The sequence below is a fragment of the Nelumbo lutea genome, chromosome 8, assembly GCF_056320005.1.
Source record: "Nelumbo lutea isolate HS-2025 chromosome 8, American lotus-T2T, whole genome shotgun sequence".
NCBI classification, from domain to species: domain Eukaryota; kingdom Viridiplantae; phylum Streptophyta; class Magnoliopsida; order Proteales; family Nelumbonaceae; genus Nelumbo; species Nelumbo lutea.
Window position 1 is genome coordinate 3,288,491 of NC_142691.1, and position 144,179 is coordinate 3,432,669.

The 144,179-nt window shown below is 38.0% G+C and overlaps 8 protein-coding genes and 2 pseudogenes across 22 annotated transcripts; 8 read left to right on the forward strand and 2 right to left on the reverse strand.

The window, feature by feature from the left end:
- Positions 1-13,139: 13,139 nt before the first annotated feature.
- Positions 13,140-40,609, forward strand: LOC148842214 (uncharacterized). Of its 7 annotated transcripts, none has more exons than XM_088958134.1 (16): positions 13,140-13,424; positions 13,530-13,758; positions 13,938-14,025; positions 28,203-28,278; positions 28,944-29,080; positions 35,355-35,425; positions 35,560-35,641; positions 35,723-35,853; positions 36,179-36,349; positions 36,447-36,821; positions 37,151-37,198; positions 37,311-37,351; positions 37,506-37,599; positions 37,701-37,899; positions 38,057-38,188; positions 39,518-40,609. In XM_088958134.1, the coding sequence occupies exons 2-16, from the start codon at positions 13,590-13,592 to the stop codon at positions 40,203-40,205; spliced, it is 2,502 nt and encodes an 833-aa protein (XP_088814260.1). In that variant the 5' UTR covers positions 13,140-13,424; positions 13,530-13,589; the 3' UTR covers positions 40,206-40,609. The 7 variants fall into 7 exon arrangements, with proteins under 7 accessions (XP_088814260.1, XP_088814263.1, XP_088814261.1 ...); XM_088958137.1 differs by having other exon boundaries at positions 36,447-36,641; positions 37,509-37,599; XM_088958139.1 differs by having other exon boundaries at positions 13,350-13,424; positions 28,936-29,080.
- A 5,165-nt stretch (positions 40,610-45,774) lies between these two features.
- Positions 45,775-48,697, reverse strand: NDHU (Chaperone DnaJ-domain superfamily protein). Its single transcript, XM_088958140.1, has 5 exons — positions 48,237-48,697; positions 48,079-48,140; positions 47,844-47,933; positions 47,620-47,760; positions 45,775-45,955 (listed from the first exon to the last, which is right to left on the reverse strand). Exons 1-5 carry the CDS (start codon positions 48,508-48,510, stop codon positions 45,860-45,862), a joined length of 663 nt encoding a protein of 220 aa, XP_088814266.1. The 5' UTR covers positions 48,511-48,697; the 3' UTR covers positions 45,775-45,859.
- Positions 48,698-48,936: 239 nt separating this feature from the next.
- LOC148842216 (histone H1-like) lies at positions 48,937-49,919 on the forward strand (annotated as a pseudogene). The gene is made up of 2 exons (XR_016103328.1): positions 48,937-49,072; positions 49,216-49,919. The product of XR_016103328.1 is annotated as a histone H1-like (transcript).
- A 2,329-nt stretch (positions 49,920-52,248) lies between these two features.
- Positions 52,249-62,334, forward strand: PEX10 (peroxin 10). Of its 3 annotated transcripts, XM_088958144.1 has the most exons (13): positions 52,421-52,747; positions 53,495-53,526; positions 54,197-54,272; positions 55,652-55,741; positions 56,251-56,345; positions 56,444-56,654; positions 56,871-56,940; positions 57,055-57,133; positions 58,135-58,268; positions 60,534-60,628; positions 60,917-61,005; positions 61,108-61,165; positions 61,749-62,334. In XM_088958144.1, exons 4-13 carry the CDS (start codon positions 55,670-55,672, stop codon positions 61,803-61,805), a joined length of 960 nt encoding a protein of 319 aa, XP_088814270.1. In that variant the 5' UTR covers positions 52,421-52,747; positions 53,495-53,526; positions 54,197-54,272; positions 55,652-55,669; the 3' UTR covers positions 61,806-62,334. The 3 variants fall into 3 exon arrangements, with proteins under 3 accessions (XP_088814268.1, XP_088814269.1, XP_088814270.1); XM_088958142.1 differs by lacking the exon at positions 54,197-54,272 and having other exon boundaries at positions 52,249-52,747; XM_088958143.1 differs by lacking the exons at positions 54,197-54,272; positions 61,749-62,334 and having other exon boundaries at positions 52,249-52,747; positions 61,108-61,301.
- Positions 62,335-63,323: 989 nt separating this feature from the next.
- Positions 63,324-70,987, forward strand: LOC148842218 (small ribosomal subunit protein uS3x-like). The gene is made up of 6 exons (XM_088958145.1): positions 63,324-63,675; positions 63,776-63,923; positions 64,035-64,206; positions 65,705-65,759; positions 65,839-65,970; positions 70,545-70,987. The coding sequence occupies exons 1-6, from the start codon at positions 63,646-63,648 to the stop codon at positions 70,710-70,712; spliced, it is 705 nt and encodes a 234-aa protein (XP_088814271.1). The 5' UTR covers positions 63,324-63,645; the 3' UTR covers positions 70,713-70,987.
- A 7,128-nt stretch (positions 70,988-78,115) lies between these two features.
- On the forward strand, positions 78,116-82,521 carry ACL5 (S-adenosyl-L-methionine-dependent methyltransferases superfamily protein). Its single transcript, XM_088959334.1, has 10 exons — positions 78,116-78,484; positions 78,863-78,929; positions 79,023-79,117; positions 79,206-79,308; positions 79,910-79,998; positions 81,368-81,524; positions 81,690-81,765; positions 81,849-81,907; positions 81,986-82,122; positions 82,220-82,521. The coding sequence occupies exons 1-10, from the start codon at positions 78,333-78,335 to the stop codon at positions 82,290-82,292; spliced, it is 1,008 nt and encodes a 335-aa protein (XP_088815460.1). The 5' UTR covers positions 78,116-78,332; the 3' UTR covers positions 82,293-82,521.
- A 2,167-nt stretch (positions 82,522-84,688) lies between these two features.
- RPA1A (replication protein A 1A) lies at positions 84,689-89,071 on the forward strand. 2 transcript variants are annotated; one of them, XM_088958146.1, is made up of 2 exons: positions 84,689-85,649; positions 85,898-89,071. In XM_088958146.1, the coding sequence occupies exons 1-2, from the start codon at positions 85,390-85,392 to the stop codon at positions 87,528-87,530; spliced, it is 1,893 nt and encodes a 630-aa protein (XP_088814272.1). In that variant the 5' UTR covers positions 84,689-85,389; the 3' UTR covers positions 87,531-89,071. The 2 variants fall into 2 exon arrangements, with proteins under 2 accessions (XP_088814272.1, XP_088814273.1); XM_088958147.1 differs by having other exon boundaries at positions 84,731-85,649; positions 85,872-89,071.
- LOC148842221 (uncharacterized) lies at positions 88,429-89,106 on the reverse strand. The gene has a single exon (XM_088958149.1). The coding sequence runs from the start codon at positions 88,970-88,972 to the stop codon at positions 88,598-88,600; it is 375 nt and encodes a 124-aa protein (XP_088814275.1). The 5' UTR covers positions 88,973-89,106; the 3' UTR covers positions 88,429-88,597.
- A 6,898-nt stretch (positions 89,107-96,004) lies between these two features.
- Positions 96,005-106,068, forward strand: LOC148842222 (transcription initiation factor IIE subunit beta-like). 5 transcript variants are annotated; one of them, XM_088958530.1, is made up of 6 exons: positions 96,014-96,335; positions 96,647-96,950; positions 101,459-101,743; positions 104,428-104,559; positions 104,733-104,849; positions 105,356-106,068. In XM_088958530.1, exons 3-6 carry the CDS (start codon positions 101,495-101,497, stop codon positions 105,701-105,703), a joined length of 846 nt encoding a protein of 281 aa, XP_088814656.1. In that variant the 5' UTR covers positions 96,014-96,335; positions 96,647-96,950; positions 101,459-101,494; the 3' UTR covers positions 105,704-106,068. The 5 variants fall into 5 exon arrangements, with proteins under 5 accessions (XP_088814658.1, XP_088814655.1, XP_088814656.1 ...); XM_088958533.1 differs by having other exon boundaries at positions 101,467-101,743; XM_088958531.1 differs by having other exon boundaries at positions 96,647-96,943.
- A 1,528-nt stretch (positions 106,069-107,596) lies between these two features.
- Positions 107,597-108,689, forward strand: LOC148842223 (uncharacterized; annotated as a pseudogene).
- Positions 108,690-144,179: the final 35,490 nt, after the last annotated feature.

Genomic DNA, 144,179 nt, shown 5'->3' on the forward strand with positions numbered 1-144,179 from the left:
TATGAATTCAGGATGCCTGCGATTCATCATTTCTTTCTGAATGTATTTTCTTGGTATGAATTTTGCGTTGTTAGGCTTTTCGGTTTAATTAAGTTCAGATTCGAAAGAGATTTTCTCTTCTAATTCCTTCATTTTTAAACAAATATATTAAATGAGAAAATCTATTGATTTTACATTTATGAAAAAATAGTTAGCTATTATTTCAAATAAGCGATGAAAGTGAAAATGAAAAAGGAAAAGCTCAACGATCAAGGATCTCCAACGGAGAAAATCCACTGTTTACAAATTCTCAGTTTTGCGCTAACTGCTAAGCAATCCAAATGCTCCCTTATCATGGCATAAGCTGCTGCTGTTTATTCTCCTTAGTTCTACCTGATAAATGGCGACTATCGAAAAAATTTAAGAAATACCAATGATGCATTACTTTTAATGATGTGCGACCTGCATTGAGTCCTTACTTGCAGTAACAGTTCCGACAAAGGCAGGTTAGGTCGGCAGGCCGATTCGGTAAGACAATGCTACGCTAGAGAGCCCGGGATCACCTGGGCAGGGCACTCCAACGGTCAAGTTAGGCCAAGCTGACAATGTATGTGAGAGATGGAGAGTAAGGAATCAAAACAGATAGCTATCTAGTAGGTGAGAGTATGTAGGTGTACCTTCTGTGGGTGTAGGATCACTCTTATTTAGGCATGAAAGCTCAGTGCGACGTCTCCAACACATTGGAAGATGATAGGGTCTATCCACAGGGTTTTTATGGAACACACCTCCAAGCCTTGTGATGATCCTCGTATGATTCCCCGTGAAACAGGAGGGACCGCCTTATCCCCACTAATTATATGTTTGATTCTGTTTATGTTTATTGACAATGCTACATAGGCGCCCCATCAGTAAATGTCTCATTAATTGTATTTGCGTATAATGAAAATACTTTAGTTTTTTGTGTGCCTAATGATGCCTATGCATTTTACTGATGTGGTGCCTAATGATGCCTATACATTATAAACACCCTCATTAAATGTATTTTGTGGTTTTACAGTCACACAAATATAAAATGTTTATAGAATAAATATAAATAGAACCAAACACCCTCCTAGTGAGCAACGTATTGTTACATGTTTAAAGGCATTTAGTGATGTGAGCGGATAAAGAAGAACGTGCCCATATAGGTCAAAGCACCCGAGGTCAGCTGACTCTTCAAGTCATCAGTTGACCAAGTTGGAGAGTTAGATTGGTGGTCGGAGCAGTCAGGGACAATGTTCTAGTGATCTTGTAGGCCGTGTAAGACAATCTGTCAAGCTGTTGCTAAGCGAAGTGGGAGCCATTGAAGGCAGCATAAGCTGATCTGCTCGGGCGATGTCCCACCACATGCGATTCTGAAGTGTCATAAAATGATTCTCGCCTGCCACATGGCAAGCTATAAATTAAGGGTCAAATTATTCTTCATGAATTTTTATAAATTCTTTTTTTTAATTTTATTTGATAAATTACTTCTACAAATTCAATCACTCAGTGTAAAAGGATTTCACCACAAAGGTGTTCTTTCATGAAAAAGTTTGCGAGCTAGTGAAAGGATGGGATCTAGTAGGCACAACAGAATAATCACATTAAATAAGCACTTAATAAATATTTTGATAACGGTTAAAAATGGGTATTAATACTGGGGTATTTTGAGAGATAGGTGTAAAAAAAATTCTAAATGATCAATTACTATGATTACAATGTTGTACCTACTTTATCCAAATTGGCTAATGAAAAGAGTAAAGAGGGCTTGGTTTTACATCATGTGACGCTATGATCGTAACTGCTGTCACGAGTACCTTTATCTCGTTGGAGAGTAAATAAATTGACTTCAAAAGATAACAGACTTGAGTATACGCTGAGTTTTTATAAATTAACTAAAACATATCCTTAGCTTGTTAAAAAGATTTGAACGTGTTTTTTAATTTTGTAAGTAGATATTTAAATTCAGTTACTCATGCCTTTGATGGGTTGTAAATTTAGTCAAAAAAGACTTCACTAGACTTGCTTTTTTTTTTTTTCGCTTGTATTGCTCTGACTATGATCTTTTAATATACATCCTTTTTTACCAAAAGAAAAAAAAATAAAAAAATAAAACTTCTTAAAAGGATTTAAATATACATTGTGATTTTTTATTTTCATTTTTAAATTATTTCTTAATTTTTTAAATTTATATGGATTGAAGGCTACTGAGCATATCAGACTGCCTCTAATCGCTTCCTCTAATCATGGTTCGAAGTCATCACTACTGAGCACATCATGGGTTTAGCCCGTTTCCCTCCTCACTACTTCAAACTTTTTGACTAAACCTTAATAGCTTCGCATGATAACATTCCAATTAAGTCTCTCTTTAGATTCTCTTCCCCACCCCTAAAAAAATTGTTTTGAAGTTGAATTTCACAAGTTCCAAATTCCCCATTTGCTTCCTAACTTCTCCCCTTACTTTTACTTTCTTAGCCGTTGGAACCTATGTGTGTTAATGAAACCAGTTCGTTGGTCTCTTTTTTCTCTTCTTTCCTCCCATGTTTAATTCTTCTTCTTCTTTTGTTTATTGCCTAAAAAGATAAGATAGGCTTTTTAAAATTTTAAATACTCTGTATGTACATTTTCATTGATTGAAGGTTTGTTTAACTCTAATGGCGCCAGTCCACAAGGTATATTTAATTGTTTTTGAAAAACTAAAGTTACATTTATCCAAATAAAAATAAAGGGATGGAGAGTCAAAGAGGAATGGCTTTCTCTTTACTTCTCTTTTTTTCTGAGTTCGGCTTGGGTCAGTGCAAGTCCATGCTCATACCGTTCAAACAACCTCTTGCAACATTGCATTGGGAATATCTCTCCTTGAAATGAAGTACATAAAGATGAAGATATTCTCAATGCAAGACTGTAAAGACTGTTCAAATGGGCATTGCACTGACTGAAGCCGATATCCTTTTTCTCCTCTCTCTTCTTCAATTTGGATTTTCTATTTTTAGGTTAATATACAATACGGTGAAGTTTTATGCCATCCAAGGAAAAACCGAGAGAGAAAGAGGATGAACATTTGACCAAAAAAATGAGAAAGAGGATGGACAAGAACCATGAAAACAAATGTGTTAGGAGAGATGATGATAGAGATTTTATCAGAAAGGCTGGTTGGAGAGAGAAGTATTTGGCAACTTTGAAACTGTAAATCGGGCACTGATGGCCTTCTTTTTTTCACTGCAAAGAAGAGATTTGAATGGACCAGATTTGAATTAGATTTGATTTAAATTAATACAAATTTGAATAGATTGAATGGTCCAGGCATTGAAATGGATCGGTCCAAATGGTCCAAAATATTCATTGGATTGGATTGGACCTTATCGATTTGTAATGGACTCATATTGGCTGGACCAAACCTAGTCCAATTGACACCCCTATTTGGAGTTATCATGCCCAAAAGCAAGGATAATAGTGTTATTGTCATCTACAATTAACAATATTTGTTCATCATTGTAATATGGTGCCAAATAGCTAATTGGTAAGGTCTCCTATTGGTTGTAGTGAGATGGACTTCCATCAGGACAAACTTGTACATTAGCTGAGCACAATAGATGTTCAGCAAGCTATAAAACTTATGATAACGCTCGACACAGTAATAATTAAAATACATAAAACCCACAACCATAATTTCTCACTATGGGCCCCATGTATTTTATCACTAGAATATGCCATTATTATTGGTTCCACAACCCACTTAATAGCCATTGCATTCAATTAATCCTAATTGACGTTAAAGGTGAAAAGAGTTGGTAACTCCTTTGACATCCTTATTGGCCCATTATTTTAGAAGTACAATGTAGTTTTTACCACACAGTAATTACCAAATTATTTCTCTCAAAAAAATTAGGGCATTTGCATATCAAATGACCAAGTTTGGTCACTTGACAAATTCAATCATGTCTTCAAAATAACTGCAAAGACAGTAAGCGGGAGAGGCTTTTAATTTTTTATAACCAAATTGCCCTTCGTTTAAAACGCACCAATAAGACTATATTCCTCTCTCCACTCAATCTCTCGTCTTCTCCCCCTTCCCACTCTCTTCGTCTTCTCATTCTTATGACTCTTCCTCTCGCTTATGCGAGTTTACTTCTCCATCTTTGGATGTGAATTTTTCTCTTACATTTGTGAGGTTCTTTATTTTCTTCTTACTGGTATCTTATGGTGAAGCCCTCATGGATCTGTTGCAGTTAAAGTCTAAGGACTTTGCTCTTCTGGGGTAGTCCTTATGGAAAAAGATGTTATTTTGGCTTTCACTATACGGGAGATGGAAGTGCATTTTTTTTTTTCTAATAGGACGACTTTTTCATTCATTGCCTGCATGTGTGCGGATGGGGTCATTGGGGGTACTGTCGTTGGTGCCATTCATTTTCCTGGTGTGGTGATGCTTTTCTAGTTGTTGTTGTACCTAGAGTCCATGAAGTTACACGTGGTTCACTATGTCAGTGGTCGCGACAAAGGTATCAAACCAGATTGATAGAAACACCCATGACAACATGGAAGCCACCGAGGGCCTCGAATGAGTTCATAACCCATCACAAGTTTGCGAATAAATCGAAGGCACTCATGATAAGATGCCCAACAAACTAAGCGAAATACATCAAATTAGCTTTGACGTTATCCATGCCACGTCGATACAGGAGATTCGTGAGGGGAAACAGCTCATGTGTACCATGAGAATCTTTGAAGGAAAGGAAACTTTGTCCTACAAAGATCTCATGTGACACATGGTGAACCCCCAACAGTGTCTTCCTAACATCTGACTTTAAATCAAAGATTCCCTTTTCTAATAGGAATCAAACCCCTTTTTGGTTCATTCTCTTTAGGGCCTCAGAGTCTCCCCCTATATAAAGGGGAATAAACCATGATTGACACTAGGGCTATTCATGGGTCGGTTTACTAGGGTTTTCCCAACTGACCCGACATGGATGGGTTACCTAAGATGGAAACCAAAATCGACCCAGTGTTAAGCAAAACCGACCTGGTCAGTTTGAGTCGGGTTGGGTCGGTTTCGGTTTTGCTCCTGTACAAAAAGGACATAGAAGCCTAGAAGGAAATATCTATTCTGAAAATTGAAAAACTGAAAATTGAAGTTTTTAAGATATTTTCTGGAAATATATTTAAAAAGTTAAAATTAGAATAGAAGACAAAAGTTATCAAGAAAATAGAAAGTCAAATTGTTTTATAGAAAGAAGGCTGAAATTTGTATATTTCAAGAAACTTCTAAGTTCTAATCTAAATAAAAAAAGACACCTAATTCTAATTGTAATTGCCTATTGGTTGCCTATTTGGTGTAAAAGACTATAGAAACTAGGATAGATACAACTTAGTTAAATAGGAACTAGAAGAATAGGTTAGGTTGTAATTAGGAATTAGGATAGAGACAATTTAGTTAAGTAGGAATTAAGTCGGTTCGGTTTGGGTCGGTTTCGATTTTCACACAAGAAAACCGAAATTGACCTGAACTATCGGTTTATGAATTTGTACAACCCGAAATTGACCGATGCTTATGAAAACCTGGCCAAATTGGGTTGGATCGGTCTGGGTTGGTCCTTCTTATGAACAGCCCTAATTGACACATGATTTCATCAACTCCAAGACCTCTATTACCTTCGCTACCTCCGGTCTTTCTTCAACCTTCAAGGAAACCACCGGACTTAGCCTTACCACACCACTTACTACTGCTACTAGTGTTGACCAATATTTGATCCAAATTTCAAGCCACTTTGCTCGTGATGGTTTCCAATGCCTTTCTTTTCTCTGTAAGCTTAACGATGGATATGTTGTGCAACTTTTTTAGTATAATTAGAAGATTATATGGCAATGATAGTGGACTAGTTACTGATAGGGTTAATTGTTTCATAGTGCCGCTGAATTTGGCACCGAATGGTTCCATGCACCTCTAAATTACTAACTATAGTGGTTAAGATATCTTGTTAATATTACACATACAACCAAGTATTAGACGGAGTCTTATTGATATTTAACATAAAGCAAGTTGGTTCTTAGTATGAATCATGACATCTCAACCACAAGCCTTGTTGATACAAATTTCAAATGATGACATCTTAATCTTGTTAATTTTTCATAAACCTAGTTCTTAGAAGCCAATACATAACAAGAAAGAAAAAAAGCACTTGAACAATAGCTCAATCTCGGCCTTAGAATTACAAGTCTTGTTGATACAAACTTCGAATCATGACATCTCAATCTCGTTAGTTTTTCATAAACCTAGTTTTCAATCTTAATCCAAAGTTGGCCTTAGAAGCTAATACATAAAAAAAAAAAGAAAAAAAAAGCACTTGAACAATAGCTCAACCTTTGTGTGTGTGTGTGAGAGAGAGAGAGAGAAAGAGAGAGATGCTTGCATGTACAAAAATGAGAGAAGATAGTGTCTCTCAACAGTGAAGACAATGAGAAAAAGGAGAGGAGAATAAGATTGAAAAAGAAAAAAAGAAAAGAAAATCAGGTTTCACTGGGCCACTTTTTTCTAATTAAGGTCATTTTGGTCAGAAAAAATAAGACTCTGCCGCTCACTCTTTTTGCAATAAGTTTAAAAACGTAATTGATTTTGTTAATTTGGAAAACATTTTTAATTTTCTTGCAAAAAATCCCAAAATAATCAACAAATTATTGCCAAGGGGAGAGAGATGGCCAGGTTATCTTGTGTTGGGTGGCCCAGAATGGGTTTAATACGAACGATAAAGGCTTCAGCCTAGGCAGCACCTCAAGTTATCAAATTAATAATAAAAATTTAATTAAATTGAAAATTTGAATTAAATAATATGTAATATATAAAAAATATTGCAAAAGCCCAATATAGGCTAGGCTTAGGCCTATTACAAAAAAAAAAAAAAAAGGCATGGGCTTCATTTAATTTATATACTTGGTTTGGTTTGGCCTACCTGTTCTTTTATAGATGAAAGCATGTTCTTCATTCCCATTCTTGAGCAAAGTGGGACGAAACAACACACGGTAGTTCCCAAGTCCCACATTGCTTAAGAGCTATATAAGGTCTTGCATAAGAGGGACAACTTTTATAGTTGAGTTGACTCATGTATTGGAACATTTGTTGACTCATGTTATGGCTCATGTGGGATGAGCTGGGCCAGGTTTCCATGGCTAAGCCAAAAATGATAACTCTTGGAGATGGTCCAGATTGCCCACTTGGCCCAAATAAGTATTGCTTATTGCCTTATCTGGATTACAAGTGGATGGGGATATGCATTCTCCTCTTTTAAAGTTACTAGTAAGTGTGCATGTGGTAATTTTTTATGATGATGGTGATAAATAATATATTTCCAAATTTTTCTATAATTTTTTATATTCTTATCTGTCACATTTATTTTTGTTTAATATGACGAATATGTGATAATGTTTTCTACATTTTTTATATTTTTATACTACTATGTATTTTTGTCTTTTCTTTTAAGTTTTTATAATTATTTAATTATGGAATCTAGGATTGGCACGTTTGCCCCAAAAATGTTGAATTGTCAACTTGCCACCAAACAGGAAATCAATTTCATTTTTTTGGGGTGTTTTAAATTTGTATTCTATTTTTATCATGAATAGAAATAATTATTTCTTGTCACACTTAATTTTCTTTAATATAGTTAGTCAATATAGGATTAATGGGAATTAATACCTTAAATGTAAGACCTAAGGAGAGGGAATTGAATGAGGAGAAATGTAGTAATCGAAATTACATTTGGTGCCCAGAGACAAAATTCAAAATAGTAATATTCTATTGAATAATAGGATCCATTAAATGTTAATGGGAATTAATACCTTAAATATAAGACTTAATGAAAGGGATTTGAATGAAAATAAAAGTGGTTTCTCAAATTACATTTCTATCCTTACAATTGGAGATAAGCCAAATTCAAAAGTTTGACATTGTCATTTACACTTTTAATAATAGTATAGATCTAAATATAAATAAACTAAGTTCACCATACCATGAGGAATATCAAGAATGCACACTTGCATTGCAATTATTTATTCTATATAAATCTAATACTTGCTTTGGTTTTGATCCAAGTAAATTTGATTATATAATATTAACTTATATATTTGAAAGAAGATATTTGGGCATTCTATTTGGTGCATGGAATTACAAATACCACCCCCTAAACCCATGTGTGTTTACCAAAACAATGGATGTTTCGGGCCTTTTGGCATTGGAAATCAAATTTTTGAGAAGTGGAGGCATGAGGGTGGGATGGGTCAGGTTTAGGGCCAACCCAGGCTGTAAGACTTGGATCTCAGGGCTAGATCCAATCCAACCCAAGGCTAAAGCCCAAATTGACCATATTAAGTCCAAAATAAACATATGTTCCAACTAAGAAACATATTTTATTCTACCACCCCTCTTTTGGGTTTTATGGTCCAACTAAGAAACAGAATAAAAGAAATACACTTATGTTCTACCTACTCATCATATACATTGGGAGATTCCTCACTTCTTTCAATTAAGCTCTCCAATCCATTGTTAATTAGGCTCAATTTGGAAGAGTACATATACAATATATGTAGAGCTTATATTTTGTATTATATTGTATGTATTTGCATTTTTTTCTAAAATGAGTCTAAGTATAAATAATCAAATACATACAAAATACAAGGTTTTGCAATCTATACATTTGTATTTATATTCTTTCCGAACTGAGCTTTACATTCATCTATTTGAGGGGGATTTCCAGCATGGTGCTGAGGTGGTGTTTCTCAAAATTAAAAAAAAAAAAAAAAAAAAAAAAAAAAAAAAAAAAAAAACTTCAAAGGTAGGGCATTGCTCAAAGAGAAGGATTAAAAACTAATAGAAAGGCATCATCAATGCTTTCAATAAACAAGTTTTTTTCTCAAAAAAATCTTATCTTCTATTCTCTACTCTCTATAATATTCTTATAATCATCTCCTTTGGAGTTTATTTTCAACTCTGTCTTTAAATTTGGAAGCTGGGTCGAACTCAATAAAAAAGAATGGGAATAGGGATCATCTCATAAAATCTCTCTCATTGATCTAGCGTTTGAGTTAGTTTTACATTTTCCATTTTTCTACGAATTTCCATATATTTTCTTGGTGATGCATTATGTAATTTGCATAAGTTAGTTGTTCTGGGGATTTTTTTAGGGTATTATGAGCATTAGAATCAAATTGGTTTGAATTTGGATATTCATTCCCACCTTAGGGCCCGTTTGTTTTTTTTGGAAAGTGAAGGGGGAGTTGGTCAATGGGACTGTGCCTCCCATTGACCAACTTACCCATGTTTGTATTTGGAAACATGTGAAACCTTGGTAAAATTGATTTTTTCATGTATCACTTAACCTACCTGGATTAGTGATACCTTTCTCAAGCTTTGATAAGTTAGGCTCCCAACTATAGGGTAAATGAAAAAAATTAAAATTGGTCAAAACTGCCCCCACAAATTACAAAGGGCTTGAGAGTTTCTCCTCTTTGCATTGCTATTGCTTCTTCTCCCAAAATCGCCACTACTCAAAGGTTTGTCCTCCTACAATCGGTCAGCTTCATTGTTCTTTTATCGCTACATTTGATCTTCCCAGTTTTCACCGTTGCGGTAACGCTGGAGTTCTCAAAAGAATTGGCAGATTCTTGGAAACTATGGATTGGCTTAGCATTTTCCCCATGCTGTTGCGCAGCATCTTACTCGTTTTGCTAGTGACCACGCACCTATTTTGGTCAAAACCATAAAGAGTTGGAGAGTCAACAGACCATGGTTTTCAAAACTGGAGCGGACAGGATGGTCGGATCGGAAAAACTGGAAATCGGTCAGGTGATCGATTCCGTTTTTTCTCAAAACTGAATTTTCTCAAAAAACTGTTGATTTTGATCAATAAATCGCTGAATCAAATGATTAACGGTTCGAACCATGGAGATTGTCTGTGGTTAGTAGGCAATGGCTGGGATTTTTTTTTTTCTCTCTGATCCATGGATTCTAGACAACACACGCTATATCATTAGAAGTAAATATCAGAAGAATTAGCGTGGCAAACCTGATTGACCATAATACAATGTGCTGGAATGAGAATGAAATAAGGAATTAATCTCTTTGACATAGAGAGAGCCAGCAAATTCCCTCCTTAAAATCAAACTCCCCCAGCCTGGTACAATGATTTTTTATCGACTTGTTTGGACAAAGACTCCACATGGAAACGTCACTACAATTAACTTCAAGTCTGCTGCTCCTCCTCCGAGATGCTTCGGGCCCATCAAATGCCAATACTGGGGATGAAAGCTTTAATTAGAAGCACCTTTGGAGATTCAAACTTCTGCCACGCCGCATTATCCTCTTTCTTTGGAAATGCTTCCAAAACATTCTTCCTACTGACTTGTTTGTGCAAATCGCCATGTCCAGGTGGATCGTGCTTGCCCACTTTGCCATAATTTTGAGGAATCAACTAAAACATATCCTCTCCTATTGCCCCCGCACAAGACTGATTTGGTTTGATTCCTCCCTCAACATTAGAACTGATATTTTCCGTAACCGCTCTTGTGCAAATTGGTTCGCATCCTGGCTCAATGTAGATGCTACCGATGAGGTTGCAAATTTTACAGCCCTCCGGGGAGCGGTAATCATGTGGCAAATCTGAATTTCTCATAACCGACTGGTGTTTGACCGGCAAGCTTTTAATCCCACTACAGCGATCACACGGGCGCATGCTCTTATCAACCATCTACTGAATCAATCCACAATCAATGACCCGAAATTAAATAGCCAGCCCAATAGCCCTCCAATTAAGGCTGCAACTTGGGCCAGGTTGGCCCGAACCCAACCCGGGGGTTGATGTTCGGGTTAGGGTTAGGGTTGAAATTTATGAATCCGATTTTACTTCAAATTTAGTTAGGATTAACCCTTTAACTAATCCGAACCCGAATCTATAGTACATGTCATATATAAATATATATTTTATGTAATATATAACATACATTGATTTGTTTAGATGCATAATATTTGCATAGCCCCCACCATATAGTATCATATATTTCTTTTAAGTTAATCACTTCACTCAATAGAAAGACTAAAACTTAATAACATTATTTGATGTTTGTTTGAAAATTTTATTCTTCATCTCCTAACACTTGTTTTTCTGAATTTTGTACTAAAAGAACAAAAGAAAAATGTCAGCAAACAAATACCAATGAAACATAGGATTAATATATATATAGTGAGAGTTGAGTTAAGATCTAAAATCAAGAAATTCTATGAGGTTTTAAGGGATGGGAAAAGATTAGGTTGGGTTAGGGTTGAAAGAATTTAATTAGGGTTAGGATTAGGGTTGGGCTCAACCCAATCTAACCCGGCCCGACTTGCAGCCTTACCTCCAATCATCTCAAGGCTCCATTGGTTTCCTCCAATAGGGATTACCATTCGTGACCAAAATGGCCACTTCATTGTTGCTACATCTATTCCAATGGATAAGTGCATTTGGGTAAATCACTTCTTGAAAACGAACGCGGCTTTAAAGTGTTGGACAAAAATTGTCCCTTTGATAAGTATAAACAAGGCATTTTCATCCATATAGCATACAAGGAGGTGCTGGTAAATTTGGAAATTTGAAATGTTTTAAATGTCACCCGTACAGTTTTGAAAACTAAAATTGATGGATTGTCCGTAGAGTGTGAAATTAATAACTTAACCTCAAAATAGAAGGGGTGATTAAGAGGGTATTATATTGCTGTTTTTTTTTTTCATTTGTTTTTTAAATTGCCATATCAGGAAAAAAAATAAGACTTATTTTGGAAAGAGTACAAATGCAAATATGTAGAGTGTAAAACTTTTTATTTTGTATTATTTTGTATGCATTTATACTGTATATATTTATATTTGTACTATTTACAAATTGAGCCTAAATAAAAATATGTTCTTAAACATTGTTTTGTTTTAATAAGCAAAGTCAAGTTGGTTTTGTTTCAATAAATAATTTATATCACTGATATGAACAAAATTATGGTTTTTAAAACAAAAATAAATGTTTGAGTACAAATATTGTATTTTATATGAAAAACAATAAAACATATTGTATGATTTAAAATAAACATGTTTTTCAAAACAAAAATTTAAGAATATTTTTTTTTGTTTTAATTTTAGTAAATAAAACACGTATATGACCAATAACGTATTTTTCATTTTTTTTTTGTTGTAAGAAACTCTTTTTTTTTTCACACGAGATTATTTTAATTTGTTTTCGAAACTCACAACAAGAACACCCTCTAGTAAATGGATAAACCCATATTTGCATCTGATGCCTGATGGAAACCCATGGGGAAGAATTAAGTAGTTTATCCTATCTATAATAACTCATATAATTGATTTTGATTGCATTGACGCAAAACTATGGGAATGCAAATATCGATTCTTTTTTTTTTTTTTTTTTTCAGAATTTACCTTATTTTGTTTGATTGTAATGCAGATGAAGTAAAATAATGCGTGAGGTAGAATAAAATAAAACCCAAACCAAAATTATACCAGAATTTGCATTCCCATGCATTTGTACTCATGGAAAGAAAATTGCATTCTAACCAAATGCAGCCTAATGGTCAAAATAGGTAAAGCTATGGATTGAAATGGATAGGATCGGATTCAAATCCAATCCGACATTGTTCATGTTAGATTTGATCGGATTTGATAGAATTCTATTTAAATTTGAATCCCATCAATAAGCCAGATCTTCGGATTTGATCCGATCCAACATGTTTTTTAATTAATAAATTATTAAAAAAATAAAATATACTAATTTAAATAAAATAAAAAATACAAATATTTTTTAATTATTTTCATCATATACATGCATATTTTTTTTATAAAAAATAAATAATATATATCGGATTAGATGTTCTCGAATCAGATAAGGGGTAATTCGAATCAGATAAAAAAATCCAAACAGGAGTAATCCGAATTCAACCAATGAGGACCGGATCATAATCAGATACATTTGCACCCTTAGGTAAACCAATCTAAACCCTATCATAATCCGGGCTCAAAATGCATATCCACACCGACCCAATTAGTAATAATGGTTGACCCGGACCTTTGACAGCCTCAAACAAAGTGACAAACCAAGCTCACTCGTGGACTTGACAAGGAGCCCAAGCTCAACACGAGTCACGAGCTCGGCTCGCTGATGACCATGAGGATGTAAATCCGGATCTGCTGACCACAAAATATTGCTGATGACGGTCATCTAACCGCACGTAAGGAATATTGGTGATGTGAAGTACAATCGATGTTCCAGATGTGCGGCTGGGTTCTGAGGATGTAGCTGCAATGAGTTAGCTCACGGTTCTTTCTTGTTCATTTGGGTTCCTGCGTTAGCGTCTAGACACGCCGTAGCCCGTAGGTGCTTCTTCCTTCTCAGAAATTACAGGTCGAGAAAACCCCTCCACCTCCAGATCAAGTATTAATTTAAGATCGCAATATTTCTGGTTTACTTGATAGAAATCACCAAAATTTTGTCTCTATTTTTCTCTAGTCTCCCTAAGAGATCGTTGGTCATGATCTGAACTCCCCTCTCCAAGGAGTTTTCTGCGTCATGGCTGTCCGTTTCAAATTCAGGAGTTCCGTCGACTTCGATTCCGTTGATATCGACGGACGCCCTTCCATATCAATTCGAGACCTCAGGTCCAAGATTTTGCAGAAGAAGAACTTGAAGATTTGCGAAGATTTTCATCTCGATATCGCAGATGCTGACACCGGTGAAGGTAATTTTTTCCTTTGGATTCTTTCTTTTCCCTGCACTATCAGTTCTTTGTTGTATCGTTGGAAATTCCTTTAAAGCGCCTACCCATGTCCCACTTTATTTCTTTTTCCCCTCTGTAATTTGATTGCCTTTTATTCCCCCGAAAATGAAAATGATTTCTTTTGATTTGGCTTGAATCAGAATACAAGGACGAGAGCTTTCTTGTTCCAAGTGGTTCGAGTGTAATTATTAAGAGAGTGCCCGCAGGAAGATCGACGCCCTCATCTTTGTAAGGCTTCTCGAACCATAACTTAATTTCTGAAGTCAAATTTCGATTTTGTGGACCACTGACCATATAAGGAAAGACTATATTGTTTTATTGCTCTTGAATACGAGAATTTCGTAATAATGAATTAGTGTTACTATACAGAAGCATTTTTATGTATTACAATTCACGATAGGGAGAAATTTGAATTACTTGTGCTCTCATACTCTTATCAAACATTTTATGCATATCTACATCAAAGATGTGGTGTTTACAAATTTAAGTGAAAATAGTAATGATAAGTTCGTTATCTTTTGGAACTTGGAAGTGGAAGCAATCTTTAAAGGTCCCTTGTGTCCACAGTACTCTATAATACATTACAAACACAGAAGCATTTTAAAGGACTTTTGTTTTCTTATGTGGTTTGTTGTTCTTAGAGAAGTTTGAGTCGCAATAAATGTTTCAAGATCAAACCTACCTATACATTTGTGTTGGAGAATTCGATTCTTTTACATAGTTGGCAGGGTGCAACAATTACTCAAATGCTTTGAGATATAGTTATGAGCCATTAATTTTTTATCTCCAAGGGAGAAATGGAATTCTTTTACATAATTGACACTGATATCTAATGACAAGAAATTACTCTTGCTCCAGACATCAAACCTATGTATTTGAGTTGGAGAATGAACTTTATCTGGTTCTCTAGGCATTTATTCCTAACATCAAACCTATGCATGCTTTGGTCTTATTCTCTGCCACAAAATAATAGTTACAGTGGAAACAAAACTTGCACAAACCTTCTTCCTTCTAGAGTAAGTCTTCAAGGGTACTGGTCGATTCATATCATCTCCTCGGTTTGAAATAACTCAACCCTGATGAGTTAAAAACATGGTATGTTTCTTAAAGATCTGGGTTGAGATGATGAAAGTCTTCAGTAGTGATCCAAGAATCCTCAGACATAGGATTGCCTTTCCACTTGACAAGGAATTTCTAATACCCTCTTGTAGTAGTAGATATTATTTAATCTTCTAAAACATCCTCTGGAATGTCATTTGGAGTTGCAATAGTTGACAACCTAGGTATAAGAGTCTTTAAGGAATCCACATGTCCATGGTAATGAGTCAAGTCCTCAACATTGAAGATAGGACTAATTCCCATGTCATTTAGCAACTCTAGAACATAGGCGTTAAAACTTATATTCTTGATGATTTTGTAAGGACCTGCACTCTTTGAGTGGAACTTCTTGTACACACCTTTAGGAAAACACTTTGGTCGTATATGTACCATAACCATGTCTCCCTCTTGATAATTTGCCAATTGTCGATGAATATCAACTGTAGCCTCGTATAGATCATTGCTCAATGCAATTTTGCTCCTAACATCATCATGTATCGCTCTTATGTGCTTAGAAAATGCTTCTTATTCAATTCTAGTATGCGTATCTGGTGGTAAAGTAGATCCCATCTAGAAGCACTTCAAATGGACTTCTCTTGTGGATCTATTTACTGAGCTTATAAACAAACTCAGCTATTGGAAGCACTAAATCCCATCTAGAAGTATGACCACCAACTAGACACCATAAAAGATCTCCCAAGCTTCAATTCACTACCTCAACTTGACCATCTGTTTGGGGGGTGAAACGATGTAGAGAATTTCAGCTGAGTATTGAGTAGTTTCCAAAGTGTCTTCCAAAAATAACTCATAAACTTGGTCTCCTGATCTGATATAATAGTAGAAGGCACTCTATAAAATCAAACCACTTCTTTGAAAAATATATTAGCAATATGTGAAGCATCACATGTTTTGTTGCAAGGTATGAAATGAGCCATCTTGGAGAAATGATCCACCACAACATAGATTGTATCATGACCCCTAGCAGTCTTGGCCTCTTGGGCAATCCAAGGACAAAATCCATGGATAACTCTTGCATGGTTCATGAGGAATATGTAGGGGTGTATATGGTCTAGTGTTATGCTTTCGTCCTTTGGCAAGTTGGCATGTCCTGCATTGCTTTATCATATGAGCAACATCATTCTTCAAACTGGGCCAATAAAACCTATCTTCCATCACAGCAATGGTCTTATCTCTACCTAAATGACCTGGTACACCTCCAGCATGTAACTCCCAATAACAATGTTCCATAAAGTGGTATTTGGTAGACATAAGTAGGTATTATGAAACAGATAACCATTATGTAGTGAAAAGGAAGGATACTCGTCTTGCTTCCCAGCTTGTAAGTCAGTATAGATGATGCTGAAATCCTTACAACTTAGCATAGTCTTTCTTTAGTTGATCAAAACCAACAACTTGGACATTCATGGAATGAAGTATATAAGCCATTTGACTTAGCGCATCTGCCATTTTATTCTCATTTCCAGCTTGATGATTAAGAACAAAGGTGTATTCTTGTAGGAACGCACTTCCCATGCCTATAGTTTAGTTTCTTTTGGGAATTCAAGTATTTTAAAGATTAATGATCTGAATAAAGCACAAACTCCTTAGATGTTAAGTAGTGTCACCAATGTCATATAACTTGCACTACTACATATAACTCGTCATAAGTTGAATATTTTCTACTTGGCTTCATTTAGTTTCTCACTATGAAATGCAATGGGATGGCCTTCTTGCATGGAAACCCCTCCAATTCCTACACCATATGCATCACATGCCACTTCAAAGACTTTAGAGAAGTCTGGATGTTGTAAAATAGGTGCCTCTGTCATTTTCTTCTTTATAGTTCCAAACGTGCTTAATGCTGCTTTGGTCCAATTAAATTCACCTCTTTTCATTGCATCAGTAATTGGAGCCATGATAGTGCTGAACCCCTTAATAAATCTCCTATAAAAGGATATTAGGCCATGGAAACTTCTAGCCTCTTGAAGATTGGTAGGGAGGGGCCATTTGAAGATAGCCTTTACTTTCCCCGGATCAACACTTATGCCTTCAGCAGAAACAACAAACCCCAAAAATATAACTTTAGGTGTCATGAAAGAGCTTTTTTTTTTTTTTTTTTTTAAAGTTGATGTAGAGTTCTTTTGGTGTAAAGCTCTCATCACTTGATATAGATGATCAATATGTTCTTTTGGACTATGACTATATATAAAAATAACATCAAAATAAACAACTAGGACAACCAATGAAGGATCGAAGTACTTGGGTCATCATCCTCATGAAAGTACTAGGGGCATTGGTTAGTCCAAATGGCATAACTAACCGTTTGTATAAGCCATCTTTTGTCTTAAATGCTGTCTTCCACTCATCATCAACCCTGATCTGTATTCGATCATAGCCACTCCTTAGATCAATCTTAGAAAAAAAATGGTTGCTCCAATCATCATATCAAGCATGTCATCAAGCCTAGGAAAAGGGAACCTATACTTGATAGTAATCTTCTTGATTGCTCTGCTATCAACGCACATACACCAAGAACCATTTTTATTTGGAGTGAGAGGAGTTGGAACATCAACTTTTCGTATAAATTGAGTTTGCTCTATAGGATTCATGCAATAAGCTGGTAAGTTGGGCAATTGTGACCCTGGTTGTAAGTCAATAGCATGTTGAATGTCTCTCATGGGAGGTAACTCATTAGGTATCTTTTCTGGTGCCAAATCTGAAAACTCATCCAACACTTGGACCACTTCTTTAGGCATTTTAGTAGGTGGAACAACATTTGGTTGCTTTACCTCCTTGGATATTACAACATATACAACTCCCATCTCCTTGCTTTCTACTTCAAACTCTTTTTTTTGGAGAGCAGATGTAGTGATTTTTTAAAGGTTCAACAACGGGCTTTTGGGTTGTAGTCTTCTTTTGAGGTGGCTTGACATGCCTTTTAATAACTTCCGATGACATTGGTTTCATGATAACTCACTTCCCGTTAAATAGGAAGTGATAGGTTTTCTCCCTTCCACAATGATAGGTTATACAACCAAGGCCTTCCAAGCAATATGTGTATAACATTCATAGGAACAATGCCACACCAAATAGAATCAGAATAACTACCATAAGAAATAGTAACAAGAACTCATTTAGTTACCAGAATTGTAGTCTTATCAACCTAAGCAATCTTGTATGGTCGTGGTGTCAACTTTAGCTGATCCAATAGTGCCTTTGGAAATCACATTCATACTACCGCCAGCATCTATGATAAGCTTACAATACTTGTCTCCATTCTTCACTATAGTTTGAAATATTGCTGCATGAAGCCAATCTTGTTTTCTTCCTCTAGGGATGCAAGAATACGCCGAACTATAACAACATAGTTGCTGTCTTCATCTAAAGCATCACCATCAGTGAAGAAATAATCCTCTTCTTCAGCTTAGTCATCATCTGGATCATCCACCATTTCAATGCCTTTTTCATAAATGATATTAAAGGATTTTGGTAGGACATTGGTAAGCCATATAGCCCTTTTCTCCACATCTAAAGCAACTTGTAGTCATCCCCTTGATAAGCCCTAGAACCACTAGGCTTATTAGAGCTGGCATTAGAATATGCTGGCCTAGAAGTGTTTCCCCCATCAGCTTGCTTATGAGCTGCATACTCCCCGGCTTGTGATACAAATTGCTTTGTATTTGTTTGCTTTAAACTCTTCTCAATTTTGACAGCAACTTGGTAGGCATCCTCCAAGTCAAAGACTCAAGCAGTTACCGTCTCTTTCTTGATTTCAACCTTAGTCCATTCTTGAATCGAGTCAATTTTTGCCTCTCACTTTTTTAGTAGTATCACAAGTAAACATAATTAATCAAATTTACACATGTATTTAACTACAGATAACGTACCTTGCTTGGGGTTACTCACTTCCTCATATAACTCATCTTGGAAGTCCATTGAGAGGTACTTGTCCCTGAAATGTTTCTTCATTTCTGACCATGTAGAAATAGGACTGTAAGGAGACCGGGCCAAATGGGTCCTAGTATCTTCTCTTGTAATAATTTTTCTATTTTCTTGTTAGCTAATGGGCCTCTCTTAATGGGCCTGTTATTTCTTTTTGTTTAATCTCTTTATGTTACTGCCTAGCTGGCCGCCCACTTAAGGGCATACTTGTAATTATATTAACATTAATTTTTAGTAAAAAGGATTAGAGAAGTGTTAGGAACCTGCCTAACTCAGGGCTCTTCGAGGGGCCAACCTCCTGAATTCTTGGAAAAAGAGAGAGAAAGAGAGAGATTGAGTTTAATGCTGAAAGAATCAATGTCCTATTCCCTTTCCTGCTCTACTACTTATAGTTTTACAATCTTGATTGTTACAGTTGTTACAAGGAAGCTGTTACAAGTGGATGGTTAGTTGTGCTAACGTGGCCTCCTCTTGTAAAACTGCTTAACTGCCTTCTGTTGGTCTGTTCCAGCAGTCTTGACAATCCCCCCTTCCTTTAGAGCGACCTTGCCCTCAAGTTCTAATGTAGGAAAATTAGATTGCAGATCTAAGTAGAATTCCCAGGTTGCATCCTCTTCCGGAAGGCTAGACCAAACAACTAATGCCTCTGGTATGACTCTGCCTCCCCGGCGCACCCATCTGAAATCAGTGATGCGGGGTGGCTCAGTCTGCACTTGTCCTTCTTCTGAAAATATGGGAAGGGTTGCACTTGTAATGACTTCTGACTTTGGCCCCTTCTTCAGTAAGGAGATATGGAATACAGGGTGCAGTTTGGATGTTGCCGGAAGGTCCAGTTTGTAGGCCGCTGAGCCTATTCTCTCCAGGATTTTAAATGGGCCAAAATAGCGCGGGCTGGGTTTGTTCCACTGTCGGCTTGCAACCGAAATCTGCCTTAAGGGTTGTAATTTGAGAAACACCCAATCACCTACTTCATATTGGACATTCTTGTGGTGTTTATCATAGGTGTGCTTCATCCGTTGCTGTGCCTGTAAGAGATGATGTCTCAGTTCCCTTAGTACCCCGTCTCGTTGCGTTAGCTATTCTTCAACGGCCGCTACTGTGGTGGTTCTTTTTTCATAAGGAAGTAGAGGGGGAGGGTCCCGACCATATAAAGCTCTGAAGGGTGTCATCCCCGCGTCGCTATGGAAAGTGGTGTTGTACCACCATTCGGCCCAATGGATCCACTTCACCCATTGTCTTGATTGATCTCCCGCAAAGCATCTCAGATATGTTTTGAGACTCTTGTTAACCGCCTCTGTCTGTCCATCAGATTGGGGGTGGTAGCTAGTTCACTTGAATAGTTTAACCCCGTGTAGGCAGAAAAGCTCAGCCCAGAAATGGCTCATAAAGATAGGATCCCTGTCTGATACAATTGAGCTGGGGAGCCCATGTAGGCGCACAATTTCCCGGAGGAATAATTCAGCAATTGTGGCTGCTGTAAATGGGTGTGATAGAGGTAGGAAATGACTGTATTTTGTCAGTCTATCTACTACCACAAGGATAAATGTTTTGCCGACAGAAACGGGCAATCCCATGATGAAATCCATTGATATATCATCCCAGACTTGGGTTGGTATTGGGAGTGGCCGCAAGAGGCCTGCTGGTGTTGTAGTGGCTGACTTGTTTTGTTGGCATACTGCACACTTGGCTATGAAGTTCTGGATAGATGTACACATGCCTTTCCAATGAAATTGTGTGGCGATGTGCTTTTGTGTTCATAGGATGCCGGAGTGGTCACCCGTGGGTGAGGCATGGAATAATTCCAGGAGCTTTCTGAGATGAGCAGAGGCTACCGAGATTTCCAGGCGTCCTTTGAAGAAGAGTAGATCATTCTTAATTGTGTACCTAGGGTGTAGTGAGGGATTTGCAAATACTTGGGCCTTCAACTGCTGCAACTCCTTATGGGATTTGGCTTCTTTTCGCAGTAGATCCAGGAGTGGAGAAGTTGGGGAGGATACTAGTAACTGAAATGACTGTGGGTGCCGTGAGAGGGCGTCTACCACTCGGTTAGCAGTCCCTGCTTTGTATTCAATTCTGTAGTCGTACCCCAGTAGCTTGGATATCCAGCGTTGCTGTTTTGGGGATAGAACTAATTGATCCAATAAGAACTTCAGATTTTGATGGTCGGTCCGAATTGTGAACCGTCTACTGATAAAGTAGGATCACCAATGTTGGACTGCTAAGACTTGCTATTAATTCTCGCTCATAAACTGATTTGGCCCACTTTTGTGATGTTAAGGCCTTGCTGAAAAAGGCTAGTGGTCACCCCTCTTGCATGAGAACAGCCCCAACGCCTTGACCCGAGGCGTCACACTCAATGATGAAATCTTTTGTGAAATCGGGCAGTGCTAATGTTGGAGGGCTCGCAACTGCCTGTTTCAATTGCTCAAAAGCTTGTTGGGCCTGGTTTGACCAATTAAAAGCGTCTTGTTTCAGCAATTGGGTCAATGGGGTAGCTATTAGGCCGTAGTTTTTTATGAAGTGGCAATAATACCCGGGCAGTCCCAAGAAGGCCCTCAATTCTTTCACACCTTTGGGTTGTGGCCAGCCCAGTATACTGGAGATTTTATCTAGGTCAGCCGCTACAGTCCCCTTTTCTACAACATGTCCCAAGTAGTGAACTTGGTTTTGTCCAAAGGAGCACTTGGACTCTGTAGCGAACAACTGGTGGGCCTCAAGTGTTGCAAGGGTGACCTATAGATGGTTCAGATGTTCCTCTCAATTGGGGCTGTAGACCAATATGTTGTCAAAGAAAACAAGGATGAAATTACGTAAATATGGTTGGAATATGTCATTCATCAAGGTTTGAAATGTGGCTGGAGCATTGGTCAGTCCAAATGGCATGACCCGAAACTCATAGTGGCCATCATGTGTCCTAAAAGCCGTTTTGTGAACATCCTCCCCATGTACCTTATTTGATGATACCCCGCTCGTAAATCCAGTTTTGAGAATATGGTGGCTTGACTGAGTTCATCAAGCAGCTCATCAATGACTGGTATCGGGAATCAGTCTTTAATGGTGATGTTGTTAAGGGCTCTGCCTATCCTTTTTCTTGACTAATAGTACCGATGACAGAGAGTGGGTTGTGACTAGGCTGTATTATCCCTTGCTTAAGCATATCTTGAATCTGCTTCTCGATTTCAGATTTCTGAAAGTAAGGGTATCGATAGGGTCTTACATTGGTCGAGGCTGATCCCGACATGAGGAGGATGCGGTGGTCATGCTCCCGGTGTGGTGGCAGTCCTTGGGGTTCTCTAAACACGTTGCCATAGTGTTGAAGGAGTTGTTGTAGGCGGCTTTGGAAGTCTCTAGGCCCATCTGGGCTGCTGTTAGCTAAAGATGGCCTTGTCCAATTTGAGTCCATGTGCATGAATATGGGCTGATCTGGATCTCCTCTTTGCTTTGTCAGTGTTGCAAGACTGATGGGCCTTGGGCCCTTGCATGTTTGCCCTTGTAGATGGACTGTAGAGTTTCCTGATGTGAAGTCCATGGTGAGACGGGCCCATCATAGACCACGGGTCCTAGCTGTCTTAACCATTGAATGCCTAGCACCACGTCTGCTCCACTGAGATGGAGAGGATATAGGTCCATCGCAAACTGATGACCTTGAATCTTTAGTGGTAGGCCCATGCAAATGCTATTGCGAGATAGGCTGTTACCGTTGGCCACATGAACCGTAAAGGCCGTTGTGGGTTGAACCGGAAGTCCCATTTTATCCACAAAAACTTGAGTTATGAAGTTAAGGGAGCTGCCACTGTCTATGAGGATTGACACTTGGCGTCCTAGGATCATCCCTACAACTCTCATTGTCTGAGGGGACGCAAGTCCTGTAAGGGCGTGTAAGGATATTTCAGGTGTGCCATTGGATTGTATTTCCCACCCTGGGTTAGACTCTCCGCAATCGGTGATGCTGTCTTCCTCTTCGACATCTGTTTGGAGGAGAAACGCTTGTTGTTTCTTGCAGCGATGTCCCGACCCAAATTTCTCTTCGTAGTTGTAACAAAGACCTTTGTCTCTGCAGGCTTGCATCTCTGCCCAGGTCAGCCGTTTGAAAGGAATCAGTGGGCCTGGGCCCAATTCTCCTTCCTCCTTGTCTGGTGTTGTCGTCCTTTCTTGCTCCCTTCTTGCACCGGGACCCCATGGTCGCTGCACCTTTCTTGCTCAATTGAACTTGTCCTCATACAATCTGGCTAGTGCTGCCGCACTGATGACCGAAGTGGGCTGCATCGCTTTCACTTCCAGTCGCAGTTCTTCTTTTAGGCCGCCGCCGAAGCTTTCCACCAATGCCTTCTCCGTCCACCCTTGGACTCTCATGGCTAGCCTTTCTAACTCCATCTGGTATTCTTTTACTGATCCCACCTCTCACAGCTTTGCCAATTTTTCATCAAGATCTTCGAACCCAGATGATCCAAAACGGACAGTCATGGCGTCCGTGAAGTCTACCCAGGTTTGACGAGGGTGCCCCCTTCTGTACCATTGAAACAAGAGGATAGCTTCCCCTTCAAGATGCGCAGAAGCCAGAGCTACCCTATCTTGCCCCGGTGTTTCATGGTAATCAAAATACCTTTCGGCTCTGAGAATCTAGGGAGTTGGGTCACTGCCTGAGAAGATGGGGAAGTTGAATTTGGCTATTCTTGTTGCCGCCCCTGTTCTGTGGCTGTTTTCATTGCTGCGCTCTTCTTGGCTTCCTCTATCAGTGTTTGTTGCCCCCTGCTCCAGTCGAAGGAGGAGAGCAGTGAAGCTTGCCTTCATTTCTTTGAGATCTGAAGATATTCGATGGATCTCTACCTCCATTTGATCCATTCGGGTGTCTACTGACGTGTTTCTTGTGTTGGTCATGCTGGCTCTGATACCAAATTGTTAGGAACCTGCCTAACTCAAGGCTCTTTGAGGGGCCAACCTCCTAAATTCTTGGAAGAAAGAAAAAGAGAGAGAGAGAGAGAGAGAGAGAGAGAGAGAGAGAGAGAGAGAGAGAGAGAGTTTAATGCTGAAAGAATCAATGTCCTATTCCCTTTCCTGCTCTACTAATAGTTTTACAATCTTGATTGTTACAGTTGTTACAAGTTGATGGCAGTTGTTACAAGTGGATGGTTAGTTGTGCTGACGTGGCCTCCTCTTGTAAAACTGCTTAACTGCCTTATGTTGGTCTATTCCAACAATCTTGACAAGAAGAAAGGGAAGGATTATTTGAACCTTTCTTCTTCTTCCTCCTCTTTTCTCCATATTCTTCTCTTGTACTGTTGCTCTTACTTTTCTTCTTCCTTTTTCACTCTAATTTTTCAAGTTTACACCTATTTTTGAGGGCTGGTTTACATCTTGGTATCAGAGCAGGTCTCTTTCTTCCTTCTTTTCTTCTTCCTCTTTTTCCATACACCCTTAGATTAAGAGAGTGTATGGAGAGATAGGTTCTCTATAGCTCAGAGGATCTCTGGCCTAGTTGGTAGAGGGTTTGGAGAGTTTAAATCTGGCTAGATATTGCCAAGAAGTGGTGTTGTTCTGTTGCTGCCCAAAACCCTAGCCGATTAGAGATTTTCGAAGGTACATGTAAAGGTGAAGCTTTGGGTGTGTCGCTCTGTGCTTGGGAGGTGTCTTTTGACTCTTAAAGGAGGGCGGTTCAGGTTTGGAAGAGATTGGGAAGCTCTGGTAGGATCGGCTGCATCTTCTCTCTTCCTCCCCAACAGTTGGACGGAGTAAAACCCTAGTTTTCAAGCATCTGGGTTCTGGTTTGACTTCAAGAAAGTTTATATAGACTAAATTTTTGGTTCTTTGATTTTCGTTCGATTAATGGAGCCATACAGAAGTGAGTTCAAGCAAGTGCTGGTTTCCGGCCTTGGCTCGGTAGATTCCGTTTTGACTGGTGTAACCACAATCAAGCTAGATGGGACAATTTATCTTGCTTGGGCACAGTCTATAAGAATTTATGTCTGTAGTAGAGGAAAACTCGAGTATCTCACAGGTAGTAAAGTGAAACCCGAAGAGACAGACCCTGAATTTGAGAAATGGATGCAGGAGAACTATACAGTCATTGGATGGTTGGTCAACTCTATGCAACCTCATATAAGTCAGCATTATCTCTGGATGTCTTCGGCTAAGGAGATATGGGACAGTGTTATTGAGACCTATTCACAGAAGTTGAATGCAGCCAGGGTCTACAAGTTGAAAAGTGACGTGAAGAACTTAGGACAGGGGAGAAGAGTGTAGCAATCTACTATTCTATACTGAAATCCCTATGGCAAGAAGCTGATGTTATGGAGACAGTTGTATGGAGAGTAAGAATGATGCTGAAATGTATAGGAAGTTGGTGGAGAGAAATAGGGTGTTTGAATTTCTTACTAGATTCAACCCTGAGTTTGACATCATTAGGCAAAATATCCTGATCAAAGATGAGGTTACTCTTTCCCAGGCATACGCTATGATAAGTAGTGAGGAGAGTAGGCGACAGGTTCAGTTACAGAGTCCACCTATAGAATACTTTGCACATGTTGGAATAAAGCCAAAGGGTCCTACTGAGAAAAAGGAGCAGATATATGAATAATGCAAGAAATCGAGGCATACAAAGGACACTTGCTAGAAGTTTCATCCGGAGCTTCTTCCTGATAGGTTTAAGAATAACAACAGTTCTAAGAAGGGCAGTTAGGTAGGAAAGCCTAAGACAACTAATGTTGCTACAATACCTGAAGGAGGAAATAAGGAGAGTGAAGAAAATCAACCATTGAGCAGTCGGCAGCAATGAAGGCGGATTTTGAGAAGTATGGGAGGCTGCTAAATCACTTGGAAGCTACTGTTTCTTCATCTCACTCTTCCAGCAAACGCATCATCATCATCTGCATTTGCTCACTCAGGTATTTGTGCTTCTACAAATCATGCTTTAGTTTCAGGTAATCATAAAATCCCTTAGATTATTGATTCCAGTGCATCAGACCATATGACCACCTTCTCTCTGGTAAAGAGAAAATATCCCTTGCTGATGGGTCTCTTGCTCTCTTTTCTGGTAAAGGGGATATAAAGACCTCTGACACCCTTTATTTATCCCCAGTCCTTCATGTCCCTAAACTTAATACAAACCTTTTATCTGTTAACAGCTTAACTAAATCCATGAATTGTAGCGTAACCTTTTTTCCCACTCATTGTGTTTTTCAGGACCTCCAATCTCAGAGGATGATTGGGAGTGGCCATGAGGCGAACGGAATATACTTGTTGGACACACCGAATAGAGCTTTTGGACCACCTCATGGAGTTGCCTTGGAGTTAGTTTTTGCCAGAGTCTATTGACAAAGTCTTGTTATGTCACTTTTGGTTTGGTTATTTGTCTTTTTTTGCTGAGTCATTTGTTTCCAGATATGTTTAAGGGAGTGTCTTTATCAAGTCTTCATTGTGAGTCGTGTGAACTGGCAAAGCATTGTAGACATTCTTATTCAATAAGCAATAAAAGATCTCTTTCTCCTTTTCATATTGTTCACTCTGATGTGTGGGGGCCATATCATTTGCCAACTATGGGGGTTACAGGTATTTTATCATTTTTATTGATGACTACTCTCGTTACACTTGGATTTATCTCATGAAATCCATGGATGAAGTACCAGCTATTGTGCAAAAATTTCATGATCTCATCCTCACCCAGTTTAACACCTGGATCAAAATATTCCATTCTGAAAATGCTAAGGAGTATTTTGAGAAAACCCTCTCCGCCTATCTTGAAACTTTTGGGGTTATTCATCAAAGTTCTTGTTCCTACACTCCACAACAAAACGGAGTGGCGGAAAGGAAGAACTGACATGTGGTTGAAGTTGCTAGATCCCTCATGTTTGCATCCCATGTTCCTATAAAATTTTGGGGAGAAGTTGTTCTTACTGCTACCTTTTTGATCCATACATATTTATAGATTCTAAACTCGTAATAATCCTAGGAGTCAAACTGTTAGACTCATAATAGTTCTAGGAGTCAAACTGTTAGACTCAATAATCCTAGTAGGACTCAAACCAAGCTGTCATATCCTATTTCAATTCAAAGAAGACTCAATAACTCTAATCCTAGTTGTGCAATGACTCTGAAATCTTAAACATAAACAAACTATAAATAGACAATCAAACCCTATTATTGGACCCTACAGAAAAATTGTAAAATAATAAAATTACCCTTGGTGTCCAATTCAGTCCAAATCCCATGTACCATCACTATGCCATATCAGGACCTGTTGTAAGGCCTTCTTCTTTCTAGAATAAGTCTTCAAGGGTGCTGATCAATTCCTATCACCCTTCCCCCTTGTCCTCAACTTCTGACCTCGACTCAAACCTTCCTCAGAAGCCGGCGTCCGTTGCAACTCATCCCCTTCAGAATCCTGATGATTTATCCCCAGGTCTCAGCAATTTCATCTTCAAAACCTTGTCTTTTGAGAGCCTTTTTTCTTAGTAACTTTCCTGAATTTATTAGTGGGACCAGCACCAACCAAACTGTCTTTCAAATGTGAAAAAACTTTTGACACGTAGACAAGTTGGTCCTTTATTGCATTTTTATGTTGATATGTCTATTTCTTTGAGTGTAATTAATATTATCCAAATTATGGTTGCATAGAGAAGCTTCATACTTGCGTTGGCTTGCCAAGATGCCTAAGTTCCAAGAATGGTGAATGGTTTAATTTATTCTCTATGGCATGCTGAAGGGTTTAATTCATTCTCTCTGGCATTAATCTATCTACAAGAATGGCGAATTTATGATTCAGGAAGAATACTGGAAGAATGAGACGTAGAGTTGTAAAATCTTGTAAATTGTAACAAATTTGATAATTGGTATTTTAGACATAAGAACCAGGGCAACATATTCAAGGTGCATATTACTGGGTAAGATAATTTAACAATGGATACAACACTGAACAGAACGGAATTGCGAAACAGGATTCATGCATCTGACCCCATAGCTGGGAGTTGGGACAAGGCTTAGATGATGATGATGTTATTGGATACAGATCCCTTTAGCAGCAATTTATACATCAAATACTGTATGTTTGTTCTGTTTCCTTGGTTTAGGTTGTGATGATTTACACTTCTAGTGGCTAGCAAAATTTTTAGATTAGGTTTTTGGACAAGAACATTCTGTTGAAAATCTGTCATAGGAAATCTAAAACAAATATCTGGTTCCATTTTGGATTGTGAATTGATGAAGCATCATTTAATTTTCTATTAGTTTAGTTGAACAGCAGAGAGAATAATCAATCTTAAAGATGGAACCCTGAATTTTACATGTTGAACATGTCAAAATTTGCAGATGAGTATAGATTCTATATTTTCGTTTGGAACTCTAACTTCTTTTATATAAAATAACTGGTGCAGGCCACCCATTAGTTCAGTCAAGAATTTGGTAACCAAGCAGAGCAATTTCGTTGTTAAGATTGGACCTTCTTCAACGGTATGTCAAATTTTCTATCTTATTAATGTAAGAAGGTAATTTTTTATGAATGCAGACATGTGCAATTTGTAGTAGGAGCATGTTATGCAACCTGTTCATACATGCATAAAAAATGGAACATGATTGTTGATGTATACATGGTCTTGAAACATGAAGATGAAGTTGGATAATACCTCTCAATCATTGAGATTGGCCATTGATCTAGAGTCCAGACAATATTAATCTTTGGTAATAGTCTTTAAATGATAAAGACTAATTGGAAAAAAAAGCTGCCAAAAATTTCCACTGATTTGGTGGAAGTCATTCTAGTGTGGTTGTCGTTCATACCATGGTTCTATACATTTCGTCTGTTTGAGGTGATTGTTGCCTAAACTCATACTTGGAAATTTTACAATAAATGTCGGGGGTAGAAAGAGGCTTCTTGAACTCCACAAGCCATTCCAAGTCATGCCCTAGAGTTAACATAATTTTCTTTTCTTCTGTTCAGGAAACATATATCCACTCCTACAACTATGGAATGATAGCCATACTCCTACATAAATTGTTGACAAAGAAAATAACTTTTCATATAGAGAACTGCCAGTAGTATGCCAATTTTTTCTTTGCTTGATGGTCCCTGTCTTTAGGGGGATTCCATGTGTTGACATTTGTTTTCAGTTCTGCAGAATATTGATATGGATAATTTTGATGATTTTGGGGTCGATTTGTGTCCTTCTCCGGAGGAACCCTCTTTGAGCTCTGATTCTGATGTTGATAAGATGAATCATGTTACCAGTGGAAAGGCAGATAGTAAAGTTCCAAGGTACCAGCATGTTTCTCAAATACTTTAATATTCAAGTCATTCCTTCAAACAATATGATTTATTTTGGCGGCAAAGTTTGTAAAGAATGAGAAAGAGGGAATGAAAGGAAAACTTGTTACAATGTCTCCTTTGGTACTCTAATCAAGAAAAAGAGCAAAAGAAACCAACAAATATTTTGGAAACTATTAGAACTAATTTATCATAATCCTTGGAAAACTGACAAGTCTCCTCCATCCCTTTCTTCAGGTAAAACCTGGGCAATTGAAATTGTGTTTAGGCTGCACAGTAGTGGTGGGGCTGCACAAACTTGGCAGTCCTTTTGCATCTTTTTAGGCTCTCTTGTCTAAGGGTTGTACAAAATTATGAATTTAATTTTGTATTCCCATAGATGTAGACTTGCAGAGTCTCCTTGATCATATCTCGTAACTTCTTTTATTTGCCATTGATATTGGGGGCATAGAGACTGAAGAGGTGCCTTCTTATATTGAAGTTTTAAAATCTTGTATTTGAGTCCTTCTGACCTTCAGTGTAGGCTGCATTTTATTGGATGTAAAATATGCTGCAATGAGATTGTTTTAGGAAAATATTAATTTTTCTAATGTTTGCTTGCCAGTAAAATACTAAGCAAAATGTTATCCAAAACTAGAGTGAGAATGGGGTAAAATGACTTGTTCCTTTTCTGAAGGTATGTAATTTTACTTGGTGTCATGGTGGGATGATGAGTTTAATTTTAAGAATCCATTGAATAACTCTCTCTTTAAATCATTCACATCCAAGAAAACCCTTAATTTTATAAAAGCCTCTCTTCCATGCTAGTCCCAAATCAAGTAGTTTAGCCCATGACCCCATTTTCCAAGTTTATTTCGAAGTTGCAATCAAACATTAGAAAGTTTGATAAAATTAATATTTCTAGAAAATTATTTCCTTACAAATTTTTGGCATGCAATATATATATATATATATATATATATATTGAGATCTAAATGCAGCTGTAATGTTTGGTATTTTTCTTTAAACAGATTTCTAAGGCTTATCCCAACTATATGGGCTTGACTACACAAATCCTGTTTTTCCATTCTGTTCTGTTTAATGTCATATCCATTCTTAAATAATGAATGTTTAACAATTTCTTACCACTTAGATCCATGTTCGTTATAGTCTGCCTCTGCCCCTAGCCTTCTAGCTCCTTCAATAAACAGATAAATCTCTAAATCGTTTTTGAAACTGACCTTGAACCCTAATGTGATGATAATTTTTCCTTAGAAAACAATCTATTTCGGAATTCCACACTCATCCAAAGGTCTCACATTTTTTTTGTTTTGATAGTCATTTTCAAGAAGATTATAGCATGTGATATGCTGAAAAGAAAGACAAAGAACAAGAATAAGGTGACAACATGTGGTAAGCTGAGGAAAGAAAATCTGGATAGAAGATGGGTGAGGGATAGGCTGGTCCTTTGTGCCTTTATGGGAGGCCTCCAGGGGTATAGTGACAATGTGGAGGAAAGAGGTGGTGGAACCTCTGGAAGAATTGATAGGTTGGTTCTCAGTCTCTTTGAAATTCAAATATGTGAGAGATGGGTTTACTTAGGTACTATTGAATTTCTACGGCCCTAACAGGTATAGAGAAAGAGGTGTAATGTGGGAAGAGCTCTTCGATATTAGGGGTTCGTGGGATGGACCATGGTGCTTAGATGGTGACTTTAATGTGGTTGGATTCACAAAGATAAATAATCCCAACCAATTGGTCATGCCAAGCATGAGGAAATTCAATGAATTTATTGATGGGTGGGAGTTGTTAGAATTCTCCCTCTCCAGCAGGCTGTTTTCACTTGGTCTAACCTCCAAAATCCCCCAAGTTGTTCTAAATTGGGCAAATTTGTTTTTAACTTTGAAAGGGAAGAACATTGGATAGGGATGTTAGCTAGAGCTTTTCCATGAGTCACTTTGGATCACTGTCCACTTACCATTTAAATTTGAAAATACATGGTTAACACACCTGGATTTTGCCAATAAGGTGAAAAAGTGGTGGGATGAAGAGTTGGAGGAAGTTTAATGGAAAGGAGTAATTTTGTGCCCTTGACTTAGAGTGCTACTCCCTTCTGTAAAATTATGAGTTTAGAGGTTTGTGCCCAAAGAATTGATCCCCTTTTTTGCTGCATTATTAGCTTCTACCAGAAGGGGTTTAGGGGCATATGTTGTGATGAGATATGGAAGAACTTGCTCATGATTCTTCAATGCTCAAACCATCTTAATCATGACATGGTTATTCATTGAGGATTTTAGTGACGAGAAGGGATTGAAGTTTTATGGCAGCTCTTTAGGCAATCTACGATGTCAATAGTTGAAGTATTAGATGTAACAGCAATGTGGTTTGGGCCTTTATTGGTTGGTGAGGCAGATTCCATGGAAGTGGAGATGGATTTTCTTTTGGGGCTTAAAGCTGTTATATTCTTAATGCTTTCTTCTCTATAAATTGAAGTAGACTCCTCAAGTGCTAATTGATGTGGGAATTGTTTTAGAGGATTCTGGAAATTGTTACATATGCTGAATGGAATCTGTTCCTATTATGTTCTCGTTCTTCAGTCTGGGGGTGGATTCTTAGGGATCTAAATATTGTTTCCAACAGCCTAGCTATGTAGGTTCAATCAGGATTAAATGTTTTGCAGGTTTTGCCATGTGATCAACATTCATGCAGAGAGACTTCCTTGGAATTGTTTTATTGTCTAGGAAGAGAGGAATTGGATATTTTTAAGAATGATACCTTGTCGAACTATCTGAGAAACCATGGGGAATTTTTTGTCTCTGGTGTCCATGTCACTAGAATTCATGGGATTTATTAGATGTTTGTGGGACCTTTATCTACTTCCAGCAACGGACAAATTAAATTTTGGCAGCCGTATCTTTAAAATCTGGTCCTTTGATGATGGCAGAAGTTTGGAGATCCTTTTGGGTTCTTTGGTCAAGGAGATCCTAACAGAGTTGAGGCCATTGCACTTTCTGAAAGCCTTAGGAATACCAAGGAGTGAGGAGCTTTTGTTTCCCTTGTATTGGTGAAGGTGGTCTCTAATGATATCAGCATCCTTGGAGTCTTTGTACATTTTGTTTTTGATTGATAGAGTCTTTGCACATTATTAGAGTCTTTGTCCACGGTCAAGGATATGGTGCTCATTGATCCCCTAAAATGTCTATTTTCTGCTTTGGATGGCGGTGCAAGATAGGTGCCTTACTAAAGGAAACCTGTTGAAGAGAGGGATGATAGTGGATACTCCAAATTGCATTTTCTGTGGTAGCTGTTTAGAGACAGTTGATCACCTCTTCCTTCCTTGCAATTTAGCGGTTGAGGTATGGGCAAAGGCGTTGGGTTTATTTGGGAAACAAACCTGTTTTCCAGCAATACCAAGGAATTTCCTAGAAGCTTGGCAGTTGGGGGGCTTGAGTTGGTGGAGCAAGATTCTTTGGAAGTTGGTACCTGCTGCAGTTTTTTGGGCCATTTGGGGGGAGGGAAGTGCTTGTGCATTTGAACACGAGCTGCGAGTAAGCTGTGAAACCTAATTTTTGTAAGAAAGAAAAGGCAGTACTTATCTTCAGCTTTTTATATATTCCCAATCTACAGATCCTTGGTGTACATGGGCTCTTTTTTCTTTATATATATATATATATATATATATATATATATATATATATATATATATATATATAACAGAGAGAGAGAGAGAGAGAGGGAATGGTATTTTTCATTAATCATAATATGAGAAGTTATACAACTGCCACCTTCAAACACATAAGGTGACCCCTCGTCATATAATTAACTTACAAACAAACCCAAAATAAAGTCTCCCTATTTACCCCTTGCTTTGCTACAGTGTCAGCCAAAGAATTTTCTGACCTCCTAGTCCATCTAAATTGTGCTCCTAGCTCGAGTATGTCTAAGGGACCAAGTGCCCAAACTATTTGTTTGCATCCAGCCTACTACCAACTTCTAGTCTCCCTCACTTCTAACTGTTGAAAGCCCAACTGTTTAGTGTTTAGCCAATCGGAGCCCCTGGAGAAGCACTAACACTTCTGCATCTCTAAAAACATCCCCATTTCCAGATGGACCAGGATTACCTATAGAGATGCTATCGAATATCAGTTTCACACTACAGTGCAAAGGAGGGGATCAGTCCTCTTAAATATATTGTCTTTTTCTCAAAAAAAGGGGGGCTATTTGGTAAGAAATTAGTCTATAAGGATCGTATATATCTTATCAATAATAAAAAGGATATTAATCTACCATGCATTTAGCTTAAGTATCTAGGTGTAAACTTAACAATTATGTGAGCTTGTCTTACACCGCCAATCCCAAGCCCAGATAAGGATGGTTGCGTCAGGTTGGCAGCCAACACTAAAACTTTTACCAAAGCCTTGTGAATATGGATGATAAAAGCTCCTTCTTAATGAAATCCTTTTATATAGTCAAAGGGGTAAAAAACAAGAAAGGAAAAGGAAGGGTAGAAAAAGAATGAAAGGAAAAGAAAAGAAAAACTCTATTAGGGGTGGATTCGAGTCGAGCCAAGCTGAATACTTGGCTATTCGAGCTTGGCTCATAGGAATAGCATCAGGCTTGAGCTCGAGCTTGATTTGAGCGAAAGACTTGAGCTCGGTCCATAGCTCGCAAGTTCGAGCTTGCCTCGGCTCGAGCTCGGCTATAAGTCAAGTTTTTTTTTTGAATGATAAAAATATATGTATAATTTTTTTTCAAATAAAAATTTAAGAATTATAAAAATTATTTAATATTATATATACAAAAAATAATTATAAAAATTATTTACTATTATACATAAAAAATAAAATTATTATATTAATAAAAATATTATTATATATAACAAAATTATTTATTATATATATATATATTCACATACATACATATATGTATGTATGTTTGTATACATATATATATAATAATATTTATTTATTTAATACTAAGATCGCGACTCTCACGAGCCGAGCTCGAAATATATATTCACATACATACATATATGTATGTATGTTTGTATACATATATATATAATAATATTTATTTATTTAATACTAAGATCGCGAGTCTCACGAGCCGAGCTCGAATTATATATTCACATACATACATATATGTATGTATGTTTGTATACATATATATATATATATAATATTTATTTATTTAATACTAAGATCGCGAGTCTCACGAGCCGAGCTCGAATAGCTCGTGAAAGGCTTGGCTCGTGGCCACCCCTAAGCTCTATATAACACACCTTACTTCCCAACGTACAGCTGCTTGATATACATGGACTGATGTAATTTTCTTCTTTTTTTGATACGGAGATGTAATTCCTTCTTTCTGAATCTTAATACAATACCTTACTTTCTAATGATGCTAACATACTAAATTGATAAGGTGCAACACTGTATCTTTAATGCCCCTAACACAGAAAAGAAATTCATACACTAATATTTTAGGCAAGGTGCCAACCAGCAGATTGGTAAGGTCTCCTGCTGGTCGTAGCAGAGGCTTGGGATCGAATCCCGCCTGCACCTAGGTTGGGGGATGGGCTACCCCCGTTGTGTAGCCCCTTCAGAAAGATATCCAAATATATATATATATATATATCTTCTTTTTTTAGGATTCTAGTTTCCAGAAAATTTATAAGTTTCGCAGAATACCTCAATAATTTGCTTGGGGACAAACAACTGTTAAATCTAAATATATATATATATATATATATATATATATCATTTTAGCTCTGAAAGAGTCAAAGAGGATAATTAGGTTGTGCTTGCTTGCCAAGAAAGTGGAAGAAAATAAGTTGATTTCTTAAGAAAATTAAAATGTAGATCACTTGGTTGGCATGTGAAAGTAGGTATTGCCTAATGATTTCCTTTTTTCCAAATGACAGATATATTTTCTTGAAAAAACTATCAGAAAATACAATAAAATTGAAAACAAAGGTAAAGGAACCTACAGCCATCCACTTTTTCTTTTAAAAAAATTGGCCGTTTTACTCTTTTTCTTTCTTAGTTCTTGACAAAACATGGTTGTCAGAAAAAGAAGAATTTCTCCCCTCTTTCTTTTCCTGCGATTAATGACAAGAAGAAACATTAGACCTGCATGTGAATCTGCTAAAGCAGCACAGTACATCATCCATGTAAACAAGCACTTATGCCTTTGAAAAGAATTCTCATTCTACTGCATCTTTCCTTTTTTCCATGGTCAAAAGGGCTTTCTATACATACAATTGATTAGAGTTGGTTTGGATCAGGTGCATTGAGCCATCTGTTATAAGATTTCAGAACCCCGAACCAAGTGATCTTAGTGAGGCTAGCCCAGCAGGTAAACATAATCGTGGTTTAGTTTTGTTGAATCTCAGTAGAGAGATCTGAGCTTATCATGCGCCATTATTATGAACATATACATATATAAGTTTTGTTCTTTTTTGTTTCTTTTGTTGTGTATGGAAATATCAGGACCTAATCATCATGATGCTGACGAGAACAAATCACAGACAAAGTTAAAATCTAAAGTTGAAGAACAAAAGAAATTGGATGGGTAAGATATCTTTTTTCTTTTTAACTTCTTTTCCATTCGGGGCCTCATATCTCTAACTTCCTGTTATGTTCAAATTTGTAGTGTGTTTAATACTAGTTCTCCAGCATTGCCAAATACTGATTTGCCATCAGAGTTGAGATGCTCTCTTTGTAATACTATCTTCAAAGAGGCTGTAATGATACCATGCTGCCAGCATAGTTTTTGTGACAAATGTAAGTTATTTTTGTCTTATCAATCCTGATTGCTCTTGTTTTTTGTGATAAGCATTTTCTTTTTTTTTTTTTTTTTTTTTGAAAAGAACCATCAACTTCAGTTAATCACTAGCAACACAATATCAAATTTAACAATGTTAAGGGAAGAATAAACTTGAGAGCTTTATTTATCAAAAAAAAAAAACTTGAGAGCTTACTGCAATAAAAAAAAAAAATACTTAAGCAACTCATTGACTTGAATGTTTAGGGAAATGTTAGTAACTGCATTGTTGTGGTTCTTATGTTTAAATGGTATGCATAATTTTTACATTGAGTTCAACTGCAGGTATTCGCTTGGTGCTGGTTGAGAAGGCTAGGTGCCCCAAATGCCTTTCTTCCAAATGCAGGGTAGAGGATTTGCTTCCAAATGTGTCTCTTAGGCAGGCAATTGAGCATTTCCTTGAGTCTCAAATACTGATCAGTGGTTCTGACAATATTATTCCTAAATATGCTCCAGGTGAGCTAAATTGGTAATTCTTCAAATTGATGTCAAATAAATACCATAAACACTTTATATTGGTAGAATATGTAACATTTAAATTCCTAAAACTCAGATGGAGAATCTGCAATTCAAGTGAAAGAAGCTTCTTGTGCTGTGTCTGTCCAACAAAGAGAACCAGTATTGTCTCATTCTCCCTCTGCAACAGGAAAAGGATCAAATCAAATTATGACAGAATCTGCTGGTGAATCACTGATCAAAAACAACACGTCAACTTCTGGCACTGGCCGTATCATTTATTTAGGTGCAGGTAAATCTGTGAAATCAGCTCCTTCATCAAACAAGTTAAAACAAATAAGTGGAGAAAGAGATGCAACTGCTAGTCTTATAGAGTTTAAAGGCAGACATGAAAGCCTGAAAGTTGCTGTTGATTTTCAAGGGGAGAATCAGCCCCTCAATTTGCCTCAAACTCTTATGCAAAAGGAAGAAGGTAGAATTAATTTGCTAAGTAGGCTTTCTCATTTCGACATTTAGTTTAATTTGGCTCCATCACTATTTTTTGGAGTTTGGGCTCTATTTGAGAGGTTAGGCTGTTATTTTCTTTGATCAATCAGTTAGGCTGTTATATTAGTTGAATTTTTTTTTTTTTACCAATACTAGCTGAAATGTTATTCTTTGAAATAACGAAAACAAACCATCTTATTGTGCATGAAGAGGTGTTACTTTGTTGATGTGGTTTTCACTTTTTTGTTCTAAATCTTCTTTCCGTTTCTAAAATTGTAATTTTTTTTTTCTGTTCTGTTTCTTGTATCTCTCCAGCTAATTTGACAAGCAAGAAAAAGAAGGGAATGTGGATTAATACTGCAGGTAAAACCTTCATTTCCTATTGTTCATAGAGCTTCACCCAAAACTTGGAAACTTTCTTTTTCAGATGTGGCATGTTCCCATTTTAATTGAGAATGACCTTTGGATTTTTCAGATGGCACTGGAAGTTTTATGGCAACAAGTAGACATAGAAAGGTAGTCGTGGATGTCCATTACGATGCTACTTCTGTCACTACATTGTTATTGCTTTTATTGTTGTCCGCAATATCTTATTACTTTTATCTATTGATGGTGTTATTATTTTTTATTACCATATTCCATGTATATTCTGATCTGTGTCATTCAACAGCAGGGGGACCGTACCTGTTACATGTGTGGTTCTCCAGACCATTTCATAAGAGACTGTCCAGCAGCATCTAGTCCACATCCTATGCTTCAGACAGGTAAAGGCATCATGTGTTGCTTGTGCCTACATCTCATGTAAGCATATGTACATACAAGGGTTTGCCATGTAAATGATGTTTTTCTTTGTTTGAGATTTCAGGGGATGCAGTGTTCCCCGGAGGCATGCCAGCTTATGGACCATCTTACTGGCATGGGTCTCCATTGACACATGTTAGGCCTTATGCGAATATATACGGTGCCCCTGGGATGATGCCCTTCGATCCGACCATGGTCCCAGTTACACCATTTGCAGTCCCTTCTTATATGCCATCTTTATATGCTGGGTTGCCAGTTCCCTGGTAAATTCTTTGTGTTGTTATTTATGAAGTCCCCATTTTTCTTCCATTCATGTTGCTTCTACGTGATTCCCTTATTTATGGGGTTTTGACAAATTATCTCTTGTTTTATGAATAAAAATTGGTCCTATAAGGCATTTACATTGGAAGCATTTTACAGTGGGCTTATGAGGATGGGGGGTTTGGTGCCTCCAGTGGTAACTGGTGCGGAGCGCCCTCTAAGCCGTGCAGAGTTTATGGAACTTGGGGATTGCGAACAGAAAAACAAGCTTGCAAATGAACGTCAGCAAAGGTAACTCTTTTGTTGTCTTTACTATATAATGTTGATACTTGCTTGGCTTCATGTCTAAGTTATATTAGTTAAGGCAGAATATTTTAATAGCATTATTTAATGTCAATGCTTGCGACAGATAGTTGTCCAAATATAATCTTTAAACCCATTAAGGTTTAAAGAGGCACTATAAAAATATTCAAAATCTAAATGTCTTTTCATCTTTTTACCCTCTTATTTTTTTCTTGCACACATGCATGGCATGTGCCCTTCCACTGATTTCAAATAATAAATATACCAGTGCATAGAGGGTCCTTTTGTTATGGGTGTTGTCAATGTATGACAAGCCCCTTCAATTTGCAATAGATCACTTTTCTTACAGGTGTTGCCAATGATCTCCAATGCATGTGACTATACCATCTTAGTCTACTTTTGCTCATTTTATCATCTTTTAGAACTACTCATAGGCTACTTTGGATGACTCCATTTCTGGTCCTAACTAGTTTTTCCATCCATCCATCTCAGCATACACATTTCTACCACACTCATCTTTTGTACATATTGCTTCTTGACTTCCCAACATTACTCCATACAGCATGGTTGGCCTTATAACTGTTTTATAGAATTTTCCCTTTAATCAAGTGGTATTCACCTATCACATAACATTCCGGATGCACCCCTCCATTTTGCCCATCCTGCTCTGATAGGCAATATCCTCGTCAGTCTCTCTTGTTATGAATTAACAAACCAAAGTACTGGAAAAGGCCACATTAATTTGTCTCTTGGTCTCCAATCCTAAGTGAACGCTGATTTGTTTTCCTACTATTATTAAATTTGCATATCATATATTTTGTTTAGCCCTACTTATTTTAAAATCTCTTGTAAAGTAAGGGCTATAATAGAATATGTAATAAGGGCAGCTCAGTACACGAGGCTCCTGCCAATGCGGGGTCTGGGGAGGGACAGATGTACGCAACCCAACCATTGTGCCAAGGCCGACCCTCATAACAGAATATGTAATATGTAAATTTAATAATACATATTTAATAATCATTGTGCCATGTGTATAATTATGTAAATTAAGGAGTTCTGTGGTTGGATGGGCTACCTCATAAGTAGCTTGTAGATGTCTCTGATCCGGTTCATTGTCACATATTATTAGCAATTATACCTTAACTGATAAGCAAAACCAAACTAGATGAGTCATTATTTATACAGCTTCTGCTATCATCACTATTTCCATCATTTATTACTTTATTACTATGCTTATTCTTTAGTTTTATGATTTCTGTGAGCTGCACCACTAAAGAATCTGCAAACTTCACAGAAGTTTTATTTTATTTTCATCAGACAACAATCAAATGATAGTGATGATTTGGATGAACGGTACCGCTACAATGAACTGGAGAGATCACATGACTGCAAGCCTCGGTTAGAGAGGGAAGACATTGGAAGCTACTCTGAGGATACTGTCATTCGAAGGTCACTAAAGAAGCACACATCTGATAAATGCCTAGATGAAGACATCCAATCAGTTGATTGGAGACATGAGAAGGGTTCTCGTTCTTCAACTACTGGAAGAGACCGCAGGCCATATTATTCTGATAGGTCAAGTTCAGAAATACAGGATATCTCTGATAACTCAAACCAGCATAGTAAAAAGAGGTATAAACACCATAGAGGGGGTTCTAGGAAGCATAATGAAAAGAATTATCAATATGACAGTGATTCTAGCCAGAGAAAACACCATGGGAACCAGAAGGAATTGGAAAATGACAGACACAGGGATGAGGCTAATGTCAAAAGACACCGTCATAAACATCACAGCCACTCTGAATCTGGTTTGGAAGCAAGTTCATCCAGAGACCAGAAAAGGCGGCATAAAGAGAAGGAATCCAGCCGCAGTTTCAGGCATTTGAAGCACAAGGTTAAATCCACCGATGACCAGCTGAGTAATGACAGATGGGAGATGTATGATGGCTTGGACGAGAACTGGGAAGAGGACTATCAACATCATAAACGCAACAGACTACACTAGAACATTGGAAACTTCTACTGTGTTCTTACCTTGGGAGCTTCTGTTTAGCACATGGGTGCACCAGACAGCAGAAGATACTGAGAGATAGCTACAACAGAATTGTCTTTTAAGGCAAATGTGTATATGAGACAAATATCATTCCACATGGCCAATCCATCTGGTACCTTTATCGCTTCCCATTTACTTTTCTTGATTGAGATATTTGTACCAACTACCAAGTTGGTTTGCTAGTTACATTTTATCTTTATTCCTTCACCTAGAAGCTATGGATATTTAAGATGCAGTGGTTGTTTTGAAAACACAGTTTATTCAGATCTAATGTTAATTGTCTGCTTGTTTTGTTGATACAGATATTGTACAGTGGTCAGCATTTGGACAGTAATAACATGATTAGCTTTTGTTAATTTCTGGCAAACTAACCTTTTTCTTCTGTTCATAACCCAAGGAAGGATGGCATATCAGTGTCTTACCAAGGACATAGGAAAAATACAGATTTTGGATTACCTTCTTTAGTCATGGTCCAGCATGGCTTGCTGAGATTGTTTTGAAGCTGCTTGAGGTATGTTCTCTAGTCTCTACTATTCTATGTACCCATGACCCCATGTACTATCAAACACCCCCTCCCTTCCACTAGAATAAGGTTGACAAACACATGCACACATGGACTAAGAATAAGAGATCACTAGAAAAAGCGGGATTATTGTCTTTCAGCTTGGTTACTACATGCTTGATAATGAGGAATCAGTGAAATAGTCATCCTCATATATCCAAGCTTGACAGGGTAATGCCCTATTGATTGGACGCAATTGCATTCTTTCTCAGCCCATGTAAAGAAACAGACATTAATGTTTACAGCTCTATACCGTAAGGGCAGCAGTCCTCATACAAAGGGGCACTTTCTTCAAGGAACAATATTGAATAGATTCAGATTAATGCCCCTGACTGCAATTTTTAGAAGTAGTATTACTTCTAAATTCAATTCCCAGAACAAAATGTTTTATAAGTATAGTTGCATAGGGTACTGTGGATGTTCAACAATTCTATCTGGATCTATTAGGGAAATTTGTAAAAACTACATTATTCCCTTTTTTTAGGGAAAATACCTCATTTCTTCATATCCCTTGTGTTTTCCCAATTCCCTTCCAAGACTAGCTTCCACCATACTTGGTTCATAATACCCAAACACCAATACAGATTTTAGGTTGAACAGGTGCCGACTGCCGAGTAGTTGTGGAATCCTGAAGTACCAGGATATGATTATGTCAGATAAACAGGTCTTGTGATACCATCAAGGATCATTAAAATTTAGTATGAAGTAATAGAGGTCTCCTTCCTTTTCCATTTCTTTCTAAGTGCCATGACAACTGGCTGCAGAAGGAATTTTTATGTATGGAATAAACAAAAGGGAGTAATCCCTTGGTACAATCAGTTGCTCATACACAAAGAAATAGTGGACATGCAATCAGATGCAAGAAGTATGCTGGTAATTCAGTTAACACTCCTTGAAGTATAAATTAGTATATGTTTAATAAAGAAGTACAACTTAGAATTTCAATTACCTGGCTTGGCTTTTTTATTTGTTTAAATGAAAGTGCACAAGATGACTGAAAAAATAGGAGTTTAAAGCTTTGAACTGCACCGGATGAGAGAGTAGGCCAAAAATTTTTAGTAACTTATCTGCGAGAATTGATCTTCAGCCTTCCAAAGATGGTGGATGGTTTGAATATACAACGTGAGGCCCAAATTTCCTCAAAGCTGTCTTTGGTTTGATAGAAAATAAAGAGAAAAACAGAGTCTAGAGAAAGTTTTCAAGGAATTTTATGAAATTCGTTAGGCTCAGGTTAGGAGTACAAATACAAATATGTACAGTGCAAATACATACAAAATACAAGGTTTTGCACTCTACATATTTGTATTTGTACTCCTTGCAAACTAAGCCTTAAGAATACTTTATGTTTCTCTTATTATCTCAAACCAAACGTAGCGTAAAATTTCATCTATGGTTATATACCTAATTGGAAAATGCTTTCTGAAATCTACACATTTGAAGGTTGAGGATCAGTTTATTTAGTACTCTATGCTATTTGTTCAAGGCTTGAAGCCACCACCGACATTTTTACAGTACAGGGCTGGTTTCTCTACGAGAATTTTCTAAATGTTTTTGCCTTGAGAGTTGAGATGAAATAAATCTTTCTCTATAGAAACAAGGTTCAAACTATGGAGACGCACGATACAAGAAATCTGTGTATCGCGTGTTCCAAGGCATTGATACTTGTGTTTGTTACTTTTTCTTGATCATTTGAATATGACTGTTGCAATGCATTAGAAGTGATGAAACATTCCTAGCCTTTATATTTGGACTACCTGTGGTTTTAAAAACTGATATGATGCGTCCTGTGTCGGGACATATCGTATCGATACTTTGAACAAGTTATAGATGGCAATGGATTAGAGCCTTTTGCATCTCTTCTCCAATGCAACTTTGTCCACATTCCACCATTTATCTAATTTCTCTACCGGTCTACGGGTCTACCCCCAATTATCTCGTGTAGTATTTATCAAAAAAAAATCTCACGTGTAGAACTAGATGGGAGCTGTGCAAATATGTACAGTACAAATGCATACAAAATGTAAGGTTTGGCACTCCACACATTTGTATTTTTACTTTTTCCAAACTGAGCCTTAACTACAATTAGCTAAATTTTATGTTAATTTTTTATTATTTTTAGATGGATTGAGGTTCGTTTTACATTGGTATTACTTTTTTGTTAATATCTTTACCAATGTTCTAGTTTTTATTAAATTATATTAGTAAAAGTAAGTATAATTTTGTAACTTTACTAATGCAATTATTTTAAATGGAATTTAAATTAATAAAAATGTAATATTGAAAATTTATAAATCTTTATTGTTTTTTATTAGTAAAACTAATTTTGTTAATAATTTTTCTTAGCTATAAGCCTATAACAATTAATAATTATTATAAGATTATATCATTAACTATAATATTATTAGTAATCATTAATTATTATAAATTTTTCATTAATATTTATATTTTCTGTTGTTTTTCTTTATTAGTTTTTTATATATTCTATACTTATCTAATTTTAATATTTAAATTTTAATTCAAATATTAATATTTTAATGTGATGACAAATTAGATGCATGTATTTGAATGTGGAGAGAGAGAGGGAGAGAGAGAGAGTTTCGGAATAAAACATTGGTGCCATTGGGAAGTTGCTTGTAAATGTGATACGGTCATTGAGATTTGGTAGAGAAGTTTTAGGACATGAGATTGTAGAGATTATGTCAACAAAATGCAAAACTTTGTAAGAGTAGAAAAATACTCGGAAAGGATAGAGAGGAGATGCTAGCATAGACAATTGCATTTTAATATTATAGAATAGATTATTGCACGCAACATTGCCCCATTTGGTTTCAGGAAAACCGGAGACGGATCTGGGAAGTGGGATGGTATTTTCCCACCTCACCCCAACCTCAGTCCGTTTGAAAATAGGAATAACTGGGTGGGTGAATGGGGGATGGGGTTGGGATGTCTAGTCATGTTGGAGTATAGGGTGGGGTATTTGAGTTTGGGATCTACTATGGGAGACATAATCCTATGAATGATCACATACAAGTGATGTTCACAATGTGAGGCTGTAGTGTAGTGTGAGAAACATGTGGGGAGCAGATCGGGCCCATCCTTTTATTTTTCCATGGGGCTAGGGGTAGCCTGTTCTCCATGCCCACAAGGCCACAACTAGACTTGTTTATGGATCGGGCTTTATCACTTATTAACGGAAAATATCTATGCTCAAGCCTTAGCCTAGCCCAATTTGCTAGTAACTTATAAAACATGTATTTGTCATTACCTAATATTTATTTTTAATATATTATTTTTGTTATTTAAAATAATATCGAGCTTCATCTGGGCTTATTTAAAAAGACCAAGCCTGTCCTGAAAGATAATCAGGCCTAATACTTACAGCCTAACTCAAGTTGGGCCTAAAACATGCTCGTCCAGACAAGGCCCCGGCTACCCGACCAATGAACAAGTCTATCCATAATACCCTCAACCTTAACTTAGGTTGGGAGTTTCAGCAGTTGCTTTCACTGAGCCACTCTGAAGGAGTTACTAAAGCTAAGGTCTTGGTATGACTTCTGCATCGGAGGTTTGCAATGATAGAACTGTAGTGGTTGAACACCTGTGTTCTGGAGAAACTACCCAGCCTAGCTTCGTCTTACAGTTGCATTTTTCACGTTCGGAATACAATGGTACATTTTTTGGATTTTCACTAAACATAGTTCCTGGCGTTTCCATGTGAGACCCAGCTTGGACTAGAAGTAGGGGTGTCAATCGGCCGGTTTTCAGTTGGAGCCAATCCAAACCTATCAAATCAGATTTGGATGGTCTGTATAATTATTGGATTGAGTCAATTCAAAATAAATTGGTCCATATTCTTATTGGTTTGAATTGAACTTAAACCAAATTTATAATAATCCAATCATGAGGTCAAACTCTTGTCCAATTTGAAACTGAACCTGGCAAAAAATCACTTTTATGAATACACTTTTATAAAAGTAATTTTATGAAAAGTACTTTTATAAAAATACTTTTATGGAAGTATTTTCACAAACATGCTTTTATGGAAGTACTTTTACAAAAGCAGTTTTATAAAAGCACTTTTAAAAATTACTTTTACATAAAAGCACTTTTATAAAAGAACTTTTATGGAAGTACCTTTATCGAAGACTTTTACGAAAGTGCTTTTATAAAAGTACTTTTATGAAATCACTTTTTTGAAAGTATTTTTATAAAAGCACTTTTATGAAAGTACTTTCATTTAAGTATTTTTACAAAATCACTTTTATGAAAATACTTTTATCAAATTATTTTTATGAAAGCACTTTTACGAAAGTGTTTTTTCAATGCCAAAAGGATATATTTTTGTAATTTTCAGATTTTATTATTTTAATATATTTTTGTAATTTTTATATGTTTTATTTTTAATAATAATTTTTGATATTTCATTTGGTTTTTATTGGATCCAATCCAGTCTATTTACATTTTAATGGTTGGATTTGATTTGTATTAGATTAGGACTGAATTAGGTCCAGTCCATTTGTAAGTGTAGACTCACATTGAACTGGATCCTGTTGGACCAAATTCAGTCCAAATGTCCAATTGACACCTCTAACTGGAAGCCACATTCCGAAAACCTTCCATGACTAGATGGAAGCATACCAGGGCTTTCTGGGTTTTTCACCAAAAATGGCTTTTGGGTTTAACATGTGGGGCCCACCCTGCAAAGCTAAAATCCGCTACATGAAAGACCTCCCGAACGGCACTTCATAATTGGAAGAGTACATCGTACTGGTAAGCTGGTTAGTCTCTGGGTTGGATACTTGAATCCGCGTGAGATGGTTGACATTTAAAATAGTTCTTATTGGTTTAAGGTAGTTTTGACCATGCTAACCAAATCGGGCAGTCGAGTCCTATTTCTGGTTTTACATATAACCGATTTGGGTAACTAGAAAATGAAGAAGTTTTTGACTTGGCTCCTCCTTATCATAATTTTTTTTGGGTCTTTCTTATCATAACACAAATATGGTGATTACATAATATGGTTTAACTAAAATGAAGAAAACCTTCACCGATTAAGAGCAATGGATAAGGTAAAGGATAATATTAACCAACCCAAAAGAAAGTAGCCCACAACCCTTGTGGGCCCCACGTCTTCAGGTTCCTGTGACAAAAGAAACACTGGGTTAAGTATGGTGAAAAGGAATTACAAACTAGCTACTCAGTTGCTATATATGTAAAACTTGCATGATTGAGTGATTAACAGATCAAAAAATACAACCAAACAGACGGGAAGTATACCATGTTTGGTCTAACTTTTATTTTTGGAATAATAAAATTCTAGAATAGACAAAAGTGAATAGAATTAGGCAAAATAAGAAAATGATACTATGAATTAAATGCTTTTTTCTAAAAAAAAAATGAATTCTTTTGTGGTAGAAATGAGAACAAATTTAAAATCTATTTGGTTAGAAATAATATAAAACATTATATAATCATGCCCCATTCTACTCACAAAGAAGCTCTATGGCAGTGACAGATTTTCACGGGTGTATGGTTTGTACAGCTGACTGCTGACCACAGATGCCACTAGAGCTTCTTTGAATAAAAATAAGGAAAAATTCCACTTTAGTACATTGAATTTTGGGGGTAGTGTCAAGTTAGTACCTGAACTTTCAAATGTGTGATTGCAGTATCTAAACATTCAAAAATTGTCAAGTTGGTCCATGCCATTAACCGATCATCAATTATTAGTTAAAAATGTCAAAACTACCCTTCAAAAGAAGATACCGCTCATCTTCTACCTTGAGATTGAACTAATTGAGGTGTTTGACATTCTAGACTAATGAAGTCATTGTCTTCTACCTTTAGATCCGAAGCACATGCTTGTCTAATTATTTCTTTACTTTCAGTTATTGTTTCCTTTTATCATATTTCATATTTTTTTCTCTCTTTTTCTTTGAAGATAACCAATTCAGTCTCAAGGTAGAAGACAATAAATTGTGTCTTCTTTTAAAGGGTAGTTTTGACATTTTTAACAGATAACTGACGATCAGTTAACGGCAAGGACCAACTTGACACTTTTTGAAAGTTAGTTACTGCAATGGCATGTTTAAAAGTTTGGATACTAACTTGACACTACCCCCAAAGTTCAGGGTATTAAAATGGAATTTTCCCTAAAAATAACATGAAACACAATTATTATCTGGATTTTTGTGCCATGAGTTCATTTTTCACTCTAAAAATAATAAAGAATGAAACCGTGACAAGAATTTTGTAAGCAACTAACCAAACACTTGGGATTTCCTACTCACTCTCTACCCGCTGTGAATTGGAGCCACACATCTCAATTATGAATTGAGAGATGTGTGGCTGCAATTCACTGTGGATAGAGAGTGGGTATGAAATTTGGGCTCACTTGCGCTGTTATTTGATTGAATTGGGTAGATCATGCTTTGGTGACTCGAGATATGGTGATCAAGAAAAGCGGAGCTAGAGATGAAGCTGAACGATATAGCTTTTGTTTGGACTAGATAGGTTTTGTGTACCATTGATCAGGTTAATTTGGAAGCTGGATGACAGACAGAGCTTTCGTTTGGGCACAGGCTTTCTGTACCATTTATCAGGTCAATCTGAGTAAGATTGTATGATTCACAGCTTGGTTCGGTGGTGGTATAGAGAGGCTTCTTTGAAAGGGGGCAATGAAGAACACATGATGTGGAAATGGAGACGTTAAGGTGAACCCCAGAAACAACGTCCAAACTGTGGTTGCCCATCAAATTATGAAAATATAGCAAATTAAAGAGAGTAGAGGAAGAAAATCCAGACCTGTGGAGGAGGAGGCTGTGTAGGTGTTTGGGTTATATCAACTTCAAAAGGCCAGACATATCTCTCTGGCTTCTCGCTCCTTGCCAAGCTCCAGTCATATAACCTTCTTTCCTCTTCGGAGGACAGAATTAAGTAGGATTCCTAGTAGTACCAAAAGGAAGACCATACTCAGAATTCTCCCAGTTGCAATGGTAAGGGTACTTTGTAAGGTAAGGAAAACTAACCTTCAAGAGTTCAAGCTTCTTGCCTAGTTCTTCTTCATCCAATCCTTGGTTCATCAGTTCTTCACTCTTCGCTTTATATGCAATTGCAACCTGGTAAAGAAGACAAACTGAGGTTCTTCTCATTTATTTAACCACCAGAATTACCAGGTGCATAAGTTCAATGTTGGATTAAATCAGAAAGACGGACTTAGGGCAAGCGCAGGGGGGGGGGAGAGAGAGAGAGAGAGGTTCCAACCTGGTCATAAGGGCATCCTCTTTGAAGACTGAGTCTACCATAGTGATCGGCATCTGTGATGGCTGCATTCTAAAACCACAGATCCGTCAATTAAATTTAAACTCGAGAAATAATATAAGCAGTAAGAGGGGGAAGTTGAGAGGTAAAAACTGGGTTACCTATGCCACGAAGAACCCTTTCGACATTGAGAGCAGATATCAAAGAATAAGGCGCCTTGGAAGCTTCAACGGAACTCTCTTCTGATTCCGTTTCTGTGGCAGTTTCGGCCTCGGGCGACGCATCGCTGGAGCTTCGGATCAGACATCTTCGTGGCTTGGTAGGAAAGCGAGCTGAAGGTGACCAGAAAGTAACTGGTTTAGGCGTCGAAGAATGGAATCCGACTGGATCTCGGCGGGAAATGCAGGCAGTTGCCGCAGTGGATGACACAGCCATCTCAAGAACGGCCGTTTTTTCTGTTACTTTCTTGTTTCCCCAAAGCGTTACTCTCGTTTATTTTGAGAGAGAGAGAGAGAGAGAGAGAGAGAGAGAGAGATAAGGTTTTGGTTTTCAACCAGTCGAATGCTATCCGTGTCCAACTGTGCAAAACTTCTAGTGAAACATGAAAGGGCCCAACCGATCTAGGCTTGGGTAAATTATATAGGGATACTCAACTTTGGAATGCAATACTTAGGTGCCCTGAACTTTGAGACCTGGGCCCATTTTCGTTAATTCACGTTACCGATTATTGTATAATTATTGAAATGCTTATATTTTTTAAAATTATTAAAATTATAAAATTTAAAAACAAAACAACCCTCGTGGGTACCATTCGATCTGGGCAGTAGGCATCAGTGTTGTTCATCGTGGGGAGAAGCAGCCATTGCCGCCACCTAAACAGATCAACCGGCAATCACCGGCTCTTCCGACAAGGTCTGTTTGATTTTCCTTTTTATTTTATTTTACTTTTTTTCATCAGCAGGCAAGGAAGGTGCCCACCACCGGCAACATTCAACAGGTATTATTTTTACCTCTTCCCTCTACCATACCATATTTCTCTTTTTTCCTGTATTTCCCCCAACCATTCTATATTTCTATTTTTCTCATGGTCATGGTGAAGCGAAAGCAATCCATTTTCGTATTATTCCCTCATGTCTTCAGAGTTCGTATCCGTGGTTATTATTCTCTAGTGATGTCGTCGACCAGTGAAGGTGAAGCTGTGACAGTGGCGGTGGAGCAACCGCCAACTGAGTCTCCAATGGCAGAGAAGCCTACCCAGCCCGATAAGCCTGTAAAGGAGAAGAAGGTGAAGGCCCTAAGGAAAAGAAGCCGAAGGCGGCAAAGTCTTCCCATCCTCCTTATTTCCAGCACAAGGCTGTTCTTTCAGCAAATTTCAGGAAAATATTGGCCCTCCGGTTGAAAAACTGTGTCTAAGGGCAAATTGATCAAAATTATAGGTTCTTTCAAGTTGTCTGAGTCGGATAAAAAGAAGGTTGTGAAGGGCACTAAGGTTGCTACAGAGAAGAAACCCAAAGCCGCTTCTGCCGCTCTAAAAGCAAAACCCTTAAAGAAATCTGATACTACTCTAAAAAGGCCGCCAAGCCCGCGAAGAAGGTTTGGTGTCAAGAAGGCAACTTCGGCGAAGCTGAAGCAGCCCAAATTAATCAAGTCCCCTGCTGAGAAGAAAGCTAGGAAGGCCACCGCCTGATTGAACAGTCTCTTTTCTGGGCTTAGCAGTTGGTTCAGTTTGTTGCAGAATTTTGAACAAAAAAAATATGTATTCTGCAAATTTAGATTGTAGTATTTCTCGGCGTCCAGGCTCCCTGTTTCCTTCAGAGTAGTTCAGCTGGTGCGTCTTGATAGCCGATTCCGGGCTTTATAGTTTATACATTAGAAGGGCAAACGGTCCAAACTAAACTAGAAGGCTAGTTTTGGCATTATCAAATTTTTAACGGACGGAATAGCAACGAGTGGACTCAGGTGTCCATTTCTTAAAGTTTAATGTACCTAAGTGTTGTGTTGCATTCGAAAGTTCGTGGTTGTATCTGGTACCACCCTCAAAGTATTTATATACCCTTTTTTAACCTTTGGGCTTGGATCGAGGCCCAGAAGAGCTTTTTTCTTCTTTTTTTAATAAAAAATGGAATATCGTTTTCTTGGGGTGACCAAATGAGGTAAGTATTATCTGAAATCGGCTTTGAAAGTAGGGGTGATGATGGACTGATCGGGTTCAATTTTAAGATACAACCTAAAACCTGGGTTTGGTTCGAAGTTTTGGGAACTAAGACCGAGGTTCTAAATATTGATACATGTCAATTTACTGGTTGGGATGACAATTCAGTACATGTTGTTAACTAATTGTTAATCAGTTATTAAGTGGCATTTGAAACACAAATACCTTTTGAGTGTCATCTAATTTTCTTTATCAACCATCCAAACATTGACAAAAAACTATCAGTCTCAAGTCATTGTTTTTTCTATTTAAGAAAGTTTGGGTCACCAGAATGCCCACTCAAACGTGACCCCAACTTTTTTGAATGGAAAAGGCAAAGATTTGGGGCTGTTAATTTTTTGTCAACGTTTAGACGGTTTATAAAGAAAATTAAATTACACTTGAATAATAGTAGATTGACACTTTTTAAAAGTTCGGGTACTGAATTATCGCATTTTAAAGTCCAGGGACCAAAGTGGCATTAGGCCCAAAGTACAAGGTACTAAGGAGTTTTCCCTAAATTAAATAAAAATGATTAAATCACTTAAATGACTTAATGGTAAAGTGAACTATGGCCTTTGTAACCATGAGTGTTCATGTTCAAATATTCACATGACTTATTTTAACGCAAGTTTGATTCCAAGGCCAATTCCTCCAAGACATACTGAGACATTTCCTTTGAGTCAATTTGGGTAAGGTAAACCCTTATACCTCAGAACCAATCTAGGTGGGGGTCAATTTTGAGAATTTGAAACCCTACCCTACCCAATGATAGATTAGGTAGGTTTTGGCTAATCGAAGTTGTTGATAATATAAGTACTTAGGGATTTATTCTTCTCTCTTTTCTTTTTTGGGTAAATTAAAAAGAAAATGTACTATGGGGTCAGTAGGAACCAAGGATGATCATTTTAGCTCAGGTCCACATGGCCTAAAAAATTCAAGCTTGGTCCTAGGTTTTGCATTCATGCCCAACTCGAGATTTCACAACTTGCATATATTTAAATCAAGGTTCAAAATATCGATATGTGGATATGCCCAATACGCCACTATGGGCATATTGGGCAATGTTGATAGCTTTTTTTGTTTTTTTGTCTTTTTTGAATTTGGTTCATAAGGGCCAGTTTAAGGCCCATCTACTCTCTAAACCAGTCGAGACTCCGAAACACCCCTTGTAGGGGCGTATTATGAAGTCCCCAATACGATACACATCGGCTGATATGGTTCGATACGTATCGATACTTTGAACTTTTATTTAAATATATGTATTTTATATATAATATATACATATGTATATATGTTATTTTATGTCATATTTATATATTTTACGAGGCTTTCAAAAAATATATTTTATTTATAAATTTTATAAAACATGACACTTATGATATGTATTATATATGATATTATGTACTATGTATTGTTTATTAAAAAATATTGTATCCATATTATATCCATTAAACATAAAATATTATATATTGTAATATTTTATATATAGAAAGCATAGACCTGAATTTAAGCCCAACCCCACCCATGATCACCCCTAGGGGTCAATGGCAATTACCCTCTAAACTTTCATTTGTGACAAAGACCCTTGAACTTTCACTTGGTTGCTCCAATAGATCTTTGCATATTTTTATTGGATTTAATTTTTAGATGAAATGATAGAGGCTTCTTTTTGAAAACATGAATTAAGGTTTCATTTGGTTTTTCTTGATTTAAAGAAACAATAATTTAAAGAAACTTGTTTTTCAATGTAAATTAAATGATTTTTATTATTTTAATTGGTTTCATTTGAAGAAACTATAAGTACTTTTGGATCAATTAGAAAATAGAGGGCTTAAGGTTGTGCTTGCTTTGAAAGAAAAAATAGGGAAAAGTGGGAAAAACTTTACAAACCTTGTATATGTTTTCCTATCTCTCCCTACCTTTTCTTTCTAACCAAATATAACCTAAGAGAAACGGGCGAGAAAAACAAAATAGGAAAAGTTCATATTGATAATTTACCCACTCTATCATACCTTTTTTTTTTTATTTATTTAATTTTTTGCTTCGTGGGGGCTACCATAAGTGTAAGTTCAGGGGTCTTTACATTTTCTTTACAGGATTTCCTACCCACTTTCACCTATAGGCTGTGTTTGATTTGAAGGAAAAAGTAGGAAAAGAAAGGAAAATGTAGGAAACCTTTACCATTCTGCTTCACTTCGTCAACAATTTCTTCTAATTTGCATGTCGGAGAGATTCGGGGGTGTTGTAGACTTGTAGTTGCACTGACGAAACAGGCACCAGGCGAAATGAGAGGGCAAGATTTGTCTGGTTCGGTTAACCCCAACCATGGCGAGGTGGACTCCGCGTCGTCGCAGCCGCCACCGGCGAGGCGTTTCCCTCTCGCGGCGCAACCGGAGATCATGAGAGCCGCCGAGAAGGATGAGCAGTACGCCTCTTACGCTTACGATGCCTGTCGCGATGCTTTTCGCCATTTGTTTGGTTAGTTTTCTATGGCTCTAATTCTCTATTTTTATCGGTTTCTCTATTCAGCACCTTGTTTCTTTTCCCCCCGTTAAATTGATAATCTAATTTCCCTTTCAGACATCTCCAATTTCGAGCTCTTTATTTTCTTTAGGCAAATTGATTATAACTAAAGTGAATTGGGGCGGGGGGTCGATCTCGAACCATAATCGGCATTTTTAAAAGCTTCTGATTTTTATTATAGCGATTCCCGCCTTAGCAGACTAGCTTGTATCAGCTTAAGACTCCTTCAACGTATACCATAATGATAAGTATTTCAAGTGGCGTATAGGTATAATTCCACCTACACGCCAATTAGTGGTTTGGTGAAGGACAAAGGCGGGTTCTGAACCAGGATCTATGATAACAATACGTAGAGGCATTAGTTAAATAGCAAATACATTGGGTGTAAGGAATTTGATTTGTAAATAGCAAGTAAAATACAATACCATATTTGTAAATAACTTTTCATCAGATTCAAATTTCTTATGGCCAGCACTCCTAGCAGAATGTAAAATTTAAACAGGCAAGTTCACTAATAAGAAGGTGAAGAAAAAAACAAAAACTCAAGAATTTGTCACTTGTATTTACAAGTTTGCATACTTTTGTTTCAATATTCTCTGGAAGCATTTTGAAATGTTGCCTGCATTAGATTTTCTCTTTGACTGTCTCTTGGATGAGAAAACTTTTACCATTCAATTCTAAGAGACTTGGTTCTTATTACAGGTACAAGGGTTTCTGTAGCTTACCAGAGTGAGGTTAGCCTTCTGAACTGCTTTTAACGCTTAACAGTTAGGTTTTGTTTTGTATTAATGTTGCATTATATGAATATCATCTGAAGTTCTCAACCTGTTTTCACCTTCATCAAATGCTTTATATTAAGAAGTGATCTTTTCAAAAACGAAGCATTACCAAGAAAAGAAAATAACTGAAAAGAAAAGCTTCCGATCTTTGATTTTGTCAATTCTGTTTATCTTTATTGCAATAACTGTTGCAGAACTGTAGGATTTAAGGAATGATTTTTTAAAATTTAAAAAATCCCTCCAAACTTGGGACATATTGAAGTATCTACAAGTCCAGAGATGTTCTTCTAGAAAATTCATTTTTACTGGCTATTGGGATCTTATCAGCCATCAACTCCTAACTGTACAAGTGATTTGATCTGCATGGTTGCTTCTCACATGAACCTTCTCATGTCTATGTCAGTATATCTTGGTGATTTGGATGCAAAAAATCATGATAAAGGTACATAATTTAAGAATGACTCTAAAAGGATGTTTTCCCACTATCATTCTTTGTCTTTAGTTAGACTAAACTAGATAGGAGAAAAACTTAAGTGCTCAGCAGTGCTTCTATTAACTTAATTTCTTCATTTCTTCAACACTTATCAGGCATTAATGTGTTAATGTGGTTGAACAAGTTTTACAGGCTGCAATGCTGCATAATTTCCTTTTAATGGAACCTGAGTTAGCAATCCAGATTCCAGAATAATTATTTTATCAGAGTGAGTTCATGGAATGACCAAATATTTGCTTTGCTCTTGTGTGCATGTTGGGGGTCCACATGGATCAAATCATTCAAGATGGGAAACGTGCATGCATTAGCATAATTAATTTATTGCTATTTTTTTCATGAATTTTCACTACTAAATTCAGTATAGAGCATTTAGACCTCAGATAACTTGGGATATCCACCTTTTCTTGGCATTGTTTATTTGTCAAGAGTGTAATAATGATATCTAAAAAGTTACATTATTGCCTTTGGCTTCAACCTGCAGATTCAAAAGTTACATTACATGATGAATTTGAGGTGTCTCCTGGTGCTTTCTGATGGTTGAAATTCATCTGGAAAGAAAAAACAAAAGAAAAAGAAAAACTTAGGACATTATTTACATAATTATTGAATGCTTCAAATTGGGGACCTAATCCAATTATAGAAGATAAGACTTAAAATACAATTATATGATTCTATGAGGTAGATCTAGATCTTAGTTATCAAACCAGGTTATTGCTCAAATTGTTCTATATCCACCCTTTTATCTGACAAAGAGCTAGTCTGATAAAATGTATACATTTCATGGAACAAGTTTATCTGCATAATTAAGGTATATATACTAAGTTTACCAGCATAGCTATTCTCAGAAAATAATTTTATTTTAATAAAACTTAAAGATGTAATCTTGTGCACAAGGTAAAGATATTTCCAGTAACATTGTTGTTGACCAGGGATTTGTACTGGATCCTATCATTTATAGAGCCATACCTAGATCTAATGTCCATACATCTGATCTTTATCTTACCTTTGACAACTCAAGTTTCCAGATTCCATATAATGGATACTCCTGATGCTTTATTAATTTAACTAATCATAGTTTTATGGATGTGGATTCATCTGAGTGTTTCCATGTCTGTGGAGTCTGTTTTCCATTCTTTCTTTGCTTTTTATTTATTCTTTAAATCCTAGTTAAGCCTTCTTTTTCGCATAGCATCAGTATATACTGATCTAGTTCCAGTTTTTTCCCCCTTTTCCTTTCTTTTTCACCCTGGTTGTTTTTGTATTGCAGACAAAACTGTTTGGCCAAATATTCCTAATTCTTTATTAATTTAACTAATTATAATATTACTTGTTGAGAGCTTAAGTTTCAAGTTTTCATATAATGGATACATCTAATGCTTTATTGATTTAATAAATCATAGTTTTATTGTTGTGGATTCATAAGTGTTTCCATGTATGAATCTATTTTCCCATTCTTTCCTTCTATCTTATTTTTCTTCTTTTAAGTCTTAGTTAAGCCTTCTCTTTTGTATTGCATTAGCATTACTGATCTAGTTCTCAGTTTTTTTTTTTTTTTTCTTTTTACCCATGGTTGTTTTTGTCTTGCAGACAAAACTATTGGGTCAGATGCTTTATTATATTTTGACAACAGGTGCAGGACAACAAACATTAGGAGAAGAATATTGTGACATCACTCAGGTCTGTAGCATTGTTTTTCTCCATTATTGCTCATTTCTAGGGAGTTAGGAAACAGAAAGTTCACTACTTCAGGTTTAATAGTATGTAAATAAAATGTAGTTCAAATCAATAAATTGACATTTTCATTCATGTAAAGCAATATCCTAATGAATAAGTTAGGAGCACAAGTATTGTTGAGAAGCACCAATAGAAAGATTTTGAGAAAAGCAATTATCAGAAAAAAATGGTGTTGATAAAAGATTTATTTGTGTGATCTCTCAAGAATTTAAGATTCGTGATCATTTTCCATCAGGCTTATGCAAGGAGCTTCCAAGTTGATGTTGAGATATTATGTGTTGTTAACATTTGTATTATCTGGCTTGATGCCCTTGTCTGTTGCATGAAAATTTATGTTGATTATTACCTTATTCTAGGCAATATTCTCTCTTCAAGTAGTATACAGTTTATCTTTTTTTCCCTTTAATCAAAATTTACCTCTCATCTTCTAATCTTCATGGTTGATTTCACAGGTTGCAGGTCCACATTCTCTTTCCCCAACACCAGCAAGGTGTGCTCTTTTCATCATATACCAGACAGCAGTTCCTTACCTTGCAGAAAAAATTAGGTAATTTAGGATTTCCTGTTTTTGAGATGTTCAACATAAGTTGTTATCATCCCACCAAGAGGCAAAAATGAAAACTCTTAACTGTATGCCTTTAACAGCTCTAGAATGGCTGCCCGCGGGATCATCCTTGCTGATTCACAATCTGATGAGTTGTATGGTGAAATTTCTGCTAGAAGAAATCAAACTCAATCTTCTGTTACTACCGAAGGTTCATCAAACTCCACAACAGTGTCATCTATGTCATCTTTTTCAAGGTTGAAGCAGAAAATCTATGGGTTATGGTTGTATGCAGTTCAGAGATGGCACACAGTATGCTATGATCTCTCATAACTTATTTGTCTATCTCTGCTATTATTTCCAGCCAGCATGCTTCTGTACCTCATTATATCTGGAGAAAAAATACTAAAGATATTGTTTGGTTAGAATTCACTGTTACAATATCTCCATAATAATTGCATCACCTCCCTGTTGACTATTTGCTGATTTGCACCTGCTAAATTTCCACATCCTGCTTTTGTTATTCAGGTGCTTCCATTTGCTCGTGAGTTTTTGCAATTGGTCCTCCGTACCAACCTCATGTTTTTCTACTTTGAAGGTGATATATAATATGTTATAAATACTTAGTAAAAATTTTAATGACAGTTATTGGTAGAAATATGGTCTGAGAATCTAAATCTCAGTTATATACTGTGTCATCTTTCTTTTGCAGGTCTATATTATCATATATCAAAACGAGCTGCAGGTATTCGTTATGTATTCATTGGCAAGCCATCAAATCAAAGGCCTCGGTAAGGAGCTAAAAATTTAGAATCTTCAAAAAGTAACACTGACATAATGGTAAGCGTGAGACCAGAGGTTCCTGTGGAGAGTGGCCACTTTTGTGAAAAAAAAAAGTGCCAAAGGTTAGGCTCCAGTCCACCCCTCCCAAGACCCCAGATAACTAGGACCAACATTGGATAATGACCTTTTCAAATAGTACCATCAATATAAGAAGATTTGTGAAGGTAAAAGATCCACATAATTGTTAACTTGTTGACGATCTGATTCCTGGAACATCTTCTGAGGGACACTTAATGAATCTTACACATATACCTGGATGACATTAAATGCTGGTATACTCTAAACATGAAAACTTGTTTATCTCAAGATCATACTAGGGTGTAGATATGGCCCTAGACAGAGTGTAGACGGCCTAGCAAGGTAACTAACCAAAATTAGTTTTGAGTGACACCTGCATTAATGTATGTTATTTCTCAATATGGTTATCCTCTGTCATGTTCAATTCAAAAGATAGAATGCAGTGTTTGCTGCTAATTTGTACATTGACTCTCCTTTCCTGGAAATATGTGAAGCCAAACTATCAAGCTCATCTATCTTTCACTTGACCAAGTGAGTTTGAGAATTTTGAGCAATATCTGTACTCAAAAAATACCTTTGGTTTGCTCATTATCTGAACTAACCAAATTATCTCGTAAATTTATCAGTTGAAATTTTTAGCCTAGAAGCTGGTGAAATATTGTGTATTACATGGTGTCCCACATTGTAGTCATTTCTCATGTCAAAAAGGATTGGTTGTAGTTATTTCAAGTTTTGCATCTTTGCCTAAGCTCTAGATCAGAGAAAATATTCAAAGTTAAGATTTATCTTAATGCACTCTCTTGCTCCTAAATAGTACTTGGATGTTCTGGTATTTCTTCCATGTGTTTATTAGAATCTAAACTTTTTTTAAGCATTTGTTCTTCAATCAATGTAAGACATTTTGAAACTTCCTATTTATGGTTCCCAACAGATACCAGATACTGGGGGTGTTCCTTTTAATCCAGCTATGTATCATTGCTGCTGAGGGGCTGCGTCGTAGCAATCTATCTTCTATTGCAGGTTCAATCCATCAGACATCACTCGGGCCTCACCATACTTCAGCAGGTTATCTACATTAAATTCAACTTATTCATTCATCTCCATACATTGCATTTGGTACACATATTTGCACTTCTTAGTGGGCTTAGATAGTTTCTTAGCAAAATCAAAAAGCAGACCCTAATTTTACTGCATAAAGTGACAAGACATTTGTGTTATATTTTGTTCATTTATTAGTTATTTTATGGACTTCCCTGGTGTCATCATTGTATGGTTTAAAGTATCAGTACACCCCGATACGTCAGCAGGGGTGTGTATCAATACTTTTTACCCCATGCTTTTTTTTTATTTTTTTTTTCAAAGTTTCAGTTATATATATATATATATATTGTTTAATAAAAACATGGTTTCCTGAAAACACCTTTAAATAGGTGTATCGTAAACCCAAAGATATGATATGATATGCCCGATACAGGACGTATTGTATCATATCGATACTTTGAACCTTGTCATTACATTTTATTTAACTGGTACAGTTTTATCTTTATCTTATCCATTCATCTCAGTGAGGTGAAAATAGATTGGTCATAACAACATGTTACTAGGAAAAAGAGGAAGGGTATATTGGAGTACAGTGACACATGCAGCCCTTTGGGGTATCTGGGAAGAAAGGAACACCAGAACCTTTGGAAACAAATTCAGAAATGTGGAAGACCTAATCTCTTACATAACTTTCCTCTGTAACCTTTGGGTGGTTAATTCTGAAGCTTTCAAAGGTCTGTCTCTAAATGACCTCCAAAGTAACCTTCCAGCCATCCTGCATTCCTCGTAACCTTTGGGTGGGATGATCCTAAACTTTGATGATAGTGCCCAAGTATCTACCGGCCAAGCAGGTATTGATGGTGTCTTCTGTGGGGAGAGGGGGATCAGCTGAGCTTATAGTGGTCCAATTGGGAGAGCTGATGCTACAAAAGCAGAGGTCTTGTCATCACTAACAGGAATTCGGCTTGCTAAACAGCTGGGTTTTTGCTCTTTAACTATAAAAGGGGACTCTGCAAATACGATAGCTTGGCTAAGGGAGAAGGAAGGAGGGCCTTGCTCATCTGCTAGCTGAAACTCGATATATCTTAGAGTCATTGAATGTAAATCTGGTCTGGATTCCCAGGGAGAAAAACACTGTTGCAGACAGCCTTGCAAAATCAGGGGTTTTTAGGGAAAGTTTGTATAGTGACTTCTGCTTACCTCTATAGTTCTGCCTCAGCTGCTTTAGCTTGTAGTACATTCTCTCATGTACTTGTTCCTGTTTTAATTCAATAAAAGTTACCTCTGCTCAAAAAAAAAAAAAATGGTGTTGGGCCTCAATAACATTTTCTTTAATAAATATTCCATCATATCTCCTACATTGAGGGTTGTAGTCCAAAACTTAGCAACCAGAATCACATCCTAAGAAGCAATTCCAGCTCTAATCTGTGATTAAGGTCTGTGATGGAATCATCCATGGAATAGGACATCGACAATGATGAAACACCATTTCAAGAATGACAGAATACTCTTTATAGTAATCAAACCATGAATTACAATCTAACATGCATTGTGCTGCCTTGAGGGCTTCCATGGATAGAAGGTTGGCAAACCTTTTGCTTCTTTTCACAATGTGGGACTAGTTCCCAGTTCTTCACCCTCTCCAAGCGTCACTTCCAGTCTCTTTTCCTTGCATAAACATCTAAATCTCCTACATGATTCCCTTCTCCATTTTAGTCTCTTATGCATACACATCTCAGAACTATTTGGTAAAATACATGAAAGAAATTATTTAATAAAATAAGATTTTTTTGAATTAACCAAACAATACAAAAATAGTACATTGATGATTGAACACTGTTATAGTAACCAATTAAAACAAGCATTTTTATAGTACTATTGGTTTTGATCTCTCTTTCTATCATATACAACACTCCAAATGTGTAATAGCTTTTTAATTATTTTATGTTTGGTGCTCTACAATTTCACTTGCATACTAGTTCCAAGTTTCCAACATAGACTAAACACTCTAATTACATAGCATAGAAATTCATTACAGCAAGAGTCTCAAGTTTGCAAATATTTTAGAAGAGTAAAATCCAATTTCTGTGGGGCAGCCTCAAAGATCTGAACAATTAGAGACAAGGGGGGATAGTGGAGGAGATTTATTAACTAATCCTCAATGTTTAGATACAAATCTAAGAATGAAAACCTGAGAAAATGCTTTTTTTTTTTTTTCATTCACAAACATTTTGCATGTGAAATGTAATTTATCTCATGCGTCATTTCCTCTTGCTTTCATGTGACCAGGTTTGCCTGTTCTGAATGAAGAAGGAAATCTTGTGACTAGCAATTTGAACCTTGATAAGGAGAGTTGGGCATCTGATTCCGCAACTATTTCAGAGGTATGTGTATAATATTTCTCTTATTAACAGTCTACCGATATGTCATGTCTACTTGGTGTTCCAACTCTTAAGATTATGAACGCCTTTATGGGTTCTCTGATGTATTGAGTTTCTAGTCTATGCTTGTACTCGTATATCATTTGGAAAAGCCTTCTCACGTAAGAGTTGTTTATCCTTTCATCCATCTCATGGATCTAAATATTGTGGAAGCATTGATCTCTATAACATGTGGATTTTCAAAATAATATAATATTATCTGATTTTGCAACTATATTCTATTTGTTCCAGTCTCAAACAAGTGGGGTAAGTAAATGCACACTCTGCCTAAGTAGTCGCCAACACCCAACAGCCACACCTTGCGGCCATGTCTTCTGCTGGTATCGCCTCTCTTCCGGATTAAACAGCTTTGAAATGGTATTGATAAGTCGTATTTTAATTGACAATCATGTTTTTTAGCCCTCATCTTGCTATAATTGCAGGAACTGCATCATGGAATGGTGCAATGAAAAGCCTGAATGCCCCCTCTGTCGTACTCCAGTAAGTCATTCAAGTTTAGTTTGTATATATCATTCCGACTTCTGATTTTGTTATTGAGGATGTCTGTTTACCAGAATGTATAAGTGAAACTGTTTTAAGTTAAATCAATAAGAGCCGATCATTTTATTTCCTGAAATCTTGGATGACAAACTTGGCTAAGATTTTTGAAGCAGCATCATTTTATCCTCTAAAACAGAGGGCCTGGACGTTTGATCGATATCTCGAAAAAAGGAGAAATTAAAATAAATAAATAAATAAATAAAAGAGGGAGGTTACAACAAGGTTTAAAATTTTGATACGATATGTCTTGTATCGGGCATATCGTATTGTATCGTTGGTTTAAAGATATGATCTAGTTCAGGGGTAGACCAGCCTTAAACCGACCTCTCTGAGCCAGTTTCCCAAAAAAAAAAAAAAGGAGAGCAAGCTTCGATACAGGCCAATTGGTTTCAATGTTCCAAACCATTCTGTTCTCACCCAAAGCCTGTTTGTTTGTTTTAGAGAACCAACACCAAAAACTGAATTGTTCTGGCTAAAAGCGATCAGTATCAAAGTATTTGACCTTCATGTCACATATTTTTAGATTCTTGTTGCAACACTTCTTTGCTCGGATTCAACGTGTCATCACTTTGGTGGATGATCCATGGAGTCTCAACTCTGACTACTACTACTTTATAAGCACAAAGAACTGTAACGTGTCATCACATTGGTGGATGATCCATGGAGTTTCAACCCTGACTACTACTACTTTATAAGCACAAAGAATTGTTCATTTGTCCAGGTGAATACATTACAATTTACAAAGCCCTGTTCAAAACTGCAACTAGTTACATGTAGTGCAATGGTGTACCTAAGTTAATTGAATGGACCTACGTGGAGCGTATGATCATCTGTATGTGAATAGCGTCAGATGGCTTGTTTTTGGGAGGAACCTCCTGATCATCAGACTAGGTACGTGAATAGCGTCAGATGGCTTGTGGGACCTTTTCTTTCCAGTCGGTCTGGTCCTTCTGTTTGTGTTCCTTGGGCGAATGCCAGATGTAGTAGATCATTCATTGTCATTGGAAGAGGAGTCAATATGTTCATTAATTTAGCAATGCATGGCAATGATACAATTAATACGTATTTGTTTCTTGTGACATCATCTATCTCATCTACTTCTTTTAGGTTCAGGGACCGTTATAACAATTGAAGTGGTTGAACTGAAAAAATGAAAAATTGCTTATTTGTCCTTCAGTAAATAAGTTCAACGGCTCAAGATGGAAGTTGGATAGATTATCATATGCTTCAATATTTTATTAGTTAGGGTAAATTTTATATACTCAAGGGCGGGCGATATTTCACTAAACCTAAATTTTGTTTTGTGCCAAGTTTCCACCGAACAATCACAAATTAAACAAACAAACACCTTGTTTATGATTCTGTTTATGGAGGAAAAAGGGGCTCATTAATTAATCAAACCTAATCTGCACGTTAAACCTAAGATGATTACTCACCTAAGAATGCCATTCGTCTTTGTGTATGCTTCTGTTTATTGATACTTATGCTGTTCACTTTCTTTATTTCAGGTATTTATGATTAATGTTTCTATTTTTTTGTTTTCTTTTTCTTTTTTTTTTTGTAATATTCTGCATTTTCCTGCATTTCACGATTCTTTTTTCTTGGTAACCTATCCATTACTGTTGGGCTTGGAGCTAACCTGGGAGGGTCTTTCTAATAATTTATTTCAAATAGATCTGAGTGACTTCTATAAATATCCAATTAGCCGCACTTAAATGATCAACGGAAATAAACATGCCTAACAATGGGAGGAAGGAATTGGCAATGAGGTGAAAGATTATCTGTAAAATTATCCTTTTATGACTAAAATGATTATTATCTTATTTATTCGAAAAATAAAAGAATATGAATAAATGTATTTATTCAAATAAATAATTCTCTGAAAAACCATGAAACCTTAAGTGAAGACTCCACTGGTGGACCGGCCACCGGTATACCCTAGGAGATCTGATGAGGACCTGGACTGCACTGCCACTTGGACTCATTTCACGGATAGGCTTTATGGATCCGTACTTGGCCAGGTCGGGTCCAGATCCGTTCGTTTCATGTCAAGGACCGTCGAATAAAATAGTTGAACACTAATTGGTGATTCCAGCTTATACACATCACAGATCACGCAAGGCATGGGCAAAATGGTAACCTGTTTATGGGCCAGGCTTCGGATTCAATTTTACACTGTATCGGGCTCGGGCTTCGAGGCAGGCCCATTAGAATTCAAAACTAAGCACGAGCCCGGCCCATGGAAGAATTAGGATAGGTCAGTAAAAAAAAAAGAGGCTGAGCAGCGAACAAGCTTCGTTCCATATAAATTCTCAAAGAAAATTAGGGTTTTGAAGAAAAACCAACCCCGCGAAGGATAGATTGGATCACATTTTGTTCAGCTATTCGCGTCGCGCATTTCCTACTAAATTCCGTGCACAATGGCGACTCAAATGAGCAAAAAGAGAAAGGTTGGTTCTGTAATGTTTCTCATGCATTATTTGTGCTCTCTTGACTCAGGTTATTTTCGTTTTTTTTTTAATTCGACTACTTTCTTGTTTGTTGTTGTAGTTCGTCGCTGATGGAGTTTTCTTCGCGGAACTTAATGAGGTTCTCACCAGAGAGCTTGCCGAAGATGGTTACTCTGGTGTCGAGGTCAGGGTTACACCGATGCGTACGGAGATAATCATTAGGGCCACTAGGACCCAGAATGTTCTTGGTAACTGAGTTATATTGTCATGGTGTTCTGTTATTCTTTATCGTTTAGTTTGGGCTTTGATAATTACAGTTCTTTGGTTGGGTATGAAGGGTTTCAGTGAACACTTTTCAGGTGAGAAGGGCAGAAGGATCAGGGAACTGACATCTGTTGTGCAGAAGCGTTTTAAGTTCCCTGAGAACAGTGTAGAACTTTACGCCGAGAAAGTTAACAACAGGGGACTCTGTGCTATTGCCCAGGCTGAGTCTCTGCGGTACAAGCTTCTGGGTGGCCTCGCCGTTCGGAGGTGCATATTCTCCTCTTTTTATCTTTCAGTTTCTCACACACAAATTGGATGCAGTTTTGCTTATTTATAGTTGTCCAACTTGTCCTTGATGCATATTGTCGTGTTTTTTTTTTAATTATTTATTCTTGTATCTGCTAGTTGATACTTGAACAATGGATTCGCCACTTTCAAAATATTTTTTTGTGTTGATGTGTTATACATCTACACTTAAAGAGTTCTACCCACTCTGTTATTTTCCTTCCTCACAGTATTCATCTCTACAGCGAGTTCGTTCCTCTTACCCATTTGGTGTCTGAGGATGACTACATTGGCATTCCAATCTATCTCCCGAGGCCAAGGACTAATTCTCATTGTTGTCTTGGTTTGAGCGTGGATGGGAGATTTCTTGATTGCCAATTACATTGATACTGGCGGTTCCTTGCCATTCTTTCATTCTTTTTTCTTATCTGTAATGGCATGTTGCAAGATGCGAACTGATAATGTGTTGAAGATGTAATGTAACATGGTTAATGTTTATTATCTATGAGTTTACCCCCCAAAAAAACTGTTTAAACGCTTATAAGTCATTAAGTTGTCTGGGCTAAGCATGAATTGGAATGCTTGTTATTGTGGTTTAAACTATAATTTCCAATATTTACAAGAAAAAACTTGAAGGATAAAAGACAGGCGTTAAAGTTCAGATTTGAATTAATCTCAGTGTTACTGTTTCTTTCACATGGTTTCTTTCCTCTGAGAATTATTCGTTATCAATCATGTCATCGAAAAAGCAAATTGGTTCTCTGTACCATAGTTTTCAAGGCGCCAAGGCGAGGCCAGGCACCTAGGCATCACCTAGGTGATGGATTTTTTATGTTAAAAACATAGATCCTAGGGTAGTTGCCTAGGTACCATAACCGTATTTCTTTAATAATTATTCATGGTTTTCATAAGAAAAGTATAAATTTCATATTAAAGTATAGAAAATCAACATATTCATGAGAAGAAAAGGAAGAAGGAAAATAAAATTCAAAAAATATAGGGGCTGAACCCTTAGAAGAAAATAAAAAGTATTGGTAGTAGTAGTAGAAGAAGGTAGAAGAAGAATATATGGAAGAGGAAAATGTGCTGATTAGATAAAATTTGAGGGTTCAATACAGCATTTAGCAATATTTCTGTTGATTAAACCCTAACTGCTTGGCAATTAGGCGAGCAGTAGAAAACTGATATCATTCCAACTTAAGAAAAAATTGATTTTACATGTTATACCTTTTGCATAAACTTGTAATACTTGTGAAATCTAGAGTACATTCACAATTTACACCCATGATTGCTTTTTCTTTCTCTTTTAGAGGCCGTTACTTAGTGTAATGCTAAAATCTCATGCTGGCAAGCATGAGAACGTGTCTATATAGGAAAAAGTGTATGAATGTAAAGAATTATAATTTTTATTTATGGAGGACAGAATTTGTGGTTTCTTTTTTCTCATTAACTGATTTTATCTTCCGGTTGATATCTCTAGGGCATGTTATGGTGTTCTGAGGTTTATCATGGAAAGTGGAGCAAAGGGATGTGAGGTATGCTCAATTCATGTTTCATACACTTGCATCTTTTTTTTTCTTGGGTTTTCAGTCTTGATGTTTCTACTTGATTCAGGTGATTGTGAGTGGAAAGCTCAGGGCTCAACGTGCCAAGTCAATGAAGTTTAAGGATGGGTACATGATTTCTTCTGGTCAGCCTGTCAACGAGTACATTGACTCAGCTGTTAGGCATGTTCTTCTTAGACAGGTCAGCTTTTCCAATTTTGTCCTGTATGTCTTGGTTTCTTGAATGCTGGGCTTTGTAATACTGTCAAGGTGTGGCATTTCTTTCAATTGAGCAATCACTGTAGGAAGAGTTTAACAGCTTCTTGTTTTTTTTCCTAATCTGTTACCCTTTCTAACAAGAGGAAAAGTGAAACTTAAGAAAGTGAGCAAAGTTGTATGGTTTGGATGGCTATAAGTTACAGTCAAAGTGGTTAGGTAATACTTAGTTTGGGTCTTCCCAAATCAAGTGCTGACCAATTAGTTGTCCGCTGATATGTGATGTGATCATATGTAGCCTCCTTGAGATAAACCCTTTCTAGGACAGCACATATCCAATTCAAAGAAAGAAATTCTAATATAATTCAAATGTCATTTTTTTTATTTTCTTCTTTACGTGATAATGCTTTCATGCTAAGATGCTTTTATTTTTTGGATTTTTATATTGTAGAGGTTTTTTGGTCATTTTATATATTTTCTATGGGGACTAATCTATTATTTTGATTTCTCATGCTAAGATGCTTTTATTTTTTGAATTTTTATATTGTAGAGGTTTTTTGGTCATTTTATATATTTTCTATGGGGACTAATCTATTATTTTGATTTCTCTGGTCATAGTGTAGTTGTGTTTTTAAAATTTAGTCATTTGTGAAGTAATTAAGGGCTTTGTTTAGTTCTAGGACTGGCCACCCTGTACTAGGATATGATGAAAGAATGACATTTTGTTGAAGCTTTACATGTTATATTGATGTTGTGCAGTGGAAACTATCTCTTGTACTCCACATAGTTCATTGGGGAATATGCCGATTCTGGTAAAATTTTGTTTGCTACCAATGGAAATGGAAATATCTCTTGGAAATATTTGGGAATTTAGGGACATTTAAACCATGTGAAGGCGGTGGTAATCACTGGTAGAGTCTGAGCATTGAAAATTGGGAAGAGAGCAAGGGACTGAGATTCCCTCGGATATGGTGATCTGGGGCTTTGTAAACACTGGAAACTGTTGGAGGAAGCTCTAGCTCCCTCAATAATGGCAGAACCTGAACCTGACAAGGGAATATCCTCGAGTAGGTCTCCGATGTTGATACTCCCCTAGTTTGGATTCTAATGACTAATGTTCTGATGCCTTATCCATTGGGAAGTGCTCAAGTATTTATAGCCGCTCCTGGAAGTTTTTGGATCTAGCTTTTTATGTTAGTTGTCTTTTCTTGGATATCACAAGGCTCACAACAAAGAAGTTTGTTATAAAAGAATGTCTGACAACCAATCAACGGTGCCATGCATTTTTATTTATTATAGACAGGGTCTCGTGAGGATTGGTACACAGTTGCATGTTTTTCCCAACCACATGTGCATTCCCTGTATGCCCTTACTCATTTTCTTATTTCAGACGTGTTACTTTCGCAATGTTATGAAAGCTAAACAGTATATGTTGATTAGTAACATAAGATGTAATGTCAAATCTTTCCCTACTTGTGTTATAAAATTGGACAGAAGAGTGTCCTTCACATAAGAGAAATGAACAGAGTACCCAATGACCCAAATGCCTACGTAATACATAACTCTTAACATTCTCAGACGGTTTTTGTGTTTGGGATTCTCTTCTATCGTGGTTAGACCATAATGGTTGTAATTTTTTTGTCTATCTAGTGTTTTATTATGTATTTTCAATTATCAAAAAGAATCACCATTGATGGCATTGCCACATTACCATCATGATCATACATTGGCTGAAAACTTTGGACCTATTTAACTCTAATTTATTCCAACTACCAAAGCAGAGGGGTAGGGTGATGTGGAGAACAACGAGAAGCTGTCCTGTGGTCAGCTTGGGAATAAAAAAATAATAGGATCTTCCAGGGTCAAGGAAAAAACCAGGGAAGAATTTATTTAGGGCATTACCATCAAGATCATACATTGTCTGTCTTAAACCTTTGGATCTTTTCAAGGACTTCTCTTTTAATGGCTTAATTAGAGGCTGGAGTGTTATAACTGTTTCCTCTTCCTCATCTCCTAGAGAGCCGGTCCCCACCTCTACATTATAGGGTGAAATTGAGCTTTGATGGAAACAATGTAGGTAACCTGGGTCCTTGGGGAGTTGGGGGTGTCTTCAGAGATGGGCAAGGAAGAGTACTGGCCCTTTACTCAAGCCCAATTGGGGTAGGAGGTTCTTTAAGGGTAGAAGTGATAACCCTACTCTAAGCTCTTGGATCATTAAAATAATGGGGACTGCAATGGCTAGAAGTGGAAGGAGACTCAAAGCTGTGGTTATAGGTTGGCTGCTAATGAGAAGCTTGGGAACTTGGTCCTTCAGACAACATCTAAGAGAAATTATGTGTTTAAAGGGAGCTTGGGCTGCAGTTTATATGGACTAGAAGATCAGCAAATGGAATGGCTGACACTTCAGCGAAGCAATGAGTCATTAAGGAGGCTTTGTTTGGGGATTGTTTGTAAGACTTCTATTGATGAGTGTTCACCTAGGGGTGGCAAATGGGTGGGTTGGGTTGGGTTGGGTTGGGTTGGGTAAGGGTTGAATACCAACCCACCCATATTAACCCACCAATCCACCATGGCCCATCATCAATCCTTGTTAAAGGGTCATAACCCACCCTAACCCAAACCCACCTTGACCCACTTGATCTATCCATATTGACCCTTAACCACCCTCACCCATACTAACCCACCTACCCTTGACCACCCTCATCCATATTGACCCACTTGTTAAAGGGTCTCTGAAGACTGCCACGTGACAAAAATGAGTCAAGTCAACCCATATACCTGAAAATGCATAAGTTGTAGATAAATGCAGAAAATAGTAGAAATTTGCAAAAATGCAAAAAAATACTAAAAATTGCAGAAAATGCAAAAAAATATGCATTAAAGCACCAAAAAAAATTTGTAGAAAATGCAGAAAAATACCAGAAATTTTCAGAAAATGTAGAAAAATACTAAAAAATTGCAAAAATGCATAAGTTTTATAAAAGTGCTTTCATAAAAGTACTTTTAAAAAGTGCTTTTATGTTTACAAAAAAGTGTTTTTTGTAAAAGTACTTCCGTAAGGTGTTTTTGTGTTAAAATGCTTTTGTAAAAGTAGGTGCTTTCGTGTAAGTGTACTTTTGTAAAAGTCCTTTTCATAAAATTACTTTATAAATTTGTTTTTGTAGAAGTGCTTTTGTGTAAAATTGCATATGAACATGAAAGTTAATAAAATCTATTTTATTTCACTTTTAATCTCAAAATGAAATGTGGCATGGTGGTTTGGAATTGTAATGACATGTAGACGCTTTAGGAGGTTTGAGTTTGAGTCACTTCACTTGTTTTTTTTTTGAGAGTTGGCGAGTACAGATAGAGATGACTTTGACCCAACCCATCCTGATCGTAATGGGTACCCTCAACCCAACCCACCCCGACCCTTTTCCACAGGCAATAATAGGTTACGTGACCCATATTGACCCGCCAATAGATTGGGTGGGTTCCAAGGTGGGTGGGTTGGGATCAAGATTGCCAGCCCTAGGTTGACCATCCTTTCTGTGTGGTGAACTATTGAACAATTTCCAACTATAAGCATTGGCTGTGTCAAAGATTAATATAATATGATATTTCTTAACTAATATCTACATTAACTCTAAGGCTTCTTTGCCTGATTCAAAGAAAAATCTAAAGCATCCTTTTATCCTTACCATCCAATTAAATGCATCAAACTCATATAGTTTTATTTAGGGGTGTCCACGGTTCGGTTAACCGAACCATGGGTGTATTTTGCAAACCAAACCAGTGGTACTGGTTTTTTCATTTCTCCAAACCGGTACCGCTGGTTAATTGGTCTGCTGGTTTCGGTTTTTGACTGGTTTGATTCTTTGTTTTTTTGGTTTTTTATATTTATAATAAATGTATGTATAATATTATATTATAAATAATAAATGATATATAATATATAGAAAATATAACATATAAAATATACATAAAATATGCATATAAATATATATACTGGTCGGTTTGGTTAACTGCCAGTTTTTTTTGTAGGTTAACCAAAAATTGAACCGGTCCTTTGGTATTTTCAAAAATTCCAAACCGAACTGATCGGTATGGTTAACCACATTTTACGGTTCTGTTTTTCGGTTTTTCATGGACACCCCTAGTTGTGTTTCTTGCTTGCCGATTTTTGCCAATCTGATCTACTGTGTAGGACTAATTGGATGATAGGTCATAGGAGAGAGAGAGAGAGAGAGAGAGAGAGAGAGAGAGGTCCACTGGAGCCCATCTAGGGGTCCTGTGCCCCCAAATCAAAGAAATGTTGGAAGTTCCTTTGACTGTTGTTTTCAATTTGATAAAATCCCTTTTCTGACATGTGGAAACAAAGTGCGTTGATTTTTATTTTTTCACGTGTAGTAACAAAAATTGATTTGTATCATTGTCACAAACAAACAACACACTCAAGTCATCAGGTATTGTATTTTGTCTTAGCATCTGTTGTATGAAGAAAATTTTGTTGTTCCAGGGATTGGTTAAGTAATTTAATTGCTAACTGAGCACGGAATCATTCTTTTTTATTCGTCGCAGGGTGTTCTTGGTATCAAGGTCAAGATCATGCTGGATTGGGATCCTAAGGGCAAGCAGGGCCCCACAACTCCCTTACCTGATCTGGTGACCATACACACCCCCAAGGAGGAAGAAGAGTACGTTAGGCCTTCGTTGCTGGCAACTGAGATTGAGGTTGCAGCTGTTTAATGTCCAATATCAATGTTACACCAAGGCAATTCTCTTTTGTAATTCCTCGGCCTGAAGAGGGTTTTCTTTGGTAGGCGCTTGATTTCAGTTCATGGTTTGTAGTGATGGATGCTCCGTCTCAAACCAAACTTTGGAGTAATTTAGGTGTTGTAATTTCATTTCAATTTTGATTAGTAATTCTGGATGGAGTACAGTTTTGTTCATCGTATAGATGAGAACATTTGGGCGATTGTCACCCTCATTCATGCCATATTCCAATTATAAAGTTTCTGCCACTTGAATCCTGTTTCAATCCGTTCTATTTAAATCATTCTGCCTTTGTCACCGGAGATCGGTCAGTGCAACGCCCGTTTGAACAGCGATGGGAATCTGTGGATTTATCATTTATGTGTTTTATTTCATGGGGAGACATTCCCAATGCTCTACAAGAGGCTGTTGGAACGGGTGAGCAAAGGCTTGCACTGACCCAAGCCGAACTTTAATTAGCCATAAATGGCTACTATGGTAGAATTGGTTTACCACAGTGCCACACTTAGAAAGGTAGATTGCTGCAAGATTGTGACGGTCTAACACAAGCTTACGTTAGGGACATGTCCATCATTTTCGCCTGTAAGATTTTTGAGAGAACTGATATCATCTTTAGGCAGACCATCAAAAGCTTAACGTACTTTTTGAGGAGGGGTGATCGACCTCCTTGGGTGCCTAACCTTGGCACTCCTAGACCATCATCCCCTTGCGGGGTGGTCCTGGTTAACGGCTAGCATGGCTATCAGGGTTTCTCATGGGCGCACACTTGCTCATGGGGGCAGTATTGGACCGGCACTGCACTGCCGATACTCAAGGGAGGCTTGGCATGCGGGTTTGGCTCAAGTACGTCCCTTCACAACGCCAGTCCCTTGCCCAAGCTAATTGAGCTACCCCGTTGCCCTTGGCGCACGGGTGTGTTTCGTCCCAAGCGGTTGCCTATCATCATGGCACACAGGTGCCTGTCATCATCGATTTACAGGAAACCCATCACATCGGTGCCAAGTCACCTCATCGGCGCATGGTTGCCTTCCATTTTGGTTGTCCCCCTTTAGCACTTAAGCGGCGCCTCTCATGGACCGGTCTGAGCTAGGAGAGTGCCTCGGCCATTGGACTTGAGGTCATGATCCAGTGCTACTGACTTTGGTGGAGCCATCCCATCGGGCAACTCCTAGCCTCTATGCGTTACAAAGGCTTGTTTTGGCCTGCCTTGGCCAGGACGCCACACGGGTTCTTCCGCTGTAGAACTACCCCCGTGACAGTTGGTATCAGAGCAAATTGGCCAATTGCAGCCGCAGTTGGTTTTCAGCATATTAGCCCAGAGCTAGTCGAAGCGGTCATTTCGATAAGCTGCATTTTGTGGGGTGCGGTCCCTAGGCACTTCCACCCATAATCGAGCAAAATTCAAATCAGGCCTGGAAAGAGGCCATTTCAGTGTTCGTGTCCCCATTCCAATGACACTAAAACAGCTTCCCTTGTGGTTGTAGACGCATTGGTTGCTGTCCTCATGCGGGGGCAAACGTGTGAGCCTTGATAGGAATGTGGGTACACTGCCTGAGCATATTGCTTATCAGGCCTAGCTAGAGGCCATTCAATGTTCGCGTTCCCATTCCAATGACCCTAAAACAACTTCCCTTATGGGTGCAGATGCATTGGTTGTTGTCCTCATGCGGGGGCAGACGCGTGGGCCTTGTTAGGAATGTGGTTATGCTGGTCGTTAGAGCATGGCGGCCCAACACCGGCAATGTATCAGGTGGACATGCTCAGTTTTCTGGTTCAACACTTGCAGCAGCAGAAGCGCATCACAAGGCGAGTGCATGTTCGGCAACTCATGGGTAAAAGTTGCCACACTCGCACAGATTGCGGTCAAGTCTCCTTGAGGCAGTAGCAGTGGGGCCCCCTCGGAGTGAAGATGTAGCCCGAGTCGGCGAGGCGAAGCGTAGTTTCAAGGGCCAGGAGAGCATAAGCCATGGTTAGGTTTGAGTAACCCGCACATGGTGAGGTGAAGTTTGCAGGCCAGCATGGTGAAAGGGTACCCAGGTCATTGCCAACAGGAGGAGTAGATCTATCAGCGTGTTCGGTAGCATCACTGAAAAGCTACCAAGAAAACGGTTGAGCCTTGAGGTAAGATGATACATGGGGCGGACCTCCGCGAAGCACCACACACAATTCTTTGAGGGCCCTCCTTTCACAAATCAACGGCATAGCCATTGCACGGTTTGAGTAACCTCAACATTGGAGGGGTGAAGTCCAGGCAGGCCGGCAATGGTGAAATGGTTCCGTCCCCATAAATGGACACCAACATAGGCAAGACCCGGGTTGACCAGGTGAGCCCAGGAACTGGTGGAGAAGTGGATGGCGCGGGACATAGACGCGCATTCACATGAAGACCATTGTCGAGGTCGACAATGGATTGAGTGGAGGAGCCTGTGACGGTCTAACACAGGCTTAGCCTTGCCTACGCTTGGCAGGCTTACGTTAGAGACATGCCCGTCATTTTCGCCTGTAAGATTTTTGAGAGAACTGATGTCATCTTCAGGCAGACCACCAAAAGCTTAACGTACTCTTTGAGGAGGGGTGGTCGACCTCCTTGGGTGCCTAACCTTGGCACTCCTAGACCATCATCCCCTTGCGGGGCGGCCCTGGTTAACGGCTAGCATGGCTACCAGGGTTCCTCATGGGCGCACACTTGCTCATGGGGACAGTGTTGGACCGGCATTGCGCTGCCGATACTCAAGGGAGGCTTGGCATGTGGGTTTGGCTCAAGTACGTCCCTTCACAACGCCAGTCCCTTGCCCAAACTGAGTGAGCTACCCCGTTGCCCTTGGCGCACGAGTGTGTTCCGTCCCAAGCGGTTGCCTATCATCATGGCACATAGGTGCCTGTCATCATCGACTTACAGGAGACCCATCACATCGGTGTCAGGTCACCTCATCGGCGCATGGTCGCCTTCTATTATGATTGTCCCCCTTTAGCACGTAAGCGATGCCTCCCATGGACCGGTTTGAGCCAGGAGAGTGCCCCGGCCATTAGACTTGAGATCATGATCCAGTGATACTGACTTTGGTGGAACCATCCCATCGAACAACTCCTAGCCTCTATGCGTTACAAAGACTTGTTTTGGCCTGCCTTAGCTAGGATGCCGCACAGGTTCTTCCGCTGTAGAACTACCCCCGTTACAAGACGGCATTCTCACTCCACCAAGTGATTGCTGCTTTCCAAATGTTGTCGTCTTGTAGTTGCCTTGAAAATAAAAAAGAACGTGTGGTGTGGTCAACTAAAGAAAGAAAATTGCAGCATAAGTGTTGTATGCTCGGTGTCGTGGGAATATAGATCATCTCTGTCTGTGGTGTCGCTACTTAATTATAACTAGGCCCATGGCATTATAAGTTATAAGTTGTGGTATTTGGATCTTGGGAAGCTGGAAGATAATTGCAACCTACCTTTTGAGTTTGGTTTACAGATGATCGCCCAATAAATCTTTCTTGCCAGTCTTGAGTGATAACAAATTGGCCATACACTCTGTTGTTGCGTCCAGGACGGGGATCCTAATCGATCAGTGTCTCTCTGTCTCTGTGTGTGCGGTAGAGCAACAGCGGAGCCGTCAGCTACATGACATGAGTACATCATCTCTCTCGCTCTCGAAGGGCTAAGGTAACTGAACGGATGCACGCTGGTACTTGACATTCCTCATAATCATTATTTTCTTCGGTAAAAGTAAAACGAATGAATGGAATGGAGAGCCGGAGGCGACAATTTTAGTGAACAGAGGACGAAAGATGAAAGATCCTCCTCCTCGGACTCAAGTCCAGTCAATCCTTGTCCTGTTGCCATCATCCTTCATCGGTTTTCTACTTGTGATTTTTCATTTTGACAACTCTAGAAACCTGGACAGCATTTGCCCATTGCCCACCAATGCGATTGCTTTTCTTTTCTTTTTTTTATCAGACTCTTGAGTCGGTTTTACTTCCACATATCCTTGGCTCAAAATGCGAATGTTTTTGCCTCCCCGGACCCGGTGGTTATCAAAACAAAATACCCGTTATTTTTTTTCCCTCTCTCTCTCTCTCTCTCGCGCGCGCGCGCGCGCGTGAATCTTGACTGCATCTTTTCTAAGTGGTATTTACCGACATTATCACGCCGAAGCGATGTCATTTGTGGATCATCAACATCCATCCCCACGCTCTGAGACACTTGCGAATACGTGGAGCAATTGCTGTACGGCGGCGTGTCGCTCCATAGCCGACACGTCTTGATACATTTGTGAAACAAAGTGAGAGAGACTGTTCGTTCGTGTGTGTGGGACTGGGAGGAGCTGGAGTGGGGAGGAGGCCTGCCTTTCCAACTTCAAGCACCAACCCACCAACCCACATTCCAAAAGCCGTGACCCGGTGAACCCTTAAAAAAGACAACACATGTGACATGACCCACAATCCATTGTTTCTTTTTTCCCTAATCCAAACAAATAACTAAAGACCGCCATGAATGCAATGCCAAACAGATCCTTCACTTCAGTAACCAAATATCAGCACTCTCTAATCAACTCTCTATATAGAAATTGCTTAATATATGATTTATAGCATTTCTTCCTTTGTTAAACGTGTTTACTCTTCTATTTCATTGTTGAAAATTTATTGGATGTTGGCTACCTTTTATTTTATGATAGCCTTTGCGTATAATTTGGAACCTTTTCCCCTTTATGGGTTTTATAAACAGATACAAAGAGGGCATAAACATCATTATCTGCTCAAAGTTCTGAACTTGGAATTTTTTTTTGGGTTTTAAGACTGTTGATGAAAATGAAAGGAAAAAAAGGTTGAGAAAAGAAAAATCTTTGACGTCCATAAAAAAGTTATCTCTCTCTCTCTTTTGATTAATAAAGTTTTTGACTCGGTAGGCATTAAGAAAGGTGGAATATCTATTTAGCAGTTAAACCAGAAAATAATTGTAAGCCGCCCTTAAAATGAACCTTGACCAGAACACCCCATTAATCATTTTTTTTTCTAAAAAAACCCTTTTCCTCCATTTTCTTATATCTATAAAGAAATATTCTTAGTGCGGCCAAATGCACACTTTTTTTTCTTACAAAAATTGCCCTCTTTTTGCACTGGAAATGAACAAAATTGCTTTCTTTCTGTACAAGAAAGAAAGATGGCTCTAAAGATTTATTAATAACATCATTTACAATCAAATCATGCATAAAAGATGGCTCTAAAGATCGGATGTAGGTGCTTTGAATTGAACAAGTGAACTTTGCATTACTATGAGTAACATAGTTTGATGATTTTCTAGTATGAGTGAAATTACACACAGCAAAAGAAGAGACCAAACTTCTACTATCTTCCACTAGTGAAGAGATATATCCCATGGTGCCAACAGAAGTTTAGTACGAGTAAAAAATCTCTCACAACAATGATGTGCGTAAGGCAACTCACAGGCAAACTTAAGAGCATAGAAAAGGGCAAAAACTTCAGCTTTTTCAGCATAAACCACTGGCAACCTAATAGCTCTATCCAAGACAAATTCTCCTTTGCTATTTCTAATGACGACTCCTTCAACTACCTTCTCTAGAAATGCTGACCCATCCACATTAATTTTTCACATCCTAGTTGGGTGAGGGGACCAGCTATTGGTCTGTCTTCATGCTGAACCGGTGTGATCAGTGGGGGTGTTGCAATGTGGGGGAGTATTTTTCAGAATTTGTGCATTAGCAGTAGCAATTACATTCCATGGCTTAAGGGCCCGTTTGGTTCACATGAATAGGGGTCTGGAATCTGAATCAAAATGGACCATTCCCTTTCTCTGAAATTCTATTTCAACTGATTCCAATTTTTATTCTCATCCCTGTTTGAACCAAACAGACTATTGAAATAAATCATTCCAATTCTACTTCCTATTCTGACTGCAAACTAAATGGACCCTAAAATTTTGGCCCTCAAAGACCACTTTACACCACCATTTTCATGCATGCCATCACAATTGCACAGTTTAACTACGCAAGTTATATATATATATATATATTAGTAGAATATTTTATCATTTAGTGACATCTGTAAGTGGACTTTTTTATTTTTTACCAATAAAAAAAAAAAATAACCTAGAGAAATACAAATACTGCTTGTCTTCTGCAATGTAGATAAATGAAACCAGAGTGATATCCATTTCCATATTATGGGTGGAACATCTTATATCAATGATGCTCAGCAAACTTGTTTATTCATGTTCTAGTGTTGTTTGCCAAATGTCTATATTATACCCATCACAATAGATTTTTCTCTCCTTTTGCTTTCCTCTTTGATTCCCTCCTTCTCTCAGAGTCGGCAGAGAAAGAAAACAATTTGTTTAACAACTGTCCTATTCCTGCCTGCCAAATTTCTTTCTCTATATTCATTCCTTTTTTCATGAAATGATTGTGCTATTTTCGAATTTGAAACATTAAAATTGCATTTCAGAAGCCCACATAATTACAGGCAAATGCTTTGCTGTCTACAATAATAACAAGCACTATTATGTCGGCTTCTATTACTTTCAAAATGCTGAAGTTTGTACAATTTCCCCTAATTAACCTTCATTTGTGATTTAATACCTATTTAGCTGCTTATTTGATTGTTAGATACAATGGATCGGCAATGGGCCTTATACAGACTTTTCCATTCCATCATCATTCATGGAGGTTGAGATTTTAACTTCCGAGTTTCGATGCAAGTTCCAATATTTTATTTTATATATACTGGGTCGTTCATGGTGCACCCTTTGAGTGGGGGCCCATGTAAGGCTGATTGGGTTGGCCCAGTTAATTAGAGGATTCAGATTCAATGGTTGAAAACCGAAATGCCTACTCACTAGTCACTACTCGGTTATATTTACACTGACTGAAGGTTGTGAGTCCTGTAGCAGTGAAAAGTTTGTACAGGTCATTGTGAACAAGTAGAAGGGTATTTATGTAATTGTAGAGCATCATAAGCACGCAAGGACACGATGACATGATGGAGCGAGCTATATAGTGTTGTCTGGAGTGGAGTCTCCACAAAAGTACTTAGTGGAGTCTCCCCACGCTCGAGCCAACACCAACATGTTGCCCCCCAGACGGTGGTGGGCCCCTCGCAACTGTCTCCCTCACCATATCCAATCTGGCACTGTCAGACTCTAAACTCTCCAAAATTTGGTGGACCCCACTGCCAGTTTGGCCTCCATATCAATTGTCACACTCGGTGGGGTCTAGATTCTAGAACCTTATCCTTGCATTGCCCAATGTCGTACTACCACGTGGATTGTAGCCCTCATTCCACGTGGCAAAATCCACCTCGGGGCCCCACCTTCATATCACGCTTGCCCCAACTATGCATTACTATATTTCTCGCGCTCATGCAAAACCCACTGACGCGTGCGTGATGTTTCTTCTTTCTTTGTGCATTTCCGTTTTTTCCTTCTTTTATTTATGCCTTTTTACCATTTGGTTTTCCTATAAAAACGCTCATTCACTTCTCGCTCATCCCCTGCACATACCTCTCTACCTCCTCCGTTTCTTCCTCCACCTCTCTTCGCTTCTTTTCTTACTTTCTTTGTCTTTCCCTTCCTCTCTTCCCTGCTTTCAGCATGGGTGAAGCTGTTGGGTTTCTCCATTCCAATGTCTTTAGCAATAATGGTTACGATAATCGCGACCAGGTCTACGAAGACAATCAAAAGAAACTCTGCTGGTATGAAGAAGACTTAGACGATGATCTCAAGTGGTCTTATGCTTTGAACAGGTATAAAAAATATTGTGATTCGTATTTCTTTTTCTTTTTCTTTTCAGAATTTTACATATGGTGGCCATTCAAGACTTAAGAGGTTTTTCCTTTCTTTTTTTCCCATCTCTAGGGTGATTGAAAACTCTGTGAAATCTAATGAAGTTTCACGGCTTTATTCTTTTCTCTGGATATCTATTATTTCGTTTCAAATGAGTTTACTTTGAAATTACTGTATATTTCCTTTCCCTCTCCTTTATACCATGAAAGTTACACAGTTCTTAACTATCGATAATAGTAGCTTTACAGCTTTACACATTAATTTGGTTAAGTTTACTCCATCTGAATCAATTAGCACTCTTTATATGTTTATAATAATTGTGAGAATAATTTTTACAGAGTGTTGCATAGAGGTACAAGCGAGTACCAAGAAATAGCTCTTTTGGACACAAAACACTTCGGAAAGGTAGCTATATTTTCCTTCTCTCTTTCAATCTAGATATCTGTTTCAGTAACATCTCTCCCATTATGATTTTCTTTGGGTTTTGGTCACACACAGGTATTAGTGATTGATGGGAAGATGCAGAGTGCTGAAAGAGATGAATTTATTTATCACGAATGCTTGATTCACCCTGCTCTTCTCTACCATCCAAAGTAAAGACCCCTTTTCTTTATACGAATAATTTTTAACTATTTTCTTTAACAGGTTCAATGCTTTATTTTCTGTGGTTAATCATTTCAGCCCAAGAACAGTATTTATAATGGGAGGTGGCGAGGGGTCCACTGCAAGAGAAGTACTCAAGCACAAAACTATAGAGAAAGTTGTCATGTGTGACATAGACCAGGTATATACTCTGGACGACCAAATCATATCATATTAATGTGTCTTATGCTCATCATCAAGTTAAAATTTAACATTATCGGATGGATTATATCTCAACCACCGGATTTTAGTCCATTCACTCCGGATGGTATGGATGGATATTATCATCCGACTGCTTTAACTTTTAACAGAGAAATTTGGTTGGTCAGTTTGTTGGTGGAACACATTTCATGGTGGGTCTGGCTCCTTTGTCCTAACCTTTTACTGTACATCGTTTCATGCCCCCCTGACCCTGTACTGTGTTCGTGGAAGTGGACTTCCGTTTCCCCTCGCTGTCTCTGTCTCTGTCTCTCACAGTCTCACAGAGACACAGACATTCTACTATTCCCACTGCTATCATTCCAACTTAATTTAGTCATATCTTCATCCTGTACTGTCATTCTTTTTTCCTTCTTTTCCCCTCCGCACTCTGCAGATCCAAAAAACTTTGAAGAAGCGACAGTACGACAATTCCTTGGGCACTCTCGGGACTTACACAAAAGAAGAAAAAGGAAACTAATTACATTTACATTTTGTGTCGTATCGTTAAACTTAAAGCCCAATGGCATGTGGAATGGTTGCAGGAGGTCGTCGATTTCTGCCGTAGATATCTGACGGTAAATCAGGAGGCGTTTCGCGACGAGAAGCTTCACCTTGTAATCAACGATGCCAAGTGAGTCGTATAAATCTAATCATAAGAATAATGACTGCTACTACTACTACTACTAACGGAGACTAACCTTATACGGGTTTCCAGGAATAAGTAATTTTCACGTGGCAAATTAATTTTGAATTAGAAAATAAGTAATATTTTGTGCCAAAACCACCAAAACAAGGTGTACGTAGTAGTAGCGTGATCTCAAGTATAAAAGATGTGGTGTGGCCCATTCATAGGGTCCCCTAGGTGGACAGTTTGGATTTGCCACGTCATTCATTTACATGACAGAACTTGGGGTAGGTCTTATAGGGAATATTCCTAGCTACTTGATGCATTGCTGAATGTCACGAGGCGGTTCCACATTCAGAGGTTTCATGGTGGATGTGGGTCGTTTAGAGGCTTTCGAGTTGGTGTCTGAATTTGATGTTTTGGGCCCTAGCCTTGCTCTCAGTCTGAAACCTGAAAATATGTGATGGCTGGGCCTAGACTGACTTCGGCCTGGCCCAATGTGGCTTTGGGTCTTGGCCTTGACGTTTATAGTCCAAATCGATATCGGCCGAGATCATGTTGTCTCTTCGGAGACATCCGATAAAACTCGTAATGTTAGGCTTGTCCCAAGTCTGACTGGGAAAAGCTCAACAGATCACATACCTAGGCCCAACGATAGGGGTGCAAGTCGGGTGCCCAATTCATATAATTTACACTACTGCACCGGGCTTGGCCATCGGGTAGCGTAGAGTTGAAGAAGTGAAGTCATATTGCAGTCATTGTTTTTCCTGTATTAGTTAAAAGGCTCAGTTTGGAAGAAGTACAAATACAAATGTACAGAGCGTAAAACCTTAGGTTCAGTTTGGAAGGAGCATAAATACAAATGTGTAGAGTGTAAAACCTTGTATTTTGTATGTATTTGCATTGTATATATTTATATTTGTGCTCTTTTCATACTGAGCCTAAGGCTCAGTTTGGTAGGAGTACAAAAATAAATATGTACTGTGCAAATATATGCAAAATAATACAAAATACAAGGTTTTACACTCTACAAATTTGAATTTGTACTCCTTCCAAACTGAGCTTAAAGGGTAAAACCATTATCTAAATATTGCTGATAAAGGCATGCAATACAATCCTATTTGGAACCAACTGGATTGCAATACCCACAAGTTGCTTGCGTTGTGCAATATTCTCCACTCTTTGTCCACTTGGTTGTTTTTTCTTAAGACTCAGTTTGGAAGGAGTACAAATACAAATATGTACAGTGCAAATACATATAAAATAATACAAAATACAAAGTTTTGCACTCTGCATATTTGTATTTATAGTCTTTCCAAACTGAGCCTAAATAAATAATAACGTACTAATTGGATAAAACAAACATGGATTGAAGGGCCGAATTGGAGGCGAGGAATGAGAAATTTGACCTGATAGTGGGAGACTTAGCAGACCCAGTTGAAGGAGGGCCTTGCTATAAACTCTATACTAAATCATTCTACGAGCATGTAATCAAACCCAAGCTTAACGCCAATGGGATCTTTGTCACTCAAGTAGGTTTCCTAACTTCTGTTTTTTTTTTTTTTTCTCTTTTTCCCCTTTTTTTTATTCTTCTGTTGATATTAGTCTTTCTTATTTTTGGTTTGATATTAATACACTTTTGGTGCCTCGTATATTTAATGTAAATAAACCTGTCTCTTTCTTATGGGCAACTACAGGCCGGACCAGCAGGCTTTCATAGCCACAAGGAGGTCTTTTCATCCATATATAACACACTGAAACATGTCTTCAAGTGTAAGTCTTCCCATCCTGATTAAATTCATAAATTAACTGATGGCTCAGTGCCTAGCTTTCTGATTTCAGTTTCCTGTATCCAGATGTGCTCCCTTACACAGCTCATGTGCCATCTTTCGTCGATACTTGGGGATGGATTATGGTAAGCAGCAACTCAGCTAATAAATTGCCCACTTATTAATGAGTAGATTGATTATTCCCATTATATGTGTATATCCAGGCATCCGATCAACCACTTACCCTTGAAGCAAAACAGATTGATAGTAGAATCGAAGAAAGAATTAAAGGAGAACTACTGTATATTAATGGAGCCACCTTCCTCTCCTCAACCACCATGAACAAGACTGTCTATCAATCGTAAGTTTGCAGACTTAAACTATCCGTCAGTTGAATGATTCTTATGTAATGGGATAATTAATTCAGGTGGTTTGGTTATGTGTATATAACATTACAGGTTACTGAAGGAAACACATATCTACACGGAAGAAGATGCAAGGTTCATCTATGGACATGGGAAGGCATGTTAGTCACCCGTATCTGTATAGAAGAAAGAGGGGGCCGACAGATAGAAAATTAGACAACAGTTAGAGAAGTAGTCTATAGAAACCAATCAAATTTATGTACAAACTCTTAGGAGCTGTTAGGCTACTTTGTTCTTTATAATATATATCTGTTAGTTAACTCCTTGTGGTTGGTGTAGGACTAAAATTCCCATTTCCCAAAGTTAAAAATAATAGCAATGAAGTTTTATATCAATGCTTTATAGTTTTAAAAATGACTTGAGGCCGAACTCTTTTTGCCTCCAGGTTGTGGGTCACCGGTTTGACCGGCCAAGTCGAATGGTTCAGACTGCTTCACGTCATCATATATATGTATTAAGTGTGTGTGTATATATATATATATATATAATAAATAATGTATAAATATATTTTAGATTTAATTTGTTATATGTATTTTTATATTTAATTTATATTTTAATCCATTTTTTCATTTTTATTTATAAAAATATTAAAAATTATAAATTGAGGCAAAAAAAGGATTTTTTTCTCGAAAATAGCGGGCAAGGCGCCTACGGTCCATTGGGACACAGATATCAAAAGTTACCAAAAAAAAGCACACAAATCGGACATCCGAGTGCAAAGTTATGGCCTCCGACAGAATAGTTCTTGACTAAGTCAACAGTTTTGATCGTCTGATGGGTCTTGACTGAACTGGATCTAGAATCTTGATTGAGTGATGGTTTGAATGGTCCAACCGATCGGGTCAACAACATGTTAAAACACTGGTTTAGATAACAAATGATGAGGCTTTAATTTCCAACAATTTCAAATGGTTTAACATGGTTTTTTATACGCCTGCAAACGGTATCCTATTCCAAATTCAAATTCTATTAAGGGTGATCCATATTTTCAATAATTATTAATCTAATATGGATTCCCCCAATCCGATTTATATATGTATTCTCATATATATTTAATATTTATATTATATCTATCAATAAAATTGGCCTAAATGTTGTATTTCCACTAAATTATCATAGGCTCAAGTTTCATATAACTAATTTTCAATTCATTTTGTTCATAAATTGTAATACTAAAGTCATTTTTAGATCATTTTACTAATATAATATAATATTTTGGTCATTTTTATTTTATATCATTTAATATCCAATTCTAGTCCAATATTTCTTAAATCCACCTAAATGTCAGATGAATATGGCTTTGAATTCAAATAAATAAATCAAATTTGAACAAAATAAATAAATCAAATTTGAATTCAAAATAAATAAATCAAATTTGCAGCCCTAAGCGTATTAGACTTAGGTGGTGTTTGGGACCAATATCAATTTTTCAGAAATCATCACCACATTAGAGATTGAAAAATCGCTTATTATTTTGTTATTTGATTCATCTATTTTTAAAAAATTAACAAATTGGTCAAAAATTAATTATTAAAATTGGGATGAAAAGAAGAATCACCACCTTCGATGATTCCTCTATTTAGGCCTATTTTGGTTTTTCTTTTGAATGAATGATGTGTCATTTGATATGGATATATGAGAAATAATTTCCATAAAAAAATAATACTAATACTGAATATCAAACAAATTCATAGCTAATTTTTGAAAAATCAACTTACACCGAAGCAATGGTATCAAACCATTAAGTGGGTGTTTGGCATCGATGTCATTTTTTGAGAAAACGGCATTGCATAGACATCACATTAGAGAAAGCAGCACTTCAAACAACACTCTCTTGTTTGGTGCCGCTTTTCTAAAAAAACATTGCTCTAAACCACACCTTGGAAATCAGGAAAGTGTGGTGTAGAGGAATACTAAATTCAATGTTTTTTGAAAGACAATGTATGGCATCATCTTAGACATTGGATAATATAGACCATATTAAAAAGTTTACCACCAATACTGTATCAAACAAAACCAGAACTATTTTCTCAAAAAACAGTCTATATAACAGCACCGATTCCAAACAAAAAAAAAGCATGTGGGATGTTCCCAACACTTATGCCAAACACGAGTTCGCATCTACACCCCATAATGACTCACAGCACATCCCCACCTTGTATTGGGAACATCTCAAGTGATGTCTCATCATCTCTAGTACTCGTTATCGGGAGATATTCCTAATACAAGGTGGAGATGTGCTGTTGGGGCATTGTGGGGCGCCCCCCAGTGGAGTACAGATGTGAACTCGCCAAACACCTACTAAGCGAATCATCCATCGTCCAATCCAACCCATGGCCCTGGTAGTTATTACGGTTAGTTAGCTTCATGGCATTTATGACTATATCCGTAATCCGTGACCCTGAGTAAAAGATTTCAATCCAACGGTTTGTATTCTTGAATGTTTCAGTCTACGCACAAGAGTTGTGGGACACTTGGACCTACTTTTTTCCCCACGGCTTCGGCCTTCGGTGAGGATGACTTTCTTCCAGGTTCTGTAAACAAGGGGTTTTTATAGAGGCTCTGACCAACTCCTTTCAGGTTTAGCCTTCGAGTCGGTTTTTCTCCTCCTTTCCCCGCCATAAATAAAAACTCTTAAAACCCTAGCTACAGATCCATTCGGCCGAGAATTCTTCAGCATTCATTTAAAATTCTTCCTGTTTTTTCAACAATAACTTAGCGCTATTCAATTCCTCATCTCTCTACCTTTGTTTCAGAAAGGGAAGTGTCCCCGCAACTCTTCTGTCGGCTCTTTTCGTTGCGTTTTGATAGTTTTTCTCGATCTTTCACTCAGAAACCTAGGTTTTTCTTTTTATCAAATTTCTTTATATTACGTTTTCTGCTATTTTTTGGCAGGAAATTTTGTTCATCTTAAGACCGTAATCCTCGAGTTTTTTAGTTCATTTTGAATTTGTGGACTTTCGAGCCCTAGATTTTAGTAATTCAAATTCTGGAACTTCTTAAGATTCATTTTCTAGGTTTTTAAGGTTGTCTGGATTCGATTCCACTGCAGATCTGGATTCCAAAGTTTTCGAAAATCTGAGAAAATGCCTGCGTATTTTAGTAATTCAAATTCTGGAGATTCATTTTCCAGGTTTTAAGGTTGTCTGAATTCGATTCCACTACAAATCTTTGGATTCCAAAGTTTTCGAAAATCTGAGGAAATGCCTGTGTATCTCACGCCCAACGCAATTGCAGCCATCAATAGTGGCGATGCGAACTCAAAGCCTCTTGTACAAGTCTTGGAAATCAAGCTCATAGGCAATTCGCAGGATCGGTATCGTCTTCTACTCTCTGATTCCGTTTCCACTCAGCACGCAATGCTGGCGACTCAGCTGAACGATCGGGTGAAGAGCGGGAGAGTACAGAAAGGATCCATTGTTCAACTGATCGATTACATCTGCAGCACTGTTCAGAATTGCAAGTATGCATTCGATTTCATTGCTTAATTATATTTAGCTCCGTTAATTTTTTTGAAACCGTGACGGAAAACCGTGATTTTTCCTCTCGAGTCGTTTTGAGATTGTTTGAATTGACTAGGGATGGATCAGAAAGGCACTGAAACATGTCTCATATTTTAGCTTTGATATTAGGAAAACTGTTTTTGGTCATCTCGTTTTCTATGATTCGTTTTTCTGTCTTCCAGTTTTAATCAGGAAGGATTTCATACAGGATTATCGTGGTACTGAACATGGAGACTATAATCCCAGATTCTGAGATAATTGGGAACCCGAAACTGTTGATGCAATCTGACTCGACATCTCAGAATTCTTCGTCCGCTAACAAGCCTGAGCAACCAGCAATTCCTGATAACAGGCATCTGGCAACAACTTCCTGTAGTAACTCAGCTCCAAAACCTGGCAATAAGATGCCGAGCTTTCGTCCAACTGTCCAACCTCCATACCGACCTCCTCCAAATTATAAAAATCATGGCCCTATTGCAAAGAATGATGCACCTGCACGAATCATTCCAATTTCTGCTCTGAATCCTTATCAGGGACGATGGGCAATCAAGGCCAGAGTTACCGCTAAGGGAGATCTCCGCCGCTACAATAATGCCAAGGGAGATGGGAAAGTCTTCTCCTTTGACCTCCTTGACTCGGATGGAGGAGAAATAAGGGTTACGTGCTTCAATGCTGTTGTTGATCGCTTCTATGATGCTATTGAAGTTGGTAAGGTCTATTTGATATCCAAGGGAAACTTAAAACCTGCTCAAAAGAACTTCAACCATCTTAAGAATGAATGGGAGATATTTCTAGAGTCAAGCTCAACAGTCGAACTTTGCCCAGATGAAGATGGCTCAATACCAAAGCAACAGTTCTTTTTCAAACCCATCAATGAGATTGAGAGTTCAGAAAACAATTCTATAATAGATGTAATTGGTATTGTAGAATCTGTCAATCCTTCAGTCCCTATCCTGAGAAAGAATGGTATGGAAACCCAGAGAAGAATTCTGAATCTTAAGGATGGATCCAACCGCAGTGTTGAGCTAACCCTCTGGGGGGAGTTGTGCAATAAACAAGGTCGAGAGCTGCAACAGATGGTTGAATCTGGGGTTTTCCCAGTTTTAGCCGTTAAGGCTGCAAAGGTGAATAACTTCAGTGGTAAATCAATAGGAACAATATCTGTCACCCAGCTCTTCATAAATCCAGATTGCCCTGAAGCCTATGGTCTGAGAGAGTGGTTTGACAGAGGGGGCAAGAATACTGCTTCTCAGTCCATCTCTAGAGATATTATGCCAGGGTGTCCAAGGAATGAGGTCCGTAAAACAGTATCTCAGATAAAAGATGAAGGTCTTGGACGAGCTGATAAGCCAGATTGGGTCACGGTGAAAGCAACTGTATCATTCATTAAGACAGATAATTTCTGTTACACAGCTTGCCCGTTGATGATTGGGGACAGACAGTGTAGTAAAAAAGTAACAAGATCAGGAAATGCAAGATGGCAGTGTGATAGATGCACTCAAGAGTTTGAGGAGTGTGATTACAGGTATCTTCTTCAAGCTCAAGTGCAAGACCATACAGGGTTGACCTGGGTGACAGCATTCCAGGAATCAGGAGAGGAGATCTTGGGCTGTTCAGCAAAGGAGCTGTACTTATTGAAATATGAAGAGCAAGACGATGTTAGGTTTGGGGAGGTTATCCGCCGCAGCCTATTCAGTGAGTATCATTTCAGGCTCAAAATCAAAGAAGAAATGTATGGTGAAGAGCAAAGGGTTAAGATCACTGTCGTTAAGGCAGAGAAATTGAACTACTCTGCAGAGAGTAGATACCTACTTGATTTGATTTCAAGGATCGCATGCTAAAGATTGACAATGCTATATTTATATGAAAACAATTTTGATTGTCTCTTGATTACAGGCGAAAACCAAGTTTCAAACTGGTTTTGAACACTTCAAAAGGGATGAGTTGATCAATTTGATATTCAATGGCTTCATTCCTCCCTTTTGGTTTATGGCAGAGAAGTTACACGATCTGTAACTGCGAGAAGCTATTGTATTGAATTTGGAATTTGCAGGGTATATAGTTGTGGAAGCTATTGTATTGAGTTTGCTTCTGCTAATCCCAAATAAATTCTTTCCCCTCTTGGGGGTTTGAAATTGTATCCAGTTTTTGCTCAAGTCCTAACATTCGAATAGAAAATGTCTGGAAGACCTTGCACAAGAAGTAGATTGGAATGTGAAGGTTTACTGCAAATAGACTTCCCATATCGGGATGGTTCGTGTTCCCCTTAGTTTTACTGCAAATAGACTCCCTGTACTGGAAAACTCCAATGGTTAGGAGCCAACCAAGTCTATTCATAATGGAATAGTAATATAAGTTGATGGCATAGAAAATATCCTATTTCTGACAACGGCTGAACTGTGAGAGCAATCGGTTTCGGAGAGAACTGATAGCTTTTACTCCGTTTGGCCATGGGAATCGTTTACAGAACAAAGATTTGTTGGCAACTTATATTTGCAGCTCTGTTATTAGGATTGCGTGCAAGTAGTGGAAATGAATTCCTATTTTTCCTTCCCCACGCAAAAATACTTTTGGGTTCTGGAATGACTACGAAGGCGTGAACATTGAAGCTTTCCCTCTTATAAGCAATCATTAATTCTCTATTGATCTTCTTCCTTGAGCAAAGGATGGATAAATTAAAGCGCTCTCTCTCTCTCTCTCCCCTCCCCCCTACACCCACCCTCTGTTTTGTCGAAATCATACCTTCAAACGACCAAAAATTCATAAAAACGACGAAAATAGATCTGAGAAATTACAAATTGTACCAACATGAATAAAACATAAAGATACAGAGATTACGATACATCATAGAACAAGAAGAAAAAAGAAACAGCAATTTAGATTTTCGCTCTGTCTTCCTAATGTATATTTAGCTCCGTTTGACAGGGTCGAAGTTGGCGACGCCGATGACAGCACCAACGATTACACCTAGCACGACTCCACCGGCAACAATGCTAAGCAAGAAATTCTTGAGAGAGGGGGAAATTCCCGGGCCGGCCGCCTCAGCCACCTCAGGGATAACCATGGAAGCGGTCAGGGCAGCTGCTGTCAATCCGGTGACGGCCTTCTCCTTGAGTGATGCTCGAACTTGGAGCTTTGCGTTGGCTCTTGACGAGGTCGCTTCTATTGCCTTGGAAGACCTTAAGGGCAAGGGCTTGAAGAAGGCATCAAAGCTCGGAGGTAGCCTCTTGTGGCTTGCAGAAGTTAATGGCGTCGCCATTGAAACAGCGGAGGTGGATGACATCTCTCCTGCTCTTACTCAGAAGATAAGACAACGAAGAAAAGGAGGTTGCGAATTGAATTCTCAGGGTGTTTGCTGAAGATGCAGTAATGTTGTTCTTCCGAGTGTTTTGAGAGGAGGGGAGAGAAGCTTAGATAGATGGAGATCGTGGGAGGGATCTGACGAGAGGTTGAAATTTGAGATCCCAGCTCCCATGTCATCTTCCCTACTCCGACGTGGCCGCTCCTGCAACCTCGTTTGGAGGATAAGGTTATCCCCATCCCCATCGAACAAATTACTCCAGTCCTTCCGACTCTCTTTCGTTTAGATCAGCAACTCATTTGGCCTGTACTCCCGCGGCGCACGTTAGTAAAATTCTTTTGATCATGATTTTATGATCCTTTCGAGTTTTATTATATCGTGCAGAATGCAGAATTCAATTGGTCGGGCCCATCTTTGGGATTTATGATAGTGACGTGATTAATCACCATCTCCAGAGTTCGGCTTCGGTCAGGGCAAAAGCCCGTTCCAACAGTCACAGCCGGGAATATCTCTGTTATTATGTGTGATTTATTTCATCGGAGATACACAATGCAAATATCGGCTTCCGTCAGTGCAACCACGTGCTATCTTTATTTCATGAAATAAAGCACATAAGAAGGGAGATATTCTCAATGCAAAGTTATAAATACTATTTGAACAGGCTTTGCCTGACCCAAGTAGAATTCCTCAATGCAAGGTTGTAAGGGATTGTTTGAATGGTGTGAGCCCCAACTTGCCTTGATAGAAGTCAAACTCGAAGTGGCATAGTTGTTTTACACTATATCTCAAATCGCATATTAACATCTCTCAATGACTTAAGTATGGAGATATTTCCAATACATGTTGAAATGTGCATATGGGGCGCTAGTCTAGAGATTGGATGGGCTTTCCACTGAGAATGCATGTCTTCTCGTGTTAGGCCTGTTGGCTCATGAACGATGCACGGTCCATTGAAAGTAAAATGCTTGACTCAGTACTCACAAGACTGTCTCCACACTTTATTTATAAGTTATATCCATTTGCAAATTACAATGGTGTATTAAAAATATCTCTAATCTTATATGTTTTTATTCATGGGAGATATTTAACCATAAGAATGATGTAATCACGTCTTTGTGAGGACTGAACCGGAGCTCTTGTTGAAGGTCGGGAGTGATGATACAATGAGCATTGATATGCTTCCACTGGACCATCACCAACCTAGGTGTTTGAAACCGATTCCGTTTTCTAGAAAAACGGTGCTAAGTTTCAAATCTGTTTTGTTTTTCTGAAAACGTTTGTTCAGGGCATGTGTTGAAAATCGGAAAAAGTGTGTCATGAGAAAACAAGACCAGATTTGATCCTCTTCTCACAATCTTCTGCAGCCTTGTATTGTGACTATGGTTTTTTATGGAGAGATATTTTAGGGGGCTGAGGACGGTCCCGCCAAATCCATTTTAGAAAAAACATCTTTTTTTTTTTTTTGACATTTTCTCATTTTTAATGTTGCTGGTGATATTATGCTGATATGACATTAAAAAATGTCAATGCGGCAGTAATGGTCTAAAAAAGAAAGTAACAACAAACAACCTACCTATATGCAGCACCATAGCGTTGGAAAAACAACACCGACTCCAAACACTGCCTACATGGCTACATCTATCATCCACTGATTGGGAATGTTTTCAGTTGTTTGCATTTGGATTATTATCTAAAATTTTCTTAAACATCACTTCTTTTTAAACATCACTTCTTTTTAAACTTCCATAAACCACATGTTAGAGACTTTTATTGTCTAAAATAACCCTTCCATAAGATCAGTATATATTAGCAACCATCAACAAAGTTGCATGACCAAACTAATCCTGAGCGATCAATCAACCTTTCTAACTATTTATATTGCAAAATTATCTTTAACAGCCCAAGTGCCTTTTAAATTTCATTTCTCACTTGTTTCAGTCAATAAACGAATCTGCTGGTTGTTTTAAAGGGATGCTTTCACAACCATGATTTGGTTCGCCGCTTGATTGAAGAAATCAATCTAAAGATTTTCCCTCACCATGTATGTCTTGAATATCTTCTTCCCTTACACCGGTAGTGCTGGCGTATTTTGGAAAAGAGAATTTTTAACTGAAAAATAATAGTCAGAAGTGTTTCTTCCATCTTGATTGATCATCATCAAATGATTTCTTAAAGTTGTGTTTGGTAGCAAATTTATTTGTACTAATGCAAAACCGTGATAGTCCAAAATGATTTTGGTGCAAATTATGATTCATTTTTATTTCAAAATTTACCTTATTTTATTTACTTGCAGCACAAATGAAGTAAAGCAAGACTTGAAACAAAATAAATTTAAACCCAAAAACAAAATTAAGCTAGAATTTGCCTTCTTTTCATTTGCACTTTTATGCATTTTAACCTTATTTTATGTTTTTTTTTTTTCAAAACTATCTGTATTCACATTTTCTTATGACAAAAAATGCTTATAATTTACTTTTTATTTGAAATCTTTTCCATTGGATTTATATCCAATTCAAATGAGTGAAATTAAATATTGTATAGTGTTAATATATTAAACCGGAAATAATCAAAACATTGTATATTATTAATTAAATGAACTAAAATTAAATGGATACCATTTGCATCCCTACTCAAGTATCTAAGGATAATCATGGGATGGGTCAAGCCAGGAGTCCAAGGGGATTGGAATTGGAAGAAAGCATTTTACTCAAGAAATATCAAAACTTCTTTCAATGAGTTATATGCAATTTTGTGACCCTAACTTGATAAACTATGAATAACCTAATGGAGTTCCATATACACATGAGTATAATTGATCTATAAGCTTGCCTTTCTTTCTACATGGGACAGTTAATCACTAAAGTTGATGATGTTTCACAACAATGTAGTCCTTTTCGTGAAGCTGGTTGAAAGAATGGTAGGATCCATCTAATGGACGCCATGAAGGGTGCGGAATGGGTTGGCGAATTTCAAAAAAATTTTCTACATTCTTCCAACTGGGAATCATATTCCCTAAATTTAAAATACAATATTCAAGGGTTCTACTTGAACCATAATTAAACCAGATATGAACCAAAAGAAAACATGAAGGATTATACCTGATCCAGAGAAACAATATCTCCCAAAGTTAGTGTTCACGCCCAAAGAAAAAACCAAGATCCGCTCCTGCTGAAGATGACACAGCTGTGGATGGAACGGAACCAGTAGGGTGAATCCTACACACTAGATTCTTCGCAAGAATCCTCTAGAAACCTTGAACACTGAACCTTTTTGGTCTTTCTTGCAAGACTGTTGTCAAGAACTGATTTCTTGACTTCCTAATGCTGCAAAGATCCAATCTTGCAACAGGGAATGGCGGCTGCTGGAGGAGGAGAAATCCAAGGACGAAGAGGGCTGAACTGTGTTTCTTCTCTCTGGAGCCTGTGAGAGATCAAAAATCAATTCGCATGAGGTATCTCTTGCATACAAATCCTAGTTCAAAATCTGATATTTCTGTTAGGGTTTTCTCTTCTTTCTTCTTGATTAAGAAACCTCCCAATTTTTTGGGAGTTATCCCAATCCAAATCAGTATTTGGATAGGGGATAATCTTAATCTTATCTGCAGATTAAGTTAGCTGACTCTTGATCTTATCAGGAGGTTACCAGATTCAAATTTAATTTGAATTTGGTCTCTTAGAGTGAATAAGGTTAAAGACCCAATCCTTTTACTAACATTAATCTCAGATTCACCCCATGAATAGGTGATCATATCAATCCAGTTCAAAATGGGCTTTTGGCCCATTAAGTGTTCAGTGTTTAACTAGTTTCCAATCTACTGCCCAGTTGGGCTTCTTTGTATGGCGTAGGACCCAAGCATTGATCTACACACCAGCCACATGGGTTCGGCCTAGCCGAATTCACTAAAAGACTCAGTGACCCCCTTGAGCCCATCACATGGACCCTATGGACCCAACACTTACATTAAGTGGTCCCTGGGCCAAGCCATCTTATAAAAACCCAATGACTGTGGGTAGGTGCAAGATTAGCCCATCAGGTATTATCCTAAATGGTCTTACACTTAACCTCGCAACCCTTAATGATCAAGCATTGCCCGACAAGAGAAGACCTCTCCCTCGGCTGCAAGGAACAGTGCCGCACTCTTTACTCACATGGATCTCGGGAATTAAAACATTTTGCAAATCTTTTGAAACCGTACATATATATATATATATATTTTGCAAAAAAAAAATTCCAACGATTAAAATCAACTGCCGGCAGTTTGGTTTCCATCAGAGAGAGTGCATTCCCGATCATTACCATTGTCCGATAAAGGGGTTGATCCCGTCATTATGATCACTCACTCAGATGAATTCTCAGACTGCCCCAACATGTCCAGGTTTTGACCCCCACTAAGGATCTCACTGATTGACACATCAAAGATAGCTCGATCCGACACCTAGTGATGTGTCATAATCAAGTCTAGGGGTCAGGTGTAACTTTCAAGTTTTGCCCATCCGTCTCCAAGGTCTAGGGCAATACTGGAAATCTGGTCCGGTTCAAGGGTTCAAGCAATCCCATACTACATGTGCCTTGGGTCTTACCCTGATGGCCGAAACAAGCCATCCCAACACTTGGTGGCACATCAGTATCAGCCTTTGCAGGATAAATCTCCCCAGACTTATCCAATGGTTGTGAACATTTAAAACTAACACAAGTTTCTATAAGTGTCCATTTTTAGGGTCTTACAGAGAATTATACCAAACAACATGAATCAAACATGTACTTTATTTATTTATACTAAATGTCAAAAGTACATCAAAATGGATTGAAGTTAAGGGCATACAAAACTGTCTAACACTAATGCCTGGGGGTGATGATTTTGGAGCCACCTTCCATCCATATTTGCCTCCCTTAGCCATCATATGGAGCTTCTCCTCCCCTTGTCTCAACTACATCAATTGTAGTAAATTCTTATCTTATATTTGGCTATAGATGTATGGGATTTTTCATTTTTAGGCTCCGCTAAAGTATTCCAAACCGAATCAGGTAGGTGTACATGGTGAGCACATTGAGTAAGCATTTAGAATATATTTTTTTTGGATCATTTGTCCCTTAAAATACCTCCAGCCTACCCTTAAGGCTGTGTTTGGAATCAATGTAAAACGTCATCGGTGTAAATATTTATGCCGGTTTGATTTTATTGACGTTTTGAAAGAATGTATAATCATGATCGATGTAAAACTTCACTCCGGTTCAGTTTTGCGTGCGTTTGGATGGAATGGAGTTTTACATCCTAAATCGATGTAAGTGTTCATTAAAGTAGAGTTTTACATCAATTATCGATGTAAATATTACATCAATAAAATTGATGTAAAACTCCACTTTTCTCAGCACAATTTTCAAAATTCAAATGGTTACTTTATTAATAGTTCGATGTAAAATGTCATTAATGTAATTTTACACCAATGATGTTTTTACATTGATTCCAAACACAACCTAAAAAACAAATTGAAAACAACTTTTGATATGGTTGTATTAAGTGCTCGTAGAAGTGCTTACAATGCTGTGCCTATTAGATTTGGATTCAAAGTATTCAGCCTAAGCTAAAAATCAAAGTTTAGCTTCAAGACAAAAAAATTGTAGGATGGGTTGGGCATGCTGGAAATGATCATCCTTACCAGGGACTCATGATCATATCCAGATCAGTTATGGTCTTCCAAGGGAAAATCCATGGTTTTCAATAAGCCATCGGCCCATGCAGTTGAACTATTTGACCCAAAAATTAATCACCTAAATGGTTCTACTTTCCACCTAATTCAATTGGACAACAATTTTTGTGTGGTAATTTTATATTTTAATTATATATTTTTAATATCTAATATTACAAGTTTACAACATGTTGACTTGGATGATTGAACCACTGACCTAAAAAAGTAAAGTGGTTCCGTATCAAGGTAGGTTTTTAAAACCTTAGCAAAATCTAAGTTGCTAGAAAGACATGTTACCAAAGAGCAATAACCAATCAAAACCCCTTGTAAATTTTGATAAATATCACTTAATTTGTTATGACACCAGTTCATTGGTTACAAGTTTTCACAGCATGATAGTCCAATACTATTGGGCAATCCAGATCCAATTCATCAATAGGCCTGTGGATTATTGTTTAGGATTGTAAATGGATTGGATCGAATCGGATATTGGTAGATCCAAATTTGATTCATTTAAATTGAACTTGGATTCTAATTGGACATTAAATAATATAAATAAATTAGACAAAATGATCAAATAATTATGTATTATTAATAAACGAATTGAACTTACATACAACTTAAACATACAATAATTTAGAGAAAATACTAACATTCACACCAACTTATGATAAGTAAGTATATATGAGCATATATATTTAAGAAAAATTGCCTAAAACTCACCATGAGTTTTCAGTATTTCTCTTAATCTCACCACAATATAATACCATTTTAACCTTCATAGAAAAATATAAAATATATACAACATAAATTAATGGGTGCTAATATATTACCATTTTAATATTTAGACATGAAAAAAGAAAAGTTCAAAAAAATATTTTCAAATATAGAATACATAAAAACATAGGAATTATAAAAAATATAAAAAATTATAGAAATTGCAAACAAAATAAAAATTATTTTCAAATTATAGAAACTATAGATATTGAAAAACAAAATCAGAAAATAAAAATTATAGAAAAAACACCAAAAATTTATAGATTGTAGAAAATAGAAAAAATGTAAAAAAACATAAATTATAAAAAACATTAGAAATTATAACAAAATATTGAAAATGCAAAAAAAATGAAATTTGAAAACTGAAAAATACCATTTTTCCTCCAATTCACCTTTCAAGGGTAATTTGGTTATAAAAATTATTATTTAAACCGGTATGGACACCTTTGTTAAGAAGCATTAATGATGCAGTGATGAAAGGTGAATTTTGGAAAATAAAAACTTATTGATACGATGAATTTTAGATATTTTAAAAAGTTGAAATGAGTTTAAGAGAAAGGTTGAAAAGTCACGGTGAGAAAATTTCCGAAATTCGATTAGATAGAGATATTTGATCCAATTACAAAAATTCAAATTCAGATAATCGATACGGTTTGCTGCTGTTCATGAACTTTGCCGATTAGCGCGTCTGCCGCGTCAGACTCCGATTCTCTACAAATTGTTCCTCTCTCTCTCTGTCACTTTTTTTATCCATCTCCTCTCTTATTCTCCTGCCCTCTTGGTTGATCGAAAAATAGAAGTTAAGAAATGAAAAAGATAAAAATCACAGCGGAACGTTTGTAGCAATCTCTGTCATTTGGTTGTCAGAAAGAGATAGCAAGGTTAGGTTTCTTCCCACCCATTCCTAATTTCTTCTTCCCGTTTCATTTTCCTTGTTCTTAGCTTTCCGATTTCCTTGTCCGAACTCGATAAGTCAATTGTTTCATTTATATTAGTGGTTGTTAATTTTTTGGTATTTCGGATTTTATTTCGTTCACTGCATGATTTCTATTTTATTTAATTGTTTGGTGGATACGGCTTTATATGTTTATGATCCGTTTGTAAAATATGCATTTAGCCTCTAATGATGATTCTGTCGAGCTCTCAATTGTATATGTCGTCGATTTTGCTAAAATCTTTATGACAAACTCAGTTAAACTAGACGAGGAGAATTGCAACTACATCCCTTGCAATACAGAGAAAAAAAATGCAATTTCCGGCGGCAAGCCTGTTATATTAATTGGAGCAAGGGTTTTCTTCTGGCGGCAATTCTCTAAATTTCATCGGTGCAAGGCTTTTCTTCTTAATCTGAAGAGGGTTTTCTTCTAGCGGTAATCCCACATCACTGGTTTTTGCCTGATTATATTCGATTTTTCCCTTCCACCACTGGAGCTGAGGGAAGCGAATCTAGCAATTCAAGCCGTTGGTTTTCTCTCCAGCAGATCTCAAGGTACTAGGTAGCCACTCGAACAAATAACTCTAATGTTCACAGTTGTAATAACCCCGCGACAGTACGATACCTGAAACGGGTGTCCCAAACACACAGCCCTGACTTACTGTTTCTTCTCTGAGACCAAATTGAATGAAGCAAACAGTGGGATACTGGCTAAGAAACTAAATTATCAAATATTATACGTGTTATCCTGCTAGAGGGAAGTCTGGAGGCCTAATATGTTGTTGGAAACAGGACTTTCCCCTACAGATCGTGGTAAAAAATGAAAAATTAATCATGTGTCAGATAGGAAATTCATCACAGAGAGAGCCGTGGTTTCTATCTTTAATCTATGGGCATCCAATGAATTCCAAAAGGAAAGAACTCTGGCCTTCTCTTATGGACTTGGAATATTTACAAGATGCTAAGTGGGTTCTCTGTGGGGATCTAAATGATACCCTATGTCATCATGGTTATGATGGGAGCCGAACTCATGGACATCGACCTTCTCAAAACCTAAGAAAATTAGTGGATAAATTCAACTTGGTGGAGTTGGATAGTAGAGGTCTTTATTATACATGGTCTAATAAACAACATGGGAAGGGAAAGGTGAATGGTGAAAGAGAGGCTAGATAGGTGTTTATTATCAGGCAACTGGTTACAGTTATACCCAGAGGCAAATGTCCTAAATAAATTCTCTATCCATTCCGATCACTCCATGATGATCATGGATACTGAACCCAAAAAATTAAGAGGGCCAACTCACTTCCATTTTCAGCCCATGTGGACAGAAAGTCTGGACTGTGAGCAGATTATAAGAGAAGAGTGGGAAAAGAACACAGGTGGGGACGTGACAAAAAGAATTATAATGAAGCTGAGGAACTGCAAAAAAGGTTGAAGATTTGGAATAAACAATCCTTTAGGTACGTCACTCAAAGATTAAAAGATTTAGAAAAGAGAATGGAAACACTAGAATTAGCATATACAAATGTTCATGGACCTAAGGAGTTCAAAAATTTGCAGTGGGAATATAATCAGTGGCTAAAAATGGAAGAAAATTTGTGGAAATTAAAGTCCCGAGAACTGTGGCTGAGGGAGGGTGATAGAAACACAAAATATTTTCATCAGATTTCAAACTATAGAAGAAGAATGAACCATCATCCAGAGGGAGTAAAGGATTTGAGAGGTAAACAATTGAAAATTGAGGAAGTGTCAGATGCTTTTAAAGAGTTGGCACTGCAAATAGGGGGACAATTGTCTCACAATTCAGAACTTGATATTTCTGATTTACATTTACCTCAGCTGAGTGAGGATGAAAAACAAGATCTTCTTACTCTACCAGCTATGGAGGAGGTGTGGGAGATAGTTGAGAGCATGAAGCCACACACATCGCCAGATCCGGATAGGTTCACTCTCTATTTCTTTCAGAAATTTTGGCATATAATAGGAGGGGAGGTTTATGATTTAATTCTTCACTTCTTCAGCACTGGGAAGTTCCTAAAGAATTTAAACTGCAAAACTTAGTATGTATTCCCAAAAAGAAGAATGCTGAAATGTGACACAGTTTAGACCCATCAGCTGTTGCAATGTGCTTTATAAATAATTGCAAAATGCCTAGTGGAGAAATTAAAAAACAAGCTACAGCAGTTAATATGAGAAACTAATCAGCATTTATCAAGGGCAGAAATGTTGTGGACAACATTATACTATCCCATGAATTGGTAAATAAAATGACAAAGGAAAAATGGGGGTGAGATGGATGGCTATTAAACTGTACATGTCCAGTGCATATGCTAGAGTCAAGAGGGGGTTTGTGTTGCTGATATTAGAGGGGATGGGATGCCCACAACAATGGTGCATATTGATCAAACAATGCATATCCACCCCATCTTTCTCTATTAAACTTAATGGTTTGTTGCCAAAATTGTTTAAATTTCATTGGGTCTTGCCTGAGACCAATGGAAGCGTTGTCCAGCATGTTGGAAGCTGCCGAACAGAGAGGACTCATCAAAGGTATAAAGTTAGCTAAAGACACCCTCCCATCACTCACCTGCTTTTTGCAGATGACTGCTTTCTTTTCTACAAGGATGAAGTGAGTAAGTAGAAAGAACTTTTACTAATATTGCAAAGATTTGAAAGGATGTCAGAAGAAAAGATCAATCCACAAAAAAGTTCGATTCTGGTTAGGAGTAATGTTCACAGAAGAAAATGGAAGTTCATCTTACCAATGTTTAGAATGAAGCAGATGGACAGTATGGAAAAGTATTTGGAATCAAGGCTGTGGCTTGGTTCTCTTAACACTGCTAGTCTTTCAGAATAGATCTTAATTGGTATTCTTTTTTCTTAAAAGCCCATAGCCAGAAAGTGGCTTGTATTTCTTTATTAGCTTCAGGAAGAGATGCATGAGTGTGATATGGGATGGCTATCAAAAGTTATCCATTTTATGATACATGTTATCTGTGCTTCATAAAAAATGATATTTGCTAATTGTTTTATGGATTATGAATATGTTAATTTGTATGATGTATCATATGGTTTGATAGGAGTATTTTTAATACCGCTGATCTATCAATATAGAGGCCATTTCCTGATGCTGGTCCTGGCTTATCAAGAATCTTGGGAGGTGTGGACTAGATACAGAATTAACCTATGGCATTTTTACCATAAAGTGGCTGCTCTCAGACTCAAAACTACATTCTCATGGTTGTTAGTCAGAGATTTTACCATTGCACCAAGCAGTGATCCCTTATTTCCATCATCAGTATGCAATTGTAAACTGGAAGTTCTCTATTCTTTCAAAATCACATTTTATCTGATCTTCCTGTCAAAATTATCTACTGCAGGATTAGTTCTGAACTTGGTCTTAGCAGAAGGATGCATTTTGACTCTTGTTCAAAATTCTCTCTCACATACACACAGTTCCTTTGTTGCATGGGTTAAATCTTAAATAATGTTTTTAAAAAGTAAACAAGAATGGTAATAAAGCACAGTTTATCTTTTTTTTTTTTTTTACTTTTTGCTTTTATGTATTGACACATATGGCTTGTTGCCTATTTGTATCTCCGTAATTTGAAGAAGCCCATTATGGGGATCGGTCCAAGCATTATAAGACCTATTCTCGCAAGAAGAAGGGCAACAAACAGGTTCTGATTTGGCATGGGGAAGACTTTTGGGACTTGGACTGAGCTGGTCTGGGGTATTTTCGTCATTTTAGCTAGTCCTATGTGGGCCTGGGCTATAACATCTTGTTCCTCTAGTTCAGTAGAGCCTATCTTTCAATTTTCAGTTTATTTGCATTAGTAGATAAAAAGCTATTGTGTTTCTTGATGCACAAGACAAGGAGTGGCATTTTTGTAATTATAGTGAACAGTATTTCGGCACACAAGTCACTCTATATAAATAGATGTATTCTCTTCCTTTTGAAGTTAATGAATGAAGATTTCTTAGAGCTCTCTTTTAAGTTTGCTGTATGGAGTTATTCCTACAAACCCTAGAGTGATTCTAGGACCCCTTGGAGTGATTCCTTGGGATTTCTTTCTCTTTTCTCTTTCTCTACCCTTTCCCCTCTCTCTCTCTCTCTCTCTCTCACACACACACACACACATATACATTCTCTCTCTCCCTCTCACCCTCCCTCTCTTCCTCTCTCTCTGTCTTGTGATAGTTTTGTTCCGGCCTTACTGCATCATCCATAAAATTAGAAATGATAGAAATCTACTTTGAACTAATGATACTGGAGAAAAACATTTTCCTTAAAAGTTAATTTCCCCCAATTCCCTTCTTGCTCAAAAGATTCTTTGATTACCTTGTCCTTATTGGGTGGATAAGGTTTACATGTCAGTGATGCCACTGTCTCTCTATTTGATTTTGTAATTTCTTTTCTTTGGTCAAAGTTGATTTTCTGCTTCATCTTCTTTCTACCCATTCACAGCGTATATGGTTTTGGACCAGGCTGCATCAATCTCAGAATTTAGATGAAAACAGTGGGTCATATTCTTAGTTCAACAAGTCAGTCCTAGCTTTTGAACTTTTTCTTTCTTTTTGGTTTGTTTAGGGGGATTCATTAACTAGGGTATGTCTTCTAAGTGTAGAGGGTATTGGGTATACCTTGATACTTCAGTTATTTATCATTTTAGTTATGGATGTCAAACAATTGAAAACTAGCTATATGTCTTTACCACTTTAGTTTATTAAAGATTAAGTCAACAAAGTTTTCAGCTTATGGGTATTGAAATGCAATAAAATTCATTATCTGGATTTTCAAGGTAAATATTACCTAAATACCTAGTTGGATAAATTTGAGGTCATTTTTTGAGTACCGTTGCTTATCTGAGGCATTGGAAAAGCTAAGGACAATAGAAGGTTTAGGATGACTATTTTTTGTTGCAAGGTCAATCAAGTTAGTTGATAGCATATTTGGTGATAAAGATTAGTTTCTGAAGCTGTTCAAAAGATAGGAAAAGGGCATTAGTTTTTGAAATGTCAGAGTTAGAATACCTTGGATTCTTCTGATGTAATTTTCCATGTACTTAGGTTTTCAGTATTAAGTAAATCAATATTATATCTCCAATGTCGCTTCAAGCAAGTCTTGCAAAGTTCAAGCAGCAGCAAGAGAAGTGCCAGTCTACACTCACCAACACACCAAGGGCAGGGGCATCAAAGCCCACTCAAAAAGTTACACCTGCAAGCACTCCTTCAAGAACTCCTTCTGCTCCAGTAAAATTCTCTAATGATACAGAGAGGCTTCAGCACATCAACAGCATAAGAAAGGCCCCTGTTGGTGCTCAGATCAAGCGTGTTCTAGACCTACTTCTAGAGGTATGAAACACCTTTCTGTTGCGGTTGTTCAAGATGTCTCATATGATCATGCACTTATTCATAAAAGTTTTGAAGACCATGTGAACATGTATGTTTTTTTTTTTTTTTTTTTTTTTTTAAGTATGGGCTTGGTTAACTAGTGCTGTGTTTAAAAGTGATAGAAGATTGAAACCCGAAAGGAGGTCACGACAAATGTTCAATATAGATTGTTTTAGATCCAAAGGGTCCTTATTGGGTAAAAGGAAAAGGGAAGTAGATTATTACAATACGACAGTCCAGTTCATTTCTTCTCTTTGTTTGGGAACAGACCAGAGTTTAAGCTGGAAAAAGAAGCCCAATCCAAGAACCATGGTCCTTTTCTGCTGTAGCTTGGACTTCTTTTTTGTGTCTTTCAATGTTTGATTTTGCTCTGATTCTTGTTTGAGGGTTGTGGGGCATGTTGTTTAGGTGCTTTCTTGGGTCTTGTCATTGGGCAGTGTTTTGGGATTTTTAGTGGCTCCTTGGAGCTGGTTATAGTTAAACTGGTGGTGTGAATGGTGTTTTGGGTGAAGGGATGAGAGATCCATCATATGGATGGCCGAACCCTGCAAGAAGTTTGGGTGAAATTTCAAATGTTTCTCTCTCTCCCATGTGGGAATCGCATTCCCTATTTTAGAAAACTGCATTTTCAATGATCAATCTTGAAACCAAACCGGACCAGATCTGAAACCAAAAGGGAGGAGAGGGATATACCTGATACAGAGTAACAGTAACTCCCAATGAAGGTGTTCACGCCCAAGGAGAAGACCAAAGACTGCTTCCACCGAAGATGACACGGTGTGATGTGAAGTAGAATCACCAGGACGGCTCTTCAGCAAGAACTGAATTCTTCAGCAAGAATATAGTAAAGGGCTGGTGAGCACGACTTTAGATTGCCTCTTCTAGCAAGAAGCAATATCAAGAACGATTCTTGATCACTCCCACAGGTGGAGATCGAATTGGGTAGGGGCAGCAAGAACAGGAAGGAAAGAGCAGAAGACAGGAGCAGTCAAATTGTGTGTTGTCTTCTCTCCTAATTCAGCAGACTGTGAGTTGTTTTTAGAGGTCCGCCCTGCTCTCCTATTTATAGCCTTAAAGGGAGGTTCTCCTAATCTTATTAGGAGTTTCCTAATCCAAATCTTATATTTGGATCTGGACTCTTTGAGTGGATAGGGATAATTCCTTATCCTATCAGTTGATCCAAATCCCAGAATTGCCCCTATTTAATTAATCTTATTAAGCCAGTTCGAATTGGGCTTTAGGCCCATTAAGTCTATGTGCTCACTTAACCTTTTTAACCTGCTGCCTAGTTGGCTATCCTTGTATGGCGTGGGACCCAAACATTGATCTACACATCAGCCACATGGGTTCAGCCCAACCTTTGTTACAAAGCCTAGCTGAATTCACTGTAGGAGACAGTGATCCCCTGAGTCCATCACCATGGGCTCTTAATGGGCCCAACATTTACACTAAATGGTCATTGGTTCCAACCACCTTATGAAAACCCAAGGACTGTGGGCAGATGCAAGATTAGCCCATAAGGTATTCCCTCAATGGTCTTACACTTAACCTCTCAACCCATAATGATCAAACACTTTCCAACAAGAGAGGACCTCTCCCTCGGCTACAAGGTGCAGTGCTGCACTCTCTACTCACATGGATCCTAGGAATTAAAACATTTTGCAAACATTTTGAAACCATAATATATATATATATATATATATATATATATATATATATATATATATATATCTTTATATAAATATATTTTGCAAAACAAATTTCAATAGTTGAAATCAACTGCCTGCAGTTTAGGTTTCCATCATAGAGAGTGCATCCCCGATCATTCGCTTTGTCTGGCAAAGGGGCTGATCCTGTCACTATGATCACCCACTCAGATGAATTTTCAGACTGTCCTAACATACCCAGGTTTTGACCCCCTCTAAGGATCTCACTGATTGGCATATCAAAGATAGCCCAATCCGACATCTAGTACAATATCACAATCGAGTCTAGGGGTCACGTGTAACATTCCAGTTTTGCCCATCTATCTCCAAGTTCCAGGGCAATATTGGAATTTTGGTCCGGTTCAGGGTTTCAAGAAAACCCGCACTGCATGTACCTCGGGTCTCACCCTGGTAGCTGAGACAAGCCATCCCAACCAACTTGGTGGCACATTAGTATCGGCCTTGGCGGGATAAATCTCCCTAGATCTATCCAACGACTGTGAAGATTCTAAACTAACATGAGTCTCATAAGTGTCCAGTTTAAGGGTATTACACAGAAACACAAAGGTCATTACTCAATGTTGGTCCCAGCTATCTGTGGTCTTGGGAGGGGTAGACTGGATGCACTCCTAACCTTTTGGCTTTTGTTTTTTGGCACAAAGTGGCCTCTCTCAGACTCAAACTGACATTCTTATGCTTACTTGCCTGAGATTTTACCATAACAAGTAATGATTCAAATGGCAACTATCAGATATTAGTATAAGTGAAGTTCCATTGCAAATAATTACATGAAAATGTAAAATATAAGTGAGGTTCCATTTCCAGCCAAATCTAATTCACTCAAAAGCTATAACATTGGTATATGTAGCATGTCAAAAGGTTAGCAATATTTTATTGAAAGTTAATCAATCAGTTTTTGTATATTCTGAATTTCTGTAGACACGGCAAGCATTCACCCCAGAGCAGATAAATGAAGCATGTTATGTTGATACAAATTCCAACAAAGCCGTTTTTGACAGTTTGAGGAATAACCCTAAAGTGAACTATGATGGAAGGCGTTTCTCTTACAAGGTAAGTGCTGCTTTTACTTCAGAGAATACAAATATATTATATATCATTAGTGGTTGGGACGCTTTCAGAATTTGTCAAGGCAATTTGTGGTTCAGAATGTATTAGATGGGTACTTTTTCCTCATGGAGCCTTTCAGGTAGTCAAGAAATAATTGGTTTTGCATTATTATACAGTCAAAACATGATTTAAAGGACAAGAACCAACTGCTTGTCTTGATACGGAAGTTTCCAGAGGGTATTGCTATCATTGATCTGAAGGATGCGTATCCAACTGTAATGGAGGACTTACAGGTATCTTTACCGTTATTAATGCTTGTTTTTAGATTTTCATTTCTTTATGCTAATGAATGGATTGCTGTCCATTAGGAAAGGGCATGATTTCAATGTGTAATAGCATGTTTATGAATGACATATGTGGTTTGTTATACTTTGCAATTACCCATAATAATAGTAGCAAAGCTGCTAGTCCTGTGCCAAATATTTGGAGAGTTGTTAAAATTATGAGGCAGTTCATGTAAGTGGATGCTTGGAAGAATCTGAAAAGGGCTATTCTGGAACAAGAGGGGCCAATTTATTGAGCGCACCTGAATAGTGAATGTGAATGTATATTCATTAAATAACCAGCAGTTGTACATATCATTTACTGAATGGTGCAATGATTCTTTCTTGTTGCATGGTTGTTGTGATTGTGATATTAATGATATTTTTGTGAAGCACTCAAAACACAATTACAATACTTTATGTGACTTTTAGACGGTTGGGGCATATGATAGTAAGCATAATATTATTTGTTGCAGGCTCTGAAGGCTGCAGGACAGGTTTGGCTGCTCTCAAATTTTGATTCACAAGAAGACATTGCTTACCCAAATGATCCCAGAGTTCCAATCAAGGTAGATGATGATTTGAAGCAGCTCTTCAGGGGTATTGAGCTTCCACGCGATATGGTTGACATTGAGAAGGACCTCCAGAAGAATGGAATGAAGCCTGCAACCAACACTGCCAAGAGAAGGGCCATGGCCCAGGTGCATGGTATTGCACCAAAGTCCAAGCCCAAGAAGAAACAACGTGAAATTAGCAAGAGGACCAAGCTAACCAATGCCCACCTTCCAGAGCTCTTCCAGAATTTAAATGTCCCTGATACTTGAAAGTATATTGAAGTCATTATTGGGGACTTGAGTTTCTTCATTTGCTTGAATGTATCATTCCATTTGCAAAGCAATGAGCTATATTATGCACACTTAAATTCTCAAAATTACCAGTGTGATATTGCATAGGGGAACGGCTTGTATTGTCCAACACCCACCTTAAAAATAGTGTTGGATTTTGGTTGTCCCACATCTGGTTCTGTTTGTTCACACCTTAAGATTGGCGGAGTGAATAATTTGATTTGTCTAATTGAAGAGGAGGACATCTGTTGCTCTTAATAAGGAGCTTGGACTTGAATTGTATATGCGGATATCATGATGAAAAGCAAGGAATTAGTTGTTTGTGCATTTTCAGATACAGTAAATGACTTCCACGGCCCTTGTCTGATCTATGATATTGTTATTTCAAGCCATCTAAATTTGTGTATTTGTGGTTCCAGTAGAACATTTTATTTTCTATCATTGTGGAGGTAAAGAACTCCAATGTTCAGGTTCAGCTGGCCTTTTTACCTTCTAAAGAAAGAAGCAAAGCTCTGATGCTCTGAATAACAATTAGTTGGTTCCGTAGCAGTGTTCCATAATAACGGCGAAGCTGCAGCAAACAAATCTGGTTTGAAGAGGCTATACAGGGCGTAATGTTAAGATGACTGATGAGGTTTTTCTGTTTTTCTTTTCGAGACTATAAGCTTCATGTATGTCAGGTCCTTAACCTTGTTAATGCGTAGGCGTTGAGACGTTAGGTGCAACTTAGGCTAAAGTCACGTAGCTGACTTTGTTCTGTGAAGAATTGCTCTAGATTTTTTTTATTAGTTTTATTTATTTATTTATTTGTTACTTGAACGTTAGCCATGTATTTGGTAATGCTGGCAACTGGACTTTATGGTGCCATACAATAAATCTACTTATTGTTAAATCCACATAATTATGAGTCCGCGTTAAGTGCACCCGTGGATTCACTGGATGCGTGAACCCACCAACCAAAAACGACCACGTCGGCAGTTTGAATAAACATTAACTTTAACGGGTGTTTCAGCCATTTGCTGAATAAATCCGATTCAATCACCTGTAAAAAGACAAAATGCAAAAAACAGGGCTTCTTTCAAAGACGTTATTGGAGTCTAACCATTGTGTTTGCGAGATCTGCCATCAGGGATTTCAGAGAAACCAGAACCTTCAGATGCACCTGTGTCAGCGGAAGGTGCTGTGGAAGCTACTCAAGAGGGAGACACCAGAGGTTTGAAAGAGAGTGTTTGTTTGCCCAAAACCTAGCTGCTTGCACCATGACCCTTGCCACGCACTGGGCGATCTCGTCGGCATAAAGAAGCATTTCAGAAGGAAGCACAACAATCACAAGCAATGGGTGTGTGAGAAGTACTCCGAAGGATACGATGTTCAATCGGATTATAAAGCTCATCTTAATGCCCACAACTAAAGGCCTCTCGCTTGATCGAAGTTGTTTCTTGGGTTTCTCATTTTTCTTTTCTATATATCCAATTAAATTCAAACCCAAGAACTTAAGCTCAGCAGATGGAGAGTACCTTGTTAAATTGTCAACAGTTCAGCAATACTTATACTTGATGAGCCATAGTTCTTAAGATCAGGATCCCCTTAAACACAAGTATCCTTTGGAGAATAACTTATTTTTTATCTATTTCTTATTGATTTCCCTCCCATCTTCCGTTTGAATCCAAACCCAGTCTAACGAAAACATAATTTTTTTTTATTGATTTCTTTATATATTTCATTTTAAGAAGGGTGCAGCTTTTTTGTTAAACGTATCTTCTACGATTAAAACAGGAAGATCAAGAGCCACTTGAATGTTCTGCTTGTTCTAGTTTGAAGAGCCCATTTGATCAAACTGTGATTAAGCTGTTGGTTTGATTCATTTGTTTTAATTTCTCTCTGATCAGGGTTGACAGTTTCATTGAACACCAAGACGCTTGTAATGGTGGGTGTCTCAAAACTGAGTTGCAGACACTATAATCGGCAGCTTGCCTGTCTCGAACAGCTTCAAGCCCGAGTCCATCGAGTGACACAAATTTCAGTACAGCTCCTTGGCCTGGATTGAAAATGCAAAAGCCGAAGGAACTCATCTTCTTATGTCTAGAACGGAATAATCCTTCCACTGTGGAACAATGCCACAATATGGAACTGTAGCTGTTATCGTCATCGAATTATCTCGCAAGTACCTTTGGTACCACGGTTTCCCCAAATACAGACGAAAATCATGCTACCCAGTAGCAGCTCTCAATTAGGTCATGTGACCATGGCGACAAAATTGATTCAAACAATGCCAATTTGAGAAAAGATGCAAATAGAAACTCTCCCAAAGAGAAGACAGTCATTGAAGAACCAGCTTTAACAGTTTCTAGACTGAAAGAGCAGGCAAGGGAGCAGTTAAGGTTGGCCATGACAGAAAATGCCTTTGCTGAAGAGGCAAGACAGCAAGCAAAACAACAAATTGAATTGGCCGAGCAGGAATTCGCAAACGAAGAAGAAGAAGAAGAATCCTTGTAGAGAGTACCTTCCTCTGCTTACCGCCAGTAGATTTCGTGCCCATAATCACCGGTGTACAATGAGATCGCCGGTGGGATGTTTTTGGGTTAGGGCTCGGCAGAGGAGAGGAGGAAATGGGAGGGAGTTCGAAACTTGGAATGAAATCCTTGAAGATGGGTTTTAGCCTTCCAAGTATTTTTTTGTCCAGTTGTGTTCGGTTCAACCGGTTCCAGCTGCTAACGGCAAAAAAGTCTGTTAAAGTTTGTGTTTATTCAAAATGCCGACGTGGTCGTTTTTGATTGGTGGATTCACGCATCCAGTGGCTATTCAAAATGCCGTCGATGACTATAGGCAGGGCACTACGGGAATAAAAAATTGATATAATCATGAGTATCAGAAGCCATATCTGCTAATGCATCAACGTGTGAAAGAAAGTAACATCCACGAAAGAGCAAATCTCCTCCCACCTCAAGCTGTCAGTGCCAATTTACCGAAGAAGATGTGGTAAAAAGGAGGTTTTTCCAAAGAAGCTAAACGAGAACATGGAAATATTGAAAGCCTAAACTTTTTTGGATCCCCAAAGATTTGGCCAACATTAGGCCGTCCTTCAAAGTGAAAGCTTCAACCATTAAATTAAATGGTTCACCACCACCATGGTAAGAATGAAACATGGCGATTAAACTACCGTGCTCATCTCCGATGGTACTCCACCGATCTCCACCAATTCCATGATTACCCCGGGAAGCACCACCCGTGTTTAGCTTAAAATAACCCTCTAAAGGGGAATTAGCTTAAAATAACCCATGGTTTTCAAAATCGGACCGAACAGGATGGTTGGGTCAGAAAAATTGAGAATCGGCTAGGTGATCAGTTTTGGTTTTCTTCAAAATCGGATTTTCTTCAAAAACTGCTAATTTTGGTCAGTAAACTATTTACCTGATTGGTTAATCGTTCAAACATTTTTTACTGTTTTTAATTTTTTTAATTTTTTAAAATACTTTTATTTTTAATTTTTATCAGAACGGACCATTCATTCAGTTCGAATTGAATGATCAGACTGTTCGACCCAATAACCAAACCCTAACCAATTCAGTCTCCCGATCAATTTTAAAAACCAATCATGTTCTTGGGTTTGGTTAAGACTTTGAGATTTGAGAACCTTAAAGTGAGGAATCTCTAGAAGCCACTTCTTGATTTGAAAGATGACATATCGACAGGACGACAGCAAGAAAATTTCCCGTACGTCCCATCTCCTTTTATTTCTTTTTTTTCCAAAATGGAAAATTCTTTGATCTAGCAATCAAAAATCATCTTTGAAGCGTTGAGTTAATAAAATAAAAATGAAAAATTCTTTCGTATAAAAATGACAAAACTCAATTATCACTCACCAAAATCAATAAATCAACTCCCAACAATAAATTAAGAAATCAACAAAACCAAAATGAATGAATTGTACAATTAAATAATAGTTCAATATAATGCTTATTGCTTGAATGCTCCATCGTGCCGAGGATGATCGGAATTGGATTGGGGGGGGGGGGTAAATTGCAATTCCTTCTACCGATGAACAAAGGGACCTCTGAGAATCCTTCCAGGTAGAGATGAAGCTTCGGTGATGAAACGACGAACATAGGAAGAGAACACATGTAGAGATGAAGCTCCGATGATAAAAACGGCTTTGAGAAATTTCGAAATGGGGAAGATGATATAGCTCCGGTGATGAGAGGTGAAGCTTCGGCGATAAAACGGCTGTGAGAAATCAGCTCCGATGATTAACGGCTCTAAAAAATGGGGAAGACGCTGTAGCTTCGAAATGGGGAAGACGCTGTAGCTCCGACAATGAATCAACTTTGAGAAATTAGCTACCGTGATTAACGGCTCTGAAAAATGGGGAAGATGTTGTAGCTTCGAAACGGGAAAGCCGTTGTAGCTCCGGTGATGAGAGATGAAGCTCTGGTAATGAAACAACTCTGAAGAATTAGCTCCAGTGAGAGGAAACTCCGGTGATTAATGGCTCTGAAAAATGGGAAAGACAATTAACGTTTTGTTGAGGGGTATAACGGGTATAATTACATTGACAGGGGTGGGGGAGGGGGAGGGGGAGGACGCTGATGACATGATGGGGTGTGGGGGGGGAGGAACCAAAACAAATTTCGAATTTTGGCTGGAGCTGCCATGGGTTTCGATTTCCATACATCCCCAATCGATATTTCGATTTCTCAGAGGAAACTGACCGAAGAAACCCCAAAACTTAAAAACTAAATCTTTCACGATTGTAAATTTTTCCCATAGTCCCTCGTTGTTTCGCAGGAAATAAGCAACATATACTTTTTGTATCCCTCTTCCCTCATCGTTTTTCTTAGATGAAAACATACATTCCCTCACCATTTCTTTGCACCAATTTAAAATCATTTTGATACAAATAATGGGCGAACCATTATTTGGGTATACTTGGCAGTCAAGTTATTTGAAAATGATCGCTATAGCTGAATGAAACTGCTTACAAAACTTGATATTGCGGGCTTTTTTCATTGAAGTATTGGCCAATACAGCCTTTGGGTATCTTTGGGAGCCAAAACATTGTAAAAAAAAAGGGTTTTTTTGTTAAAAAATACCAATCTGTTTTACTAATGTGATCGCCCTGTCGAACGACCATTGTAGCTAAAAAATGAGTGAGGAATATCCGAACCGTGGGTTTTTTTTTTTTTTAACTTAACCGCCTGATTGGTTTCTTAAAAATCTGAACCAAAACTGAACCGATGCAACCAGTTAACCGGTGGACTAGTTAACCATGGTTTGGTTTTTCAGTTTTTTTTTGCACTCAAAATTAAGAAAAAAGGAAAAAAAAAACTGAACAAGCTTGGTAGAGGGGCGAGCCGGTGAGGGCGAAGTGGTGGCCGATGATTTGCCAATGCCGGACCGGTTGGTGGTTGGAGGACGACTGGCACCAGAGGAAAATCTAGCAATTGGGGAAGACGAAGAGACAAGACTAAGAGTGAGAAAGCCAAGGAGCAAGGGTTATCCTATTAGGTTTCAAAGAAGGGGAAAATTGAAAAGGTGCATAGGCCAAATGCACGTGCCTAGGTTTATTCGATTTTAAAAAGTAAAAAGTAAAAATATAATATATTATTGTATATATACCAGTCGGTTCGATTAATCGCTGATTTTTTTATAAGCTTAATCGAAATTTTTGGTTTTTCAAGAATATCGAACCGAAACCAAACCGACTTCGGTCGGTTTTTTGATCAGTTTGGTTTTCCGATTTTTTTTGCTCACCCTTAGCCCAAACAACTCAGGCCCAACCAACCTATCATTCTATCAACTCAGGCCCAATTAACAATGGCTTGAGTGCTTGACCAAACTTGTCAACTTAGGCCTAGTTAATAGTGACCCGACCAACCCAAATTACTGCTAATAATTAATAATTATAGAAATACTGTTAATAATTATAAAAAATAATTAATATGAACAATTTACCATAATTTTTAATAGATTTTAGAAAAATATAATTAACAAAACCATTATTTCATTACTTTCTATAAATTAAGGTAAATTACCTATATTAATTATTTAATTAATAAAGAAATATAAAAATGATCAAAATGGTTATTAGAATTAAATATTTCTAATAATTAGTTAATGACAATTAATATTATATTAATATTTTAGATAATTAATAGAAAATGAAAATTGATTTATGAATTTTTTTTATATCCACTCAAAATTACTTGCCATTAATATTTTTCATTTTCTATAATAATCATTGAAATAGTTATTCACAATTATTAGTAAGCATTAATGAATTAGTAATTAGTAATTAATAATTATTAATTACTAAAAATTAATAACAATTAATAAAAAATATTCAAGATAAATATTTTTTAATAATAGTATTGATAATCCCTTGATAATATCTGATATTATTTCATTTTTAATAATAGTATTGATAAACAGTAATTATTTATTTTTTAATATATTAATAGCAACTAATAATTGTTAATTATTTATGAAATTTCTACAATTTCTAAAAATATTATCAGTTTAATAACATCTAAAAATATTAATAATATACTGTAATTACTGTCAATAATAATTAATTAGTATCATTCTAATACTATTTGATATTTCTAAATATTAATAAACAATTACCATAAATTAGTTGAAATAAATTACTAGAAATTACCAAAGTATCCAGTAATTTATGCGAATTAATAAATAATTAGCATTAATAATATTTTCTATCAACCATAAATTAGTAGAAACTAAATTTCCAGAAGCAACCAATAACTATCATAAATTAGTAGAAAATGAATTACTAGAAATTATGTGAAATCTTCAAATAATATAACCAAAATAAATTACCAATGATTGTCAACAAATTATCATAAAATAGTAGAAATGTCCAAAAATATAAGCATACAATAAAAAATATCAGAAATTAGTAGAACTTTGCCAAAAAAAAACCTGTTATTTCCAGAAAATACAATAAACTACCAATGAGTTATCATATAATTAGTATAAAAAATTAGTAGAAATTGATAAAAAATTATCATGAAATAGTAGAAATGTCCTGAAATTATTAATAAATTACCAAAAATTAGCACAAAATTACCAGTAACTATTGATAAATTAATAGTATAGATAATAAAATTAGTAGAAATTTTCTTAATCTATATTAACTTTCAATATAGAGCATGTTATATTTTTGTCAACTCTTTCGATGCTTTTTCATTTTCCTATAATTTCTATTATTATATTTTCCGCTTAATACAAGGTAGGTTTTGCACTCCACATTTGTATTTGGTGATGCCATAAAATAATAGCGTCATTTTCAGTTAACTAACGTTTAGAAAATCCGATTTGAGATCAATCAAATTTAACCGTTAACCGGATCCTATACGATACGATCTTGATTTCCTTTACCGAAGGCTTTGGCCTGGATTTAAGGGTCCGAGAGGCGAGAACCCATTCTGATAGCATGATTTCCTTTACCGGAGGCTTTGGCCTGGAGTGAAGGGTCCGAGAAGCCATTCTGATAGCAAGAGTCGTAGTAGGGGGACTGCAATGAATAGCCAAAAGATGGAGGTGAGTTGAGTCGCAGAAGGCAGGGGATTCAGAAGTGAGTTGAGTCGCAGAAGGCAGGGGATTCAGAGGCCACAGGAACAAAGCAAGGACCGGAGAATAGAGGTTTTACCGGCCGGTCGCGGTCTGTCTGAATAACGTGGTAAGTTCTGGTCTTTCTCTCACTATTTCCCCCTCGACGAGGGTGGGAACTCTTTCTAAGGGGGTAAGTTCTGGTCCTCCTCTCTCGTAGGTTTGTTCCTTTGCTCCCACCTGAGTTATCTCCAAGGCCAAGTTGTGACTTCCTGCTAAATTTTGTTGGAAGTTGCAGAATAATTTCATATGGTAGGGCTGCCAGGGATTGGTGGTCTCATAACCAACTCACAGTATTGTCGGCTTATAGTGGACCTATCGGCATTACAGACGTGGTTGAAGCTAAAGTCAGAGCTCTTTTTATGGGCTTAACTGCTTAAGGATGGCTAGAACTATCCACTCTTCCCCCTTTGTGGTGGAGGGTGATTGAAGAAATGCCATAGAATGGGCTGCTACTCAAGAAGGGCGTCCTTGGATTTTGGCCCACCTGCTCAACGACACTCAAGAGCTTTCTACTCTAACCCTTTGTTCTTTTAGATGGGTTTCTATGGGAACCGAATATGGCTTATTCTTTAGGAAAATCAGGGGTGGATAGGGCTTCATTGTGTAGTGGTAAAGCATTTCCATTGTAATCTTTTGGCCTTTTTGTTCTCTCTGCCTTTTGTACATCTCTCATGCATACCCCCTCCTTTAGGTTCTTAATGAAAGTTACCTCTTGTCAAAAAAAGAAAAAAGAAAATACATATTAAATATAGCAGCTCAAGAAACAATCCTTGTCCCTAGATGTACATTCTATACATGATTGATTAGTATACACTATGAAAGCCATATGCAATTATATAATAAGTATTCATGCTTATCAAAAGATGCAAAAAATATTTTGCCATCCTATTGATGTCTAACGTTTTGTACTTTTGGCCTTCAAAGTCATTTGATATAGAGGTCCAATCCATTAGGGTTCTTTCAATGCAACCAATGGGGACTTCCATGGCTGAGCTTTTGTTTATTGAATATATGTCTATTTCAGTCTTTCCATATGCAACCATGAGCAATCTTATAAGAGAAGGGGCTTCCATGGGTGAGATTTTGTTTATTGCTCGTCTCGGGAAGGGGTTGCTCACTCTCGTGCCTTACCATTCTGATCGGTTCTTTGCTGACACTGTAATTTTAGGACAAAACGTATACCATTTTTTTGCCATCTTGGTACTACAAGATCTTCTAAGAAACTAGGAAATGAAAGGAGGATGGAGAACAAAAGAGGTGGCCAATGACCCAGTACTTGAGTTGACCAGTAGGTGCTATTTCTTAAAATGTTATGGTAGTACAGCACATACTCTCTCTCTCTCTCTCTCTCTCTCTCTCTCTCTCAGATACACACACACACATACTAGAACACATGCACACAGATGCCTCTCAACAATGAAATACCTAACCAATTATCAAAAAAAAAAAAAAAAGAAATACCTAACCATTCAAATTAGTGTTTTGTGACAAATAGGAGACTTTGAGAACAATCCCTAAGTAGTCTAGAAATCTCTAACTAGGGTCTAGGTATCATACCATTCCAGCATCATAGATTTACACCAAATAAGGGTTGACTTTGATAATAAATAGGAGACTTTGCTGTTTTATTTGTTTCTTTTTGCCTCATTTTTTTTGTAAAGTTCCATATATTGGGGAGACAGTCATCCTATTTCTGTACATCACTTATATTTATATCTAATGAAATTACTGTTATTGAGTAAAAGAAGAGTTTTTTTTTTTTTTTTTTAATAAAAAAAGGAAGAAAACTTGTTTGTGAAATAAACATACCCCTACAACTTTGTGCAGTCTTTTACATATTGGGGTGTTTTCAGAACCTAGAGCTGCATAGTTGTGCTATTTTCTAGAGAACCAAGTGCTGCTAAAGTTTTTTATCATTCCAGATTTATTTCTTTTAGTGCAGGTTGTTTGTTAAAGGAAAATATTATTTTCTTTAACTGAATAATGCAATTTCACTGTTGATGAGAATGCCCTTTCTGAGAATTCAAAGGTTAAAAAACTTGAAACCCAACCAACTGTTAGGCCACCATGCTGGTTGGTTGTTAGAATTTATGAACCATTGGTTCAGTCAAAATAGAATGGAATATTAACTGGGCCTGAGTTCTTAATTCTATCTTGCCCAACAAGTATGTTGGTCCCAAAAATATTTAATATATATCGACCTTGTTATCTACATTTTGTTGTTATTGGGATTCCTCTTGACCTTTCTTTTACTTGGGATTATTTAATTTGGGCTTTCTCCATTAGATTCCAACAACTAACTGGTTGGTGTGCATAGTTATGTATTGGAACTTTGTTAAGTATTTGGTATTTGATGAAGGCTGTCTTACCTGGGTCAGCTTAATAATATATGGGTAGCTAGGTTGGTTCCAACTTCCATATTAGGAAGATGAATGCTGCATTGGTTAGGGGATAAGTGTTATTTACTTTCTCAATCTGTTATGTGGATATTTTATTGCTTTGACAAAGGAAACCCTTTTCAAATTATGTTCATTTTATTCAACAATCAAAAATACTATACTGAGCCCCACCCAGGCAGTAAAGAAATGTTGGACTGACATGGGAGTTTAAGCAAAAAAAAAAAAAAAGCTCTATACCAAATTGATGTAGGACCACTGGATAATCCTAGTAAAGCATACCTGATTTAGGGTTGAAGGTAAAGGAGGCAAAAGTTTAGAAAGTCTGGAAAAACTAAGGTTGTGTTTGGTTTGAAGGAAAAGGTAGGGAGAGGTAGGAAAACTGTAGGTCCTGTACAAACCAAACCAGTACAATTAGAGAATTGATTTTATTATTTTCTAATCTACTACGGATTCAATATTTATAAAACGATGACTGCAAGAGAGAGAGTGAGAGAGGTTGGAATTTATCTTATGTGTCTCTCTCTGATGAGTAACTTTTGCGCTTTTTGAGTGATGGTTCTTTTAAGCTTTACAAGGGAGAGGTTGAAATTTTATTTTAAGTAATTGTTATGCATATCCAATGTTATTATTATCATCTCCAATCGATATTATCCTTGTATTTCTTTCAACTTTCTCATGAAGTAGATAGAGTCACTGAATTGAATTTGTTCTTTTCATGTTCTTAGTGATTTGCTAATCAAATTGCACAATAGCATGCATGTTTTTGTGTCTGCATATATTGGTCTCATCTTACTATATGGTTGTTGTGCCATTGATGTGTAATATAGCCTTATCTATGGTGTTTTCTCCACCAACAAAATATCATATGCACTTAAAAATTCAGTTCTGGTTATATTTCAGCAGTGAACAAATACACCTCTGAAATTTACCTGCAAATCTAATACCTCTGAATATTAGTAGTTGTATAGAGAATGGAAAAAATGGATCATGGTCAGACATATTCTCTTGTTCAAATAAACTTCATTAAGTGTACAACAGCCTAAGTTGAAACAAACTACATATCAACTTTCTGTTTCTCTGTTATTTTTCATCAAACCAAATACAACTCGAATCATTTCTTATGACTTCCACCCAATGTATCCTGTTTTTCCATTTCATTCATACCGCATTTGTGTATTTCTCGAATTTTTAGTTGGAACCAACAATCCTATTGGTTGTACTAACTTGTGCTTCTAAAACTCTCCCTGTTAAAGCTTTGCTATCTTCAAGGGTAAGAAATCCATCCTAGTTTAATCCATGCAAATACTTATGTATTCTTACCACATGAACCTTTTCAAAAGCTTTCCATGCATGGGTGTATCTGTCTTTCTAGTTTCTTGGGTAGGATTTAATTTGTTTTGGTGTCAAAGTTTTGTCATACAGAGATCCGATAACAGATCTAATAACAGTTTTGGGTAGGATTTAATTTGTTTTTTTGTCCAAGTTTTGTCATACAGAAATCTTATAACAGATCTGGTTTCAAACTGCTTTCATTAAATGCCAAACAAATTGGTCTTCCATCAATTTCAGATTTGCTCAATCTGAGTTTTCTAGTTCCATTACCATATCAAAAGGATTGATTTCCTACCACCCAAACACAACTCAAACTAGGCCCATTACCATGTCAAAACTGAGATCAAACAGAAGTCTAAAAGCTGAATTGTGAGTTTACCTGAATGTCTTTTGTCCTGTGATGTTTAAAAGTGGAGGTGGTAGATTTTGCTGCGACCTCTCTGAGAGTCCATGGACACTCTTTCATCTCTTCTTCTTGTGGGAACTTCCCAAAGAAGGCCCTTCAACTGAGTCAATAATTAATATGTACAAGAGCTTCACCTTTTGGTGTGTGACCTTTTTTGAATGGTATATGCAAAAATAGACAATTTAGCCTTAATTAGATAGACGAAAGACTTAACTACCCTTGTAGTATCAATTCTAACACTCCCCCTCAAGCTGGAGAGTATATATCATATAGTCCTAGCTTATCACATATGTAATCTACTCTTCCCCGACTCAACCCTTCTGTAAACAGATCTGGCCACTAGTATCCTGAACTCACGTGATCTGTATTTATCACTCCACTGATCACCTTTTCTCTTACAAAGTGGCAGTCAACTTCGATATGCTTTGTTCTCTCATGAAAGACTGGATTAGAAGTAATGTGGACAACAACTTGATTATTGCACTACAGCTTCATGGGTCTGTCAACTAGGAACCCAATTTCCTGCAAAAGATTTTTCAGCCATACTAGTTCACATGTAGTATGAGCCATAGCCTTGTACTTAGCTTCAGCATTGCTTCTTGCCACCACTGTTTGTTTCTTGCTCTTCCAAGTTACAAAATTGCCACCAAGGAAGGTACAATACCCTGTAATGGATCTCCTATCAGACACAGATTTGGCCAATCAGCATCTATATACCCCTCTATCTCAAGAGTTCCTCCACTCCTACAAACTGTCCACGACCTGGAGCTCCCTTCAAGTACCTAACAATTCTTTATTGTTGTTGTTGTCCTTGTGGTTGTTCCTGCACTTTGGTGTTGTCTTTTGGTTGTGTGGTTTACTAATTCGCTTGGGTTATATGTGCAGTTTAGGATTGCTCGAGGTCCTGCTACTTTGGGGAAGGACATGTCGACTCATGTGACTTACTATTCCTTCCAGCTTTTGATAACAATGTGAGTATAAGACGTGCCCATGCTCAATGAACTTGCATTTTCTTTTTGCTCCGTTGGATCAGTGACTGACTGGTTCTCATCACGCTTTACGTGGTGGCTCGAATGGAAGTTGGCTGCCATTGGAGACAGGGCTATCAATGGATCGGGTTTGGGTCTGATCTAGGTAAAAGCATTCCCGAACTGATCCTTAATCGGGACAAATTTGTAGACCCAAAACCGTCACTCTTAATGTAAAACTTAGCTAATACAATCAAATAGGATAAAAACATAACCGGTTAAACTTAAAACCAGTTTTTTTATTTAAATGTTAACCTAATATTTAAATTTTGATAGTATATAGTTAATAAAATTGATAGAAAAATTCTAAATTATTTATATGTTAGAAAGCTGAACGCCATTATGTATGCTTTTATTAGATTTGACACTTTAAACTTATGATATGATAAAGATTATAAGAAATGTAGGAAATTCTATAAATGCCTAACAAAATAAACGGTTTTGGGTATGAACCAGTTTAGGGATGTGGGAACTGGAACATAACCAATTATCAATTCTGGTATAAACTTGGAACCAAAATCTTTATAATTGGCTGTCTGCTCGAGCCCATCAAGCAGACCCGAATCGTTGACAGCCTTTCAAGAATACAATGGATGGGAGGGCTAAGGCTGCAGCAAGGTTGGTATCTCTTTCTCTTCTCCTTTGGGATCTGTTGCTAGAGGTAATGACCCTTTCAACTGATACTCAATGTTCAATCTTTTGCTATGGTAGCATATGATTCTTTCGTGCGATGTTGATTTTGGACATGCACAAATGAATAAATATCTCTAAATCAATTTCAGCCTTGTCATTGCAGGCACATCTTTATCAGCTTGCACCGCCTACCGTGGTTTCAGAATCGACTGCGATTGTGTAAGCCGTCGTTGCTTGTATATGCTAACACTTTTTTCAAGACTGCGAGCCACGGCCTTACATAGGTTGGAGCCCAGAATGAGCCACAATAACTTCCTTCTTCTCTATTCACTTCTTTGACTTTTCCTTCCCCACCTATTTCTGATTGGATATTATTGACAGGTGGTTGTCGTGGGCGCACAAACGGGACTTGGACGTGATAACGGATTAGGAAGTGGCAAAGGTATGTCCATGCTATTGTATGCCTACAATCCAAGCTTTTATCATTTTTGGAGACAATATTTTCCAGTTGTTGTGGCGGCCATAACTTCCTTCGTTTTGATGTGTTTAGGCACCAAGAATGCAGGAATTGTGGGAGTGGTGCACAACCTCTTACGGCATTACTATAAAAAAGCCAATCCGCTCTTCGCTGTAAGCATCTCACTTCCCTGATACATTTGTTGTTGTCTTGTGGATGTGTGGGTTACTAATTCGCTTGGTTTATATGTGCAGTTTAGGCTTGCTTGAGGCCCTGCTACATTGGGGAAGGACTAGTCGACTCATGTGACTTACCATTCCTTCCGGTTTTCGATAATGATGTGAGTATAAGACACGCCCATGCTCAATGAACTTGCATTTTCTTTTTGTTCCGTTGGATCAGTGGCTAACTGTTTCTCATCTCATCATGCTTTATGTGGTGGCTCGAATGGAAATTGGCTACCATTGGAGACAGGTCTGTCAATGGGTGGGGTTCCGAGGGTGGAAACTCTTTCTAAGGGTAAGTTCTGGTCCTCCTCTCTCGTAGGTTTGTTCCTTTGTTCCCACCTGTTTTGAGGTTGTTTATTTTATTTTATTTATTTTACAGTTGTTAGTAGCATGCTATCAGCCTAAGATGCTGTCATCCAGTGTCTTTTATTTTCTTCTTACTTGTTTGTTAGTAGAGAGTGTAGCCAGGGGCATAATTGTAATTTTCTTATTCTTTATATTAAGTAAATATACAAGACAAGATGTGTGCTGCCAACCATAGTTTTCTGTTTCCCAATCGAATATCTCTCTCTCTCCCTTCTCTTCTCTTATCCTCTCCTCTCTCCTCTCTTCTCTCTCGTCTTTCTCTATACAGAAAAGGTTACACCAACTAAGTTATCTCCAAGGCCAATTTGTGACTTCCTGCTAAATTTTGTTGGAAGTTGCAGAATAATTTCAGATGGTAGGGGTGGCAGGGATTGGTGGTCTCATAACCAATTCACAATATTGTGGGCTTATAGTGGACCTATCAGCATTACAGACATGGTTGATGCTAAAGTCAGAGCTCTTTTTATGGGTTTAACTGCTTAAGGATGGCTAGAACTATCCACTCTGCCCACTTTGTGGTGGAGGGTGATTGAAGAAATGCCATAGAATGGGCTTCTACTCAAGAAGGGGGTCCTTGGATTTTGGCCCACCTGCTCAATGACACTCGAGCTTTCTACTCTAACCCTTTGTTCTTTTATATGGGTTTCTAAGGGAACTGAATATGGCTGATTCTTTAGGAAAATCAGGGGTGGATAGGGTTTCATTGTATAGTGGTAACACATTTCCATTGTAATCTCTCTGCCTTTTGTACATCTCTCATGTATACCCCTCCTTTTGGTTCTTAATGAAAGTTACCTCTTGTCAAAAAAAAAAAAAAGAAAAAGAAAAAAGAAAATGTATATTAAATATAACAGCTCAAGAAACAATCCTTGGCCCCATATGTACATTCTATACATGGTTGATTAGTATACACCATGAAAGCCATATGCAATTGTATAATAAGTATTCATGCTTATCAAAAGATGCAAAAAATATTTTGCCATCCTATTGATGTCTAAAGTTTTGTACTTCTGGCCTTCAAAGTCCTTTGATATAGAGGTCCAATCCATTAGGGTTCTTTCAATGCAACCAACGGGGACTTCCATGGCTGAACTTTTGTTTATTGAATATATGTCTATTTCAGTCTTTCCACATGCAACCATGAGCAATCTTATAAGAGAAGGGGCTTTCATGGGTGAGATTTTGTTTATTGTTCATCTCGGGAAGGGGTTGCTCACTCTTGTGCATTACCATTCTGATCGGTTCTTTGCTGACACTGTAATTTTAGGACAAAACGTATACCGTTTTTTTGCCATCTTGGTACTACAAGATCTTCTAAGAAACTAGGAAATGAAAGGAGGATGGAGAACAAAAGAGGTGGCCAATGACCCAGTACTTGAGTTGGCCAGTGGGTGCTATTTCTTAAAATGTTATGGTAGTACAGCACATACTCTCTCAAGCTCTCTTTCTCTCTCTCTCTCTCACACACACACAGACAAACGCAGACACACACAGATGCCTCTCAATAATGAAATACCTAACCTTATCAGAAAAAAATAGTGGAATACCTAACCATTCAAATTAGTGTTTTGTGACAAATAGGAGACTTTGATAACAATCTCTAAGTAGTCTAGAAATCTCTAACTAGGGTCTAGGTATCATACAATTCCAGCATCATAGATTTACACCAAATAAGTGTTGACTTTGATAATAAATGGGAGACTTTACTGTTATATTTGTTTCTTTTTGCCTCATTGTTTTGTAAAGTTCCATATATTGAGGAGACATAGTCATCCTATTTCTGTACATCACTTATATTTATATCTAATGAAAATACTGTCATTGAGTAAGAGAAGAGTTTTTTATAAAAAAAGGAAGAAAACTTGTTTGTGGAATAAACATACCCCTACAACTTTGTGCAGTCTTTTACATATTGGGGTGTTTTCAGAATCTAGAACTGCATAGTTGTGCTATTTTCTAGAGAACCAAGTGCTGCTAAAGTTTTTTATCATTCCAGATTTATTTCTTTTAGTGCAGGTTGTTTGTTAAAGGAAAATATTATTTTCTTTAACTGAATAATGCAATTTCACTGTTGATGAGAATGCCCTTTCTGAGAAGCCAAAGGTTAGAAAACTTAAAACCCAACCAACTATTAGACCACCATGCTGGTTGGTTGTTAGAATTAAGAACCATTGGGACAGTCAAAATAGAATGGAATATTAACTGGGCCTGAGTTCTTAATTCTATCTTGCCCAACAAGTATGTTGGTCCCAAAAATATTTAATATATATCGAACTTGTTATCTACATTTTTTTGTTATTGGGATTCTTCTTGACATTTCTTTTACTTGGGATTATTTAATTTGGGCTTTCTCCATTAGATTCCAAAAACTAACTCGTTGGTGTGCATAGTTATGTATTGAAACGCTTTGAAAAAACATCTCCAAACCAATTTCAACCTTGTCATTGCAGGTGCATTCTAGGATTGTTTGAGGTCTTGCTACTTTGGGGAAGGACTTGTCTACTCATGTGACTTACCATTCCTTCCGGCTTTGATAACGATGTGAGTATAAGACACGCCAATGTTCAATTAACTTTCATATTCTTTTTGTTCCATTGGATCAGTGACTGACTGTTTCTCATCTCATCACGCTTTATGTGGTGGCTGAATGGAAGTTGGCTCCAAGTGGAGACAGGGCTGTCAACGGGAAGGGGTTCGGGTCTGAGAAGGGTAAAAGCACTCCCGAATCGATCCTCAACCGGGACAAATTTGTAGACCCAAAACCGTCAGTCTTAACGGAAAAGATAGCATATACAATCACATAGGATAAAAACCGAACCGATCAAACTCAAATACGGTTTTGCTATTTAAATGTTAACCTAAAATTTAAAATTTGATAATATAGGGTTAATAAAATTGATAGACAAATTCTAAATTATTTATATGATAGAATGATGAACACCATTATGTATGTATTTATCACCTTTGACACTTTAAAATTATGGTATGATAAATATTACAAGAAAATGTAGGAAATGCTATAGAGAACTAACACAATAAACGGTTTTGGGTATGAACCGGTTTTGGGGTGTGGGAATCAGAACCGAACCAATTACCAATTTTGGTATAAACATGGAACCAGAACCTTTGTAATTGGCTTGGTCTGCTCGGGCCCGTCAAGCAGACCCAAATCGTTGACAGCCCTTTGATGAATACAATGAATGGGAGGGCTAAGGCTGCAGCAAGGTGGTATCTCTTTCTCTCCTCCTTTGGGATCTGTTGCTAGAGGTAATGACCCCTTCAACCCATACTCAATGTTCAATCTTTTGCTATAGTTCCATATGATTCTGTCATGCAGTGTTGATTTTGGAAATGCACAGATGAATAAATATCTCTAAACCAATTTCAACCTTGTCATTGCAGGCACATTCTTAGTAGCTCCCACCGCGTACTCTGGTTTTGGCAGCGACTACGATCGTGTAAGCCGCCGTTGCTTTCATACGCTAAAACAATTTTAAAGGCTCCCATTTCTTTATTGTCGATGCAGCCGTTGTAATTTTTCTTACTCTTCTAAACTCATTTGTACATCTCCAGGTATTGGCACTTCTGCTATATTGCATTGAGCAGAGATGATTCGGGCGTTTGATCCGCAGCTGTAGTCGTGGCCTCACATACACTGGAGCCCAGAATGAGCCCCCATAACCTCTTTCCTTTTTATTCACTTCTTGGACTTTTCCTTCCCCAACCATTTCTGATTGGATATTCTTGACAGGTGATTGACGTGGGCGCACAAACGGGACTCTGACGTGATAACGGACTCAGAGGTGGCATAGGTATGTCCATGCTGTAGTATGCCTGCAATCAAAACTTTTATCATTTTTGGAGACAATATTTTCGGGTTGCGGTGGCGGTCATAAATTCCTCTGTTTTGATGTGTTCAGGCACCAAGAATGCTGGAATTGCGGGAATGCTGCGCAACCTCTAACGGCATTACTATAAAAAAGCCAATGCGCTCTTCCCTGTAAGCATTTCACTTCCCCGCTACATTTGGTGTTGTCTTATGGTTGGGTGAGCTTTAATTGGCTTGGGTTGTATGTAAATTTTAGGATTATTCGAGGTCTTGCTACTTTGCGGAAGGACTTGTCTACTCATGTGACTTTCCATTCCTTCCGGCTTCGATAACGATGTGCGTATAAAACACGCCAATGTTCAATTAACTTTCATATTCTTTTTGTTCCATTGGATCGGTGACTGACTGTTTCTCATCTCATCACGCTTTACGTGGCGGCTGAATGGAAGTTGGCTCCTAGTGGAGACAGGGCTATCAACGAGAAGGGGTTCGGGTCTGAGCAAGGTAAAAGGACTCCCGAATCGATCCTCAAGCGGGACACATTTGTAGACCCAAAACCGTCAGTCTAAACGTAAAAGATAGCATATACAATCACATAGGATAAAAACCGAACCGATCAAACTCAAATACGGTTTTGCTATTTAAATGTTAACCTAAAATTTAAAATTTGATAATATAGGGTTAATAAAATTGATAGACAAATTCTAAATTATTTATATGATAGAATGATGAACACCATTATGTATGTATTTATCACCTTTGATACTTTAAAATTATGGTATGATAAATATTATAAGAAAATGTAGGAAATGCTATAGAGAACTAACACAATAAACGGTTTGGCGTATGAACCAGTTTTGGGGTGTGGGAATCAGAACCGAACCAATTACCAATTCTGGTATAAACATGGAACCAGAACCTTTGTAATTGGCTTGGTCTGCTCGGGCCCGTCAAGCAGACCCAAATCGTTGACAAACCTTTGATGAATACAATGGATGGTAGGGCTAAGGTTGCAGCAAGGTTGGTATCTCTTTCTCTTCTCCATTGGGATCTGTTGCTTGAGGTAATGACCCTTTCAACCCAGACTCAATGTCCAACCTTTTGCTATGGTTCCATATGATTCTGTCATGCAGTGTTGATTTTGGAAATGCACAGATGAATAAATATCTCTAAACCAATTTCAACCTTGTCATTGCAGGCACATTCTTACTAGCTCCCACCGCGTACTCTGGTTTTGGAAACGACTACGATCGTGTAAGCCGCCGTTGCTTTCATATGCTAACACAATTTTAAAGGCTCCCATTTATTTATTGTCGATGCAGCCATTGTAATTTTTCTTACTCTTCTAAACTCATCTGTACTTCTCCAGGTATTGGCACTTCTGCTATATTGCATTGAGCGGAGATGATTCGGGCATTCAATCCGGAGCTGTACTCGTGGCCTCACATACACTGGAGCCCAGAATGAGCCCCCATAACCTCTTTCCTTTTTATTCACTTCTTGGACTTTTCCTTCCCCAACCATTTCTGATTGGATATTCTTGACAGGTGATTGACGTGGCCGCACAAACGGGACTTTGATGTGAGAACGGACTCGGAAATGGCATAGGTATGTCCATGTTGTAGTATGCCTGCAATCAAAACTTTTATAATTTTTGGAGACAATATTTTCGGGTTGCGGCGGCGGCCATAAATTCCTCTGTTTTGATGTGTTCAGGAACAAAGAATGCTGGAATTGCGGGAATGCGGCGCAACCTCTTACGGCATTACTATAAAAAAGCCAATGCGCTCTTCGCTGTAAGCATTTCACTTCCCCACTACATTTGGTGTTGTCTTATGGTTGGTTGGGTTTTAATTCGCTTGGGTTGTATGTGAATTTTAGGATTGTTCAAGGTCTTGCTACTTTGGGAAAGGACTTGTCTACTCATGTGACTTACCATTCCTTCTGGCTTCGATAATGATGTGAGTATAAGGAAAACCAATGTTCGATTAACTTTCATATTCTATTTGTTCCATTGGATCAGTGATTGACTGTTTCTCATCTCATCATGCTTTATGTGGTGGCTGAATGGAAGTTGGCTCCCATTGGAGACAGGGCTGTCAACAGGAAGGGGTTCGGGTCTGACCAAGGTAAAAGCACTCCTGAATCGATCCTCAACCGGGACAAATTTGTAGACCCAAAACCATTAGTCTTAACGTAAAAGATCGCTTATACAATCTCATAGGATAAAAACCGAACCGACCAAACTCAAATCCGGTTTTGCTATTTAAAAATTAACGTAAAATTTAAAATTTGATAATATAGAGTTAATAAAATTGATAGATAAATTCTAAATTATTTATATGATAGAATGATGAACACCATTATTTATGTATTTATCACCTTTGACATTTTAAAATTATGGTATGACAAATATTATAAGAAAATGTAGGAAATGCAATAGAGAACTAACACAATAAGCGGTTTTGGGTATGAACCGGTTTTGGGGTGTGGGAATCAGAACTGAACCAATTAGCAATTCTGGTATAAACATGGAACCAGAACCTTTGTAATTGGCATGGTCTACTCGGGCACGTCAAAGTAGAACCAAATCATTGACAGCCCTTTGATGAATACAATGGATGGGAGGGCGAAGGCTGCAGCAAGGTTGGTATCTCTTTCTCTTCTCCTTTGGGATCTGTTGCTAGAGGTAATGACCCTTTCAACCCATTATCAATGTTCGATCTTTTGCTTTGGTTCCACATGATTCTGTCATGTGGAGTTGATTTTGCAAATGCACAGATGAATAAATATCTCTAAACCAATTTCAACCTTGTCATTGCTGGCGCATTCATAGCAGCTCCCACCGCGTACTCTGGTTTTGGCAACGGCTACGATCGTCCAAGCCGCTGTTGCATTCATATGCTAAAACAATTTTAAAGGCTCCCATTTGTTTATTGTCGTTGTAGCCGTTGTAATTTTTCTTACTCTTCTAAACTCATCTGTACATATTCAGGTATTGGCACTTCTGCTATATTGCATTGAGTGGAGATGATTCAGGCGTTCGATTCGGAGCTGTTGCGAGCCGTGGCCTCACATACACTGGAGCCCAGAATGAGCCACCATAACCTTTTTCCTTTTTATTCACTTCTTGGAGTTTTCCTTCCCCAACCATTTCTGATTGGATATTCTTGACAGGTGATTGTCGTGGGCGCACAAACGGGAGTCTGACGTGATAACAGACTCGGAAGTAGCACAGGTATGTCCATGCTGTAGTATGCCTGCAATCAAAACTTTTATCATTATTGGAGAGAATATTTTCGGGTTGTGGCGGCGGCCATAACTTCCTCGGTTTTGATGTGTTCAGGCACCAAGAGTGCTGGAATTGCGGGAGTGTTGCGCAACCACTTTCGGCAATACTATAAAAAAGCCAATGCGCTCTTCGCTGTAAGCATTTCACTTCCCCGCTACATTTGGAGTTGTCTGATGGTTGGTTGGGTTTCTAATTCGCTTGGGTTGTATGTGAATTTTAGAGTTGTTCTAGGTCTTGCTACTTTGGGGAAGGACTTGTCTACTCATGTGACTTACCATTCCTTCCGGCTTCAATAACGATGTGAGTATAAGACACGCCAATGTTCAATTAACTTTCATATTGTTTTTGTTCCATTGGATCAGTGACTGAATGTTTCTCATCTCATCACGCTTTAAGTGGCTGCTGAATGGAAGTTGGCTCGTAGTGGAGACAGGCTGTCAACGGGAAGGGGTTCGGGTCTGAGGAAGGTAAAAGCACTCCCGAATCGATCCTCAACCGGGACAAATTTTTAGACCCAAAACCGTCAGTCTTAATGTAAAAGATAGCATATACAATCACATTAGGATAAAACCGAACCGATCAAACTCAAATACGGTTTTGCTATTTAAATGTTAACCTAAAATTTAAAATTTGATAATATAGGGTTAATAAAATTGATGGACAAATTCTAAATTATTTATATGATAGAATGATGAACACCATTATGTATGTATTTATCACCTTTGACACTTTAAAATTATGTTATGATAAATATTATAAGAAAATGTAGGAAATGCTGTAGAGAACTAACACAATAAACGGTTTTGGGTATGAACCGGTTTTGGGGTGTGGGAATCAGAACCGAACCAATTAGCAATTCTGGTATAAACAATGAACCAGAACCTTTGTAATTGGCTTGGTCTGCTCGGGCCTGTCAAGCAGACCCCAATCGTTGACAGCCCTTTGATGAATACAATGGATGGGAGGGCTAAGGCTGCAGCAAGGTTGGTATCTCTTTCTCTTCTCCTTTGGGATCTGTTGTTAGAGGTAATGACCCTTTCAACCCATACTCAATGTTCAATCTTTTGCTTTGGTTCCACATGATTCTGTCATGCGGAGTTGATTTTGGAAATGCATAGATGAATAAATATCTCTAAACCAATTTCAACCTTGTCATTGCAGACACATTCTTAGCAGCACCGACCGCACACTCTGGTTTTGGCAACGACTACGATCATGTAAGCCGCCGTTGCTTTCATATGCTAACACAATTTTGAAGGCTCCCATTTCTTTATTGTCGTAGTAGCCGTTGTATTTTTTCTTACTCTTCTAAACTCATCTGTACATATTCAAGTATTGGCACTTCTGCTATATTTCATTGAGTGAAGATGATTCGGGCGTTCGATTCGGAGCTGTTTCGAGCCATGGCCTCACATACACTGGAGCCCAGAATGAGCCACCATAAGCTCTTTACTTTTTATTCATTTCTTGGACTTTTCCTTCACCAACCATTTCTGATTGGATATTCTTGACAGGTGATTGTCGTGGGCGCACAAACAGAAGTCTGACGTGATAACAGACTCAGAAGTGGCACAGGTATATCCGTGCTGTAGTATGCCTGCAATCAAATCTTTTATCATTTTTGGAGACAATATTTTCGGGTTGCGGCAGCAGCAATAACTTCCTCGGTTTTGCTGTGTTCAGGCACCAAGAGTGCTGGAATTGCGGGAGTGTTGCGCAACCACTTTCGGCAATACTATGAAAAAGCCAATGTGCACTTCGCGGTAAGCATTTCACTTCCTCGCTACATTTGGTGTTGTCTGATGGTTGGTTGGGTTTCCAATTCGCTTGGGTTGTATGTGAATTTTAGGATTGTTCGAGGTCTTGCTACTTTGGGGAAGGACTTGTCTACTCATGTGACTTACCTTTCCTTCCGGCTTCGATAACGATGTGAGTATAAGACACGCCAATGTTCAATTAACTTTCATATTGTTTTTGTTCCATTGGATCAGTGACTGACTGTTTCTCATCTCATCACGCTTGATGTGGCGGCTGAAAGGAAGTTGGCTCCTAGTGGAGACAGGGCTGTCAACGGGAAGGGGTTCGGGTCTAAGCAAGGTAAAAGCACTCCTGAATAGATCCTCAACCGGGACACATTTGTAGACCCAAAACCGTCAGTCTTAACGTAAAAGATAGCATATACAATCACATAGGATAAAAACAGAACCGTTCAAACTCAAATACGGTTTTGCTATTTAAACGTTAACCTAAAATTTATATTTTGATAATAAAGAGTTAATAAAATTGATAGACAAATTCTAAATTATTTATATAATAGATTGATGAACACCATTATGTATGTATTTATCACCTTTGACACTTTAAAATTATGGTTTGATAAATATTATTAGAAAATGTAGGAAATGCTATAGAGAACTAACACAATAAACGGTTTTGGGGTGTGGGAATCACAACCGAACCAATTACCAATTCTGGTATAAACATGGAACCAGAACCTTTGTAATTGGCATGGTCTGCTTGGGCCCGTCAAGGAGACCCAAATCGTTGACAACCCTTTGATGAATACATTGGATGGGAAGGCTAAGGCTGCAGCAAGGTTGGTATCTCTTTCTCTTCTCCTTTGGGATCTGTTGCTAGAGGTAATGACCCTTTCCACCCATACTCAATGTTCAATCTTTTGCTTTGGTTCCACATGATTGTGTCATGCGGAGTTGATTTTGGAAATGCACAGATGAATAAATATCTCTAAACCAATTTCAACCTTGTCATTGCAGGCGCATTCTTAGCAGCTCCCACCGCGCACTCTGGTTTTGGCAACGACTACGATCGTGTAAGCCGCCGTTGCTTTCATATGCTAACACAATTTTGATGGCTCCCATTTCTTTATTGTCGTTGTAGCCGTTGTAATTTTTCTTACTCTTCTAAACTCATCTGTACATATTCAGGTATTGGCACTTCTGCTATATTACATTGAGTGGAGATGATTCGGGCGTTCGATTCGGAGCTGTTTCGAGCCGTGGCCTCACATACACTGGAGCCCAGAATGAGCCACCATAACCTCTTTCCTTTTTATTCACTTCTTGGACTTTTCATTCCCCAACCATTTCTGATTGGATATTCTTGACAGGTGATTATCGTTGGCGCACAAACGGGAGTCTTACGTGATAACAGACTCGGAAATGGAACAGGCTTGTCCATGCTGTAGTTTGCCTGCAATCAAAAGTTTTATCATTTTTTGAGACAATATTTTCGGGTTGAGGCGGCGGCCATAAATTCCTCTGTTTTGATGTGTTCAGGCACCAAGAATGCTGGAATTGCGGGAATGCTGCGCAACCTCTTACAGCATTACTATACAAAAGCCAATGCGCTCTTCGCTGTAAGCATTTCGCTTCCCCTTTACATTTGGTGTTGTCTTATGGGTAGTTGGGTTTCTAATTCGCTTGGGTTCTCTGTGAATTTTAGGATTGTTCGAGGTCTTGCTACTTTGGGGAAGGACTTCTCTACTCATTTGACTTACCATTTCTTCCGGCTTCGATAACGATGTGAGTATAAGACACGCCAATGTTCAATTAACTTCCATATTCTTTTTGTTCCATTGGATCAGTGACTGAATGTTTCTCATCTCATCCCGCTTTATGTGGCGGATGAATGGAAGTTGGCTCCTAGTGGAGACAGGGCTGTAAATTAGAAGGGGTTCGGGTCTGAGCAAGGTAAAAGCACTCCCGAATCGATCCTCAACCGGGACAAATTTGTAGACCAAAAACCGTCAGTCTTAACATAAAAGATAGCATATACAATCACATAGGATAAAAACCGAACCGATCAAACTCAAATACGGTTTTGCTATTTAAATGTTAACCTAAAATTTAAATTTTGATAAATAGAGTTAATAAAATTGATAGACAAATTCTAAATTATATATATGATAAATGATGAACACCATTATGTATGTATTTATCGCCTTTGACACTTTAAAATTATGGTGTGATAAATATATAAGATAATATAGTAAATGCTATAGGGAACTAACAGAATAAACGGTTTGGGGTATGAACCGGTTTTGGAGTGTGGCAATCAGAACCGAACCAATTACGAATTCTTGTATAAACATGGAACCATAGCCTTTGTAAGTGGCTTCATTTCCTCGGGCGCGTCATGCAGACCAAAATCGTTGACAGCCCTTTGATGAATAAAATGGATGGGAGGGCTAAGGCTGCGGCAAGGTTGGTATCTCTTTCTCTTCTCCTTTGGGATCTGTTGCTAGAGGTAATGACCCCTTCATCCCATACTCAATGTTCAATCTTTTGCTATGGTTCCATATGATTCTGTCATGCAGTGTTGATTTTGGAAATGCACAGATGAATAAATATCTCTAAACCAATTTCATCCTTGACATTGCAGGCATATTCTTAGTAGATCCCACCGCGTACTCTGGTTTTGGCAACGACTACGATCGTGTAAGCCGCCATTGCTTTCATATGCTAACACAATTTTAAAGGCTCCCCTTTCTTTATTGTCGATGCAGCTGTTGTAGTTTTTCTTACTCTTCTAAACTCATCTGTACATCTACAGGTATTGGCACTTCTGCTATATTGCATTGAGCAGAGATGATTCTACCGTTCGATCCGGAGCTGTTGCGAGTCGTGGCCTCAAATAAACTGGAGCCCAGAATGAGCCACCATAAACTCTTTCCTTTTTATTCACTTCTTGGACTTTTCCTTCCCCGACCATTTCTGATTGGATATTCTTGACAGGTGATTGTCGTGGGCGCACAAACGGGAGTCTGACGTGTAACAGACTTGGAAGTGGCACAGGTATGTCCATGCTGTAGTATGCCTTCAATCAAATCTTTTATCATTTTTGGAGACAATATTTTCGGGTTGCGGCGGCGGCCATAACTTCCTCGGTTTTGATGTGTTCAGGCACCAAGAGTGCTGTAATTGCGGGAATGTTGCGCAACCGCTTTCGGCAATAATATAAAAAAGCCAATGCGCTCTTCGCTGTAAGCATTTCCCTTCCCCGCTACACTTGGTGTTGTATTATGGTTGGTTGGGTTTCTAATTCGCTTGGGTTGTTTGTGAATTTTAGGATTGTTCGAGGTCTTGCTACTTTGGGGAAGGACTTGTCTACTCATGTGATTTACCATTCCTTCCGGCTTCGAAAACGATGTGAGTATAAGACACGCCAATGTTCAATTAACTTTCATATTGTTTTTGTTCCATTGGATCAGTGACTGACTGTTTCTCATCTCATCACGCATTATGTGGCAGCTGAATGGAAGTTGGCTCGTAGTGGAGACAGGGCTGTCAACGGGAAGGGGTTTGGGTCTGAGCAAGGCAAAAGCACTCCCGAATCGATCCTCAACCGGGACAAATTTGTAGACCCAAAACCATCAGTCTTAACATAAAAGATAGCATATACAATCACATAGGATAAAAACCAAACCGATCAAACTCAAATACGGATTTTGCTATTTAAATGTTAACCTAAAATTTAAAATTTGATAATATAGATATAATAAAATTGATAGACAAATTCTAAATTATTTATATGATACAATGATGAACACCGTTATGTTTGTATTTATCACCTTTGACACTTTAAAATTAATGTATGATAAATATTATAAGAAAATGTAGGAAATGTTATAGAGAACTAACACAATAAACGGTTTTGGGTATGAACCGGTTTTGGGGTGTGGGAATCAGAACCGAACCAATTACTAATTCTGGTATAAACATGGAACCAGAACCTTTGTAATTGGCTTGGTCTGCTCGGGCCCATCAAGCAGACCCAAATCGTTGACAGCCCTTTGATGAATACAATGCATGGGAGGGCTAAGGTTGCAGCAAGGTTGGTATCTCTTTCTCTTCTCCTTTGGGATCTGTTGCTAGAGGTAATGACCCTTTCTACCCATACTCAATGTTCAATCTTTTCCTATGGTTCCATATGATTCTGTCATGTAGTGTTGATTTTGGAAATGCACAGATGAATAAATATCTCTAAACCAATTTCAACCTTGACATTGCAGGCACACTCTTAGTTGCTCCCACTGCGTACTCCGGTTTTGGCAACTACTACGATCGTGTAATCCGTCGTTGCTTTAATATGCTAACACAATTTTAAAGGCTCCCATTTCTTTATTGTCGATGCAGCTGTTATAATTTTTCTTACTCTTCTAAACTCATCCGTACATCTCCAGGAATTGGCACTTCTGCTATATTGCAATGAGTGGAGATGATTCGGGCGTTCGATTCGAAGCTGTTTCGAGCCGTACCCTCACATACACTGGAGCCCAGATTGAGCCACCATAACCTCTTTCCTTCCCCAACCATTTCTGATTGGATATTCTTGACAGGTGATTGACGTGGGCGCACAAACGGAAATCTGACGTGATAACGGACTCGGAATTGGCATAGGTATGTCCATGCTGTAGTATGCCTGCAATCAAAACTTTTATCATTTCTGGTGACAATATTTTCGGGTTGCTGCGGTGGCTTTAAATTCCTCTATTTTGATGTGTTCAGGCACCAAGAATGCTGGAATTGCGGGAATTCTGCCAACCTCTAACGGCATTACTTTAAAAAAGCCAATGCGCTTTTCGCTGTAAGCATTTCACTTCCCCTCTACATTTGGTGTTGTCTTATGGTTGGTTGGGCTTTAATTTGCTTGGGTTGTATGTGAAGTTTAGGATTGTTCGAGGTCTTGCTTCTTTGGGGAAGGACTTGTCTACTCATGTCACTTACCATTCCTTCCGACTTTGATAACGATGTGAGTATAAGACACAGCAATGTTCAATTAACTTTCATATTCTTTTTGTTGCATCAATGACTGACTGTTTATCATCTCATCACGCTTTATGTGGTGGCTGAATGGAAGTTGGCTCCCATTGGAGACAGGGTTGTAAATAGGAAGGGGTTCGGGTCTGACCAAGGCAAAAGCACTCCCGAATCAATCCTCAACCGGGACAAATTTGTAGACCCAAAACCATCAGTCTTAACGTAAAAGATAGCATATACAATCACATAGGATAAAAACCGAACCGATCAAACTCAAATAAGGTTTCGCTATTTAAATGTTAACCTAAATTTTAAAATTTGATAATATAGAGTTAATAAAATTTATAGACAAATTCTAAATTATTTATGATAGAATGATGAACACCATTACGTATGTATTTATCACATTTGACACTTTAAAATTATGGTATGATAAATATTGTAAGAAAATGTAGGAAATGCTATAGAGATCTAACACAATAAGCGGTTTTGGGTATGAACCGGTTTTGGGGTGTGGGAATCAGAACCGAACCAATTACCAATTCTGGTATAAACATGGAACCAGAACCTTTGTAATTGGCTTGGTCTGCTGCAAGTTCGGTATCTCTTTCTCTTCTCCTTTGGGATCTGTTGCTAGAGGTAATGACCCTTTCAACCCATACTCAATGTTCAATCTTTTGCTTTGGTTCCACATGTTTCTGTCATGTGTAGTTGATTTTGGAAATGCACAGATTAATAAATATCTCTAAACCAATTTCAACCTTGTCATTGCAGGCGCATTCTTAGCAGCACCCACCGCGCACTCTGGTTTTGGCAACGACTACGATCGTGTAAGCCGCCGTTGCTTTCATATGCTAACACAATTTTGAACGCTTCCATTTCTTTATTGTCGTTGTAGCCGTTGTAATTTTTCTTACTCTTCTAAACTCATCTGCACATATTCAGGTATTGGCACTTCTGCTATATTGCATTGAGTGGAGATGATTAACCCGTTTGATTCGAAGCTGTTTCGAGCCGTGGCCTCACATACACTGGAGCCCAGATTGAGCCACCATAACCTCTTTCCTTTTTATTCACTTCTTGGAGTTTTCCTTCCCTAGCCATTTCTGATTGGAACTTCTTGACAGGTGATTCTCATGGGCGCTCAAACGGGAGTTTGACGTGATAACAGTCTCGGAAGTGGCACAAGTATGTCCGTGCTCTAGTATGCCTGCAATCAAATCTTTTATCATTTTTGGAGACAATATTTTCGGGTTGCGGCGGCGGCCATTACTTCCTCGGTTTTGATGTGTTCAGGCACCAAGAGTGTTGGATTTGCGGGAGTGTTGCGCAACCACTTTCGGCAATACTATAAAAAAGCCAATGCGCACTTCGCTGTAAGCATTTCACTTCCCCACTACATTCGGTGTTGTCTGATGGTTGGTTGGGTTTCTAATTCGCTTGGGTTGTATGTGAATTTTAGGATTGTTCGAGGTCTTGCTACTTTGGGGAAGGACTTGTCTACTCATGTGATTTACCATTCCTTCCGGCTTCAATAACGATGTGAGTATAAGACACGCCAATGTTCAATTAACTTTCATATTGTTTTTGTTCCATTGGATCAGTGATTGACTGTTTCTCATCTCATCACGCATTATGTGGCAGCTGAATGGAAGTTGGCTCCTAGTGGAGACAGGGCTGTCAACGGGAAGGGATTTGGGTCTGAGCAAGGCAAAAGCACTCCCGAATCCATCCTCAACCGGGACAAATTTGTAGACCCAAAACCGTCAGTCTTAACATAAAAGATAGCATATACAATCACATAGGATAAAAACCAAACCGATCAAACTCAAATACGGTTTTGCTATTTAAATGTTAACCTAAAATTTAAAATTTGATAATATAGATATAATAAAATTGATAGACAAATTCTAAATTATTTATATGATAGAATGATGAACACCGTTATGTTTGTATTTATCACCTTTGACACTTTAAAATTAATGTATGATAAATATTATAAGAAAAAGTAGGAAATGTTATAGAGAACTAACACAATAAACGGTTTTGGGTATGAATCGGTTTTGGGGTGTGGGAATTAGAACCGAACCAATTTCCAATTCTGGTATAAACATGGAACCAGAACCTTTGTAATTGGCTTGGTCTGCTCGGGCCCATCAAGCAGACCCAAATCGTTGACAGCCCTTTGATGAATACAATGCATGGGAGGGCTAAGGTTGCAGCAAGGTGTGTATCTCTTTCTCTTCTCCTTTGGGATATGTTGCTAGAGGTAATGACCCTTTCAACCCATACTCAATGTTCAATCTTTTCCTATGGTTCCATATGATTCTATCATGTAGTGTTGATTTTGGAACTGCCCAGATGAATAAATATCTCTAAACCAATTTCAACCTTGACATTGCAGGCACATTCTTAGTAGCTCCCACTGCGTACTCTGGTTTTGGCAACGACCAGAATTTGCCTTTCAAACCATACTCAATATTCAATCGAATTCGGGCGTTCGATTCGGAGCTGTTTCGAGCCATGGCCTCACATACACTGGAGCCCAGAATGAGCCACCATAACCTCTTTACTTTTTATTCACTTCTTGGACTTTTCCTTCACCAACCATTTCTGATTGGATATTCTTGACAGGTGATTGTCGTGGGCGCACAAACGGGAGTCTGACGTGATAACAGACTCGGAAGTGGCACAGGTATGTCCGTGCTGTAGTATGCCTGCAATCAAATCTTTTATCATTTTTGGAGACAATATTTTCGGGTTGCGGCGGCAGCCATAACTTCCTCGGTTTTGCTGTGTTCAGGCACCAAGAGTGCTGGAATTGCGGGAGTGTTGCGCAACCACTTTCGGCAATACTATGAAAAAGCCAATGCGCTCTTCGCTGTAAGCATTTCACTTCCCTGCTACATTTTGTGTTGTCTGATGGTTGGTTGGGTTTCTAATTCGCTTGGGTTGTATGTGAATTTTAGGATTGTTTGAGGTCTTGCTACTTTGGGGAAGGACTTGTCTACTCATGTGACTTACCGTTCCTTCCGGCTTCGATAACGATGTGAGTATAAGACACGCCAATGTTCAATTAACTTTCATATTGTTTTTGTTCCATTGGATCAGTGACTGACTGTTTCTCATCTCATCACGCTTGATGTGGCGGCTGAATGGAAGTCGGCTCCTAGTGGAGACAGGGCTGTCAACGGGAAGGGGTTCGGGTCTAAGCAAGGTAAAAGCACTCCCGAATAGATCCTCAACCGGGACACATTTGTAGACCCAAAACCGTCTGTATTAACGTAAAAGATAGCATATACAATCACATAGGATAAAAACAGAACCGTTCAAACTCAAATACGGTTTTGCTATTTAAACATTAACCTAAAATTTAAAATTTGATAATATAGAATTAATAAAATTGATAGACAAATTCTAAATTATTTATATAATAGATTGATGAACACCATTATGTACGTATTTATCTCCTTTGACACTTTAAAATTATGGTATGATAAATATTATTAGAAAATGTAGGAAATGCTATAGAGAACTAACACAATGAACGGTTTTGGGGTGTGGGAATCAGAACCGAACCAATTACCAATTCTGGTATAAACATGGAACCAGAACCTTTGTAAGTGGCTTGGTCTGCTCGGGCCTGTCAAGCAAACCCCAATCGTTGACAGCCCTTTGATGAATACAATGGATGGGTGGGCTAAGGCTGCTGCATGTTTGGTATCTCTTTCTCTTCTCGTTTGGGATCTGTTGCTAGAGGTATTGACCCTTTCAAACCATACTCAATGTTCAATCCTTTGCTTTGGTTCCACATGATTCTGTCATGCGGATTTCATTTTGGAAATGCACAGATGAATAAATATCTCTAAACCAATTTCAACCATGTCACTGCAAGCGCATTCTTAGCAGCTCCGACCGCGCACTCTGGTTTTGGCAACGACTACGATCGTGTAAGCCGCCGTTGCTTTCATATGCTAACACAATTTTAAAGGCTCCCATTTCTTTATTGTCGTTCTAGCCGTTGTAATTTTTCTTACTCTTCTAAACTCATCTGTACATATTCAGGTATTGGCACTTCTGCTATATTGCATTGAGTGGAGGTGATTCTGGCGTTCGATTCGGAGCTGTCGCAAGCCGTGGCCTCACATTCACTGGTGCCCAGAATGAGCCACCATAACCACTTTCCTTTTTATTCACTTCTTGGACTTTTCCTTCCCCAACCATTTCTGATTGGATATTCTTGACAGGTGATTGTCGTGGGTGCACAAACAGGAGTCTGACATGATAACAGACTCGGAAGTGGCACAGGTATGTCTGTGTAGTAAGAGTGCTGGAATTGCGGGAATGTTGCACAACCACTTTCGGCAATAATATAAAAAAGCCAATGCGCTCTTCGCTGTAAGCATTTCACTTCCCCGCTACATTTGGTGTTGTCTTATGGTTGGTTGGGTTTCTAAATCGCTTGGGTTGTATGTGAATTTTAGGATTGTTCGAGGTCTTGCTACTTTGGGGAAGGACTTGTCTACTCATGTGACTTACCATTCCTTCCGGCTTCGATAACTATGTGAGTATAAGACATGCCAATGTTCAATTAACTTTCATATTGTTTTTGTTCCATTGGATCAGTGACTGACTGTTTCTCATCTCATCACGCTTTATGTGCCGGCTGAATGGAAGTTGGCTCCTAATGGAGACAGGGATATCAACGGGAAGGGGTTTGGGTCTGAGCTAGGTAAAAGCACTCCCGAATCGATCCTCAACCGGGACACATTTGTAGACCCAAAACCGTCACTATGATAGACAAATTCTAAATTATTTATATGATAGAAAGATATACACCGTTATGTATGTATTTATCACCTTTGACACTTTAAAATTAATGTATGATAAATATTATAAGAAAATGTAGGAATTGTTATAGAGAACTAACACTATAAACGGTTTTGGGTATGAATCGGTTTTCGGGTGTGGGAATCATAACCGAACCAATTACCATTTCTGGTAGAAACTTGAAACCAGAACCTTTGTAATTGGCTTCGTCTGCTCGGGCCCGCCAAGCAGACCCAAATCGTTGACAGCTTTTTGATGAATACAATGGATGGGAGGGCTAAGGCTGCGGCATGGTTGGTATCTCTTTCTCCCTCCTTTGGGATCTGTTGCTTGTGGTGATGACCCTTTCAACCCATACTCAATGTTCAATCTTTTGCTTTGGTTCCACATGATTGTGTCATGCGGAGTTGATTTTGGAAATGCACAGATGAATAAATATCTCTAAACCAATTTCAACCTTGTCATTGCAGGCGCATTCTTAGCAGCTCCCACCACGCACTCTGGTTTGGCAACGACTAGGATCGTGTAAGCCGCCGTTGCTTTCATATGCTAACACAATTTTAAAGGCTCCCATTTCTTTTTTGCTTTGCAGCCATTATAAATTTTCTTACTCTTCTAAACTCATCTGTACATCTTTAGGTATTGGCACTTCTGCTTTATTGCATTGAGGGGAGATAATTCGAGCGTTCGATCTGGAGCTGTAGTCGTGGCCTCACATACACGGAGCCCAGAATGAGCCACCATAACCTCTTTCCTTTTTATTCACTTCTTGGACTTTTCCTTCCCCAACCATTTCTGATTGGATATTCTTGACAGGTGATTGTCGTGGGCGCACAAATGGGAGTCTGACGTGATAACAGACTCAGAAGTAGCACAGCTATGTCCGTGCTGTAGTATGCCTGCAATCAAATCTTTTATCATTTTTGGAGACAATATTTTCGGGTTGCGGCAGCGGCCATAACTTCCTTGGTTTTGATGTGTTCAGGCACCAAGAGTACTGGAATTGCGGGAGTGTTGCGCAACCACTTTCGGCAATACTATGAAAAAGCCAATGCGCACTTTGCTGTAAGCATTCCACTTCCCCTTTACATTTGGTGTTGTCTGATGGTTGGTTGGGTTTCTAATTCGCTTGGGTTGTATGTGAATTTTAGGATTGTTCGAGGTCTTGCTACTTTGGGGAAGGACTTGTCTACTCATGTGACTTACCATTCCTTCCGGCTTCGATAACGATGTGAGTATAAGACACGCCAATGTTCAATTAACTTTCATATTGTTTTTGTTCCATTGGATCACTGACTGACTGTTTCTCATCTCATCACGCTTTATGTGGCGGTTGAATGGTGTTAGACAGTTTTTGTATGCCCTGAGCTTCAATCTGATTTGATGTATTTTTGTTATTTAGTGGAAATAAATAAAGTGCTTGTTTGATTCATGTTGTTTGGTTTAATTCTGTTTAAAACCCTAAAACTGGACATTTATAGAGATTCATGTTAGTTTTAAATGTTCACAGCCATTGCATGAATGTTCACAGCCGTTGGATAAGTCTGGGGAGATTTATCACCTTTGACACTTTAAAATTAATGTATGATAAATATTATAAGAAAATGTAGGAATTGTTATAGAGAACTAACACAATAAACGGTTTTGGGTATGAATCGGTTTTGGGGTGTGGGAATCAGAACCGAACCAATTACCAATTCTGGTATAAACATGGAACCAGAACCTTTGTAATTGGCTTGGTCTGCTCGGGCCCGTCAAACAGACCCAAATCGTTGACAGCCCTTTGATAAATACAATGGATGGGAGGGCTAACGCGGCAGCAAGGTTGGTATCTCTTTCTCTTCTCCTTTGGGATCTGTTGCTAGAGGTAATGACCCTTTCAACCCATACTCAATGTTCAATCTTTTGCTATGGTTCCATATGATTCTGTCATGCAGTGTTGATTTTGGAAATGCACAGATGAATAAATATCTCTAAACCAATTTTAACCTTGTCCTTGCAGGCACATTCTTAGTATCTCCCACCGCGTACTTTGGTTTTGGCAAAGATTACGATCGTGTAAGCCGCCGTTGCTTTCATATGCTAACACATTTTTAAAGGCTCCCATTTCTTTTTTTGTGATGCAGCCGTTATAATTTTTCTTACTCTTGAAAACTCAATCTATACATCTCCAGGTATTGGCACTTCTGCTATATTGCATTGAGTGGAGATGATTCGAGGATTCGGTTCGGTGCTGTTTCGAGCCGTGGCCTCACATACACTGGAGCCCAGATTGATCCACCATAACCTCTTTCCTTTTTATTCACTTCTTGGAGTTTTCCTTCCCCAACCATTTCTGATTGGATATTCTTGACAGGTGATTGTCGTGGGCGCAAAAAAGGGAGTCTGACGTGATAACAGACTCGGAAGTGTTACAGGTATGTCCGTGCTTTAGTATGCCTGGAATTAAATCTTTTATCATTTTTGGAGACAATATTTTCGGGTTGCGGCAGCGGCCATAACATCCTTGGTTTTCGTGTGTTCAGGCACCAAGAGTGCTGGAATTGCGGGAGTGTTGCGCAACCACTTTCGGCAATACTATAAAAAAGCCAATGAGCTCTTCGCTGTAAGCATTTCACTTCCCCTTTACATTTGGTGTTGTCTTATGGTTGGTTGGGTTTCTAATTCGCTTGGGTTGCATGTGAATTTTAGGATTGTTCGAGGTCTTGCTACTTTGGGGAAGGACTTGTCTACTCATGGAAGTTGGCTCCTAGTGGAGACAGGGCTTTCAACGGGAAGGGGTTCGGGTCTGAGCAAGGTAAAAGCACTCCCGAATAGATCCTCAACCGGGACACATTTGTAGACCCAAAACCGTCAGTCTTAACGTAAAAGATAGCATATACAATCACATAGGATAAAAACCGAACCGATCAAACTCAAATACGGTTTTGCTATTTAAACGTTAACCTAAAATTTTTAATTTGATAATATAGAGTTAATAAAATTGATAGACAAATTCTAAATTATTTATATAATAGAACGATGAACACTATTATGTATGTATTTATCACCTTTGACACTTTAAAATTATGGTATGATAAATATTATTAGAAAGTGTAGGAAATTCTATAGAGAACTAACACAATAAACGGTTTTGGGCTTGAACCGGTTTTGGGGTGTGGGAATCAGAACCGAACCAATTACCAATTCCGGTATAAACATGGAGCCAGAACCTTTGTAATTGGCAGGGTCTGCTCGGGCTCGTCAAGCAGACCCAAATCGTTGACAGCCCTTTGATGAATACAATGGATGGGAGGGCTAAGGCTGCAGCAAGGTTGGTATCTTTTTCTCTTCTCCTTTGGGATCTGTTGCTAGAGGTAATGACCCTTTCAACCCATACTCAATGTTCAATCTTTTGCTTTGGTTCCACATGATTGTGTCATGCGGAGTTGATTTTGGAAATGCATAGATGAATAAATATATCTAAACCAATTTCAACCTTGTCATTGCAGGCGCATTCTTAGCAGCTCCCACTGCGCACTCTGGTTTTGGCAACGACTACGATCGGGTAAGCCGCCGTTGCTTTCATATGCTAACACAATTTTGTAGGCTCCCATTTCTTTATTGTCGTTGTAGTCGTTGTAATTTTTCTTACTGTTCTAAACTCACCTGTATATATTCAGGTATTGGCACTTCTGCTATATTGCATTGAGTGGAGATGATTCGAGGATTCGGTTCGGAGCTGTTTCGAGCCGTGGCCTCACATACACTGGAGCCCAGATTGATCCACCATAACCTCTTTCCTTTTTATTCACTTCTTGGAGTTTTCCTTCCCCAACCATTTCTGATTGGATATTCTTGACAGGTGATTGTCGTGGGCACAAAAAGGGAGTCTGACGTGATAACAGACTCGGAAGTGTTACAGGTATGTCCGTGCTTTAGTATGCCTGGAATTAAATCTTTTATCATTTTTGGAGACAATATTTTCGGGTTGCGGCAGCGGCCATAACATCCTTGGTTTTCATGTGTTCAGGCACCGAGAGTGCTGGAATTGCTGGAGTGTTGCGCAACCACTTTCGGCAATACTATAAAAAAGCCAATGAGCTCTTCGCTGTAAACATTTCACTTCCCCTTTACATTTGGTGTTGTCTTATGGTTGGTTGGGTTTCTAATTCGCTTGGGTTGCATGTGAATTTTAGGATTGTTCGAGGTCTTGCTATTTTGGGGAAGGACTTGTCTACTCATGTGACTTACCATTCCTTCCGCCTTCGATAATGATGTGAGTATAAGACACGCCAATTTTCAATTAACTTTCATATTGTTTTTGTTCCATTGGATCAGTGACTGACTGTTTCTCATCTCATCACGCTTGATGTGGCGGCTGAATGGAAGTTGGCTCCTAGTGGAGACAGGGCTTTCAACGGGAAGGGGTTCGGGTCTGAGCAAGGTAAAAGCACTCCCGAATAGATCCTCAACCGGGACACATTTGTAGACCCAAAACCGTCAGTCTTAACGTAAAAGATAGCATATACAATCACATAGGATAAAAACCGAACCGATCAAACTCAAATACGGTTTTTCTATTTAGACGTTAACCTAAAATTTATAATTTGATAATATAGAGTTAATAAAATTGATAGACAAATTCTAAATTATTTATATAATAGAACGATGAACACTATTATGTATGTATTTTTCACCTTTGACACTTTAAAATTATGGTATGATAAATATTATTAGAAAGTGTAGGAAGTTCTATAGAGAACTAACACAATAAACGGTTTTGGGCTTGAACCGGTTTTGGGGTGTGGGAATCAGAACTGAACCAATTACCAATTCCGGTATAAACATGGAACCAGAACCTTTGTAATTGGCAAGGTCTGCTCGGGCCCGTCAAGCAGACCCAAATCGTTGACAGCCCTTTGATGAATACAATGGATGGGAGGGCTAAGGCTGCAGCAAGGTTGGTATCTTTTTCTCTTCTCCTTTGGGATCTGTTGCTAGAGGTAATGACCCTTTCAACCCATACTCAATGTTCAATCTTTTGCTTTGTTTCCACATGATTGTGTCATGCGGAGTTGATTTTGGAAATGCATAGATGAATAAATATATCTAAACCAATTTCAACCTTGTCATTGCAGGCGCATTCTTAGCAGCTCCCACTGCGCACTCTGGTTTTGGCAACGACTACGATCGGGTAAGCCGCCGTTGCTTTCATATGCTAACACAATTTTGTAGGCTCCCATTTCTTTATTGTCGTTGTAGT

Coding starts and splice junctions, on each gene's coding strand:
- LOC148842214 (XM_088958134.1), top strand. CDS start 13,590: ATGGCTGTCCGTTTCAAATTCAGGAGTTCCGTCGACTTCGATTCCGTT. Junction 28,279..28,943: donor AGATTGGACCTTCTTCAACG/GTATGTCAAATT, acceptor TCAGTTCTGCAG/AATATTGATATGGATAATTT. Junction 35,642..35,722: donor GAACAAAAGAAATTGGATGG/GTAAGATATCTT, acceptor TCAAATTTGTAG/TGTGTTTAATACTAGTTCTC.
- NDHU (XM_088958140.1), bottom strand. CDS start 48,510: ATGGCTGTGTCATCCACTGCGGCAACTGCCTGCATTTCCCGCCGAGAT. Junction 47,761..47,843: donor AGAAGCTTGAACTCTTGAAG/GTTAGTTTTCCT, acceptor TGGTACTACTAG/GAATCCTACTTAATTCTGTC. Junction 45,956..47,619: donor CACAGCCTCCTCCTCCACAG/GTCTGGATTTTC, acceptor CTTTTGTCACAG/GAACCTGAAGACGTGGGGCC.
- PEX10 (XM_088958142.1), top strand. CDS start 52,555: ATGAGAGGGCAAGATTTGTCTGGTTCGGTTAACCCCAACCATGGCGAG. Junction 55,742..56,250: donor AATATTGTGACATCACTCAG/GTCTGTAGCATT, acceptor TTGATTTCACAG/GTTGCAGGTCCACATTCTCT. Junction 56,346..56,443: donor TACCTTGCAGAAAAAATTAG/GTAATTTAGGAT, acceptor TGCCTTTAACAG/CTCTAGAATGGCTGCCCGCG.
- LOC148842218 (XM_088958145.1), top strand. CDS start 63,646: ATGGCGACTCAAATGAGCAAAAAGAGAAAG. Junction 63,676..63,775: donor AAATGAGCAAAAAGAGAAAG/GTTGGTTCTGTA, acceptor TTGTTGTTGTAG/TTCGTCGCTGATGGAGTTTT. Junction 63,924..64,034: donor TAGGACCCAGAATGTTCTTG/GTAACTGAGTTA, acceptor AACACTTTTCAG/GTGAGAAGGGCAGAAGGATC.
- ACL5 (XM_088959334.1), top strand. CDS start 78,333: ATGGGTGAAGCTGTTGGGTTTCTCCATTCCAATGTCTTTAGCAATAAT. Junction 78,930..79,022: donor ACACAAAACACTTCGGAAAG/GTAGCTATATTT, acceptor GGTCACACACAG/GTATTAGTGATTGATGGGAA. Junction 79,999..81,367: donor CTTGTAATCAACGATGCCAA/GTGAGTCGTATA, acceptor CATGGATTGAAG/GGCCGAATTGGAGGCGAGGA.
- RPA1A (XM_088958146.1), top strand. CDS start 85,390: ATGCCTGTGTATCTCACGCCCAACGCAATTGCAGCCATCAATAGTGGC. Junction 85,650..85,897: donor AGCACTGTTCAGAATTGCAA/GTATGCATTCGA, acceptor GATTTCATACAG/GATTATCGTGGTACTGAACA.
- LOC148842221 (XM_088958149.1), bottom strand. CDS start 88,972: ATGTCATCCACCTCCGCTGTTTCAATGGCGACGCCATTAACTTCTGCA.
- LOC148842222 (XM_088958532.1), top strand. CDS start 101,495: ATGTCGCTTCAAGCAAGTCTTGCAAAGTTCAAGCAGCAGCAAGAGAAG. Junction 101,744..104,427: donor TTCTAGACCTACTTCTAGAG/GTATGAAACACC, acceptor GAATTTCTGTAG/ACACGGCAAGCATTCACCCC. Junction 104,850..105,355: donor CTGTAATGGAGGACTTACAG/GTATCTTTACCG, acceptor TATTTGTTGCAG/GCTCTGAAGGCTGCAGGACA.